The 144179-nt window shown below is 43.4% G+C and overlaps 1 protein-coding gene across 3 annotated transcripts; it reads right to left on the bottom strand.

Moving 5' to 3' along the window:
• Positions 1-76458: 76458 nt before the first annotated feature.
• AMOT (angiomotin) lies at positions 76459-138620 on the bottom strand. Of its 3 annotated transcripts, XM_025853671.2 has the most exons (14): positions 138227-138620; positions 130348-130425; positions 123747-123895; positions 120841-121774; positions 113963-114443; positions 109005-109149; positions 108047-108139; positions 105464-105609; positions 90292-90441; positions 89117-89307; positions 81070-81192; positions 80084-80316; positions 78301-78993; positions 76459-77937 (listed from the first exon to the last, which is right to left on the bottom strand). In XM_025853671.2, exons 4-14 carry the CDS (start codon positions 121710-121712, stop codon positions 77840-77842), a joined length of 3225 nt encoding a protein of 1074 aa, XP_025709456.1. In that variant the 5' UTR covers positions 121713-121774; positions 123747-123895; positions 130348-130425; positions 138227-138620; the 3' UTR covers positions 76459-77839. The 3 variants fall into 3 exon arrangements, with proteins under 3 accessions (XP_025709456.1, XP_073741873.1, XP_073741874.1); XM_073885772.1 differs by lacking the exon at positions 123747-123895; XM_073885773.1 differs by lacking the exons at positions 120841-121774; positions 130348-130425; positions 138227-138620 and having other exon boundaries at positions 123747-123802.
• Between the last annotated feature and the right edge of the window lie 5559 nt (positions 138621-144179).

Below are 144179 nucleotides of genomic sequence, written 5' to 3'. Positions count from 1 at the left end.
ACATCAGGCTCCGCACTCAGTGGAGAGTCTGCTTGAGATTCTCTCCCTCTCCCTCTTCCTCCGCCCTTCCCCTTGCTCACTTGCCTCAATCTCTCTCTCTCTCTCTCTCTCTCTCTCTCAAATAAATAAATAAATAAATAAATCTTAAAAAAGGAAGAAAGTAAAGAAATGCAATGGATTTCTGTACAGTGATTTTGTATCCTGCAACTTTACTACATTCATTTGTCAGTTCTAGTAGTTTTCTGGTGGAGTCTTTTGGTTTTTCTATATATAGTATCACATCATCTGCAAATAGTGAAAGTTTTATTATCCCCTTAACAATTTGGATGCCCCCCTTTACCTCTTTTTCTTGTCTGATTGCTGTGGATAGGATTTCCAGTACTATGTCAAAAAAAAAATGGTGAGAGTGGACATCTTTGTCTTGTTCTTGATCTTAGGGAAAAAGCTTTCAGTGTTTTACCATTGCATGTGATGTTAGCTGTGGGTTTTTCATATATGGCCTTTATTATGTTGAAGTATGTTCCCTCTAAACCTACTTTCCTGAGGGTTTTTATTATGAATGCATGTTGTACTTTTTCAAATGCTTTTGCTGCATCAACTGAAATGATCATATGATTCTTATCCTTTCTTTCTTTTAATGTGGTGTATCACATTGATTTATTTGCAACTATTGAACCATCCTTGCAACCCAGGAATAAATCCCACTTGATTGTGGTGAATGATTTTTTTAATGTATTGTTGGATTCCGTGTCCTAATGTTATGTTGAGGATTTTTGCATCTATATTCATCAGAGTTATTAGCTTGTAATTCTCTTTTTTTGGTCCTGTCTTTATCTGGTTTTGGTATCAGGGTAATGCTGGCTTCATGGAATGAATTTAGAAGGTTTCCTTTCTCTTCTATTTTTTGGAATAGTTTGAGAATAGGTATAAGCCTTCTTCAAACGTTTGGTAGAATTTATCTGTGAAGCTGTCCTGGACTTTTGTTTGTTGGCAGTTTTTTGATTACTGATTGAATTTCTTTGCTGGTTACCATTCTGTTCAAATTTTCTATTTCCTCCTGTTTCAGTTTTGGTAGTGTATATGCTTCTAGGAATTTACCCATTTCTTCTAGGTTGTGCAATTTGTTGGCATATAGTTTTTCATAATATTCTCTTAAAATTGTTAGTCTTTCTGTGGTGTTGTTTGTTATTTCTCCTCTCTCATTTGTAATTTTGTCTATTTGAGTCCTTTCTCTTTTTTTCTTGATGAGTCCAGCTAAAGGTTTAGCAATTTTATTGATTATTTTCAAAGAACCAGTCCCTTGTTTCATTGATCTGTTCTATTGTTTTTTTAATTTATTTTATTTCTGCTCTAATCTTTATTATTTCCTTCCTTTTATTGGTTCTGGGTTTTGTTTGTTCTTTTTTTTTCTAGCTCCTTTATGTGAAAGGTTAGGTTGTTTATTTGAGATTTTTCTTGCTTTTTGAGGTACACCTGTATTGCTATAAATTTCCCTCTTAGAACCACGTTTGCTGCATCCCAAATATTTTAGAATGCTGTGTTTTCATTTGCATTTGTCTCCATGTGTTTTTTTATTTCCTCTTTGATTTCTTAGTTGAATCTTTCATTGTTTAGTAGCATGTTATTTAACCTCCGTATATTTGTGCTTCTTCCAGATTTTTTCTTGTGATAGATTTCTAGTTTCATATTGCTGTGACCAGAAACAATGCATGGTATGACTTCGATCTTTTTGAATTTGTGGAGACTTGTTTTGTGTCCCAATATGTGATCTATTTCGGAGAATATTCCATATGCACTTGAAAAGAAGGTGTATTCTGCTGTTTTATTTTTTTTAAGATTTATTATTTATTATTTTTTTAGAGAAAGAGAACGTGCAAAGTGAAAGGGTAGAGGGACAGGGAGAGAGAGAATCTCAAGCAGGTTCCCCACTGAACATGGGAGCCTGACATGGGGCTTGATCTCACGATCCTGAGATCATGACCTGAGCTGAAATCAAGAGTTAGATGCTTAGCCAACTGAACTACCCAGGCGCCCCTATTCTGCTATTTTAGGATGAGATGTTCTAAATATATCTGTTAAATCCATCTGTCCAATATGTCATTCAAAGCAACAGTTTCCTTATTGATTTTTTATTTGGCTGATCTCTCCATTGATATAAGTACAATGTTAATGTATCCTAATATTATTTGATTAGTATTGACTAGCTCCTTTATGTTTGTAATTAACTGCTTTATGTATTTGGGTGTTCCCATGTTGGATGCACAAATATTTACAATTGTGTCTTCTTGTTGGATTATTCTGTTTATGATTATGTAGTGTCCTTTGTCTCTTGTTTCAGTCTCTGTTTTAAAGTGTATTTTGTCTGATGTAAGTATCACTACACCAGGTTTCTTTTCACATCCATTTGCATGATAAATGTTTTTCCATTTTTTCACTTTCAATCTGCATGTGTCTTTTAGGTCTGAAATGAGTCTCTTGTAGGTAGCACATAGTATAGATGGGTCTTGTTTTTTTGTTCTTTTTTTTTTTTTTTAGAGAGAGAGAATGAGGGGAGGGGCAGAGGGAGAGGAAGAGAGAGAATCCCAAGCAGCTCCATGCCCAGCGTGGAACCTGTTGTGGGGCTTGATCTCACAACCCTGAGATCATGACCTGAGCTGAAATCTAGAGTTGGACACATAGCTGACTGAGCCACCCAGATGTCCTGGGTCTTGTTTTTTATCCATTCCATCACCCTATATCTTTTTATTGGAGCATTTAGTCCAGTTACACTCAAACTAATTATTGATAAGTATAATTTTATTACCACTTTGTTACTTGTTTTATGGTTGTTTCTGTAGTTCTGTTCTTTTCTTCCCCTGCTCTGTTCTCTCATTATGAGTTGGCTTTCTTTAGTGATATACTTTGCTTCCTTTCTCTTTATATTTTGCATATGTTACTAGTTTTTGATTTATGGTTACCATTTGGTTTGTATATAATGTTTTCTGCATATAGCACTCTATATTAAGTTGATGATAGCTTAATTTTAGACCCATTCTTTTTTTAAAGATGTTTATTTATTTGAGAGAGAGAAAGATAGCAAGAGAGGATGAATGGGGTTGAGGGGCATAGGGAAAGAGAGAAGCAGGCTCACCACTGAGCAGGGACCCCAACACAGGACTCGATCCCAGGACCCCATGATCATGACCTGAGCTAGGTAGACAACTGACAGAGACTCCCAGGTATCCCTAATTTTGACCCCATTGTTTAGTCCTCTCCCACCCCACATTTTAGGTACATGGTGTCATTACCTTGCACCCTTTTATTTTGTGTGTCCCTTGACTGATTTTTACAGATATACTTATTTTTTACTGCTTTTGTGCTTCCTACTTTTCTTACTCTTACATAATATCTTTCTTTTCCACTCATAAAGTCCCCTTTAACTTTTTTTGTCTGGGAATCTTTTTATGTCTTCTTCTATTCTGAATGACAACCTTGCTGGATAGCATATTCTTTGCTGCAGATTTTTTCCTTTCATCACGTTGAATATATCATGCCACTCTCTTCTGACCTGCAAAGCTTCTGCTGAAAAATAACCTGATAGCCTTATAGGGTTTCCCTTGTATGAAACTGCTTTCTTTTCTCTTGCTGTTTTTTTAAAAAGATTTTATTTATTTATTCCAGAAAGAGAGAGAGAGAGAGCAGGGGGAAGAGCAGAAGGGGAGGGACAAGCAGGCTCCACGCTGAGCACAGAGCTTGGTGCAGGGCTCAATCCTAGGACCCTGAGATCATGACCTAAGCCTTAACCAAGAGTCAGACACTCAACTGACGGAGCCACCAAGGTGTCTCTCTCTTGCTGCTTTTATTTTATTTGAAAGATTTTATTTATTCATTCGTGATACAGAGATACAGAGAGAGAGAGAGAGCACAAGCAGGGGGAGAGGCAGAAGGAAAAGCAGGCTCCCTGCTGAACCAGGAGTCGGATGTGGGGCTTGATCCCAGGACCCTGGGATCATGACCCGAGTGAAGGCAGACGCTCAACCATCTGAGCCACCCAAGTGCCCCATCTCTTGCTGCTTTTAAAATTCTCTATCACTACTTTTTGCCATTTTAATTACTATGTGTCTTGGTGTGGACTTCATTGCATTGATTTTGCTGGGGGATTTCTGAGCCTCCTGGATCTGGATTTCTGTTTCCCTCCCCAGATGCAGGAATTTTTCAGCTATCATTTCTTCAAATAAATTTTCTGCCCTCTTTTCTCTCTTCTCCTTCTGTGGTCCCTATAATGTAAATTTTATTATACTTGATGGAGTTGTTGAGTTCCCTAAGTCTATTCTCATTTTGTATTATTATTTTTTTCTCTCACCTGCTCAGTTTGATTACTTTCCAACACTCTGTTCTCCAGGTTGCTGGTTCATTCTTCTGATTCCTCTCTTCTATTTATTCCACCTTGTGTATTTTTAATTTCATTTATTGTGTTCTTCATCTCTGATTGGTTCTTTTTTATCTCTTTCTTAAGGATCTCACTGATATCCTTCACTCTTTTCTCAAGTCCAGTGGGTATCTTTATGATCATTATTTCAAATTCTCTATTAGGCATATGACTTATCTCCATTTCACTTAAGTCTTTTGCTACAAATTTGTCCTGCTCTTTCATTTGGGACATATTCTTCTGTCTCCTCATTTTGTTTAACTCTCTCTGTTTGTTTCTCCATGTTAGGAAAGTCAGTTACATCTCCTACTCTTGAAAGTAGTGGCCTTATGAAAAAGAAGTCCTGTAGTGCTCTGCAGTACAATGTCCCCTGTTCATTGGGATGTGGCATTTTGTGGGTGTCTCCTCTGTGTTGAGTGTGCCATGTTGTTGTGGCTGAGCCAATTTTTCCTTCAGTCCAGTCATCTGAAGTGTCTTTATTTGTCTCTTTGTGGCAGTGTTTCATCCCTGTGGTATTAGTGGCCCAGTCTGGGGCCACCTTGGGCTTGATTTAAGTCAGACCTGACTTTTGCAAGATGCAATAGCACCAAACTACCGGGTGCTTTCCTTGTGTTGCCCCTGAGAAGCTTTCATTGGTGAGGAGGGCATACAATTATACCAGCTGTCTGCCCCCAGCCCACTGCTAGTGCCACAGTCTGACTGGTGTGTGTGGTTATCTTTCCCTCTCCCTGGGGCAGGAGTCTCTTTGGAGTGGTGCTGGCCCTTGTCAGGGCTGCTTGCACAATGGCAGGCTTGTGGTACTGTTTTTGATGGGCTCTGGCCAAGAGCATATTGGAGGGGGTGGATCTGCAACATGCATGGGGGCAGGATGGTGCAGTGTTTGCACGGTTTGTGCACCAGTTCTCTGTGAGAGGTGACCCGCCACAGAACCAAGGCTAACCAGGTTGGAGGGGTGGGTGTGCAAAGTACACAGGGGACAGGAGGTGTGGTGTTGGTAAGGTTTATGCTGGTCCTCTGCAGGATGGGACCTGCAGCAACAGGACTGAGGCAGGACTGGCTGGAAGGGGTCAATCTGCCAAAGCACAGGGGGAGGTGGATAGAGCAGTGGTGTTAGTGTGTCAAGTAGTGAGTGTCAGTCCTGTGCTGGTTCCTGCAGGTGGCCATGTGTTTATGCTTGTGGGGGGGGGGCGGTTGTGGAGGAGGGAAACAGAGTCTGCCAGCTCTTTTGTTCCTGGAGGAGTCCCCCAATGATCTCTGTCCCTCCAGGACATGCTCTGAGATGAGTAATCAATTCTCCCTCCTGTATGCCCCAGGTGTTGTTCAAACTACTGCTTTTATGCTGTATCTCTGCAGGCCGTTTTTTGTGCTGTCCCCTTAAGGGCAGGGACTCAGTTTCCTCTCATTCTCCCAGCTCTCCCAGAGCCAAGCCCACTGATTTTTAAAATTCTGGGTTTTAAGTACTGCTGGTGTAAGAACTCACAAAATTTGGTCCCTCTGGTTTTCAAAGCCAAATGTTATGGGAATTCATTTTCCCCATGTGGGCTCCCTGTTGTGATGGTCTATTTCTTTCCCCTCTCTATGCCTGTAGGTCCCTCCCTCAAGGACAGTCTTGCAGATCTATTTAGTTCCCCATCCAGTCTCTGCCCTTCTTACCCTCTTCAATGTGGCTTTATCTCTACCTTTAGTTGTGGAGTTTGTTTTTCCAGTGTTTGGGTCATTTTCTGGGTTATTTACACTAATAGGAGTGTAATCTAGTTTTATCCGTGGGATGAGGTGAGCTTAGGGTCCTCATACTCTGCCATCTTTTACCTTTTCCAAAGGAAGGAGATTCTGACGTATGCTACGTCATGGATGAATCTTGAAAACATTCTGTTAAGTGAAATAAGCCAGACACAAATGACCATATATTATATTATTTAATTTCTATGAAATATGCAGAATAGGTAAATTTATAGAGATTGAAAGTGGTTTAGTGGTTGCTAGGGGCTCTGGGGAGGGGATGGGGAAACAAATGCTCATTGGATACAGGGTTTCTTTTGGGGTAATGAAAATATTCTGAAACTAGATAATGGTGAAGGTTTCACAACTCTGTGGTTATACTAAGAATCATTTTAAATGGATGAATGAATGGTATCTGAGATATCTCAATAAAGATGTTATCCCAAAAAAAGCATGCTAATGTTATCAGAGAACAGTGAGGGAAAGTGAAAGAAGGGGCAGAGATGGAAATTGTCTAAGGATACCATCCTCCTAAGACCCCATGCAGATCTAAGTCTCATAATGCTAAACATATACGTTGAGCAGCTTCCTTGGCCGCTTTGTGCTAGGCCAAAGGCTTTATCATTCCTTTCAAAAATTAGCACTCTAAAATCAAAGACCATAGAACCCTAGAGGAGAAAGAGGATATTTGTCTCTGTATCTAGAGCAGAGGTAATCCAATTACTCTCCCTAGTCATATTCAGGGTTGGAACTTCCTCTCAACCCCCACTAAACACTCCAGAGACATCAAATGAATCAAAGGAGCAATGGAGAGAAGATATAATAAGCTTGTTCCAAGGACATGAAGGTTTAATGGCTCCCTGCATGACATCAAAAGCTCTACCTTCCAAAACTGTGGCCCAAGGATCACCTTAGCTAACATTAAAAACTATATTTTATTAAATGATTACTCTGTGCCAGGCATTATGCTAGATGAGATTGTATTGGTTACCTCATTTGATCCACACAACAACCCAGTGAGGAATTTTCACATTTGTATCCCCAATTCTACAACTGAGGAAAGTGAAGTACCTCTGTGTCAAAACCTTGTCTAAGGGGCGCCTGAGTGGCTCAGTTGGTTAAGTGGCTGACTCTTGATTTCAGCTCAGGTCATGATCTCAGGGTCATGAGATTGAGCCCCACATCAGGCTCACACTCAGCATGGAGTCTGCTTGAGATTTCTCCTTCTCCCTCTGCCCCATGCCTGTCTGTTCTCTTTCTCACTCTCTCTAAAATAAATAAAATCTTTAAAAAAAACCCAAAAACCTTGTCTAAGACTTCACAGATAATAAGAAGGCATACCCAAGTTCCGTCAATCTAAACTTGCTCTTGAACTCCACATCATACTATTCTGTCCCCTGGACTCCCATGAGTGATTCTCTTCTGTGGAGTTAAGAGAGGAAGCTCTGAGATCCTTGTAGAAGTTAGGGGTATGCTTCTAAACCTTTTATTCTTTCTCTGGTGAATTTGGTGGGATTAATAGGCAAAACTTTGATCAATTAGGGATGTAGCTGGCTACCTTAAAGGAAATAGGGCATCAGAAATGTCCTGGCTGTACACCTTCCTGATGCTGCTTCTCTGACCCACCTGTGGTCTGTGAAAAAAGAGAAGAAGAATGGATTGGTCATCAGAGTTCAAGCTTTGTTTCCCTCATCATATGAAAACCTTTACTCTAGAATTATAGCCTAAAGTTGTCCTAGGCTAGCAATCATCGCTAACAAATACTAAGCACTTACCAAGTTGTAAGCACTGTGGTAAGTGCTTTTACATAGATTATCTCATTTGATCCTGACAACAATTCTGTGTAATAGGTACTATGTTATCATCTTATTTTTATAATTGGAAAAACTGAAACATAACTCTAATAAACTTATCCTAGATCTCTTAGCTCATAAAAATACGGAAGGCAATGGTCACTTTTAGTCAGTCAGATCTCAGATCCCTTGTTTCTCTAAAACTTTTTTTTATTGTGGTTAAAAAAAAAGCACATAAAATTTGCCACCTTAACCATTTTTAAGTGTGTAGTTCAGCAGTGTTAATTATATGCACATTATTGTGCAAAAGATCTCCAGAATTTTTCATCTCACAAAACTGAAGTTCTATACCAATTAAACAAAAACTTCAATTTCCTCCTCCCCCAGCTCCTGTTAACCATCACTCTATTTTCTGTTCCTATGAATTTGACTCCTTTAGATACCTTGTGTAAGTGGAGTCATACAGTATTTGTCTCTTTTTGTGTGACTGGCTTATTTCACATGACATAATGTCTTCAAGGTTCATCCATGTTTTAGCATGTGATAGGATTTCCTTCTTTTTATGGCTGAATAATATTCCACTTGTATGTATGCCTTAGTCTGCTCAGGCTTCTATGACAAAATACCATAGACTGGATGGCTGAAACAACAGAAATTTCTCACAGTTCTGGAGGCTCCGAAGTCTGAGATCAAGTTGCTGCCAGACTCCGTCTCTGGTTAGGGCCTTCTTTCTGGTTCACAGATGGTCATCTTCTTGCTGTGTCCTCACATAGCAGAAAGGGCAAGGAAGTTCTTTAGAATCTCTTTTACAAGGGCTCTAATCCCATTCATAATGGTTCCACCTTCATGATTTAATCACCTCCTAAAGGCTCCACTTCCAAATACCATCACATTGGGAGTTAGTATTTAACAAATGACTTTTTTTAAAAAGACTTATTTATTTATTTTAGAGAGAGGGAGCCAGGGGACGGGCAGTGGGAGAGGGAGAGGAAGAGAGAATGTCCAGCAGACTCCCTGCTCAGGATGGAGCCTGACACAGGGCTCAGTCTCAAGTCACTGAGATCATAACCTGAGCCAAAATCAAGAGTTGGGTGCTTAACCAACTGAGCCACCCAGGCGCCCCAACATACGAATTTTGAGGGGACAAAAACATTCAGTCTGTAGCAACATATACACCACATTTGTTTATCCATTTATCTGTCAATAGACATTTGGGTTGCTTACACCTCCTGGCTACAAATTTTGCTATGAACATGAGTGTGGAAATATCTCTTCAAGACCCTGCTTTCAATTCTTTTGGATATATACCCAAAAGTGAGATTGTTAAATCTTGTGGTAGTTCTATTTTTCATTTTTTGAGGAAATTCCATAATGTTTTCTTAGTGAGTTATACCATTTTACAATCCCAACAGTGAACAAGGGTTTATATTTCTCCACATCTTCACCAGCACTTGTTATTTTGTGTTTGTTTTTATTTTTATGGTGATGTAATATCTCACTGTGGTTTAATTTTCATTTCCTTGAAAATTATAGATATTGAGCATCTTTTTATATGCTTGTTGACCATTTGTATATCATTGTTGGAAGAACATCATTCAGGTCCTTTGCCCATTTTTAACTGGGTTATTTGATTTTTTGTTGTTGAGTTGTAGGAGTTCATTATATAGTATGGGTGTGTTGATTACATCCTTTGATGTTCAAAAGTTGTTAAGTTTGATGTAGTCCCAATTGTTTATTTTTGTTTTTGTTGTCTGTGTTCTTAGTGTCATATCCAAAATATCACTGCCACATCCAATGTCATGAAGATTTTCCCCTGTGTTTTATTCTTGGAGTTTTATAGTTTAGGGTCTTGTGTTTAGGTCTTTAATTCATTTTGAATTAATTTTTGTATATAGTGTAAGATAAGGGTCCAGTTTCATTCTTTTGTATGTGGATATCCAGTTTTCCTAATACAATTTGTTGAAGAGTCTGTCCTTTCCCCACTGAGTGGTCTTGGCACCCTTCTTAAAGATAATTTCACTATACACATGATGGTTTATTACTAGGCTTTTTATTCTATTCCATTTGTCTATATGCCTGTCTTTATGGAAATAACACACTGTTTTGATAGCTATAACTTTGTAATATGTTTTGAAATCAAGAAGTGTGAGGCCTCCAACTTTGTTCTTTTTAAAAATTGTCTTGGCTATTTGGGATCCTCTGAAATCCCGTATGAATCTAGGATAATTTTTAATGCAAAAATAGAAAATTGGGACATCAAACTTAACAATTTTTGTACATCAAAGGACACATCAATAGGCTGAAAAGGCAACCTATAGAATGGGAGAAAATATTTGCAAGTCATATATCTAAGAAACGGTTAATATCTGTAATATATAATGAACTCCTTTTCTGAAAAAAAAATGCAGTTGGGGTTTTGAAAGATATTGCATCGAATCTGTAGCTTGCTTTGAGTAGTATGGACATCTCAACAATATTAAGTTTTCCAATCCATGAGCACAGATATCCTTCCATTTATTTTTACCATTTTAAATTTCTTTTAGCAATGTCTTGTCATTTTCAGTATATAGGTGTTTCACCTCTACAGATAGGTTTATTCTTAAATATTTTATTCATTTTAATGCTAATGCAAATGGAATTTTTTTTAATTTCCTTTTCAAATTGTTTGTTAGCATATAGAAATGCAACATATTTTTGTTTCTTGATTTTTGTATCCTGAAACTTTGCTGGATTTGTTTATTAGTTTTGACAGTTTTTATGGAATCTTTATGGTTTTCTACATATAAGATCATTTCATCTGCAAACAGGAATAATTTTACTTCTTTTCTGATTTAGATGTCTTTACTTTTTTATTGCTTAATTGGTATGGCTCGGATTTTCAGTACTATGTCAGATAGGAGTGGTGAGAGTGGACATCCTTACCTTGTTCCTGATCTTAGAGGAAAAGCTTTCAGTTTTTTACCATTGAATATAACGTTAGCGGTAAGCTTTTTGAATATGGCTTTTATTATGTTGAGGTAGTTTACTTCTATTCCTAGGCTGTTGGGTGTTTTTATTATAAATAGATGTTGATTTTTGTCAAATGCTTTTTATGCAGCCTTTGAAATGATCATGTGAGTTTTGTCCCTCATAATGCTAATGTGTTATATTACATTTCTTGATTTGTCTATGTTGAACCATCCTTATAGCCCAGGAATATATTTCCCTTGACTATGGTGTATAATCCTTTTAACATGCTGTTGAATTCAGTTTGCTGTTATTTTGTTGAGAATTCTTGCATCAATATTCATCATTTTGTATCATTGTATGGTGGCCTCAGAGAATGAGCTTAGAAATGTTCCCTCCTCTTCAATTTTTTTGGAAGAGTTTCAGGAAGATTGATGTTAATTGATGTTAATTTTTTGAGATTTTATTTATTAATTTGAGAGAGAGAGGGAGCATGAGCGAGGGAGAGGCAGAGGGAGAAGAAGAAGCAGACTCTCTGCTGAGCAGCAAGCCCAGAGCTGGGCTCAATCCCAGGACCCTGGGATCCTGACCTGAGCCGAAGGCAGACACTTAATCAACTGAGCCACCCAGGCGCCCTGATGTTAATTGTTCTTTAAATGTTTGGTAGAGTTCTGCAGTGAAGCCATCTGGTCCTAAGCTTTTCTTTGATGGGAAATTTTTCATTACTGATTCCACATCCTTACTTGTTATTGGTATGTTAAAATTTTCTACTTCTTCATGATTCAGTCTTGATAGGTTGTGTGTTTCTAAGAATTTATCCATTTCTTCTAGGTTCACTGATTTTTTAGTACATAATAGTTCACATTATTCTCTTATAAGCCTTATTATTTCTTTGGCATCACTTATAATGTTCCCTCTTTCATTTCTGATTTTAGTTTTTGAATCATGTCTCTTTGTTTCTTAGTTAATCTGGCAAGGGCTTGCCAATTTTGTTGATTTTTTTCAAAAACAATCTCTTCATTTTGTTTATTTTTTCCCATTATTTTTCTATTTTCTGTTTCATTTACCTCTGTTCTAATCTTTATTATTTTCTTCTATTAGCTTTAGGTTTAGTTTGTTCTTCCTTTTCTAATTTCTTGCTGTGTAAAATTATTTTGTTTATTTGAGATCTTTTTTCTTTTTCTTTTCTTTTTTACACACACAGATTTCTAAACTTCCCTGCTTTCATTGCATCACATAAGCTTTGGTGTGTTGTGTTTCCATTTCATTTGTTTCAAGGTATTTTTCCCTGTGACTTATTCTTTGATCCACTGGTTGTTTAAAAATGTGTTCTTTAATTTCCACATATTTGTGGCTTTTCTAGTTTTCTTTTTGATACTGATTTCTAGTTTCATTCTATTGTGATCAGAAAAGATGCTTTGTATGATTTCAAACTTCTTGGTTGTTAAGACCTATTTTGTGACCTAAGATATAGTCTGTCTTGGAGAATGCTTCATGGGTACTTCAGAAGAATGTGTGTTCTGGTATTGTCAGGTGAAGTATTCTGTATATGTCTATTAGACCCAAATGGTCTGTGGTGTTATTCAAGTCATCTATTTCCTTATTCATCTTTTGTCTGATTTTTCTATACATTTTTGAAAGTGGGGTGTGGAAATCTCCTACTATTATTGTGTTGTTGCCTATTTCTACCCTGAATGCTGTCAAAGTTTGCTTCATTTATTTAGGAGCTCTGAGGTTTGGTGCATAAATCTTTATAACCAGTATATCTTCTTGGTGAACTGACCTTTTTTTCACTATACAATACCTTCTTTGTCTCTTGTAACAGTTTTTGATTTAGAGTTTATTTTTTCAGATACTAATATAGCTATCCCTGCTCTCTTTTACTTACTATTTGCATCATATTCCTTACTTTTAGCTCTCAACATTGGCCTCTTTTCAAGACCTTCAATGCTTCCCTCCTGTGGAGTGAGAGAGGGTGCCTTGAGTTCCTTCTAGAAATTAGGTGTATGCTACTAGGATATTTTATTATTTTTCCTGTAAATCCAGTGGACTAATGAGCAAGTTCTATGGTCATCCAGGGATGTAGCTGCCCCCCACCCCAGAGAAGAAGGTCTGAAGAGTATCAGACACTCTTGCCTGCACATTCCTGAGACCACTTCTTTAAAACCTCTCGTTGCTCCTATGTAACTACCTCTGACCAGTGAGTTGATGATTCAACAACTCAAGTCCTTTTCTAAGGGTCTCTGATATAGCTTCCCACTGGAATGGAATGGAGCTTAAAGAATTCTCAACCTTTTAAACCTCCTTCATCTCGTCTTTTGCCAAGAGTGCTCTGTGGCCTTAAAATCTAGACTGGGCAGTGGTCAAGGCTGATGGAGACCTTTGAAGTCTTTTCTGTGAAGTCAGAAAAGGGAAAGAATAAAATGAGGATTCATGCTAGATCTGTAATCATATTCTTTGCAAGTCAGGTCCTCTGAACTAACATAACACTTGGCTTTCAGCGTGAACTTTGTTGTCCATATCTGAGTGCTTGTGTTCCAAGGCTGCTCTTGGACATTTCTATTGAGTGGGGCCTTTCAAAGTAATCTCTGAGAGTACCATCTGTAGGGAAGACCACTCTCTAGCTACAGCAGCTATGACTCTACCGATGGCACACATTCCCATTTTCAACTCCCCATACCACAGCCAGCTTCAATTCTCACTGACTTCCATCCTTTGCAGAACAACATCTTCCTGTAAATGCAAATATTCAGGTTGTCCATAGCTGGCTTTGTGCCTGTGGCTCTTTGATAGAAATAAGGCTAATAATAGAGTTTTGTGTGAAAATAGAGAGCTGAATCACATCAAATAATCATGAGGCATTCTGCTGATTAATGGGCCAATTGTCCTGAAGGTCAGATGGTCTGAGCTTGGCTAGAAATCATTACAATGTGGGTTGTTACTCAAAGCAACAGCTGCCTCTTTAGAGCTTCCATTTTGGCCCAGAATAAGAAATGACAATCAAATTTTTTACTCAAAAATAGACTGTACCTTTAACTGAGGTTGCATCAGTTTGTCTTCATGTTTCCCAAAAAGGCAGCTAATCCTTGATGCATATAACCTGATTTTCCCCTTTGTCGGATTCCCAAATGTCCCATCTCCAGGTGCTTTTTCTTACTCCAATTTCTTTAAAAATTGCCTTTAAAAATATACATCAAAGTATACAAAATGTAGAGTTTATACAAAGCGTAGGGTTTATTGAACCACTTGTGTATAAGCCCTTGGTTTCCCCCCTAGTTTTTCTTACTGTCGTTTATTTGTTTTTCTCCCTTGGGCAAGGGTAGGAAAAATGCTTTCCAGTGTTTCCCCTATGGAATAAAGGAAGCCCTTAATAAAAATATTCTATCACTGAAAATAAACTATTGGTACGCTTGCCACAAGGGACAAACCAACAAAAGACATCATCAGGAAATGAAAACATTTTGGTAGGTTTCAGTGTGGTAGCTTCCAATTTAGTGAGCTTTTACTGGTGTGCAGTGGGTTTTTTTCTCAATTACTTTATTTTCCTTTTTTAGTTAGAGGAAGCTATTATTATATTTTGATAGAAGATGACCACTTTGGCTTTGCTAAAGCAATCATTCAGGACAGATCAGAAAGGTTAAGAGACTTCCTCACCAATGACTGCCCATTCTGGGCCTGCTGCTCACCCTGTCCTTGGGTCTAGCCAATGGACCCTCTAATAGGGAGTTGGTCTTACCAGGAGGCCTTCTGTGTCTTGACTTCTGACAATTTCTTGACTAACTTCTTCCATTTACCCCCTACCCCCACCACCCCCCCCCCACACACAAGAATCAATACTCCTGAGAGACACCTCAGGCCTCACCATGTAAGACACTCAAGTTGTAAAGTTTTCTTTTACAGATCTGGCATCACATAAAGGACTGGAGGCCTTCATGTGAGTTCCCTGGAATCAATGCTTTTTGTTGTTGTTTTTATCTTTTAGTTTTGAAAAAGTTTGTTTTCTTCTTTTATTCACTGATATGAGGAATTCTTAATCTCAGGAAACAAACTGAGGGTTGCTGGAGTGGTGGGGGGTGGGAGGGATGGGGTGGCTGGGTGATAGACATTGCGGAGGGTGTGTGCTATGGTGAGCACTGTGAATTGTGTAAGACTATTGAATCACAGACCTGTACCTCTGAAACAAATAATACATTATATGTTAAAAGAAAAAAGGAAGAAGATAGCAGGAAGGGAAAAATGAAGGGGGGGAATTCGGAGGGGGAGATGAACCATGAGAGACTATGGACTCTGAGAAACAAACTGAGGGTTCTAGAGGGGAGGGGCATGGGGGGATGGGTTAGCCTGGTGATGGGTATTAAAGAGGGCACGTTCTGTGTGGAGCACTGGGTGTTATGCACAAACAATGAATCATGGAACACTACATCAAAAACTAATGATGTAATGTATGGTGATTAACATAACATAATAAAATTTAAAAAAATAAATAAATAAGGTAAAATCCCAGTTGTTATCCAAATATAAAATAAACACATAAAAAATAAATAAAAAACAAATAAACAAACAAAGCAAAAAATACCTCCTTTGTTTCATCAGCCAAGACTAACTCCTGTGGGTCCTAAAAACTTGAAGACATTGTCTATCTGTTCTTTAATCTTTAAGTAATAGCACATTTTATCCACTGGGCCAGGCCAAGGGACTCTCCTTGGGGCAGACTTGGCACTCTTGGGCTTTGTGATTTAAAGTATGCACAACTGGGAAGGCTCAATATGGTAGACCTCCCTTTTCTCATTTTTTTTTCCTTTTTGGTGAAGGAATGGATTTCTTATCTTTAAAACAGAGAATAGTACCATGTAGTTAACTAGAGCAAATATGCAGCACACATTAGAAAGATTTCCTCATGAAGGCCTAGAGATTGCCTCATGGACAACTGCATATTCTGGAGCCCTAAGTGTTTTAAGCTGAGCATTCTTCTCCCTCTTGAACCCTACTTTGATGTGTAGCTGGTGAACCCTCAAAACCAGGAGTTTGCCTTTCTGGGAGGTTCTCTGCATTTTGGCTTTTTTTTTATTATTGACTGGAAGCCAGACCTTTGTCATCCTTCTTGCCTAGCACCACCACAAAAATCAGTATTCTCACTCCATTATCCACTTAAGCCTTAAAGTCTTATTCTAAATGTCCTGACACCACACAAAGGAATGGTGGCCTTCAGGTGTTATCCCACAAAGGGATACTACTAATAGTTACTATATTTTTTGAGTTCTTTTAACTTCCGTTTCAACAGCAGAACCTCAGTCATGTGGTTGGTCAAGGTGAAACCCTGTCTGTCCTAAAAGTTTCTACCTTGCTAATGTCTATCTCTTCTGTTACCTTTAAATAACAGTGCATTGCTATCCCCTGTATCCAGCCTTCTGACTGTTTCTGGACACTACTTCCATCTGGCCACACATGTGGCTGGACATGCAAGTCCTTGGTAGTTAGTATACAAGGAGCTTCGTGATCATGGTATCTCCCCTGCCAGGTAAGTATACAAGGAGCTGCAAGGAACCCTGGTCCCAGCTTATCAGTTGAGATGCTGAGAAGAGGTGTACCTGAGGCCCAGGCTGCAGTGAGAGTGCTTTGGAAGGTCAAGGTCAGAGAGGAGGTCATTGTGTACTTCAGTGGCAATTTGTACTGGCTCTCCTTCTCCACCAGCCCAAGATCTCAAAGGAAGTCTCTAACATCTATCAGAAGATGGGAAATCAGATCCCTCTCCTTGAGCATAGGCTGAGAGGAACCTGAGAGGGAGGCCTGGAGGTTGCTAAGGCAACACTGATTGGTGAAGAAATCCCCCTCTCTTTGGCAGGGAATTGACTAGGTTCCAAGTTGCTGGAAGAACGTGGCATGAGTGTGGTCAGCCAGGAGAACTGATTTGGTACAGAGGGTAGGAAAAGGGAATGAGGCTCATGACCTTTTCATATTGAGAAAAAAGAGAATGAGACAACCATAAAAGACATCCCATGGACTTATTGGAGGAAGCACTCCACCCCCACCCTTCACCACTGGCTCCCTTTTCCCCTCTGATTGAGGGAAGCAGATACATAATAATCTTCTTGATCTTACTCATACAAATCAGGCCTAACTGATCTGGCAGAGTCTAATGTGGAATTTTGAGGAGGAACGATAGCTGAAAACTATAAGGGAAAACAATCATCAGAGGAATGGAGCCCATGAGGCAATGAAAAGGGGAAGAATACATCATGCTAGGAGATGCCATGTGCTTCCCATCTGCCTGGTGTGGGAAATTTGGTGACATTGACTGACACACTGTTCCAAGGCCTCCTAAATCACTTGAGCCATAAATGCATACCCTGGCACCTCACCACACCCAGGGTTGGTGCACTTCATGTGTTATCCTTCTCAGTTACATCTACTATTTTGTACAGCCTTTAAAAAAACTTTTAGGGGCGCCTGGGTGGCTCAGTCGTTAAGCGTCTGCCTTCGGCTCAGGTCATGATCCCAGGGTCCTGGGATCGAGCCCCGTGTCGGGCTCCCTCCTCGGCGGGAAGCCTGCTTCTTCCTCTCCCACTCCCCCTGCTTGTGTTCCTGCTCTCACTGTCTCTCTCTGTCAAATAAATAAATAAAATCTTAAAAAGAATAAATAAAAAAAAATAAAAAAACTTTTAGAGTATATTTTTAGATGCTTTCTTCTTTCTGTCCTTTGTATTTATTTTATATTTATTTCTGTTGTTTGTTTATTTTCCTCTTCGCAATTTAAGTGGGTGCCCTTTAGGTGCTGTGGTTGCTCAGTGTGGTTCACTGCGTACGTGAGCTGACCTTATTCTGAGCAGCCTTCTCCATTTTGGGTTTGCTATTGCCAGCACCTTACCCTGAGATTTGCCCCTTTTGAACAAAAACTAAAAATCAATTTAGCCTTCAGAAATTATAATAGTCATTGAAAGAATCGATGACTGATACGGCTAGGTGTGGTAGTCTCCTGTTTTTCTTGACTTTCATTTTAGTCTTATTTTCCTTTCTTGGTGAGAGGAAATAATTTGTATCTTTTAATGGAGGACAACAGCTGGTAATTGGCTAGAGAAAAAACATAGGTACTTATTCTGCCCCTTTTTTAATCAGAGCCCACTGTTCCCTTGCCCTTGGGTCTAGTCAATGGGTCCCCTAAGCAGGGAGCTTGCCTTCCCAAAAAGGCCCTTTGCATTAGTCTTGGTGATTCACTAGAAACCAGTTTCTTGACTGACCTTTCTTACACTCTCACCAACTGCTGCAGGAATCAGTATCCCTGATGAACCCACAAGGCTTCCTTCCTTGAGCTACTTAAACCAAAAAATCTTCTGTTAAATATCCTGGCACCAAAGGAAAGAGTGGTGATTCTCAAGTATTATCCGTTAAAGGAATATTTCATGGTTGTCTTCACTTCTGGAAATTTGTGTTTGTTTTCTCTTATTTAGACAAAAACCCCTAAGTCCTTATAGTCAGCCAAGGTAAAAAACGAGTGGTCATCACATCAGCTTGGAGACTCCCTGTCCAATGTCTTGAAGTTCTGTACTTAATTAACAATGATGGGTTGTACTCGGAGTGTCCCCAGAGTGAGCCTTTAGCCAATGGCTTTCTCTCACTCTTCCTGTGTGCGCGCACACACACACACACACACACACACAATGTGTCCTTAAGAAATTTGTAAGTCTTTCACATGCACGTATATAAGGGCTGCACATGAGAGCCTTTTAGGGTGTTTTCTCCTCCGTGTGGAATGTGTAGTTGGTGGGGGGAGGTTCATTACTTTTTTCATTATAAATTTATTTTATTCCTTTTTGCCTTTTTAGAGATGTCCTCACTGGTATCTCCATTTTCTATAATCTTTAAACAGCAGCACATGCTGTCTTCGTCAGTTCAGCAAAACTGGCCTCCCTCTATCTCAAGACCTTCTTACTCTTTCTCTTCTCAATACCAGGCTTTTATTTCAAGCTTTTCCCAAAAAAATATTAGAAGAAAGTATCTTCAAAAAACAAATATTCATTAAGATGCTGGTATAAATGACTGGCAAGTTTGACTGTCATAAATCCCAAACATTTTCCCCCTTGTTATGTTTGTTTGTTTTTTTAATGAGAGATTTTTTTCCCCTTAGCTTATTTATTTAAAGATATCCTATAACAGAAGGGTATGTTGGCTCTCTAGATCAAGCAGTGGTGACCCTTCCTTAGGAGGTAAAAATGACTGGGATGGTGCCCTATGGAAGCCCTCTAATGGTAAAAGGAATGAATTCTCATCTTGTAAAAAAAAAGAATATAACTTTTCAGTTAACTAGAGAAAATAGGAAGCATTCGTTTTTCAGATGGCTTCAAATTTTGCATCCTTATATGTTTTAATCTGAGAACACTGCTTCCCAAAACCATGAGTCAAACCAATAGACCCTCTTAACTGGAAACCTATCTTTGCAGAAGGCTGTTAACATTTCAGTTTCCTATTGACAAAAAAATGAGCTTTTTGCCTTACTCCTTTCTTTGCCATCCCCACCTGCCTCTAGCTTCCCAAAGCCACTATAAATGACTGGGGGCTGCCTATAGTATGTTAAAGTATTTTAAAAATTCATCTACTAGATTTTCTTTCTTTGGAAGACTTTCCTTTTCTCTAGCATCACCTGACACCATATGCTCACCCAGAATGGAGACTCCTCAACCAATGCCTACTTGTGCTGCAATCTTTTAATAACTGTGCCCTTCAGCCTTTGGGTCCAGCTGACTGACCTTCCTCTGGACAGCCTCCTCAGTTTTTGGAGAAAGACTGAGGGAGCAAAATCCCAGAGCCTCGAGAGGAGGCACTTTGGGTGCTATTTGACCAAGAAGACCCACACCAGGGCTATCACACATACTAACATTCAAGGTCAAGCCCTCGGCTGCCTCTGAACTAAAACAGAACCTGGAGCCTCTCTGAGCCTTTAATGTGGCTTGGCTGTTTTTGCTTGCATTCCTCAAATGTGTAGTAACTCCTCATTAAGGATGAGCAGATCAGACCCTTCCTGTGACCAGATCTAAGATGAAAGCCTACGCAGGAGGGAGTTATCCTTCAGAAGGCAGCAGGACTTGCATACCTGTCTTAAAGAAGCCCCATCTGGTTTGGAGAACAACATAGAATGAGAGCGGACACTGAGCAGTAGGACACACTTTCCCAAGAGTGTGGCAGAGTCTGATCCAGACGTAGTTGTGTCAAGAGGACCAATTCCCACAGGAAGGGCAGACAAAGGCAGTGTTGCTGAGATGTGTCTCTCAGGGACCTGGGAGCCCCACGTCTTTGACTAAGGAAGCCCACCTGTCCCACGGACCCAGCAGAGACAGGTGGGGGGATTAGAAGGGAACTGATCCCTAACAGGTAGAGAAAAGGATGGTCCTTGGGGGAAGATGCACCTGGGCCATGAGAAGGGACAGAATAATCACACCTCACATTAGGAGACCCCATATGTTCCATGTCTGTATGGGGGACACAGTAATGCTAGATGTGAAAGAAAACACAAATGCACTGGAGGGACAGGTTGTCTGGGACCAAGGTCTCCCCTCACCAGGCCAGTGACCTTCATTCCCCCATTTAAAGGCCTGTTTCCTTTGCTCAAATTCTCACTCTCTGGTGCTGGGTCTGAATGAACTCAGCCTTCTTCTTAAGTTTATTTCAATGACAACAGTCTCCTTTTACTGGACAATTATACACTGTTCACCATTATACACTGTCTGCTATGCACTGGAGTCAGACTCTTTGTCCAGTTCCCAGACAAGAAGTGTGTGGGCCACCAATTCTATACCAAGGGGAGGAAACAGTGAAATCAATTTGCCCCCACAAGTGTCTTTTGGTGTGTCCAAGGTAGAAGGCGCATCCTCACACCTTGGGCTGCCTAGTTACAAATACCCTGCTTCAATAGAAAAAAAAAAAATCAGGATCTCAGAGAATTAAATAAAATCTTCATCACATGAAGGTATAAATGAAGAGGAAGCTTTTCTATGATAGCTTGCTTGTTTTTCCTTCCTTTTATCATGACAGGAAGGAACTTCTATCTTTAATGAATAATGTCTTGTAGTTAGTTAAAGCATGTGTCTGTATGCATTGTCATTTTAGGGATTCCCTCCTACTGGCTGAATATTCTGCACTTTAATTTGTTTAATATGACTAATGGTGGGAGCTTGGGCAAATCACTGCCCCACCTAGCTTCTTCATCAGCAGAGATTCTAGATTGGAGAAATGACTTTTAAATTTTGCTGAGTATGACCTACATAAAAGAAATTGATTTTATAAGGAGACCAGATTTTTTTGTGTAGAGAACTAAACATTTTTTGCTGACTGGTACTGATCACTATTTGTGGGCAAGGGACTCTGATAGTTTTTGTTCTATTTACTGTTTTAAAAAATACTGCTTGTTGTACTCATGAAACTGACTTTACAGTCCAGTAAGTATAGTGACTGGTAGTTTAAAGATCATGGAACTGGAGGGTCTTTAAGACTTTTTTCTGTTCTAATGTTCTAAATAAAAATCAAAGGTGTGTATTGGGAATATGGCAAAACAAAATAACATTTATCCACAGTCTTAGTCTTACTGAGTCTTTCCCTTTGACCATCTTCCACTTGTCAGCAGTTATAAAATAAAAGTGAATTTTCTGCATCTCCAGGTAACAAGGTCTCCTAGACATTGGTCCAGGCTTAATCTCCCAACCTGGACACAAAACAGCAGGTAGCTCAAGGTACTTAGCATCTCTAAACTCCAGCACCCTCATCTGTAGGAGGATACAATGCATACTTTACAAGTTGTGATGAAGACAAATGAGATCCTAGTATGAAGGTGTCCACAAGGGCCATGACCTGTGGGTCCATTGAGCTGAACATGACCTGCAGGCATGATTTGTCATGCATCATGCACACCCTTCACGTTGCGACTGTCCCTACCATCCATATTTGACTTGTGAGAATAACAAAAGATGCATACACAGAAGAAACTCGAAGGACATGCACTTTTTTATGAATTAGAATTTTGGTTCTCACCTTCTCCTATAGGGACAAGTGTGTATGTTTGTCTGGGGTCCTTTTACCTAAGCAGCCTACAACACAGCTTTGATCCCTTAAACTCCACTTACGAAGCAAGAGAAAGCCCCAGGCCTCCTTGCTTCACTACTTTTTTTTTTTTTGAGATGATCCAATATATTTGAAGAGAACTAAATAGAGGCACTTTAACCTTTTCAACTTTTTTTTCTGTATACCGCCATCTACTCCATAGTTGGGTATTTTATCCTTAAGCATTCCATTATTTTGCCCTTAGTTCTTATTCATTAAGGGGCCAGCTATAGGAAAATGTTTAGGCCCTGAGACCCCCTGTTTCTTCCAGGGCTTAGAGAATATAACTGACATTTGTTCTAAACATCTTGTTGTCTTTCTTGACATTTTAGGGCTCAATAAGCAAGCCCATGTTCAAACAGTGGTGTTGCTATTCTTAACAAGGGATATCAGTGGATTATCAAAATCTTGTATGTACTTCGAAGCTGCATTTACAGTCTTGTCTTTTGCTATATGTATCTTCCTGGAACCTAGAATATAATTCTCACAAGAACAGAAATGTTTTTCCTTTGTTCACAGATGGATCTGAAGAGGCCTGGCCCATAGTATGTGCTCAATAAATGTGTTGAAAGGATGACCTGGAAAATGAATAATTAAACCCTAGATTCAACTCAATTGGACTTTATTGAATGGATATGTTTCTATTATTTTATTACCTCTAGAAGCCACAGGAAATGATTTACCTCAAGTCCAAAGTATATGCTATAAGATATCCTTTAATTCTATTTCCTATATTAAATTATACATAGCTATGTTGTCCAGACTTATCAGAGTGCTATGTTTAACATGTGCAAGAAACACACACATTGCCAGTGATGTGCTACTTCAAAATTTAACTTCTCTGTAAAACGTAAGATCACAAAGTCTCTTTGTCAACTCAATCTTTTGTTTGAAATTTAAAGTTCTACCAAAATTAATCTCCCCAAAGATAGGTCAACTTAATGATCAAAATGCACAACCTATTGACTAAGTAAATAAATAAAGCAAAGTGAATACCTTCTAAAAAATGTATAAGAAATGTCATCCTCTCCCATTTTCTACTCATCCCGTTGTCCCAGAGGGATGAAGGATAGTAACATGTTGAAGTCTAGGGTAAGCTCATGAGCCTTTTAAACCACCTCTGATGTTGAATTACTGCCACGCCAAATCTCTCACAATTCCATTTCAAAAGCTACAGCTAAACATTAGGAGACAGAAATGTTAGTCTATGCTTATACCCACAAAAGACCAAAAACACAATCATAACCAATGTGACCACACCAGTAGCTTAATTTAGGTACCTACTCTCCCACAGAAAACATTTCCCAGGCAAAAGTAATGTGCCCCATATCCAATACATATTTTATAATCTAGGCTTCTGTTACCAAAATAGACCATAGAAAATTTTCAGGTGTGATCTGGAATGTAAGAGAATGAAAGAGAAATTTCAGATAGGAACACAAAAGAAGAACAAAGAACAAAGGAAAGGAACGCTCTTCTTATAGAGGAAACGGGGGAGCTGGGAAGGGGCTGTTGTAAACAAAAAGTCCATTGGGGTAAACTGAGAGCTGGAAATATAGTGGCTTCTCATTGGCTGAGCTCTGACTGTCTCATTGGCTGGGCTCTTGCTGGGGGAGGAAGAAATCGTCCTTTATCTTGCTCTGATAGTAAAGCAGTGTCGCGTTAGAAGGTAAGTCTCTTCCTGTTGTTTCTGCTATTGACTGTGAGTGGTACGGCATCGGAGCTCCTTTTGCCAGGCTTCCGACTCCATTCTAGTGAGGTTTCCCTTTATTAATTGTCACACAATTCATCTAGACTTTATTGAATCTATTGTGAAATCACAGAGGAAAAGGACAGTTGATCCAGCTGTTGGCTCTGTCAGGACCTCTGTAGTTAAATGATTTCAACTGAAATTATCTCAGGTTTCTTCTCTACTAAGTTTGGACTTCCATAGGATGACAGTGCAGCAATTTCCATTGTCCAGAGTCCAGCATCTGGGAATAAGTGCAGTTAGAAAAAATTCAACCGTCAGGGCCTTAGCTTTGCCCTGAGTGCTGTGACTATTATTACATGTGTGGCATCTGGAGGTGTATGGTTTCCCGGCTGAATGGTACCCAAAGGGCTCCCTTGAGACCCTGGGACTTTGCTCCCTCTGGCCTTGCACCAAAAACTGAGGAGACTGTCCAATGGAGAATCAGTCAGCTGGGTCCAAGACCCACAGGGTACTTTCGTTCAAGTGCTGTAGCACAAGTGGACATTGGTTAGGGAATCTCTACCTGGGTGACCACATGACTTCAGGTGGTGCTAGGAAAAAGAGAAATCTACCAAAAAAAGAAAAACAGAGTTGTGATGTTCACCATACACTGGAAAAATACACCTCTGTGAACTCTCTCCTCTATGAGTGGTATTTCAGACACTCCCATCTTCTCGCAAAATTTCAAAAATATGCAGTATGCCACATAAACACACACACCCCAGTCACTGGAGCTTGCCAATAAAGTCTGTCCCATACATTTCAAATGTGTTAATTCCCACGTTTCCTATGAACTTCGTGCTTCAGAGCATCTGAAAGTTGAACTGATTGTCTCTATCTAGTAACATGGCCCTCGAGTGAGCAAGGTAAACTGCTACTCTCCAAGCAGTCTATTGCCTGTGCTCTTCACAGTGCCAGTTTCCTGCCCCTCTTTACCTATCCTTAGCAAGATATTAAGATGTTTTTATCCCTGACCCTCAGGATCTTGCTTTTCTCCCCTGGAATTCTCCGCTAACATCCGACTTACACTAAGAGGTGACTACATTCATAAGAGAAACTTAAGCACGTAGGCTTGATTTGTCTTTTTAAATGATAACTAAAACACCCCCTTATTTTATTTTCCTCATTACCTCTGCCCAGCACTCCCTTTGAAATAGTCCCACAGTTAAACATGGCTATATTTCAGGGTGGTAGAGAGGACCCCCTCCAGGGCTTGGATGAGTAATGTTCCTAAAGCAACAGGTAAAGAGTTAAAGAAGTACATGCACTTTTGCTATACTTAGGGGGAAGATTGAAATTTATTGATGAAGATTTACAGATGTTTCAGTGGGACATTTTTGTCACAGTTTCAGTTAAAAGTCCCAAAGCTGAAGATAGTAAGAGTGAACTACCTCTCCACACATACATATTGTAAAAAAAAAAAAAAAAAGCATCAAGCAGCTGCAAGGACCCACTCTAAGGTTTTCTAGCATATTTAAACTGCTCCTGTGAACCTCACCCCACCCCCACCCCAGCCGAGCTACGGGGTAGAAGTATGTTGAATTAAACTAATTCATAAGGGCAGTGAATGGTAGGGAGATTGGGGCGTTTCTCACAGTCTGGATATTGCTCTAAGTAAAAGACAGTGGAAATGGAAAGAAAGAAGTATGCAGATAACAAAAACAAAGGCCTGTATCCTGATTCTTGGCAGTGGGGTAGTGAGGTCTCATGACTCCAGAAAGGAAATGGCTATGGGATGTGTGTCTAAGATAGGACAAAAAGAAACCTCGTAAAATATACCCATGTTCCAAATTTGGAACAGAAGCAATAGAAAAATTACTTTGTCCCGAGCAGGCATTGAACAGCAGCTCTCTACTAGGTCCCATGAGTCATCAGACAAGGCAGTAGCAACAAGGCAGTGTGGCAACTTGTGTGAATGAATAGACAAGAACCAGATGGCCCCACCTTTCCCTCTTCCCGATGCCTTGATATTGGATAAGATCTTACTTGAAGGAGTATCCATTACTTAAGCTGATTATTTTATGGGGGTAGACCCTTAATAAGACAACAAACTCTTTACTGAGGGTAATGGGATGGGGAAGAATATAGCAGGGCATATTCTTATTCTTCTTATCAGGATACTTGGTGGAGCTAGGAAGGATATTATACTAGGATCTAAGGATTCTTCTGGGAAAGAATCGTATGGGAAGAACCAAGATGAACAAATTTGATTCAACAGAAATAGACCAGTGTTTGAAGACAGAGGGGAAGTAGACTTTAAGTATAGCATGTGTAGATCAGAATGTATTTTAGGCCAGGCCTCAGAGACTTAAGTCTGAATCCCTTAGCAAGGAGGCTGCAGTAAACAGAGTAAATCTCTATAGGACATTGAAAGCCAAAGAATCAGCAGCATGGGTGCCAACAGCTTTGGCAGTAATAGAATGTACTATCTTTGAGGCAGTGTTAGTACTCTAAATGCAGGCATATGCAGCATTGTCACAAAGAGGGATTCAGCATCAGTAATGTTGCCTTGGTCCAATAAAGAGTTTAGGCATTAGTGTTCCTGGTGAAGCCTCAGCATCCTAAAGTCATCTGTAGAGAGTAGAAGCAAGAGACATCTTAATTGTAGATAGGGACAGAAATTGGCTGAGATCTTTAGAAGGAGATTATTGCAAGGGCTACAGTCTGGGTAAATTAGTCAAGAAGCTTATGTTCAGATGCTATTTGGCTGATCCCAATGCATTCTAACCCCATTTCACTATCCTAGTCAAGGCTACTGACTGGACAATGGCAAGGAAGGGGGCCAAGAAAGAGTGGATTTTGTAGTTACAGGAAGAAAGAGTGAGTGGCTAGAAGAACAAAACTCCTATGAGATTCTCAAAGTTGACTACAGAATTCCTTCAGATTTATGGATGAGATTTGATGTGTATCTAGTTTCTCCTTCCCTCCTTCTCCATTCAAGACAAGACCATGTGGACACAAATATTTTTTTCTGGGCTAACACCAGTACTTGGCTCCTTACATTGCCCCTGCTTAACAGGAACCTAGGAGAAAGTGGTAAAGGAAACCAACCAATCAATAAGTTTCAATGGTGTCTGATGTGACAAGGGGAACAGTGGGAAATTTAAAGGGAAATTTAAAGTAGAGTAAAAAGGATTTGACCAACAGGGACATTTACCACTTGAATGAGGAAAGGAGCAATAAAACTTTATACATTTTTAACGTTACAATTTTGTCTAGTATTACCTTAAGCTTCGTGTAAACATAGAGGTCGCCTGGGTGGCTCACTTGGTTAAGCGACTGCCTTCGGCTCAGGTCATGATCCTGGAGTCCCGGGATCAAGTCCCGCATCGGGCTCCCTGCTCAGCAGGGAGTCTGCTTCTCCCTCTGACCCTCCCCCCTCTCATGTGCTCTCCCTCTCTCTCTCATTCTCGCTCTCTCAAATAAATAAATAAATAAAATCTTTAAGGGGCACCTGGGTGGCTCAGTTGGTTAAGCGACTGCCTTCGGCTCGGGTCATGATCCTGGAGTCCCGGGATCGAGTCCCACATCGGGCTCCCTGCTCAGCGGGGAGTCTGCTTCTTCCTCTGACCCTCTTCCCTCTCGTGCTCTCTGTCTCTCATTCTCTCTCTCTCAAATAAATAAAAATAAAATCTTTAGTGTAAACAGAAAATACCAGAAGGATTTCCATTTCAGAAACGAAGTCTGCAAACAAACATCAATTTTGTTCATTTTTTATGTGGGTGGCACCCTGAGCTCCACAGGCCTAAAATTTAGCAGAAATCATGTTATTGAGACATCTGAAACCTGACAACGTGACCAGTAAAGAGGAGTTTCCACTGAAAGTGTCTTCACTCCCAGGAAGTTTTAATTGACATTATTACTGCATAACAGAAATCCATGTGTAACTATTTTTATGGACTGGATGGTGACATACAGATATGGAATATATTTTTTCAAACCAAAAATTGGGGCAAATGGTTTCTCAAGATTTTCTTTTCTGATTTTCTAATGTATTACAAACATTCCTACAAGTGAATAAGAATTAAATCACATTTAGTCACACATTTACATCTTCATATAGAATAAAATAGTAAAAAATTGAAACTGTTCCAGAAATACCTGCGTGTGTTTTTTACTTACTTGTGCAATTAATATGTTGGTAACTATTTCAGCTATATTCAGCAAGCATCCTAGAATCCCTCAATTCCTCATCTTTCCCTGCTCTCTACCCTGCCACCATACCCAAACATCTGTTTTGTTTGTCTCTGCTGAGTTCTGCAATAGAAAGTTGGCTTCACTACAAATGTATGCCATTTAATCTCAGTTCAGCATTAATTACTGATTGACAATTCCTTATTCATCCCTATTTTGATGGCCCTCAAGCAGCTGTTCAAAATGATTTCACTTTTCATAGGCTCTCAATCCTCAAAGAAGAAAATCAAAGGAAGGGAACAACAATTTTGAAAAAATGTAATTCATGAAAATGTCCCTGAAATAGGATTTAAAGTTGCATATTAAAAAAAAGGAAATTGACCTAGCCAAAGCAACCAACACAGAGATATATTCTAGTAAACTTACTAGACTTTAAGGGGAAAAAAATTCAGTAAGAGCACCAAAATCACTCATAAATGAAAGGAAACATTATCATCAGACTATTTCAACAAATCATTCTGCCATCAGAAAATGGAATAGCATATTTAAAATACTCAAGGAAAGAACATGTGAACCAAAAATTTTATACCTAGGCTGATTTTCACATAAAAAGCCACAAACTAATTTGTGAACATGTGAGAATTCAGGGAATGTTGTTCCCACAAGTCCCTCCTTATTTTAGAGAATGAGCTTCTAACAACCAAAACACCTGGAGAAATTTCATCAACCTGAAGACTGATGGCAGTGATCATTAATAGCAGAAAAAAAGGCAACTGAACATTATGTGCCTCCAAACAGAACACACTACCACCTATGAAGCCAAAAGAAAAAAAAAAAAACCCAAATCTGATCCTGTAGATCAGCCTGTAGAACCAGCTACTCATCCATAGGAAATTCAGGACAGAGCAACATATTAAACTACAACAGAGGATACCACCGGGCAAAATCAAGACTGGGAAACTCTAGAGGACAAGATGCCATTTCTTCAACAAATAAATTACAAAGACAAGCAGGATAGTCTCTAGATTAAAAGAGATATATGGAGAAAGGGAAAGCATAACTAAACTAGTGCTTAGGAAGGAACGTTTGATTGATAAATTTATGAAGAAAATTAAAAATTCACTACCATAAAGGTCAGTACTGTGATTACTTTTGAAGAGAGAGAAGGCTTTGTGATTAGGATAGGTGGACGGCAAAATTCTTTTAACCTACAGTTGTGGTGTAAAGCTGTTTGCCTCATAAAAACTGATTAATCTATGCATTCATTTTTAAGGGGTTTCTTATATCTGTTAGATTTTACAATAAAAAAGTATTTTTAGAAAATACTTTGTGTTCTTTTGTATAGGTTATCCTTCTATTTTATAGCAATGAGGCATTAAGACCCAGCCCCAAATACACATAATTTTATATAGTAGGGCAAGTCTAGAATGGTCTAGTTGCTTAGGAAATAAAGAACTACTCAGGGTTTATTCAGATTCCTGCAGTGAAAAAGTAGTAGTAGTAGAAGAAGAAGAAGAAGAAGGAGAGGGAGGGAGAGGGAAAGGGAGGGAGAGGGAAAGGGAGGGAGAGGGAGAGGAGACAAACATCATAAAATACATTCCTCTGCTTTTGTCCATGAGAAGTACCATCACTCCCATTGTTTCTATTATCAGTTGTGTTTCCTCATGCTTTCAACAAAATAATCAACATAGAATTGTTTAAGAGAACATTTATGCACAAAGACTTAACCAAGTGTTGGCAGTTGATGCCATTATCTACAAAAGACCAAGGCCAACAAAAGCCACACATAGAAAACTCCTAATATTCTGCTAAAGTTGAAATTTCCCACGTTATAGTCATACTGCCAGTTACCACCAGTGCTTCTGGAAGATCAAAGCCAACAAAATCAACAACTCTGGACATTTTGTAATATCTTACTAAACTCTAAGTTTGCACTGTAAGGGCTGTACTTTAAAGTTCCATTCATCCATATGAATAACGGAAGGAGAATTTACCTGGAAGCAAGATTTGGGCCAGCGCCAGCTATGCTCTAGATGAAATCACTTAAAACTTTGAATCTGTCTCCTCACAGGATGAGTGATACCAAAATTTCCTTGAAGCTCTATATCTTTAATTGTTTAACAAATTGATTTTGAGTAGTGCTATTTTTCTATGGAGTTAGAAAATAACGCTTAAAAGCTTTTCCCAACGAGTTAACTCTAGTTGAAAAATGCTTTAAGAAAAATTAGGTTAGGCTATATATTAGCACTTTTAAGAAATATTTTAAATATAAGTTTTAGCTACATATACAATCACTGGTATTCTGAGGAGCTACTATTCCTGAGACTTTTTTTCTAGCATAATTTTGGAAATACAAAGAGATATTTTTCTCTAAAGAGCTGGAAAAGCATTGCCTGGCTATATAATGCAATACTCAACTAAGAAGTGTGTGGAAATAAAAAAGAAGGACTTTAAACCAGGATTCTGTTTCAGATATATTTCAGAGCAAAATTTTTCCCCTGATCTTAACCTCTGGAAATGATAATGTTTACACTCAAAATATGGTTAGCATTGTCGTTTCTAGAAAAACATTGAATGTGAAAAATGCTTCCTGATAGGAAAAGTAATCTTTGGATTGAAAATGCTTGTTAACCATTAGTTGGGATTATTAGTGCTCCAAACCCATCCTCCTACCACCTCGAAAAAAGCCTGGAGTATGGCATGACTGAGCACATTCTGAATGTTGTCCTTTAGCACACTGCAACTGTCATGTCATAAGACCATGCCGCTCAGAACAATGAGACACAACTCCCAATCCCCTCCAAATACTCACTAAAATCATTATAATAAAGTCAGTTTACTTTCTGATATCTTACCCATGTAAAGAAAGGCTTCAGCTTTTGTTTTTTTTTTGTTGTTGTTGTTGTTTTAATTTAATTTTATTATGTTATGTTAGTCACCATACAGTACAACATTAGTTTTTGATGTGGTGATCCACGATTCATTGTTTGCGTATAACACCCAGTGCTCCATGCAGTACGTGCCCTCCTTAATACCCATCACCGGGCTAACCCATCCCCCCACCCCCCTCCCCTCTAAAACCCTCAGTTTAAGGCTTCAGCTTTCAATTCCAATTCTGATCCTTCTGTGGCTGCTCTCAACTGGGAGTGAGGGTGGTAGGTTCGACCACTCACTGGCACTTCTCCCAAAAGTCCAGCAATCCATTCTCCAAGATCTCTGCTTCTATGTTGCTGACCTAGCAGATCATGGTTGGCTGGCCACTATCTGCACACATCTCTATCTACTTGAAGACCTGATCGATGATTCCTGACTACCTGGGAGTCTTTGTCCTCTCCTCTTTGCCCATGTTCCTTTCCACTGTAAGATTTCTGGCTGTTCATCCACAGTCGGGATTCCCTGGCTGTGCAGTTGCCCACTTTCCTTTCCACTAAGAAAGCAGATTTGCTTTCTATTGTAGTTGGAATTTCCTATCCATTGACAGATATCTCATCTGCTGCCACTGTAGCTGGAGTTTCCTGCCCATGTCAGGTGTCCACTTTCTTCTCTACCATGACCCAGGACAATGTTGCCACTATTCTAGAGTTCCCTGCCCTCTCTGAGATAAGACTTCCACCACTTCTATCACAGCTTGCCTCTTCCATGTTCTGGTGTTTTCCTCTTGCTAGGAGACTCTCTCTCATGCTCCTACCTATTTTTCTTCACCAAAATTACACTTTGGGATAAAAACCAAGGCCAGTTACATCCACATAGTCTTTTTGATAAACAAGTGGCATATAATTCAGCTTATCTAGCCATGTATTTGGTGGTGACTTTTGTCCCCCTCTTTCTTCAGATAAGATTTCCTTATATGCGTCAGGCAAAACTAGTAACTAGTCCAGAAACAAACATCACTGCAATTAATTTGAGATGACACTTTTTCTCCTCTTTCTTCAAATCAGCATTTACTTATATTGATCAGACCCCATGACTAACTTGCCCAGGATCCTAGGTCACTGGAACCGTTTTTGGTACTAGCATTTGTCTCCCTCCTCTTTCACATAAGCATTTACTTATAATGATTAGACAACACACATAACTCATCTAGAAACAAACATCACTTCGTGTAATTTGGGGAGTGGCTTTTTTCTTTCTCCCTCTTCAGAGAAGGGGTTACTTATATGGATTAGACCCCATGACTAATTCATCCAGAATCCAGTATCACTTGGATTGATTTTGGTGGTGACGGTTTTGCCCCTCCTCCTCCAAATAAGCATTTACTTCTGTCGATCAGACAACATAGTAGAGAAACAAACATTGCTGGATGTTATTTTGGAAATGACTTCTTTACCCCCTCTTCCTTCTGATAATCATTTAAATACATTCTCCACAGATAGACCCCACAACTATCTCAGCCAGCCTCAAACATCAGTGGGATTCATTTCAGTGTTCACCTAGAGCCTAAGATTTCCCCTGGATTTTTTCAGCTTCTTTGCCCAGTTCCAACCTCAAGCCTTGCCCTTTTCCTAGTACCATTCCTATTCTTTTTACTCTATTTAGCACTGTATGTCACTTTTCTTCCCCACAAGAGTAAAAGATTCTCCAACTTGGCATCTCTAAAGAACATGGCTATCTGGTTTAAGGAGTGTCTGAGGCTGACATACTCAAGCCCTGGAATTGGATATCCAGAGTCCATATTTAGAAATATAAAGAGGGAGAAAGGAGGGGCAGAAGGAGATCAAGATTAATACAAAGAAGCTGGTCCCATAATATGACTTATAATCAGAGAGAGCTAGAAAGTGCCAGCTTTGATAAAAGAAAGAAAAGCTACATAATAAAAGAAGTTCGTCCACTGTCTATTTAGAATCTTGAGAGTCATGATCATATATGATGATCAGTCTCCCTATCCAAAAACAGCCTCTGCTAGGCTCTGCCTTTTATCACATAGCTCTTTTCCAGAAAATTCTCTCTTCATTCTTCCACCTTCAGAGAAACACCCAGGAGAGGGGGGCTTAGTGCAGTGGTTCCTCAACCAAACACATCCGACCTCACACCCCACCATTTGCTTCTTGCAGAATGTGTGTCTTCGGATCTCTGTCCTTGCAGAAATTCCTCGGGAAGGAGTCCTACTCAGCTCTCCTTGAATCAATCCTGAGCCCACCCATGATATTTTCAACGAGCACTCACAAGCACTCCTGCACAGTCTTTTCCTTGTCCCATAGTCCAACTTGTCTGGCCTCTCCTTCAGAGCCCTGGGCCCAGACAAGGCCCTGAAGGCATTCTCTCAGGGGCTATAGCAATGGCAACAGAGGGCTGGTTTGGGGCAAGAGGTCTTGTGGATACTGTCTGCCCTGCTACCAACAGGCAGCCAGTCCTCCCCTCAGAACACACATGTGGCTAGATAATGCAGGTCCTGGGGAGTGAGCCATGCATACAGCTCCTCAGAGGGAGCTGCTGAGAAGAGGCATGCCTGAATCCTGAGCTCTAGTGACTTTCTTCAGCTTTTCCTCACTTCCCCATCAGTCCAGCTCAAGAGTTCTGCCCACTCATCCAGACCATACACTAGCTTCCTAAAATACTACCCTAATGAAATTTATAAATAATGATGAATGGTTTTATCATCTTCCAGCAAAGTAGTCCCATTCCCAGTGTGTACAGTGATGGTATTTTCATGAAGCAAACATAAGGCATGTTTTATGGCATAAGGACTTCGTGCCAGTCAGAGATTTTGGAATTGAGGCTACCTTGGGGTGATCCAGGGTTCTTGCTTCCCGGGGAGTAAGTATAGACTAGTCTTTTGAAGGAATCTGAAGTCCACTTCACTAAAATGAACATAACTCAGTCAGCTGGACTTTATGAGGTGCTCTTGTGGTCAATGTTGTGTGCTATCAGATCAGACCTTCAACCATTTCTTTCCTCAAGAGAATGACAGAGATTGTTCCAGTTCCAAAATATTAGAAGGTGCACAAAGTTCTCCTTAAACGTGAACATGTATAATAGCTGGATCTGCAGGGATTCTGATGGCTGAACAGTGTGAACACCCAGTAAACATGCTCAGAGTGATTATTTATAAGATGTAAGTTTGTTCATATACCATTGACTGATAGTACATAGTGCAAATATTTCCAAATAATGCCTTTTACAGGTACATTGATGGGTGACAAGAGCTATGAACCAGTCATCAGAACCCCAGGCATTACCATTCACTAGGTTGTTACCTTAAGCCAATAGAAGTTGCTTGAAGCAGGTTATTTAAAAATCTTTGCCAACAATGGATCAGAGTCTGGACCTTTTCAGTTTTCAGGATCCAAAAGAAAGGAGAATAGTAGCAATTTGGATCAATAAATTCTTGGCTCCATAGGCTCTCTTCAAGTCTAGGTGTACCTGGAAATTAGGAAAGGCATCTCAAAGGAGGACTAACTCCTCTCTTTGTCCAGACTAAGAAAGATGCCATGGTCTACACTGCTACATTTGCTCAAATACACTGCTATATTTACTCCAGAACAAGGTTCAGGCATTTCTCTCTTTCATCCAGAACCAGACACCTGCTGATAAATGTGTAACCACTAGCTCTCTAGGGGGAAAGGGGTCTTGATTTGTAGCATCTATGTATTTCTGTGGTATAAAAATCTCCAACTATGGCCTATATCAAGTCACCAAGGTGATGTCACTGAATCATTGAATCAGTGAATGGAGAGATATACAGAATTAGCTCCGATAAAATGATGTGATCCGGCTCCAGTTCTGTGACCAAAAATACAATCCATCCAGAAGAGAAGAGCAACTTAAAAGGATAAAGAGCAGAAGCTTCCAGTGGTGAAGGGTTATCATAAAAAATGGTGTTTATTCATTCTTTACTTCAATGGTGCACAAAACAGTGAAACAGTCTATTGCAGGAAGATGAGCAATTGATATAGAACACAGAAATGAGAGCCAATATGGATTCAAATCCTGGTTCTGTCATTACCAACTTGGTCAGTTAATCTTATGAGACTTTAGAATCCTCATCTAGAATAATTCAATATGGTAGTGCATGCAGGGTTCTAAGAACAATATATGGCATACTCAATAAAATATTAACTTTCATCAACATAATCATCATCATCACCATTATCTGCAGAGTTGGTATAACAACCAGCCTGCTTTTCTCAAAAAGATATTACAGGGGTGCCTGGGTGGCTCAGTTGGTTAATTTCTGACTTTTGATTTCTGCTCAGGTCATGATCTCATGGTCATGAGATTAAGCCCCACGGCAGGCTCCACTTTGGGCATGGAGCTTGCTTAAGATTCTGTCCCCCTCCCTCTCTAAAAAAAAAAAAGGTATTACAAACTGAAATATTGCATGTGAAAATAATTTGTAATCTACAAACACTATTCCAGTCATTTCCATGATGATTTGCTGACCTCAGAGATGTAAGTAAACTAAAGGTATTCTTAAGAGAAATGCATGAGTTCTCCAGAAAGCTCTAAAAATAAGAGAACCTCACTGACTATGAAGGATCCTGTCATAGTCACAGTCACAGGCAATTTCCTTAGACTTTGGAGATCATCTGATCCAACACCCTCATTGTATAGATGTGAAAATAGTTGCTGAAAGTTTAGGAAACTTGACTAAGAGTTAGCATCAGAATTAGGATTAGCGTATGGGGCATTTGACTCCATATTCTTGCCACCAAAGGCACATCAATATTGGACCCTCTTGGGAAAGAAACTTCTTAAGAAAGGGAGTTGATTTGAGTCAGACACTGTGCTAGGTCCTGGAGTGAGAACCCAGGGTGATCTGATTCCAGAGGTCAATTAGACTTATAGGTTCTGCTGTCTAGCCAGCCAAAGAGGGATAATAAATTTAAAAAATTAACCAACATCCTGAGATCAGAAATTAGTGGAAGTTTTGTTACAGGTTATATGTTTAATTTGGTATCAGGTTTGGGATTTACTCTCATGATATTTTCACACAAAGTGGAAAAACTGAAGGATTTGGGTTAATCTAAGTTCTACTTTCAGTTATAGTAGAATTCTGGGGTCACTTTTTGCCTATTCTTTCCAGGGGCAAGAAAAAAAAAAAAAACCCTGGTCCACTGAGATCCAAAGTGTGATCTTGTCCAAAAAGTGCCATCAGTTCCCTGAGCTTCAATGTCTTCAGTTCATTTGATTAGATAATTATTTTCAGTCTGGAAAACATTTATTGAGTGCCTAGTACGTGGCAAATGTTGTGCCAGACTCTGGAGATACAAGGAGGAAGTAGATGAGCCCCTATCCCTACTGACTTTAAGAGTCTAATGGAGGAAACAGACAAAGTATGCTACAAGTGTAATTATTCTACAGTTTGTGTAATAATAGCAATAATATGTACACGGTGCCACGGAAGAGAAAATGACTCCTGGTAATAAGGAAGGCTTCAAACAGCAGGTGATATTTAAGCTAAGTCCTAAAGGATGAGGAGGAGCTTAATAGGTGAAGAACTTCAGGTAGAGCACTCTAAGTGGGAGAAACAGCCTTGACAAAAGTAGAGAAGCATCAAAGTGCCTGGTCAGTTTTATAACATCAAGAAATTTGGAATGACCAGAAGTGAGTGTCTAATAACAGTAGCATCTAACATGTATTGAGCACATCATATGGACCGGGAGCTCTTCTGGAATCAATATAAAACTACTGATGAGATACTTTGCTTTCTTTTAAATTTGATATGCATTTTATGTCTGCTTACATCTCAGTTTAAACCAGCCACATCTCAGGTGCTCAGGAGCCACTTGTGACTAGCCACTGCTCAGCTCTAAGTGGCTCTGTTTGTCGTGCCGTAGTGTGTAGAGGGGTTTTGTTGTTGTTGCTTTGTTTTTTCCTTCTGTTTCAATAATATCGCAGTTCATATGGTCATCCAGGGTGATCCCCTGTAGATCCTGAAAACCTAGAGACTCACTTAACCAACCTGTTCTGTAGTCTTCAAATTTATGACCTCTTGGTTCAGACCAGTTCATCCTCCTCTGGGCAGCTTTTGCATTCTTGGGCTTGTCCAGTAGCTAAGCGAATGCGCCTACCTGTACCTCAGCATAGACTAGACTTATAGCAGGAGGTATGCATGGTGACTTATTCATCAGTACATAATGGGAGTTGAAACCGTGAGAATGAGTGAGGTCAGCCAAGGAAAGTATGTATATTTGGCAGAATGAGAAGACAAGATGGCTGAGGGGCTCAGAAAAGCACCCACACTGAAGGGGAGAGCATAGGATGAGAAGTGGTTTAAAAGTTACAGACAGAGCCAGGGACAGAGTGGTGTTTCAGCCAACAAAGGAAGGAGAACCTTTAAGGAAAGGAGTAAGCAAACATATCAACCACTGGAGAGAGGTCACCATGATTAAGGAGCCTGTCGGCTTTACCGTTATATGATTCCGTGATCAGTTAACTAGTATGTTTTCAAAGATAACAAAGTTCAATTTTTAATGAAAAGAAAATAAAGATGGCAGAGCCTGCATTAAATTGTCTTTATTTTCATTTTAGCTAAAAGCTCCCTCTTGTGTCCAGAATGGGCATTTCCTTGACAGCTCAGGAAAAGGTTTGAAGAACAGCATCTGCTGGCTTATATTTATTTTCTTACTATTCTTCCATAATATTCATTTTTGCCAATCCATATGTATTAATGTTATAATCAAACGGAAACATTACGATAAAAAGAAAAAACAAGACTATATTTTCTCTAGATTTAAAGCTGCATTGGAAGGAGTCATCACGTAAACACAAAAAATTCCATTGAGTGGTATGCCTTTCTCCAAGGGGTAGAGGATTCATTGAAATTCAGTAACAGCTGGGCAAGACTGACATGTTTAACAATCAGCTCAGGTGAACCAGATCACCTTGGAATTTGAAAACTATCTCTCTGGGCCCCAAAACTATCATGTCTCCAATAAAAGGAGAAAAGAGGGATAAAAACCTCCCTTTTAGGGACCCAGGAGATCTCTAAGACTCAAGAGTCCAGACACAGGGAATAGAATAACAGTGGAAGGTGCCAGAAGCAGAGGTCCTAGAGGTCATTTGTTCCACTGGTGGATGTGCTGGGGAATTGAGGGAAAGACACTGTTCTAGAAAGCTGGAGGCCTAGGGACTAACATCACAACTCTGCCTCTAAATGGTTGTGTGTGTGTGTGTGTGTGTGTGTGTGTGTGTGTGTGTGTGTGTGTGTAACTTTGGACTGGCCTTTCCTTTCCTGGACCAGATTTTAGATCCTTCTCTGATGAGACCTTTCCATTCCATGGTCTAAGTAAGTGTCATACCACGAGGGAGGCTGGATTATAAAGCAGGTGATGTTTCCCATCTTCTTCTCTCACCTGTTTTCAGGGCTATTATCCCCCATGAGAGTCCAAGGCCCCGGGACCCTCTATTTCAGCACCTGTGCAAACCAGGAGCACCTTGGACCACCTTCCTCTCCACGGTACAGTTCACCTATCGGACAAGTTAACAGTCGTTTGGCAATGGTTACATTTGCAAGATGAACTGAAGGTTGCTGTGCAAGGAGCAGAGCTTTTGCTGTATGCCTTTTGTTAGGCTTGGATTATTTACCATGTACACACTGTGTGGGTGCAAGTGTGTGTTCCCGTATGTACATTAAGCCACACCCTACTTTGCCGGACAATTGGAATCTGGTTTCCTCATAGCCAAACACATGTGAGAAAAGTGGATTCCCCGTGAAAGATTACTGGCACCCTGCAATGATAGGAAAAAAACTATACAGCCCAGGAGTGTTGGCATTGCTACAGGGGGTACTCCAATAGAAACTTAAGAAAGGGAGTTGATTTGAGTCAGACACTGTGCTAGGTCCTGGAGCGAGGAGGACCCAGGGCAATCTGATTCCAGTGCCTCTCCTCCCTCCATCATATCATGTACTTTGCTTGACCCCACAATAGGGACTGGAAAAGCCATAGCTCAAAGAAATATTCTTTGTTTAATGAAGTCCTGCGGAGCAAAGGGGGGGCAGCCACACGAGCTATGTGTGAAACCTGGGGATTGTTGTTTCAGGGCTTTGCTCTTTTTCCTTTCCTTTCTTTCCACTCTGTTCTCCTTTCCTGTTCTTTTCTTTCTTTACCTGACCTGACTTGCCTCTTCTTTTTGTGCCAAAGCCTGCAAAAACACCTCCCTTCTTCTCATCTCCTGGAGACAGAGGTCAACAGAGTGGCCGCAGTGACAAGGACTGGGTGATGGTGAAGGCTGATGTGTTGGATGTGGTAGCTGTAGCCTGACAAGGGATTAACAAGCCCACTTCGACTGATCAATGCATGTCTTGCAAACAGCAAGTTTTGTAGGGGAGGCGGGGAGGAGCAGGCTATTGGAACATTGACTAGGGTTGGGCTTTTTTTTTTTTTTTAAACTCAAAACTGTACCGAAAAAAAAAAAAAAAGGTATGTAGGAAACAAAGGATTCTATCCTCCTCTCATGAAAAAATCAAGGGCTACATTTGGATTGGATTGTTACTACTAGTCACTGGGAAGGAAACAGCTTTGTGGGATTTAGGACACATCTGGGTATTAACCATTACAAATACAAATCACACACAGAAAAGTAGTGCATGTCAGGGGCAATGCATGTTCTCTCCTCTCTGTCTCCCCTTCCCTCCTCCTCCACCTCCTCCTTCTTCTTCTTCTCTCTCCCTTTCTCTCTCTCTCTCTCTCTCTCTCTCTCTCTCTCTCTCTCTCCCCCTCTCTTTCTCCCTCTCCCTCTCCCTCTCTAATGTAATCCGACCAGGGAGTATCTTCAGAGATTTATTACAATTACGTTGAAAGAAAGCAGAGTAGTTTGGTTCTCTCCTATAAAACTCTATGCACAGACGGCAACTCAGTACTCACCAGGGAGTTCTCTATCTTCCCTTCTCCCTTAGGAGGGAGAGGATGTAAGCAGCTAGTCGGCCCGCCTGCTGAATGGAGGCCAAGTGTGGTGGAAATGACTGAGTGCTACTCCTGTGCTGTCGAACGGAGTTTGCCTTGAGAGCCAAACCCACTGAAATGGGGTCTGGAAGCTATCAGAGAAGAAATTTGATACATGTATGTTTTTACCCACAGTCGTCCATCACCAAGGATTTTTGCATTTGAGGCATGTTGCATAGACTCAGGCAAGCTGCTGTATATCAACTGTGATCAATTTTTAACATGCTGTAATAATCTAAAGGGAAACAGCCCTTGGAATCTACATACTTTTTTTGTTGTTGTTGTTGTTCTTCTACTAATTTGCCCTTCAGGGCCAAAAAAATTTTAAAACAAAAACCTGAAAGGCAAGATTTTTTTTTAAAGATTTTATTTATTTATTTTAGAGAGAGACAGAGATGGAGAGCACAAGTGGGGGGATGGGCAGAGGGAGAGGGAGAGAGAGAATCTCAAGCCGACTCCATGCTGGGCACAGAGCCAGACACAGGGCTTGATCCCAGGACCCTGAGATCATGACCTGAGCTGAAACCAAGAGTTGGATGCTTAACTGACTGAACCACCCAGGTGCCCCTGCAAGGCAAGATTTAAATTGAGCCATCACTGTTTCAGAAAGACCTAACTTACTTGCATGTTTGTCTGTAGCTACAGGATAGAGTGCTTATTTTAGGCAAACGGTGAATTCACGTAATGCCGTTTGAGTTGTGTTGGCCACCTACTATGTTTCTAAGCCCTGTGTTTGGTGCTGAGTACTTTGCATAGGTTAAAACGAAGAGGAGGAAACTCTAACTGGGTCAAAAGGGATGTGACACTTCAAAGCATTTTATGTCAATGAAACAAAGAAAATGCATTCAATTTTCTGCTTAGAGAGGTAAGGAGCTCAGAAACCTTTACTGTGAACATTGTTGCAAAGCAATTTGCAACAATATTCAGAAAAAGGTACTATAGGAGAAGTTGAAAATATGCCGTCCTAAAGTTTGTTAATATCCTCAATTATATAGGCTACAAAACTTTTACAAAGTTCCAAGAAGGAAAGATTGAGGTTACTATATTGGGGTTTCTTACTCAATCCCACAGTCCCTAAAATACACAGTCCAGACGAGCACCAACCTTTCCTGGACCCTGTCCTCTGTCTTCCCCTCAAATTGTGATAGTCTTCCAAGTTTTTACCTTTGGCCCTCCTTTGTTCTCACTGTACATCTTCTCTCTGGGTGATCTCATCCTCTCTGGTGATTTTTACCATCATCCATCTGCTGATGCTTTCCAAATCTAAATCTTCCATCTTGACATCTCCCTGGAGCTCTAGACTCATATACTGAAAAACGTCCAGTGAACATCTCCAATTGGATGCCTCCAAACCATCTGAAACTCAAGATGACCAAAACTAAACTCATCATTTTCTTCCAGATTCTATTCTCTGTTCTTTATCTTGGTTGGTGAAACCCGAGTTCACTCATCCTTTAGACCATAAATCTGGGAATCCTTCTCAACTCTTTCCCCTTCAACCAGCATATCAAACCAGGCACCAAGTCCTGCCACCTTCATTTACCCCCCCCCACCCCGTCACTCCACTCCCCTCTGTCACCGCTGCCTGGCCTTAGTCAAGGCCCTCATCATCTCAAGTGTGAACTATTACGGTAGTTTCCTACTAGGATTTCCTGCTTCTGTTCTTGCCTCTTTCATTCCCTCCTAACCCACCCTCCACTGCCGGTCTAATGGGTGCATCAGTACATCTGGCAAGCCTCTGGTGAGGTGATTTCAGTGACCCCCCCTTCACCTACTAAATGAATCCAAACTCTGTGGCCTGGCATAGAAAGTCCCCTAGACTTGGCCTTTGCCTTCCTCCCCAGCCCCATCTCCCACCACTCTCTTGCCCCTTACCCTCGATGATGCCCTTTCTGCTCCATCAATACCGAAGCACTTGTGGCTCTGCCCACATTCCATGCTGTTGCCTACCTCTGCATCTTGGCTTGTGTTAGTCCTGCAACTAGAGTGACAACCCTGTTCTGATCTTTTCTTCACTTGGATAACTCTTTTCACCCCTCAAGACTTCATTCCAGAGGCCCCTCTTGTGAGAAGACTTTCCTGAACCCCCTATCCCAAAGCAATGTTCTTTCTCTGTGCTTCTCCAACACCCTATGTGTGTGTGTGTGTCTCACTGAATGTACCACATTGTATTGTAACTGTTGGTTTGCCTTTGATTTGGGGGTCTGTCTTCTGCACTGTATTGTCAGCTCCTTGAGGTCAGAGTAGAGGTAGCATTGCAATTGGACTTATCTCGCCATTGGCATGGCTGCTATGTTAGCGCAGACCCTCACTGTTGCTGGCTTGAACTCTCTCCCTGTATGCAGCCTTTCCGTGTCCTTGATGATTCTCTAGAGGGTAAAGTCCAAAATCCTTAGTGTGGCATACACAAACGGGTCTTGGCCAAACTCCGGGTCTATTTCCTGGCAATGTGTACGCTGCTCCCATCTGTAGTCCAACTATGCCCAACTACCATGCATTTGCCTCTGCATACTTTCACCCCTCTTGATGGACCACCTTAGATGTGCCACCCTCTGTGATGCCTTCCCCAGATCTCCCCAGGCAGGATTGGACATGTCCATCTTTGTACTCCTATTGAACCTGTCTGTTGTAGCACCTTCCACACTCAATTATAATCATCATTTTAACTTCTCTCAGCTTCGGTTTCCTCATCTGGAAAATGGAAGATTATTATAACTTCTACTTCATAGAGTAGTTGTAGTAAGTGAAGGAGACAGTGTGTGTAAAAGTACAAAACACAGAGCCTGGCACATCGCAAGCACTGAATACATAGGAGCTGACACTGGTTGAGCTCTCAGCCTGTGCCAGGTACTATATCTGTGTGAACTCATTTCATCATCTTCATGAGATACATATAATTACTGCCTCCACATTCCAAATGAGGGGACAGTGATTCAGAGAGGGAAATGACTTGCCTAAGATCACATGGCTGGCTGGTTAGCAGGAAATCTACTTGAATTCATGTGGCCTGGTGCCAGGGCCATGCTCTTAACCATTATACATCTGAGTACACTTTTCTCATTCTGACTTCTCAGAAGAGAGGAACCCCTCTAGGAGAGGAATACTTTTGCTTCCATTCAAAAGTCAGACCCACAATGTCTAACTCTTTCTGGTGTGCTCCCAAGAGGAGATGCCGATGCCGGTGGCCAGCCCTCAACTCTGCTTCGACAACCAGCACTTTGCCTCTGCTCCCTCACTTGCCCCCTGCACTTCAGCCCCACTGCCCTCAAACATCTCTAAGTGTTTTACATCTCTAGGCCTGTCTCCGGCGGTTGCTTTGCTCCTTCCCACTGCCTCAGTGCATTTAATGCATTCCAGATCTACCTGAGGAGCCCGAGTGCACTTCAGGTGACTAGAATAGGGTTTGACGCTGCATAGGGATTTCAATCAATGTTCATTAACTGTTTTATTGAGTATAGTTTTATAATGATTACAGACAGAACTGCAAATGCACCACAGAGGCTGCTATTCTGACTGACACGTCCAGGCCACAATCTGGGCTCTATATACACCAGCTAAATTCAACAAACATGGTAATCTATCTCAAAGATGTTTAAAAGTTCGTATTGTTGAGCACTCTTGAAAGAGGGAACAACCTATAAAGTGAATGGCTCCAGAATTTCTATACGGGCATCTGTCCCCATACATCTTCTACTGTTTGTGTTCACATTCTGTATGTGAGAAGGGGCTTGGGGAGGCTGCGGAAGAGTAAGGGGTTTGCCTTGAAGGTGCGTTTGGAGAGCAAGCAAGCACACTTTTTGCAAGCTTATTTGGGGTAACTCGAGGGTGACTAATACCCTCTTTCCCAAGCCAAATGACACTGTCACTGAGAAGGGCTCACGGTCACCTAGTGAGTCTTGGGTAAAAGACAGAAGTTTCCGCTTCTCAGCTCCAATTGCTGGGTTCCTGAGAACTTAGTGTCACCATCCTTTCCAGACATTTACTAATTTGGGAGAAGATGGAAATCCTTTGCTGGTGAGAAATCCCAATTAGAAAGATAAGAGAGTTAAGCCAGGACAGGAGGGAGTGGGGGGAAAGTGGGACAGGAGCCAGGAAGAAGGAAATCACACCCACACCAGAGTCAAGGCAAGGTTTGTAGTTCCCACTAAGAAACCAAGAAAGCTCGAAACAGGAAGAAAAGAGGTGAGGTGCAATCCAAAAAGCAATCAGCTCACTGACATTTTATTTATTTTTACCTGGGGTAAAGGGGCGTGGGGGAGGGGGTTGGGGCCCCGAGGCTGACCCAGCAGCTGCAGCTGCCATAAAGGAAGAGGGTGTTGGAGGAGGGGGAGAGGGGACCAGGGCGGGGCGGGGGGCGGGGGCAGGGCCAGCCTGTTCCTTGCTCCCAACAGAGGCCCAGAGAATCTGAAGGGAAGAACCTGAGACTGTGTGAAGCCCAAGAGACAGATCTTTCCAAGCCCTGTGGAAAAGGAAGCTGCTCTCCAAGGACATGGAATTTATCCCAGTCCAGACCTGGAGACCCAGAGGAGACCTCCCTCCCCCACCGTCTTCAGACTGCACGGTTCCGTTCGCCTGGGCCGTTTCAAGTCCGGGTGAAGGCAATGGAGGTGCAGAGGGGATGAAGAGAAACTATGCCAATAAAATATACAAAATTAACCGAAAACAAGACTTTCCTGGGATTTTTCCCCTGGTCTTCTGGCATCTGGTTTCATTTCTCTTCCCTGAAGGAAAAAAAGAAAAGAAAAAGAGAAAACGGGTGAGGGGGTTGGTGACCATCGCACATGTGTTTTCAATGGAGTCCCTTTAAACCCACCGTACACACAGGCAGCTGGGAGCTAGAGCCCCTGAGGTGGAGCTCGTGTTGCTTTGAGAGCTACCACCACCCCTGCCAGGTGGGGATACAGGACTCTGAGTGGTCCTGAGTGAGTCATTTCGCTCTCCCTCCCAGCTGCTACCTCACAGAATGGGTAGTGAGACTTCCAAAAGAAGTACCAGAAGAAAACACGGTGAAAAGCACCGTAACAATGGCACTAACATTTTCTAGAAGCCTTCTTGTGCTTGACCTGCATCTTCTCCGTTAATTCCCACAAAACTCAACGTGATGATTATTCTTATTGTCCCCCTGTATAGGTGAGCAAACTGGATTATACTGAGGTCGACTTGTTAAGGTCAAACAGCCATTAATTAGAGGCCTTGAATCCAGCTCTGACTGACTTCTAGTGCTTTCCACTCCTAGATCATATAAGGTGAGATTTGGGGTATTCTCACTAAATTGTACACTTCCGCATTTCCACATTTTGTCTGGAGCAAATGTACAATCGGAATAGGATGTTCTTGACCAACTCTGAGAGATGAGGACTGGGGTACTTCTGTCTGAAGAGTGGGAATTGAGAGAAGGGAACTTGATGCCACGACCCCAATTCCGAAGTTATAACTGAAGCAAATGACACCCCCCCATCAGGCATTCTAGACTCAGTAATGTCAGCCTGAGCCGGTCAAGGAATACTTCTGCTAAGTACTGAAGTCCCCAACCTCTCTGTAATTGTTTTCTCATCCATAAAATGGGGCAATAATAGTACTTATCACATCAGATTTTGTGAGAATTAAGTGGGAAAAAAATGCATGTAAAGCACAGGAAAGCTTCTAGAAAGTGTTAGGGCTATTAGTGTATGTCTCCTGTCACTCAAGAGCACCATCCAGGAGCTACTTCCAACCGCACCCTCCTAAAATCCAGATCGCATTGGGGAAGGAGCATAGCCACTGGGTGTGGAACTGTGGAGAGATCTCTGGAGCTAAGGATGAGATACCTAAGTTCTACCTCTAGCTTTGCTTTTCTCTTGCAGCATAACCATGGGGAAGTCACTTGCCTGTCGGTATATGGGGTTAATCATACTTGTCCAGTCTGCCTCCCAGAGCTGTAGCCTAAAAGAGAGTGAGTCGTACAAATAGAGAGTTCTATAGTTGGTTCCATAGGCCCTGTAATGACTATGCCTTGTAATATCAAAGACTGAAAAAAGCATTCTGGGAAAGTGAAAGCAGCCTTTTCACAAAGTGGCCCTATCACTATTTATTGGCATGTCACACCATTTTTTCAATGAAGAGACGAGATTTCGTCTTTGTCCACATTGAACAGCAACAGACCCCCCCCCTTCACTTCTTAAATCTTAAACATATACATGGGTGGCTGGGAGAGGATATGATGATCAGAGGCAGTCAGTAGAGGAGAATGTGACCAGCCAGGAAATCACCCTGGAGAGGAGAAAATACAACTCTCTTTTCTGTCTATGACTTAGCAAGTAAAGATGAAAAGGGAGTCGGAGAAGTGGGAGACAAAATCCGATAAAGGAACAGAGAGGCAGGAGACAGAGCCGGGAGGCAGAGGGGAGGAAGGCAGGGTAAAGGACAGAGAATTGAAGAAATCCAGATGGGAGTCTTGGGCTTTAACACATCCAACAGATGCTTGACCCTGGAGCAGACATGGAAGGGTGTATGGATTTTAATTTCCTCTGTGGAAAAAAAAAAAAAAAACTACAAAAGAAGCCTTTGGCTCACATGAAGATAGCCTGTGATAATTCTTGAGTCACCGATGCTTGCCTGAACACAGACACTAAAGAGTGTTTCTGCTGTGAGCTGACGGTACTCTTCCTCCAAGTCTTTCCCGTTCCCTGAGCTTTGGACCTCTCAGAAAGTACTGGAAGCACTGGGGATGGAAGCAGAGGAGGAGAGAGGGATTCAGAACTGAGGTCAGCAGGATGAGGTTCTGTGTGTGGCCAAGGATGCCAGTATAGTCCTTAGGGGTATGGGCACCAAAGTTAGCCAGACCTGGGCTTGAATCCTGATTCTGCCACGTACCAGATGTGTGTCCTTGAACCAGTTGCTTCCATCCTCTGTGCCTCTGTTTTCTCACAGGTAGTGTAAATATAATACCAACTTCTGTCTTTCATGTAACCATGAGGATTAAATGAGTTAGGACAAGTAAAGGACAAGTTTTGGGCCTGGCCCGGGGCCCAGATCGCGTTTATAGGCACTCAACAAGTGTTTGACGTGACTATAAGAATTTGGTACCAAAACAAGTGCCACCTGAGCCGCATTTTGCAGACGTGTCTTGTCTCATTCCGCGGGATTACCAGAACCAGACTAGCCCATACCCTCCATGCTTTTTCAAAGGCTTTCTCAAAATCCCGAAAAGGTTTTTCTTTTATCAGTCTCTCTCCTGCCTTAGTGCCCTCCCCAGCTCTCTCACGCTCTCTTGTGCTCTCTGCCTCTCTCCCTGCACCCCGCCTCCCCCGCCATCACCAAAGAAGCCCCCAGTGCTCCAAACAGATATAAAGATGTGGCGGTACACAGGCCTCGCTTCATTTGAAGCTGGATAGACTTGTCCAAAAGGGATGACAATATTGCTTTTGTTTCTCAGATCCTAGAATCTGCCACAAATCCTTAAGTGGACATTCCAGCGCCTCTTCAATCCACTCCTAGCTACTTCAGCCCAGGCTCTCAGGAATCCAACAGTGCCACCTTTAAGGCCTCACTCACAATTCTGACACCTGCATCCTGGCTCCTATAGAAACGTTTTCCCTCTTCTCAATGTATGTGATGTTGAGAAAACTGCAGGGTGAATGGGGAAGGCATAATCATAATGTTAATGGGACTTTAGACATGCAAATGTATGTTCTGAGCATGGGTGAGCTGAACAAAGTCGATGTGAGAGGCAGGAATGGACAAGTGCCATCAGAGCCCCAGATGTGTGATGCTGGGAAGAGGGGACCGAGAGATGATGAAAGGAAACACAGGGGTTATTTAGAAAAATAGGACATTTGATGGACTCAATGAGAGGTGTGTAAATGGACGGACAGCATGAGAAAGTAGGAGAAAGAAGTCTGAGTGTCTGCAAGGAGCACAGATCAGAGAATTCTTGAAAGCCAGGGCGCAGGAGAGGAGGAGCCTGGGTGGGAAACTGCCTGCGGCTGGGGGCTTTGTGCTCAAAGCAGTCCAGGATACGAGGCCACGGGAGCCTGTGCGAGCAGGCTGACAGGTAGATTTAGAGCTGTTTCCACCTGGGACCAAAGGACCCACCTAGAAATGAGGCCGATCTTAGCTCTCTATCCTTTGCACCTTGCATTTTTTTCCCACTGCAATAATGCGTTTCAAATGGTGACCCAAATCTCCTGGCTAAGGGAACCGGAAAAGGCCGAGAGGACACAGGGAGGGCCCGCTCTTGCGTCTAGCTCACATCAGTATCCATGCCCCAGTAAACTGCTCTTCTCTTAAGTGTTTTTCAGACTGTCCTCTGAGAGAATGCTGTGTCCTATGAAAACCAGACAAGCAAACAAAACAGAGTATTCCGTCACTAAAAATGAAACAAACTGAACTCGCAATGAAATGGCAGTCCTTCCCCCCAAATGTTTCAAGGAAAAGCAAAACATTGATGGACAGAGTGTTCCCATAAATTCTGTGGACATCCTGCTTCCATGGGCCCATACTAGAACATAAAAGGTAGCATCTGAGTTATCATGGAATTACACAGAGAGAAATTTTATGGTTCAAATATGAATATTTCATGATATTACTGTGATTTCCAGTGCCGTGTCACTGAAACAGGTTTAAAAGCACCAGAATCAGGGATTGGGATCATAATCTCTATCCCGCATGACAATTTTCTCCCTTTCATTTTTGCTCTGTTCCAGTTCATTCTCCATGCAGTGGCAAGAATGATCTTTGTCACATGTCCACCGGATCATGTCATTTCCTGGCTTTAACCTCTTTCCCGGTTTCTGGTCAGAAAATATCCTTTCTATGTGTGGTAGGCAGAATTTGGGCACCCATGACCTTCACCCCCTGGGGTCATACTCATTGTTGTATAACATTACATGGCAAAAGGAATTATTCCAATGTAATTATGATTACTGGCAAAGCTCCCCTTAACGATTGAAAGGTTATGCTGGATGATCCAGAGAGGCCCAGGGTGATCTCACGAGCCCTTAGAAGCTGAGAGATGCAGAAAAAAGGAAGTCAAAGAGATTGGAGGCATGAGAAGGACTCCAGTGACTCTTGCTGGCTTGAAGAGGGAGGGGGCTGTGCGGAAAGCGCGAAGAGCCCAGAAGTGGATTCTTTCCCAGAGTCTCCACTAAGGAATGCAGTCTGGCCTACACCTTGATTTTGGCCTTGAGAGACCTTGAGCAGAGAACCTAGCTGGGCCACACTGTGCCCAGACCACTGACCCGTGGAAACTGTGAGACAATAAATCAGTGTTGCTTTCATTGACTAAGTTTGTGGTAGTGTCTTCTAACAGCGATAAAGTACTAGCACATCATCCTTCCCGTCTCATGGTTAGCTCCTCTACATCTTTTGGATCGCAACTGAAATGTCACCACGTCCGAGGGTAGACTCATTTTGAGTCTACTGTCCCCATTGCCCTTATTCTCCTTCTCAGCTCCCGTTGTTGGCTTCCTTTATGGCGCTTCTCATCTTTTTAGCTGTTTTACTTATTTGACTTTTTTTTTAACATAAGCCCCACGAGGACAAGGACTTTTGTTCAGTGCTGTAGTTCTGGAACACAGAAGAATGAATGGCCCAGAGTGGGCATATATGTTGAATGAATAAATGAATTTTTTTCCTTTAAAATTTTTATTGTTATGTTAATCACCATACATTACCTCATTAGTTTTTGATGTAGTGTTCCATGATTCATTGTTGGTGCATAACACCCAGGGCTCCACGCAGAACGTGCCCTCTTTAATACCCATCACCGGGCTAACCCATCCCCCCACCCCTCTCCCCTCTAGAACCCTCAGTTTGTTTCTCAGAGTCCATCGTCTCTCATGGTTCGTCTCTCCCTCCGATGTCCCCCCCTTCATTCTTCCCCTCCTGCTATCTTCTTCTTTTTTTTTTTTCTTAACATATCTTGCATTATGTGTTTCAGAAGTACAGATCTGTGATTCAACAGTCTTGCACAATTCACAGTGCTCACCATAGCACATACCCTCCCCAATGTCTATCACCCAGCCACCCCATCCCTCCCACCCCACCCCCACTCCAGCAACCCTCAGTTTGTTTCCTGAGATTCAGAATTCCTCGTATCAGTGAGGTCATGTGACACATGTCTTTTTCTGATTGACTTATTTCACTCAGCATAACACCCTCCCGTTCCATCCACGTCGTTGCAAATGGCAAGATCTCATTCCTTTCGATGGCTGCATAATTGAATAAGTGAACTTTTTAAGATTTATTTATTTGTTAGAGAGAGAAAGAGAGAGAGAGCATGAGCTGGGGGGAGGGGCAGAGGGAGAAGCAGACTCCCCACTGAGCAGGGAGCCAGACATGGGACTCGGTCCCAGGACCCAGGGATCATGACCTGAGCCGAAGGCAGACACTTAACTGACTGAGCCACCCAGGTGCCCCCGAATAAATGTATATTTAGTAAGCACCTACTTTGTGCCGAGCATTATGTTCTGCACTGGATCTACCTTATTTCACTGCAACCTCACAATACCAACTCAAGTTGGGCACTATTGTTTTCCCTATTTTACAGATAGATGATGCTCAGAGTGGTGACATACATTGTTGAAGATCACACAGCTATTCAGTGGTGTAGCCAGAATTCAAAGCCAGGTCTTTCTGGCTCCAAAGCCTATTCCTTTCACTGTGCCACACTGACTCCCAAGTATTAACACAAAGGACTACACCCTGGCCTGATAAGAACTTCACAATGGGTAAAAATTTTTTAAAAAAATGCACACATACACAGGCGCATGAAACTTTGCACACGATTGCCAGGAATTCAGAGAATCCACAATCCTCAGGTTAATTTATATCCTACCTGCATCAAAGAGTGTTCACACTTTAATAGAGATTAGCTGGGCTGGATCAGATGCATCTCAGATGTCCTTCTGGTTTTTAGACGGGCATTCCTGAAGATGGGGAGAACAAGTTTCAAACCTTGAAAACTTTAAATGTCAATAGTGAGATGACAGGTATGGTGGCAGCTAGTATTTTAGGGACGTGGCTTCTCTAATATTCTCTACAACTAAAAAACCACGGAAGTGCCCTACTGATAAGACCCGTGGGACTGTAGCAGTTCCTCTGGTGGAACCTAATATTCCAAGTATTTGTGAAGTCACCAGAGATTTGAGAAGAGCCTAAAGCAAAGCAAGTAACAAAAGCTTACCCGTGAGTATTGTGAACTTTGAGGTAGGTCAGGATACCTAACCACCCAGCTCCTGTGGTTCAAGATCTGGGAGCTGTAACAGTTTCCCTTTCTTCAAAAGCTCCCACCCAGCCCTGGCTCTGAGGAGCTTTCCAATCCCCCTCTGAGCACTATTTCATCGAAACCAAGTATTTATGTTCCCTCTCAGCTTTGTGTAACACTTGAAATTCCTTCCAGATAAACAACAGGACTGTGGCCAAGAAGGAGCCAAGAAAGAAGCGAGAGATAAGACCTCGAGGCTTGATTTATGAAGTTGAGTTTCTGAAAGCTGCTCATAGCCCTCAGTGGCCAGACAGCCACGGGCAGACTTCTCTCTTCCAGCTTCGCGGGCGCTGCCCCCGGTGCTTGCTGAGGTCCTTCTGGTGCCCGCAACCTTGGACTGCTACTCTCCCTTTCCCCATTTCTCCCATCCCCTTCCTCACGGTGAGTCGTTATGACAGCCACACGGTCCCAGGCTGGGCTCCTGAGTGCAACTGAAACCCCTCCGGGACAGACAGCAAGGAGAACATGCGTACAACCAGTTCACACGCAGGGGCTTGCTCATTTTCCATAGATGGGGGCCACCCCCAAACCTGCGTTCTCTTAAGAGTCTGGACACTTTCCAGCTATATCCCCTTCACTTGGCTAGATGGCCTCCTCGCTCCCCAGAGGCTCCCCACCCCGGGGTTTCTGCTTTGAATTTGCAAGGGCATAACATAGTAGTGAAGAGTCCAGGCTCTGGAGCCACACTGTCTAGGTTCGCATCCAGCTCGGCTACTGCTTGCTAGCTGGATTGTGTGGCCTGCAGCCAGTGACCCAACATCTCTGGGCCTCTTTCCTCCTCAGGAGACTGGAGATAGGAATGATAGCCCTGAACTTGGCCGGGTTCATAGTTAGCACTCAGTGGACTTTTTTTTTTTTTACCTATTCTGGAAGGCAAGGGATTCTCTTGTGTATCCATAGCACAAGTGGATTCCTTACCCGCTGCGTTCAATGCCATTACTATGTACCACCTAGAGCGATGTGTGATGGTTTAACTAGGGACCATGCAATGCCCCACTATGATAATAATAACAGATAGGATTCTTGAGCACTCACTATGTTTCGGGACCTGCCCTGTTAAATGCTTCCAAAGCGCATCCACCTAAGAGGTGGATGCTGTTGTTTTCTTCATCTACTCCATCAAGGCACAGAGAGATTAAATAACTAAGTAATGAAAAATCAAAGTAAGCTTTGCCTAAGGAGTAATTGTCATGGGCTGGGGCAGGAAAGAGATGCCCTAGGGAGGAGATAGAACTTTGAATTTGAATAACGTACTAGAATTTGGCTAAGCAGAAGGAAAGAGGAGGGGGAAATGCAAGCAGAGGAAACCATGGAACTGGGAGGTGAAAAGTGAGCCGAGTGTGCATGGAGTAAGGGGTGTACACTGTCCTGATTGTTGCAGAGGTCAGTGATGGAGAAAGGCGCTAACCCTAACCTCACCTCACGGATGGAGCCTTGTCAGAAGAACAGCACCACTCAGCACTCCGATCCTGCAGCAACCTTTTGCTCTCCTGCCCTACTCTATCCACTTTAGATCATCGTGCTTTCTAGATCATCCCTCTGGGCTCCCCCCAAAATGGCCACGTGGTATACCCTCAGTTTCCAAGGCTACAATTTCTCCTTCTTAGCACCCCACAGAGATTTGGCAAGGTGCATGGGCTGGGTCAGGAGAGTGAGGCTCGTGAGCCCTGAGCTGAAGTTTATCCATTCCCTACCTCAGGATCCCAAAGCAATTTAAATCCGAGACGGAGCCTTGTCACACCCCCAGACCTGTCCTCATTTAAATTTCTTGTTTCACTGCTGACCCTGACCCTTGGCTTTTGCTCCAGGTAGGAAGAGCCCTTTAAGAAATATAACATTTATTTTTGTTACAAAAGCTTGGGAATCTCTCGGCCATGTCAGACCATTGGTGGAATCCTATTGCAGCATATGAAACCAGGAGAGAAGAGGTAGGGAGAGCTGGATTTCCAAGGAAGGACATAGAGCCAAAACAATTTTTTTCCAGGCTAGAAAGGGTTAATGGCAGCACAGTGTTTTTATATTGCAAGCAAAATACCAATGGAAAAAAAAAAAAGCCTCTCCCCTTCCTCCCTCCCTCCCTTCTTCTCTCCCTCCCTCTCTCCCTTCCTTCCTTTCCTCCCTCCCTTCACCTTCAAAACTGAGGACATTGCAAACAGGAAGAAAAGAGTGTCCACCTTCCCATCACCCTCTTCCTGCCCTCCCCTCCCTGCCCCACTTGACAGTTGGAGGTCCAGGCCCTTTGAGTGATGAATCCCATCTTGACAGGAATGAGAGGCCCGGCAGTATGTGAGAATTCTATCTTCTCCCTGGAGCCTGAAATGCATGCCCAGATGTTGCCATGGTAACTCACTAGTCATCAGGCTCCGATCCACACAAGCATGATGCTTCTCTAGTGACCACCCAGCTCCATAGCTTTTATGTTTGTTTCCTCTTTTCTGGATATCAGGCACACGCTGGAGTCTTAGCAGATCGCAGACTAGTCTGGGGAACAATCGTACCCCCGGTAAATACAAAAGGAAGAAGAGGAGGCTAAAACTGGTCTGGGAGGTGGAAGACGGTTTTACCTGCAGCTCTGCATCAGAGCTATGCCAGCTAGCAAGACTCTTCACCTCTCCTGATCTCTCATTCCCTTTCTAGTATATAACAGGGGTGGACTGGCTGATTTCCAAGGGCTCTTCTCTCCCCCCCCCCCACATGATTCTGTGCATATCTTAAACGCACACAGAAATGTCAGTGGTATCTGTTGCTAGAGCATCAACTGGGATCCTGAGAATTTTATTTTTTTTTAAGATTTTATTTATTTGTTTGACAGAGAGAGACAGCGAGAGAGGGAACACAAGCAGGGGGAGTGGGAGAGGGAGAAGCAGGCTTCCCACCGAGCAGGGAGCCCCATACGGGACTCGATTCCAGGACCCTGGGATCACGACCTGAGCCGAAGGCAGATGCTTAATGACTGAGCCACCCAGGCACCCCGTCCTGAGAATTTTAAAAAGAGGCTATTTAACCAAAAGCCAGTGAAGAGAGTGAGGAAAAGGGAATACATGGGCGTTGGGGGTGGCTGGGAGCAGGAGACAAGCTGTAACGTCATACCCTCCAGTTTGGTGGAAAAACCATCAGGATCAAATGTAAGTGGGAAATGGAGCCACCCTTCACTCTTCTGTTGCTTGCACCTTCTAGGTAGGTGGTATCCCTCACTTCACTTGGTCTCCCAAGTCCCAAGATCACAGGAGCTCATGCTCACTTTCTGGCCTCTAAGTGGACCGCTTTCCCCATCTGAACTCCCTATCAGTTCTACCAACCAAATCCAACGTGTGTGCAGAGTCTAGTGTAAGTCCCAGCACCCCCATGCAAGCTCTCCGTAGCTCCCTCAGGCTACGGGGGTCACTCAGCTTCTGAAGGCGTGGGGCTCTTGGGATGAGCTCCTCCTAATTCTTACCACAGACAGCTCTCCCATTTGGGCTTTTATTTTTATTGCTGTAAATGCATTTCTTTTCAAAATTTACTTACTGAATTTCATTTACTTTTCAATATGGAGAGATACAAAGAAGGAAACAAAGATGAGCCATAATCTTCCCCTTCCTAACTCTGTTGGGGCTTTTTATATATAAAAGCAATAATACAGGGGTGCCTGGGTGGCTCAGTCAGTTAAGCATCTGCCTTCAGCTCAGGTCATGATCCCTGGGGTCCTGGGATCGAGCCCCGCATCGGGCACCCTGCTCAGCAGGGAGTCTGCTTCTCCCTCTCCCTCTGCTGCTCCCCCTGCTTGTGCTCTTGCTCTTGTTCTCTCTCTCTCTCTCTCTCTCAAATAAATAATCTTTTTTTTAAAAAGGTAATAATACATCTAAAGGTGAGCAAATTCAAACTATGGAAAGGTACCAAATGAAAAGCAAAAGCATTTCCCTGCCATCCGGAGTCCCTTTCTCAAAGATCACTATGAAATATTTCAGGTGGTATCATCCAGAAAAGAAAAGAAAGTAATATATACTGACATACATATGTGTATCTGTATTCAGGTCATAATTGCTTATCCTAAACCCTTGAGGGCAGAAATATGTTGGAATTCAACGTTTGTAAGATTTTAACATGGTGATGTAGTACCTTTGACATTTAGTATGTCACTCCCTCAGCAGGGTTTGGGACAGCAAAGACATAAATTAGACATGTTCAGTATTAATCAAGCACATTAACATTTATGGAGCAAAGTGAAAATTCACACTACTTGGGATAAATGAAGATTACAAATAGCCACATGTCAGTTAATACCAGGTTTTCCCCCAAATGAATCTAGGTCAAATTTGGAGGGGGGGGGGAATGTTCAGTTTGCAGAGCTTTTGGGATTAAGGAAAAGTAGATAAGGGATTGTCTTTGTACTAACGTTCTCTTTCACGCACTCACGCACGCACGCACGCACAAAGAGGGTATAGTACTATTACCCATGGTTCTACCCTTGCTCCCCTTCCCCCTGAAAAACATATATTCGAGATCTTTTTGTATCAGCCCTTACAACTTCTAACTTACTCTCTTCAAGGCTATCCCCCAACATTCCAATGTATGGCTGTACCAATGTCTACCTATTTACTTATTTATTTCTCGAGTCCCCTACTGGTGAATGTTTGGGTAATTTCCAGGTTTTTCACTGTGGTTTTTGTAGTTTGGGTGTGTTTTGGCTTGTTTTACGATTACAAAAGTTGCACTGAATATTTCTTCATACTTCCTGGTGAACTTTAGCAAGTCTACCTGTAGGGGAAATTCTTACCAGTAGAATTTGGTAATGTTTTATGTATTTGGATAGACAGCAAGTTCCAAAGAATGCAGTTTGTATCTTTAAATTCTTTGTATCCACCTGAGTTTTGACATACAGTAAGTGGTAGTAAATGTTAAATGACTAAAAATAATGAAGATTATGAAAAATATGAAGGTAATGAAAACCCTCATGAAGATCTTCATGTAGATCTCAAAATATGTAGCACAAATTTGGTCTATTCTGTAAGACAAAAAGATGTAGCAAGAGCTTAAAAATATCATAACATTTGACCATGTAGTTTCACTTTGAGCTATATTTTTCCTAAAGAAATCATTTTAAATGTAGAGATTTAAGAATGAAAATAACAGTTGGAACAGCGTTCCTAATAGCAAAACTTTTGAGAATACCTAAATGCTCAACACTGCTGGGGTGTAGTGTGCATGTTTGCAAAACTTTTTTATGATGTGGAGAAAACTTTAAGATCAAGTGGGGGTGGGGAAAGCGAGCTAAAAATAACAGATACAATTCTCACCTACGTAGAGGTGTTTTAAAGGCACTGGAAGAAAAGTGGACCAAAGCATGAACAGTGGCTGCATCTAGGTGGAGAGTAATAATGCTTTTATCTGCTGTTTTACACTTTCCTATACTATGCTTATTACATTTCCACACTAGCTTGTATTGTTTTGATAATTGGGACCAAGATTTTTTTTTCAGTTAGCTAGAAGGAAAGTGTATAGTCTATCTGAGCGGCTCTCACAAAATACCATAGATTGGGTGGCTTATAAACAACAGAAAACTATTTCTCACAGTTCTGGAAGATGGGAAGTCCGAGATCAAGGCACCAGTAGATGTCAGTGTCTGGTGAGGGCCTACTTCCCAGTTCATAGCGCCTTCTCTCTGTGTCCTCACGTAATGGAGGGGATGAGGGATCTCTCTGGGGCCTCTTTTACAAGTCTTGAATCCTATTCATGAAGGCTCCACCCTCAGGACCTAATCAGCTCACAAAGGTTTTACCTCCTAATGCCATCATCTTGGGGGTTAGGATTTCGACATATGAATTTGGTCGGGGTGGGGGATACAAACGTTCAATCTATGGCAGAAAAGATTCTTATTTCCATCTCCACGTAGAGGTAAGGGGACATCTTTTGGTACTTGCTCATACATTCCCCCACTTGGTACCCTCGTGGATTCTGACAAGTTCCCCAGGATGCATTGCGGGCCATACGGTGTGCACTGTCATGTACCCGTTTTATAAACTCTAGCCCAGCTTGAACTATACTGTCCTCAGAAAGCCCTTTTCTCCTCGTCCCCAACTCCAGACACAACTACCCTTTGGACCCGTTCTATTTCAGATTCAGTCAGGTTGGCTAATTGGTCATTGTAACAGCTTTTTCGTTCTTGGTATTGTCTCCATAAGAGTTGGCTGGTTTCTCTGTCAGATGCTTGCCTACTTGAAGTCCCCTAAGAACTGGGGAATAGTCATACCATATATCAGAAGAACAAAATCCGAAGAGGTTAATGAGAGAGTTTGCCTGATATGGGTCACTATTTGGCACCGGCTCTCTTCTGCCTGATTGGTTTCAGATGGGTATTTTTTTCCGAGTTCTTTATTCTTGCCTTGTCTTTGGGACTTGCATAGAAGGTGGAGGCTGTTTATAAAGCCAGATCTATGTAGTATCCCACCTGTATCCAACCAATATTTTGTCCTCAAGCCAGTCTTGTCTTTATCATAGCCATAACCATATTTTCCCAACTTATATGCATGATCATATGTCCTAACTGGGGGAAGGGAGCCTCTGATCTACATGCTACCTACCATGTTAAACATATGGATTCTCTAGGCCAAGAATTAGCCAACTACAGCCTATCAGTCAAATCTGCTCAAGCAGCCTATTTTGGGGGGCCTATGAGCTGGGAATGCTTTTAGTTTTTACATTTTTTAATGTTTAAAAAATGAAAAGAATAATATTTCATGACCATGGAAATTATATGAAATGTCAGTTTTAGAGTCCATATATAAAGTTTTTTGCCAAACCTGGTAGTTTACAAATACGTCTATGTCTGCTATTGCACTACAGTGCCAGGGTTGAGTAGGTGATACACAGACTGCATGCCCCACAAAGCCTATAGTATTTACTACCTGTCCCTTTACAGAAAAAGTGTGCCAACCCCTGCTCTAGTGCATGCTCATCTATTAATTGCTAGTGTTCTCCCAGAGTCCTGTACTTGGGAAGTGCCAGGCTATTGACATGAATGAGTGAAGCAGCCTAGGTATAAAGCAATAAGGAAGGATGTGGCAAACTAAAGAGCACATGTCTATCAAAAGATGACAACCGTGACTTGTGACCATTCATGGTGTAGGCTCAGCTTCACCATATTTGCTTATTTTCCAAGAGAGGACAAAAATCCAGATTTTTATGTGAACTTTCCTAAATTTTTATGTTGGCAAACACTGTTCAGGTCGAATAAATCATGTCTGCCAACTACCAGTTTACAACTCCTTCTCTACAGTTTCTAACATGTGAGGAGCCAGTTCAGGTTGTAAGTCAGAGCCCCACACTGCACCATCTTTGCAAACCAAGGGTGCAAGCAAAGGACAACTAAGCTCATTATGATAGTCTGTTCTACTGCAAGTGCCACAGTCCTTGGCAGTATGAGCTAGAAATGAAAATGAGGAGAGAAGCCCGTCAGTTTCTTCTGCTGACTTAGCTATGGTGACTTCTCTGGTGGCTTTTCACACTAGTGACCACTCTCTTGGAACTCGCCACACTCTGGGATTTCTCTCTTCCCTCTCTAGCTTGTTTGACTCTTTGTTTCTCTGGCTCCTCTTCTGCTCTCATCTATTTTCTGTCTTTGATTAAACTGGTGTCCTCTCTTTCCTGTTGCCACTCTTTCAGGCACTGGAGTTTTCCCTTGGCTCTACTGTTCTTGCAACTTCCTCCAGATCTACCCAGAAAGTGGTAGAAGGAGATGGAAGCCCTACTTAGGCCTGTGACCTAAGCTATGTACACCAACCCAACTTTCCTAGAGAGCCATGCCCTGAGTTTTCAGCTTTTCTATTAAGTGATACTTTGTCCCCCAGTTGGCTACTGTTCTTTGCAAATCTTTCCCTAGGGAATCTCATGAGGGCAAAGACCTAATTGGCAGTGAAGATTTGAACATGCCCAAGTACTGTGGACAAATGCTATCTAAATACTCATAAAATTTCACCCCAGATCCCAACAGAAATCTTCCCTCTTTGTTCTCTTCTTTCCTTTCTGACTGTTCTATCCCGAGCTCCATTACTAACCACTCTTCTTGTGCCCACCCCTTAAATGCTGCTGTGAGCCAGGGTTCTTTCCCTGCCCCCTTTCTTTTTGCACCGTGTATACCTATCCTACACAATCTCAACTGATCCTGTGGTCTTAAATACAACATACAATTTGATGATTCTAAAGTCTTTATCTTCAGTCTACATCTCTCTCCTGAGCTTCAGATCCATATATTCATCTGTCCACTATTTCATTTCATCTCGGATGTCCCAAAGCCACCTCAAACTCAACATGTCCCAAACTAAATCAACTGTCTCTACTCCTTCCCCTCAAACTTTCTTCTCTTCCTGTGTACTCTTAGTGCATTACCCCACTATTCCCCAAGACACACAGGCCAGAATCCTGGGAGTCATCTTAAATTCTCTCTCTACCTTCCCCTACCACATTCAATTACTCCCTACGTCCTGTAAATGCCGCCTCCTAATTATCTCCGACATCCATCCCTCCTCTCCATTCTCATTGCTTCTGGGCACCCTAGTTCAGGCATTAATTATTATCTATTGAAAAAGGGAAAACAAACAAACAAACAAACTATGGGAACACGGTGCCTCAAGTCTGTCCCCTTACAATCCATCCACCAGGATGCTGCCGGAGTGACACTCTTCTAAATGCAAAGCTGGTCACGTCCCTTTCCTGCTTAAAACTTTCTGTACCTCTGCAAAGGGTTAAGTCTAAATCCTCGTGCATGGCATGTGAGACTATATGACATGATTTCTGTTTGTACACTCTTCTTCAAATACGCCCTGCTCCAGTTGTCTTGAGACCCTTGCAGTCCGCAATTCCAAATCCACCATGCTATTTCTGACCTTCATGCCTTTGCCTGGAATACCCTTCTCCATGCCACCTCTGCCCCTTTCAAATCTGATAGCACTGCTTATCAGAGCTTTGCTGGCTGACAAGCTAGCTAATATCTCATAGACACTCATACTGAAAAGTCTGGTGGCTACTTCTTGTCAGAGAATAATGCTAGTTACAGCCAATACTTACATGGTGCTTATCACGTAACAGACGTTCTTCCAAGTGTTTTCTTATATTAATCCATTTAATCCTGATCATAGCTCTACGAGATAGATACCACTAGCATCCTCATTTTATAAACGAAAAGAAGTGATTCAGGGTCACAACAGCTTGAAAGTTGTAGAACAAATTTAAACCCAGGCACGCCGGCTCCAGGGTGTGTGCTCTTAACTCCAGGTCTCTTGTTATTACATTGCCTTAATTGTGTTACCACTTTGTGGAAGGCAGTATAGTATAGCAGTTAAGAATCTGGGCTCTAGGGTCACCTGGATGCCTCAGTCGGTTAAGCATCTGCCATCAGCTCAGGTCATGAGCCTGGGGTCCTGGGATGAAGCCCTGAGTCAGACTCTCTGCTCAGCGGGGAGTCTGCTTCTCCCTCTCCCTCTGCTGCTCCCCCTGCTTATGCTGGCCCTCTACCCACCCCCCCACACCACAGTCAAATAAATAAATAAATAAAATCTTTTTTTAAAAAAGAATGTGGACTCTTCAGACAGAACTTGTTTCAAATGAAAGCTTTGTCACTTGCTCACTGTGCAACCTTGAGCAATGAACCAACCTCTTTGATTCTCAGCTTCCTCTTTCTGAAATGAAGATAGTTGTTGTAAAGGTTAAGTGATAAAGTCATATGTGTTAAATGCTCAGTACAGTACCTGATACGTAGTAAGATTTTAATAAACATTACCATTGTTGACTATTATAGTGAATGAAAACAATGACCCTCTGATGGTGGAGATTTCAGATATCAAAGAGAAGGGAATACAAGACGGTGGTTAAGAAAACGACTTTGACACTTAACTCTGCTTCTTGACAACTTAGGCAAGTTACTTAATCTCTCTGTGTCTCGGTTTCTTCATCTATAAAATAGGATAATAATTGTACTTATTTCTTGGGATTATTTCGATGGTGAAATGAATTAATAGATGTAAAATATTTAGAACAGTGCCTGGTACTTAGCAAGTACTACCTAACTGTTGGGTTATGGCAGTGAATAGATTTCTTTAAGGCTCTTGTCCCTTCTACCCATGTGTATGGTCTACCCTATAAGCAACTTTGTTTTGGTAACATTTGTGCCAGACAGCTACTGTTTCTTTTTTTAATCATTAACGTCCTTAAAGGCAGATACTTAATTTCTTCATTGTATCCCCAAAGCCAGCACAGTATCTGGGACATGCTTTGATGAATGAATGAATAAATGAATGAATGGGTGTCAATCAAAACACAAATAAATACACAAAAGAATGAAAAATTTGGTTGAAGTTCTGGAACTGTTATAACCTCAGCAGGTAGGACCAATTTTTCTGACCAAACAATAGAATGGAAAATTCCTTCCTGCCCACTCTGGAGATTTATTAAATATTTACTAAATGGCACTGAAATAGCAATATGCACATGACATATTCCCATTCCATTTAGCTCAATGTGCTGCTTCAGAGTTCTTCATTTGAAAGCAAGCACAACAGATCATTCACTTGCCTTACATATCAAGTGTCAGCATGAAATAACTGCGTTTTTTCAAACCATGGTGGCCTGAGGGTCTAGAACTGATCTACCTAAGGAAAGCTGAGGTTGGCTCTTCTCCAGTTATGTCCACCTCTTAATTTTGGAGACCCTCTAAAGGCAAGGGTTTTCAATCCTGACTGTGCATCAGAACAATTTGGGAGTTTATTCAATAGGTGAATACCCAGGTCTCGTAACCAACCTACCAAATCATATCCTCTGGGAACAGATTCTAGGACCCTGTGTTTTGAGAAATCTGCCCCAGCGACTCTAAAGCAGTGCCTTACAGATAGTCAAGATTGGCCAGTAGATGTCACTGAATCCTTCCTAGCCTCCATCACCCACCTGGCCTGTTGTCCTAAACCTTACACACTTACTGAGAAAATGGTCTGTACCAAGGAACTCTGACCCTATCCCGGAGGCATCCATAGCTTAGGTCACACAGACCATGAGAGAGAACAAGGGCCCTGTCATACATAGCATCTGGAAACCAAATGTTTTCCTGGGCATCTTGGTGAAGTAAACTTGGTGCAGCCTTTACAGGAAGCAGTCCTTAAGCCTGTGGGGTTGTTGTTGTTGTTGTTCCATCCTGATGCATTGACTGCTAAGGTGATATAGTCTGAACGAGCTACTGTTGGCTTTAGATGCCTGGAAATAAATAGATCTGTTAAATGGGGCACAGAATCAGAAGCAGCAATAGCAATACTTAAAAAAAGAAAAGAAAAAGAAAAATAGTTTAATTTCTACATGGACTTCAATTTTGAATTTACTTCTAGTTCTAAAGAAACAGGAAAAAAAAAACATAGCAGAAGAAGGTACAGAAATAATCCCATCTGCTACAGAATGCCTCTTCAGAACTTGACCACTAAAAAAAGAAACAGACTGTTCCTTGCTTCAGCAACTCAGCTTCTCATGGTTCAGTCGAGCCAGTCTTACTACAGAAGGTTTCAGCAATTTGCTCAGAAATGTGGCTTTAGTTTAAAACACAAATGACCCCCTGCTGGAAAACAGTTGTTGACTCCACAAGCCTACCACTGACTTCCAGTGATCCTTGTCTGGGAATAGAGGCACCACTCATTCACATACGACACACCACTGCTCCCCATGTTTAAGGACCTCAAATCAGGGTGGAGCTTCCATTCCTCTTGATTTGTAGCCTTTTCCTCCACTGTTTCTGTGTACAAGTGTGCATGTGCCCAAAGTGTGATGAGAAGTGTCTTAGTCAGCTAGGGCTGCCATGACAAATGCTGTCACCTGTCAGGCTTAAACGACAGATCCTTATTTTCTCACGTTCTGGAGGCTGGGAAGTCCAAGATTGAGGTCTGGCAGGGTTTTGCTTCTGGTGAGCACTCTCGTCCTGGCTTGCAGACTGCCACCTTCTCTTCGGTGTGTTGTGTTTGCACAACTTTCCTCGTGGCTTGCTCATGGAGAGAAAGAGACATCTCTCTTCCTCTTCTTCTTTCTTTTTTTTTTTTTTAAAGATTTTATTTATTTTTCAACAGAGAGAGAGAGACAGCGAGAGAGGGAACCCAAGCGGGGGGAGTGGCAGAGGGAGAAGCAGGCTTCCTGCCGAGCAGGGAGCCCAATGCGGGGCTTGATCCCGGGACCCTGGGATCATGACCTGAGCCGAAGGCAGACGCTTAACGACTGAGCCACCCAGGCGCCCTCTCTTCCTCTTCTTATAAAACCACAAGTCCCATCAGATTAGGACTCCACCCTTATGACTTCATTCTACCACAATTACTTCCTTTTAGCCCCATCTCCTTTTAGTCACATTGGAGGTGAGGGCTTCGCCATATGAATTCTGGGGGGGCCACAATTTAGACAATAGCAAGAAGGAAATGTAGGAAGACAGAAAACAGACACTTAGCCCAGCTTGCAAACAGCTTCGGAAGGACCAACCCAGGAAAGAGAAGCACACCACAGACAAAGGAAACAGTCAGCTCCCAAAGGGCCAGTCAATCAGCACTCCCTAACTCCCATCCTCCACCCCCACACCCACCCTGCTTCCATCTCCAATGGTTGGATGTGTATGCTCTGCCAAGGAGTGCCTGCTTTAACCCACATTTCAAAAGGGACCCCAGACTGTAGATTTACACTCCCCACAGCTCAATTTTCCTCCCTCCAAGGAGAAGGGGTAAGGGAAGTTGGATAAATTGGGTACCAGGGATCAGCAAAAGTAATAAAAACGAATATTAGCTATGTAGCATAAGAGCAAAGGCATGAAATGCTTGTACAGTGATGATTACAATTGCATCTGCAGAGCATGGCTTATGTTGACTAAATGCATTTTAGTCCATTACCCCATTTGGTCCTCAAAGTAAACCAGGAGTTATTGTTCCCATTTGACAGATGAGGATAGAGATACAGATGAACTATGACAGTGCCCGAGATCACAAACCCAGCTACTGTTAGAGTCCATACTGAAGTCTTAAGGAATGTCAGTAGTCATCAATAAATAGGGACACACTGGTTCCCTGAGCAGCAGAGGTGCTGTTATGTAGACAGCACCACACATTTAGTACTGAAGTCCTCTTCTATTATTTCATATATATTTCTTCATTCTCCTTAGATTGTGAGCTTCTCAAAATCATGGACCTAGGTTTTTACATCATTGGACTGCCCATGAGGTCTAGCACAGGGCTGGGCCAAGAGGATGAACTCACTAAAAATACTTAAATATTGGTATAGTACTTCACAGCTTGCAAAGTGCTTTCACATATATTATTTTATTCCATTTTTACGGCAACCACCAGAATAGTGTTTTAGGGAAGGTCATGTTGCCTCCTCATCCTTTTGATGATTATTTTCATTCGTTCACAATGCGCTCATTTTATGAAACATTAACTGAGATGTTGCCATTATTTTTATTATTAATAACTAACACTGATTGAGCACCTACTATGTAGCAAGCATTGGACCAGGCATTGTGCCAAATGCCGAGAATACAAACATAGATCTTATGTGTCCCTGCCCTGAAGGAGTCTTGTGAATAATTACGCAGTTTGATGAACTCCTGTTAAGTGATCATTTGGCCTCTGGACTGTACTGTTCCAATGATGAGGATCTAATCATCCTCTAAGCAGCTCATTCCATTTTCAGATACTTCTGATAGAAAGATTTTCCTCACCTTGCCTAAATCTTCCTCGCTTTTGCTGCCACTCCTCGCTCCTAGACCTAGCCCTTGGGGCACAGAATGTAAATCTTCCTTTTCACTTGACAACCCTTCAAATATTCAAAGGCAACTATCCTCATCAGCCACCCCCTCTTCAGCTTCCCTGTCTTTGCCTCTGCCTGTCCCAGCTCCCCACAGCTTGGCCTACTGATCTACCCCAAGGACTGAGTCCAGCCCGTTTCCAGAGCAAGTGAAGCTTGAGGTAGGAGATGCTCAAGTGGCCACCCTCAGCCTCCTCCATTCCAAATTCCAATCACAGCTCACCCCCTTCCCCCACATTAGGGCATTCTTGTTCTTTTTAGTTCCTTTGCCTTTGAAGACCCGTCTAGCAAGAAGTTGCTGTCCAAGGTCAAAGAGGTTGCTGCCCGAGTTCCCCTCTAGAATTTTGATGGATTCGTGTCTCACGTGTAAGACTTTAACCCATTTTGAGTCTATGTTTGTGTATGGTGTAAGAAAACGGTCCAGTTTCATTCTTCTGCATGTGGCTGTCCGATTTGCCCAACACCGTTTGTTGAAGAGACCGTCTTTTTTCCATTGGATAGTCTTTCCTGCTTTGTTGAAGATTAGTTGATCATGGAGTTGAGAGTCCATTTCTGGGTTCTCTACTCTGTTCCATCGATCTATGTGTCTGGTTTTGTGCCAGTACCATACTGTCTTGATGATGACAGCTTTGTAATAGAGCTGGAAGTCCGGAATCGTGATGCCAACAGCTTTGGTTTTCTTTTTTAACATTCCTTTGGCTGTTCAGGGTCTTTTCTGGTTCTGTACAAGTTTTAGGATTATTTGTTCCATTTCTTTGAAAAAAGTTGATGGTATTTTGATAGGGATTGCATTGAATGTGTAGATTGCTCTGGATAACATGATAGTCTATGTTGAAAACCCAAAAGACCACCTCAAAATTGCTAGAACTATTACAGGAATTGAGCAAAGTGGCAGGATATAAAATCAATACACAGAAATCAGTTGCATATCTATACACTAACAATGAGATAGAAGAAAGAGAAATTAAGGAATCGGTCCCATTTACAATTGCACCGGAAACCATAAGACACCTAGGAATAAACCTAACCGAAGAGGTAAAGGATCTGTACTCTGAAAACTATAGAATACTTATGAAAGAAATCGAGGAAGACACAAAGAAGTGGAAAAACATTCCATGCTCATGGACTAGAAGAACAAATATTGTTAAAATGTGTGGAACACTTTCTGAAGGGAACAAGAAACTGGCTAAGGGCAAATACAGAAGTTCCCAGCTGAAATTGAAGCCTCTGAAGGTGTAGTGGCACCAATTTATTCATCTTTCTCTAGGAACCACAACAGCTTAGATACAGGAGTGGAGAATGTAGTTTGCTGGTTTGAAAAAAAAAAAAAGTTAGTGAGCAATTACATTTTTTGTTTTTAAGTAGGCTTCACAGCCAATGCAGTGGTGGGGGTGGGGTTCAAACTCACAACCTTGAGATCAAGAGTCAAATGCTCAACCAACTGAGCCACACAGGCACCCCAGTGAGCACCTACTTTTTAATCAGGCACTATTCTAGGCTCTAAGGATATAATAATGAGCAAAAATAGGGTCATTTACAATATTAAAATAGGGCGTGTAAGCATGTTCTCATTCACTCCCTGGGAAATCATGCAAAGGTAACAAGGAGAACAAAAGAAACCTTACAAGCTTCATCTCTCCACTAAGACAGATATATACGGGCTCAGAAATAAAATTACAGCTTCCAAAAGTATCTGAGATAGGAGAGGCATAGGAAGAAGGGATGGGAAGTGAAGAACTGAGCATGTAGCAAGCATATAGCAGATCTTAGGAAGCTTCAACAAAAATATACTTCCTGTAACTGACTGGTACAATCCTGAGTTGTAAAAGCTGTGTCCCTAGTTTGCCGCAACAGGTCCAGGCACTGGGATGAGTAGAGCCGGGGCAGATGTCTTCCTGAACTAGGTTTGGCTCAGAGAGACTGATGACCTGGGACAAGCCAAAGAACCACACAGAGGAGCCACATTTGCAGTAAGATATCTGCCTCTCTGCCTGCAGGGGATAGAGCTTTTGGATAGTGAAGCATGGAAGGCTACTTTGGCCCATTTTCCATAGTGGGAATCTTCTGCAAATAGCTGAGACCAGATCATCCACATCATTCAAGGATGGGTAATAAAAAAGGAACTGACACAGTATTGACAAAAGTATACGATCTTTTAAAAAGTGGAAAAGTGCGACAAAAACAAAACACCATAAAAAATTATACCACCGAGTAGATGAAAATTGTATGCAAACGTTCCTCCATAAAATTAAATAAATAGTGAGGTAGTCAACCCGTTGACAATACAAAGCAGACATGAAGAAATTGGAAGAGATGGTGATACAACAGAAGGCTAAACCAGCAGAACTCAGTGGGATCATCAGATTCTGGATATACTTTGAAGGTGGAACTGATGAGATTTGCTGATGGATTGGCTATGGGATGTGAATTGCATGGGCCCATTCCAATGCCGTGGGAGGCTCTCTGCTGTGATCGTTAACTCTGTGTGCCAAGTTCACTAGGCTATGGTGCCCAATTGTTTGGCAAATACCACTGGAGGTGTTGTTATGAAGATATTTTTTAGATGCAATTAACATTTAAATCAGTAGACTGTACAAAGCAGATTACCCTTCATAATATGGGTGGGCCTCATCCAGTTAGTTGAATGCTTTAACAGCAAAGACTGAGGTTTCCCAGAGTAAAAGCAATTCTGCCTCAATATTTTGGACTTACCAGTTTCTCTCTCTCTCTCTCTCTACATATACATTTACATATACATATACATATACATATACATATATGTATACTGTTGTCATTTCTCTGGAGAACCCCAATATAACTGCTGTCTCTTTCCACCTGATTTCCATCCATTACATTCTCTCTCATCTTTGAGATCTAACAAAGGGGAAGTTCAGTTGGAGATAGATTTAGTTTGTGTTCAGTGACATGTATTTATGTGGTTTGCAGTCAGTCCTGTGTATAGATATATCATTGCTAAACCATCCTGGTAAAAGAATAGCATCCAGAAATACCCACAACTGCTCATTCTGCTGACCTATCCAGCATGGTAATACAAAGGTGCAAAACCAGAGGTCTTATCACTATATGAATGTGTCTTATGGTCCTTGACACTGAAAATATGTGGGTACTGAAGTAAGGTTTGAAATGTATGGATTCAGAATCTGATCCATGGAAAATGCCTTTGATCACAAGGGATGCAGGGTATTCAGGTCTCGCTAATGTATAAAGACAGAGGGAGTTTTCTTCTGTTAGGAATATACTCAGTAATGTAGTGTATACAGCTATGCATAGTACTTTTATTCATTCTGTGATGGGAATTGCGTACAATACAAATTATGGAAACAGCCAAAGTGTCCATCAACCGATGAATAGATAAAGAGGAGGGGTTATATATACACAGTGGAACATTACTCAGCCGTCAAAAGAATGAAACGATGCAAGGATGTGGATGCAACCAGAGGTTATTATGCTAAATGAAGTAAGTCAGTCAGAGAAAGACAAATACCATATGATTTCACTTATATGTGGAATTTAAGAAACAGAACAAACGACCATAGGGGGAAAGACAGACAAACCAAGAAACAGACTCTTAACTCTAGGGAACAAACTGATGGTCACCGGAGGGGAGGTGGGAGGGGGGATGGGTGAAACAGGTGGTGAGGATGCAGGAGGGCACTTATTGTGATGACCACCGGGTGTTGTATGGAAGTGTTGAATCGCGAAATTCTACACCTGAAACGAATATCACACTCTGTTAACTAACTGGAATTTAAATAAAAACTTTTAAAAAATGTGTGGTTTTTCTTATTTATTATCATGTTTGTGATATTTGCCAGCCTTTAAAAATTATAATTAGCTGTGATTTCTCTTCCTAAATAAATACTTTAGTATCTAGTGTATGCATAACTTTTTAAGGTCCTTTTTTTATGAAGAGGGTCTTCCAAATTGTCTAAACTTCAAGAATCACAAGATTAGATCTCACCCCTGGGCGTGAGAGAAAGAAAAGAGTTTTAAAAAATACATGCTTTTAATTTTTTGGATCTTTTAACTTTGCTCATTGGAAAGAATACATGTTTCTTTTAGATTTTTTTAATTTATTTACTTGAGAGAGAGAGAGATAGCGAGAGAGGGCACAAATGGCGAGGCAGAGGGAGAAGCAGACTCCCTGCTGAGCAGAGAGCCCGATGTGGGGCTCGATCCCAGGACCCTGAGATCATGACCTGAGCCTAAGGCAGACACTCATCCACTGAGCCACCTAGGTGCCCCAGAAGAATGCATATTTTATGTGTTTGTTGTGCAGCTAGTTTCTAACACCCAACGGGTTACAAAAAAAGCTATTTCCCTTTCCCCTTTCCCTAGCCCCACTTAGTCCTACGGGTGTAATGGTGGCTCAGCAACTGTCATTGTTTTCTTGGCCATCTATTGCAACGTGACACACGCCTTGATTACTTCCCTTCTACCCTCCCTTGCTTGTGCCACCCAGTCTCCTACAACTGGATAAATGCAAATTACCATTGACTCATGGCTTAAAAGAAATGTAAACCACCCTGCCTTCCACCTGTTTTGATCTCAGATTTTCCTGGGAAATTTATTCTTGTGGACATGTCTTCTTTGGAAAATGAGAGGCCTAGTATGAGAATGGAGTAGGTATAGCCAAGACTGAATAAAATGTCAAGCGTGGGCACAACCAGTGGGGGAAAAAATCGAAGCTTGGTGAATAGATCTTAGGCCTGTAGAATATTTTCAGTATATTCAGATTTTAAAATGTCTTTTATCTGTGCCGCACAGCCAATTTTGGATGCGTGTGAAAGAATTTATGACCTCAGAGGTAGTATTTAGTCTCATGGAATCAGGAATGTAAGAGCCAGAAGGGACATTAGAGATCATAATCCTGTGACCTCATATTACAGGACAGTCATTGGGGCTAAATGAGCTGGCCAAGATGACAAATATGGTCGTGGTTGTTTCAGAGACTATACACCATGTAAACCCATAACAAAAGTAACCAACAACATGTCTTGTCTGAGCAGAGCAGTAAATCCACCTACTAAGAGTCATATCTGGGGAGAAAAGACAGCCATTTTGCCATCAGTATTAAGGGTGAATGAAGAAAATAAAATGGCTGCCGATTAAAGTAAGGTTATGTGTGATAGCTAATGTCCAAGCTGGACTTACTCATTTAACTATGTGCAGTTGGGTGTCAATTATGTAGCAGGGGGACTGAAGAGGGGAAGGGAAGTAAGATATGCCAGGAAATTCTCAGCCAGTGTTTGTCCAAGTATGTAGTCTCTGGATGAGCTACGTCAAAATCTCCCAGGAAGCTTGTTACAATGTAAATTCCAGGGGCTTATCCTAGAACTACAGGGTAAACTGCTCTGGGGGTAAGACCAGGGGGTGTGCAGTGAATAAACACTTGACGTGAGTCCAATACAGATGGTTTGGAGATGGCTTCAAGAAGTACTGTTTTAGGTTAACATCAGAGAAAATAATGACATCACGACAGTAGTGTCCTGTAAGCATGAGAACAGAAGATACTCAGAACAAAGCATGATGATGATCCTGCTGGAATAAGAGTCCAAGATACCTGGGTTTTAGTTTTAAATCCGTCAACAGTGAAACTTTGGGTTAGTTGTTTTACCTTTTGCGGCCCCATTTTATTCACTTTGCAATGAGAAACTTTCAAAAGATTTTAAGCAGGAGAATGACATGAATATTTGCTGCTGAATAAATATAAACACAAATACAAGTATAAATATAAGTATTTGTTGCTAAATAAATATAATAAAGTAGTAGAACAAAAGTGGACATGGCAAATAAGTTAGTATGCTACTAAAAATAGGCTAGGTGTGGGATGCCTGGGTGGCCCAGTCAGTTAAGTGTCTGCCTTTGGCTCAGGTCATGATCTCAGGGTCCTGGGATCAAACCCCACATCCCACATCGGGCCTCCTGCTCAGCGGGGAGTCTGCTTCTCCCTCTACCTTTGCCCCTCCCCCGGCCCATTGTCTCTCTCTCTCTCAAATAAATAAATGAATCGATCTTAAAAAAAAAAAAAAAAAGAAAGAAAAGAGGGCGCCTGGGTGGCTCAGTTGGTTGAGCGACTGCCTTCGGCTCAGGTCATGATCCTGGAGTCCCGGGATCAAGTCCCGCATCGGGCTCCCCGCTCAAAGGGGAGTCTGCTTCTCCCCCTGAACCTCCCCCGCTCTCATGCTCTCTCTCTATCTCATTCTCTCTCTCAAATAAATAAATAAAATCTTTAAAAAAAAAAGAAAAAAAAGAAAAGAAATAGGCTAGGTAAAACATGATGGTAGCTTAAAATAGATTGTTGACTAGAATTGGCTAGTGGATGGATTTTGTTCATTTTGTTAGGATTAGTGATAGAATGGATATCAGCCATGAGGAAGAGAGAGGAGTCAAGGATGACCCATGAGGTTCTGGCTTGCAGTGAATGGTTGAGATTCTAAGGGCTACGTATGAATTGAGGGTTCAGGTGATTGAACATGAAGTCCAGATTAAGGTTGGGGCCAAAAGCCTGGGAAGAGATGGGGACATCAAATGATTTCAGATCTCTTGGAAGTGAAAGGGCAGATAGAGTCAGAATAGGAGAGCCGGCAGGAGAGGAGCCGGTGGACAGAGAGTGGGGTACTGGTGTATGTAATTTCCATGGTGGATCAGTTCTACTTGATGACCAGGTCTGGGTTAGGCATGAGCACAGCAGGCTGAGGTGGAGGAGATGTGGAGGTCAGTGGAGTTGGAAAAGACAGGGAGCTAATAGGGCCAGGATGCTCATTGGGGAGTTTGGACCTGGAGAGGACAGCAATGACTTAGGGGCCAAAATCATCAGTGAGCTTGGGATAGTGACCAAATCAGTAGATGATGATAAATAAGGAACAGGTGGATGACAGGGACTTTAACGAAGCTGGAGCTTTTTATATGAGTGGAGGAAAAATAATAGCTTAGAACCTGCACTGGGGAGCCTTTAAAAAATCTATATTCCCCTTTGATATTTGGACTGTGGGAGAATGAACCCCTCCATTTTTAAGAAAGTAGGTTTTGGGGTAAGGCAGGAGTTGTGAGATCAAACAAAGAAGTTTTCTCAGTGCCAAAACACAAGTGTGCTATCGTCTTGTTTGGTTATATATTTTGGTTCCAGGAGTAGCACTTTACACTTTTCATCATCAAAAATTTCATTTTTATGCATCCTGAAATATTTATGGATGCAACGCTATGTCGTCTGGGATGTGCTTCAAAATAATACAGGGCTGATGGGCACGGGTGATAAATGAAGCAAGTTTCACCATGCATTGATAACGCTAAAGCCCAGTAATGGACACATGGAGCTGCCTTGTCCTATCTGTTTTGTGTATGTTTGAATTTTTCTTTAATAAAAAGTTACAGAAACCTCATCCTTATAGATTCGGCCCATTGTTTTTGACTGGCACTTTTATGTTCTCATTTTATGAAGCTCTCTTATTCCTTCTCCATGAGGCCCACAAGGACAGATAACTTATCCCCATTTTACTGATAACCCTCTCTGATCCTGTTAAGGGACTTATCCAAAGGTAAATAACTGTTTAGCTGCAGATTTAGGACTAGAACTCCCATGTTATTTTTGACTACTGGACCAGTACATTCTACCACCTAATCGAGGGAGCTTGTAAGTTTCCATCAAGAGGTGTTAAAATTCGGAGAAATTCCCTCGGGCCCTTGATCTTGGAAACAGTGGTCTTCATTTGATTGCAGGTCCACCAAAGGGACATTGCCTTTGCACATGCCATTCCTTCTGCATGGAATATTCATCCCCATCCCCTAGTTCACCAAGTTAACGCCAATACATCCCTCAAAGCTCAACTTAGTCCTCCCCGCCCCCCCCACATATACTCTGTGCCATCCCATCAATCATTCTGTACATCATGTACAACTCGTACATGCCTGAAACCATTGGTAGAGGCATTCAGGAAACGAAAAAAACACGGGAGACTGAATAAATACTCTGAATTTGGCCAGCTCGTGCATCTGAGGAGTATTTGTGACCTGGTATGAAATTTTGGTGTCATTTTCTTTTGGGAAACTAAGTCCTGTCCCCCGGGGGTCTTCACTCAAGTATCAGGGTGATTGCCAAGCAAGGTAGAAAGTATTCTAAAACTAAATCACACACTTTTTTCCTCCCATAAAAACCTCCCTGCAGGAGAAGAGGGAGATGAAGAAGGTGGGAAGCAGCAGGTGTTTTTTTTTTTTTCCTGCAACTGTGTAACTCATATAGACTGTGAATAGCTTCACAGTAGGGGAGGCCCACAGCAAGGGGAGATGAAGTGCTCACACAGATGATCAGATCGGTTATAATACCAGCTAATAGCTACAAAGCTCCTATAAGGCAATCTCAATCACTTTTGAAGGAACACTGTTTTTTTTCTCCCTATAAATGACTGTTCTATTAAGAACTGGGCACAATACACAATATACTTCTGAAAGAAATGCTTCGCAGAGCTTTGTAAGGTGTGGTTGAGGGCGCCTGGGTGGCTCAGTCGGTTAAGCGTCTGCCTTCGGCTCAGGTCGTGATCCCAGGGTCCTGGGATGGAGCCCCGCATCGGGCTCCCTGCTCGGCGGGGAGTCTGCTTCTCCCTCTCCCCCCGCCCCTCTCTCTCAAGTAAATAAATAAATAAAATCTTAAAAAAAGCTGTGGTTGACTTAATGCCATCTTCGTCCTGAAAAAGAGAGGAGTGGGCTTTCATACCTAGTGTGAGTTTCCAACACACTCGTCATACATATGGAGGGAATGTAGGTCGACTTCATCATAAGAAATCAAACTTAGAGTTTAATGAATTCTATCTCCTCTTCCTGTCCATTTTGCAACACCCATCCAGCCAATTTCACTGTAAAAAGTGTCATTTCAAAGCCCGTGGGGGGCTCTTACCCTCCCCAGTTAGGGTGGGACCCAGTGGTAAACGGGAGGTGCAGGGAGGGCAGTGTAAAGGCAGCTTTAACATTTTCGGTGAAAAAAAAGCCAACTTGTTTGCGGTTTTGATTTGCTTTTAATAACAAGCTCCTTCAACCAAAACTGATGAATTGGCATAAGAACAAGGGTACAAAAGAAACATCAAGGGGGCCTTCCAAATTGCTAACTAAAAGATGAATTCTCTGCTTTGGGTGGCCATCATTTTATCCCTCGGAAACAGGAGATAAAAAGATGCAAAGCTTTTAATATATGCTGCCTGAATATAGAAAGGAACCAATTAGAGCATGTGGCCTGTGGTGTTGTCTTAATACTTTATAATCACATTCCATACTTTAAGCAAATGCAAATTGTGTTGCGCGCGCTGCCCTTGAAAGGCAATTTCACTGCCTACTAAATTCGAAGTAATCACCGATACAGTGTAAATAAAGCCTCTGTTGGGTAAACACCAAAGCATTTTCCACGCGGCACTGCATTTTAAAATAGCTAACTTTATTGTCAGTGAAAAGATAGGCACAAAGTGGATTCAAACCTGCTTAACTTTATTGGAACTAGCTCAGTCGATTACAGAATGGGGTCTCAATCATTACGGAGCCACATACATTCCAAACCGAAGGTGCTTCTTCTCTAGCCATCTGCCAACGCCAGCTATCCGTTTTATAAACACATGCCATTAATCACAAGGGAGGCCAGAAGGAGGTTTGATGATTCCATGTAACCCATCGATGCTACTGGGAAAAAATAAACAAACTCCCACCACTTGTCCTACTGATGATGACTGAACTTGGGAGATCTCTTTCCAAGAATCATGGCGGGCTGAAATGGATGGCAATTAGCCCATAGCTGATGCCTTCCTTTGAAAATATGTTCAGGAAGAATGCACACATTTGAAGTAACCCATTCCATATGTGAAATGAGCAACTGAGATAACAGGAGATTGTATGGCTAACAGACATGAGAATATCATTTATAAATGTTAGTCCATATGTATGCACTTTAAGCTGCCGCATTATGAGCGTTTAGGCTGTTCATAGAAAGTAGTCTGCACAGTCAGTTTGTTCGTTTTCCAATTGTTGTACCCACCCAACTGCGTAACAAGAGAACACTTGGTGTTTCCTATGGCAGATGATGGCAGATATTTCAGGTTCCCGCTATCCTGTCATCCTGAAGCTCGAAAGCAGCATGGAAAATAAATCCTTCATCGAAACAACAATCCAGATACATGATTTTAAAAGAATAATCAAGCTACTTTTATTTAATAAAAAAATCGTTAATAGGAGTTTTATATCAAGTAAAGTTCGTTCTAATGAAGTTTTTCTGTACATGGGACATTGGGCTACAACGGACTTAAAAGGTCCCCAGAGACCACCAGGCAGTACATGTTTAAGACAACAAGGTCACCCTCCTGTCCTGAGGTGCTGGTAAAATGCATAGATAAGTGGGAGTCCAGAAAGATCCCCCAAATGTTACATATCCACACAACTGTGGGAAGGTGACTAACTTGACGTTCCTCCTATAAACCTGAAATTTTAAAAGGACACCTAGTAGAGATTTTCTGAAAAGGCTGAATCTACCTTCTTCGTAAACATAATACACTGACATGGACTCCTTCCATCCCTTAGATGTACGATGTTACTTTAGCAAATTACCTGGGAGTAAAAACTGAGCCAAAAAGGACTGCCTCTGGTGTGAGGGGGCAGAGATGCGGCAGAAAAGTTCAAGGTAGCACTCAGCCAAGAACTTCCTCCTTTCCCAAAAATACATGAGTCTAAAGAGATGGCTGCCACACAGTGTGGAATGTATGACATTTGTCACCTTACAGAATGTGATGAAAATCATGGCTCCCAGAGCTAGTAAAAATTCTGGCAATGTGTTATAACCACAAAAGGAGTAGATGAAAGGTTTAAGTTTATTTGGATTTATTTATTTGGCTAGAAAGTAGCAGTCCCGAAGTTCGCTACTTGTGGCTCCTACTAGTTCAGGACTTTCCCCCTTATGACTAAACGGTAGTATGAATGAGGATTAACACAACTGCGCTTTTAATTTCTATTTGGGATTCACTTGACGACCAAGGACTAATGCATAGGATGATCACTTCATTACTGAAATGGCAAGACTGGCTGAAAATCACATCACTCGCCCTCTTGTCTCTCCCTCTGCCCCACAGAATGATTCCTCTGGAAGAGAATTAGGAATGGCGCAAAAATACTGTTAAATAGGCCGCCATTCCTGTGGTCACAGAGGAACCCTGTAAGGTGATCTGAGGCAGCCAATTCCATAGCAACACAAGAAGAGAGGTTGATTTCTTCGGGGGGGGGGGAGTTTCATGTGACTCAGTGTTGAAATGAGGACCAGGACAGGGAAGACCTTGCAAAAGGCAAGGTAGGAAATCAGAACCCTGGACAAACTACTACTCAAGCCAGGGACATTTTAGGAAATACGTATGCCCTGGTCCTTGAAGATGCCTTTCCTTAAAATGAGGCTTGCTGTAGATAAGGGTTTCCTGAAAGAAGCATGGTAATTCGGCAAAATGGAAAGCTGTGTTGTGTGATCTTGAAAAAGTCCCGTAACCTCTCCGGGTCTCAGACGCCTCATCACTCAACTGAGGGGGTAGGGCTCTACTGCTACAGTTCCTTCCAGCCACTATGCCTCACGACGTAATATAGCAGGCCTACTCTTCTATTAATCTGGTTTCTAACTAACACATCCCCAAACTTCTACCCCCCCACCCTTACCTAACACCCCCCCCACTCCCCTCACCCTCCCATACCCCTGAAACCTGATCTTAATGACATTGTCTGTGGATCTGTCACCTTAATGAAGGGCAGAGAGGTGACACAGAGCAGGGACCCGTGGCAAAAAGCAGTCCTTTTGTGTCCCTGGAGGCAGCCCCATGGCAAAGCTTGGAGCCTTGGCCTCCTTGGTCCCTGTCCACATGCACATTTCCTGCTGCTCTCCAAAGGTATTCCGAGATGGAGTCACTGGCAGCGAGAAGGGGTAGCTAAGGGTACACCTGCAGCCCACCCCCCCCCCCCCCCCCCCCCCCGCTGCAGCATAGTACTTTGGGCTTCTGATGCTATTCCCTTGGAGGTGATAGTCAACGATGCCTTTTAAGACGTATGTTAAGAATTGGGGAAAACAAAAGGAGTTATTTCCAAGTAGCCACCAGAAAGTCAAAGCATTCGGCCCATCACCGAAAATGCTTCCTCGTTTTGCCAACGGTTGGAAATTTGAGGCTGGTGACACAGCCAGTGAGTTTGTGCTGGAGAAGAAATAAACACTAAGCAGATTGGTCTCAGGAAAGGCAAGCGAGCTGTGTTCATGGCCACACACAGCACCTCATGCAACTCTCCGTCAAGGCCTCTGATGGTCTAACTCCCTAAGAAAGAGGAAGTTGTCCATCACACAGCTAATTTACTCTCCTAGCATCTGAAAGCAATATATTAATTATCCAAATGCATAAATTACTCCAGAGTATATATATGAATGTATGAACCTCCACGAGGGAACCAAAAGAATCCACTTCCAAAGCACCACTGAAATGAAGATAAACACAATCTCCTGGCACAGGGCAGCTGGGAAATTGGGAAGGAAAATTAGCTCCAGCACCCTTCCACACCCCAATATTCCCCGCCTTTCCTCCAGCTTACACAGCTCCCGAAACTATTCCCTTTCGCGAGCCCGAGACGAGAGCTCTCTCTCTCTGGACGCTGTCTAGATGGTAAGTATACAAAACCGCACACGTGCAAATTCTCTCGGGCCTCCCACTTCTGAACTACATGTTACACACTGTCTACCAAACGTACTGTGCTCTTCAATCAACATGATCTGGAATATGGAAATGCGAAATAGAATTACGCACGTTGAAAACATTCATGTATATCCAGCTATCGACAGTCCAAGGATTTGTGTAAATCCACACAATAAACTTTAGAGCACATTCTGATTAAGCGGTCTTTAGAGGTACTCTCTAAGTGTGTACCAGAGTAGACTGGAGTTTGTATGGTATTACTTAAGTACTACATCGTTTCAATAAAAAGTCCCTTTAAAAAACATCCCCCCCAACCCTTGTCCTCACCCTCAAAATAAGAACAAACAAAAGGGAAAAATGATTAAAAGCACTCTCGCTGATAAACTGCAGCTCTCGAACATGCCGTTTAGATGAGATATTCCACCATCTCCGCATCAGGCTCTTGTCCCAGGATCTGAATGGGAGCTTTTCTTTCCAGAGTATTGGAGTGGAAAACAGGGCCATCTAAATGGAAACAGGGGGTTAGAAAAGACTCAGGCACAAGGTAAAGACGCAGATTCCTAGAAATCGACAGCTTGGGAGCCATGAAGCCAATGGCGGATCGAGACTTGCCCGCCCACCACCCCCTCCCCTTGTTCACCTGAGCATTTACTTCTACTGGAAGAATGGCCTTGGCTCATCCCTGTTCCCATCCTGGTGTCCCAAGAAGCCATTGACAGACTCTGCCCTTGTGTCTTGTGATGGCTCCCCTTTAGCACATGGACAACTCTGGCCAAATGACCAACAGTATCTACGCAGCAGGGTGCCAACAAACAACCTGTAATTGAGGGCAGAGTCCAAAGCTGCCCCGGCATGGAGACTCATTACCTGTCTTATCCGGACTGCAGGTCAGACTTGGTACAGACAAACGACGCGACCCAGAACCGGCAGCTGGACTTGCAGAAGCCTCAGCCGGAGCTGGAGCCGGAGCCGGCGCCAGAGCCGGAGCCGGAGCCGGAGCTGGAGGAGCAGCCACAGCCGGAGCTGGACTTGGCGCTTGAGTCTGAGCCGGAGCAGAAGCCTGAGACGCTGTCGGAGCCGGAGCCGGAGCCGGAGCCGGAGCCGGAGCAGCTGGAGCAACCTGAACAGCCGCGGCGGGAGCAACAGCAGCCGCCGCCGCGGCAACGGCAGAGGCGGCGGCTGGAAGCTGAGCAGCGGCGGCTGGGGAAACGGCAGCCGCGAGAGCAGCAGCAGCAGCAGCAGCAGCAGCAGCAGTTGCCGGAGATGGGGCGGCGGCGGCGGCGGCGGCTGGAGCGGCGGCTCCCATGGTGGTGCTGTTGGTGGCAGCGGCGGCGCTGCTGGCGGCAGCGTTGGCAGTGATGGCGGCGGCAGCGGCCGGCGCGGGAACCGAGACTGGAGCGACAGCTGCGGTTTTGTTCGGTTCGGTTCCCCGTTCCGTCTGGGTGCTGCAGTCTCGGCTGCCTGTCTTGGAGTGAGCCGAGAGCAGGGGAGTGGACGGCGGCACCGGCGACGGTGTGGAAGGGACAGACTCAGCGCGGTAGTCTCCACCCAGGAGAATACCTACGAGGGAAAGCGGGAAAAGAGGTCAGAGAGGTGCAGGCTCTTCACACGCAGACCTCTGGTTGCCTCTTCTTCCTTGCAGGAGGTTCGGGAGAAACTTCCCCTGTGCCTCCAGAGAGCCCAGGAATCGGTTGGGCAGGCACCGTCCCTCCTGGTGCTCGTTCTCTACCCCAGCACAAGGTATGAAACCTTGAAGTGTCCTGCGAATCTCTTGTGACTCCTGCTTCCGATGGTGACTGACCTCCAAGGAGCTTTCAGAATGCTTCTACTCAGTTCCACTTATTGCCAACATCATCCGCTACCGGATGGCTGGAAAGGATTGGGGGAAGAAGTCTGTGGTCGCCGATGAGTGTCATGGTAATTGTGCAACCTAAGGTTCTAATCAGGACCGTGATCCCCAGAATACCTCCTCTACCCAAAGGTCGCTGCAAGTCTCAGAGGGCCAAGAAAGGTATTCGAAGCAACAAAAAGACCTAAAATTAAAATACAAAGGGGGCTCTCGCAGGCTCTAAAAAGGTGCCTCGTGATAGCCACGATATTTCTGGGCTTTTGATCCGAGGGGAAGGAATGGACAGGAATGGAATGAAAAAGTACACTCAGTTCTCATCTCAGAACACTCTGGTAACAAAACCCTGCCACCCAGCTCCATTCAGCTCAACTGGAACTCTGAGTCCTCTTATTCTGTGGGGGCAAAGAACAGAGAAAAATCTGGAAGTCTGACATTTTGACCGACGTGGAGGTCACGCGGGCTCTGGACAAAGACAAAAGGTCTCACGTGGCAAGGCCAGATCTGAGAATTTTTTTAAAGGAAACTGAAGTTGTCTTCCTTCCCACCCAAACAGAACTCAGAATTCTTATCTTCTGAGGCCTTGGCTTCAACCGGTGTTCTCTCAGTGAGACGTCAAGAGTGTGGAGGAGCTCCTCTCAGGAGGACAGAAACCCAACCTGGTATATCATCCTCTCTCTAGATTCCGGACCCTCACTCCTTTTCCTTGCTGAGTGGGCACATATCTAAGTCGGGGCTCCCTTTAAACACGTCACTTGCATTTTCTATTTACCGTCACTTGCATTCTTTATTTACTGTCATTACCTAGGCTCCCCTTCCAGTTCTTGTCATCCCGCTTCTCCTCCATGATGGGGGTGCCGGTCAGGGTGGAAGAATGTGAGAGCAAGCCTGACCCGGCGTTGGAAATGGACATCAGAGACTTTGCGGGTCGCATGGATGACAGCTGCTCTGTCTTACTCGGCTCCTTCCGGGAACGCTGCTGGAGTACTTTGATCATGGCATCCTTCTCAATGATCTGGGCATGGAGGGTCTTAATCCTAGGAGCCAAAGACAGAGAACGTATAAAAACGTTGTCGCCACCTCCATGTTCTGGTCTCACGGCCTGCTTGGACTTGAGCTTCCAGTATCTTTTTGACGGAGGAGTGGTTTAGTTATTTCTGGGGTGTAAAGCAAGGGGCAGTGTGCTACGTTTCTTAAAATGCCTTTCTCCACGCCCAAATGAGTAGAGCAGAGCATCCGGGAGTTGTTGCTTAAACCTCAGGAGGCCAAAGGTAGGTCATGGTGGAAAAGAAGGCTGTAGATGAGAGAGGAGACTGATGTAGTGGGTGCCGAAGTGAGGAATCGGAGTCAATGGAACGATGTATTTAGTGAGAAGATGAGAACTGCGAATGGGCCACAACTGTAGCTAATAAGTAAATAATCATGAGTTTATAAGAGGTATCAGGGGCCCTACGTCCAAGTTGGAATGGATATTCTCTTACTGTGCACTCTGCTGTATCACAGGGTTGAAGTCCAATGCTAGAAAGAATACCCCAGAGTGCAAATGCCAGCAATACAGTTCTGGCAGAGGGAAGATGGAAAGCAATTACCAAGGCCAATGGGGAAAGCAAGGTAAAGGTCATTGCATTTCAAATCCCAAGTAACAGGCTGGCAGGGGTGCAGGGGTCGGGGGAAGCTGCATTATCGGGTTTCCCGGTTGTGAATGAAGATGCCGCCTGTCCTTCCCTTCTGACCTATCTGGTCTCGATACCTTCTTCTCAGATCTACCAGGGTCCAGATCGGTATTTTACCTGCCCTCCATGTCGAGGCAGCGCTTGTTGGCCATCAAGATTTCTTCCTCCTCTTTCTGGATGCGAGCTTCCAGGGCCGTGTCATAGCTGGTGTTGGGAGAGTGGCTGATAACTGTTGTGTCCCTGGAAGGAAGATGGCAGTGACGATGACAAGGCAGTCAAACCAACGAATCCTATCGTCTCCCTCCCAAGTCAGAGGTATTGCTGGAAAACAGTCAAACTCATTAGGAATGGTTGGTTTCTGGACAACTTATTGAAAAGAACCTCCAAGAGGTGCCTGGTTGGCTCAGTCGTTAAGCGTCTGCCTTCGGCTCCGGTCATGATCCCAGGGTCCTGGGATCGAGCCCCGCATCGGGCTCCCTGCTCAGCTGGAAACCTGCTTCTCCCTCTCCCCCTGCTTGTGTTCCCTCTCTCGCTGTCTCTGTCTCTGTCAAATAAATAAATGAAATCTTAAAAAAAAAAAAAGAACCTCCAAGATGGGAAGGTGCAGCTTTCAGAGCTAGAAGAGGTTTTTGGCATGTGTACAATTGCAAAAGTCAACAAGGCATTCTACGAGATGTGCACAGGCTTGCCTTCAGAACTAGACAGACGGCCTCCCAAAGCCTTCCGGCAGAGTCCCTTCAAGGTTTTCAATCATGGCCAGGTAATAGGAAGATATTTATATTTCCACTTTATATTATTATTTATATTACACATAAGATAGTATCGATTTCCACTTTATTCTCATGACAGTTATAAATGGGAAATGGCTAGACTTTGCTGAAAGACAGAGAATGTACTACTAGACAGCTCTTGCTATAGATGTGGAACAACAACTATCCCGAGTGCTAGAAACAAACTATAGACACGTCAACAGCGAAGGTCAGCTAGAGCATGCGAGCTGAGTGAGAAGCAGGGCCTTTGAATCAGTGCCACTTCATTCCTATCTGACCTACATCAGAAACATTCTAGTGCCAAATCGAGAAGTCTCTTCCCCAACTACACGACTGTTCTCTTGCCAGAGTCCCAACTGCACGAGGCACCATCCTGTTTCATTTGAAAGTGTCTCAGGCCATTGACTCAAAGACTAATTAATAAGTGGTAAAGTGTGTGTGTGTGTGTGTGTGTGTGTGTGTGTGTGTGAGAGAGAGAGAGAGAGAGAGAGAGAGAGAAGGAGGACGTGGTGCTGGGGAGAGGGTCTAGCCCATGGGTGGCTGATGTCTAAACAGCACAAGTCCAAGATATACGGGAATCCTATATTGTCCTGATAAATGAGGTCACGCATCTTTCTTTAGTTTATTTAGAACTAGTGGTAGAAGAAAAGAGGGAAAGGAATGAAGAAAACTGGATCTTCTTTGAATCGCTTGGAGGGGAAAAAAAGGGATTGGGAAGAATATTGATGTAATTATATGGGTCTTCAAGGAAAGCCAACAATAGACCAAGAAAACAATGAACTGGCACAGCTTCCTTATACTTCCTTTGAGAACGAGGATCTGTGGGAGAATTTTCTGCTGGCAGCTAGCTGTGTTCTCTTAGCTTAGAGATTGTGACCAGTGCAGATGGGAAGGAAAGGGCAGGGGAACGAAGAGGCAGAGAATTGGTATTAAAGTTAGGGACTTTGGGTGAGGTTCTACAAAACTACTGTCTCCCCAAATGTTTGTACTTTTATATGCAAGGCTGAACCGATGTATTTGAGTGGCGAAATAACTGGGGGAGGAAGAAGGATGAGGAGCACTACAGTGGCTTGCATCAGTTGCTAAATTCGAAATATTTTAGCATCTCAGAATTCCACACTTGGCTCTGGTGAGTTCACCCGCTTCCGGTCCTACCGGGAATGGCTCTTGCGTTCCAAGGTACCCAAGGGGAAATGGCATTGTGTAATGTGGGGAGCACAGGCTCTGACGATAGACCACACCAGGGTCAAATCCCACTTTCCCAAGTACTCTGCCACTAACAAATGCTCTGAGCTCAGGAAATCAGTTAACTCCTCTAAAGCTCAGTCTCCTCATATGCAAGATAGAAATCATCATCATAACCTGTATCTCGTGGCATTCTGGGGGGATGACGTCAAAGTATGCAGGTAAAAGACACAGTGCCAGGCACTGGCACTGTAAAAACACTCAACAAAGTTACCTCTTATTTAAGAGAGAAAAGTACCTAGGTAGGAGGAGGGTAATAAACAAGAGAGGATGACTTTAGAGAATTCCAGCTCCGGGATTATATCGTGGAGCCAATTCCTGCAGCGCACAGTTCCAATTGGATGGCTGCTTCAGAGCCAGGCCTCTCTAAATAGAGTGCACGGTGTCTATGGACACTGGGGACATGAGCGTACCGTTTGTCACTGGGGGAGCCAGGCCACTTTCGTTGCATAAAAGACCATTTCGGGGACTCAGAGCCCTGCCAGCTAATTGATATGGACACTGTGAGCTCCTAAGGAATGGAGCCTGAAAATGTGGGGCACTTAGTGAATTCCAACAGAGCTGCCAGGACAGCCTTTAACATCAATCTTCCTTCTAGAAGACTGAGGCTACTAAGCCAATGGCTCAGGCAAAAGCAAGCACAGTGTTGGAAGGAGCAGCTCGACCTAACTTCCAATACTCCGAGATGACCCTTAGGCACATCTGGAGTGAGCTGCTGGCTTGAAAACACCACCTGTATACTCCAAAATGTAGATCCCTGAATTTGACATCCTACATCTAAATTCTTAAGTAAAGGGGTTTCTGACGACTCTCCCCCTCTGGTCATCTCTCTCCTTCCCTTTGTCCGATGAAGTTATCCCCATCATGTTGCTTACGTTGTTTTCTCGAATGTCACCCCTGATTTCCTCATTAAAACATCTAGTGTTTTAAACTTTTAAACTTCAAATCCATCTTTTCCTATCGGTAGCATCTGTTTGTTTATTTAATATGTGAACTCGACCGTTGAGTGGAGCACTGTGTTTGAAGTTACTGTGATGCTAAAAAGTGGCTAGACATGCATAAAACTAGTCCCTGACGGCAGGAGACTTGCAAGGCGAGGCAAAAAAAAAGGTAAATAATTAATTATTACAGAAGCGAGTCTGAATTTTATTCCAATAGGCACTGAAAATCATTAGAGCTTTCTGAGGGGAGTGAAATGATCCAAGTTGTGCTTTAGAAAGACAGCATTATCTCTGGCCGAAATACGATGGGGGGTTGCGGGGAGAATACACTGGACTTGGGCAAACCAGTCAGAATGGTTATTGTAATAATCCCAGCCAGAGATACTGAAATCATGAACCGATGCAACAGCAGGGGGAATGGAACAGGCCATAGGAGGCATAGTTGCTACAACTTGGAGACTGTTTAAACGTGGCTGTTGGAGAGAGGGGAGAATGCATGAGAACTTTGTTGTTTCTAAGTCAAATGACTAGAAAAGATGGCACACCACTCATTTTCTGTGCTAGGAAAGGAAGGAGAGATCTTTGGGAAAGCATTATAATGGGTCTTGATTTTAGTTACATCGGAGTTAACATGTCTTATGAATAGCCATATGACAATATCCAACAAGTTGTTGACAAGTCTAACTTTAATCTAACGGATGTCAGACTTACTATTTGAAGCTGTAACAGAGAACAAGATATCTAAGACAGAGGGTAGAACGAAGAGACAGCTGAGGATGGAAACTGAGGAAAGCCTACAGAGAAGGAACAGGTAGGCATGTATAATGTGTGTGAGCAGCTTCTTACTTCTGCTTTCCCCTTCCTTCCTTCTTTCCCAGATTTACATCACGTTTGAAGAAGACGTGAAGAAGAGGTGTCAAAATGTCATTTTCAATCCCAGTTCTTCTTAGACTACAAAACATTGCACGTTTGAAGAAGGTTAACAACCTACTTCGGGAAATGCAAACTTGTAAATGGCATGGCTGATCGGGTTTGTTATCTTTTTATATCCTTTTGCTGCTATTCAGAAATATATTCACCATTTGTGAACTTCAATCTGCATTGACAAATCCGTGCTGCTAGGATGAACTACTCGGTAATAATTTCCCTCATCTATATTAAGCATCTAGAGAATCTCTAGGAGCACAGCACCATGGAGTTATAATCTGGGCCATATTATTGTGATTATTTATGGTATTTTTTATTTTTATTTATTTATTTGAGAAAGAGAGAGACAGAGAGAATGAGAGAGAGAGAGAGAGAGAGAGAGAGAGCATGAGAGAGGGGAGGGTCAGAGGGAGAAGCAGACTCCCCGAGGAGCAGGAAGCCCGATGTGGGACTCGATCCCAGGACTCCAGGATCATGACCTGAGCTGAAGGCAGTCGCTTAACCAATTGAGTCACCCAGGCACCCCTATTTATAGTATTTTTAAGTGACTAAATAATAAGCCTCAAATAGTAACTCTTGAACAGTTCACAATCCCTATATTGCACCATCTTGAAATCTTCGTATCTGGGAAGCAGCAGATAAGCAGTGGTGGAGGTGTCAAAATGTCATTTTCAATCCCAGTTCTTCTTAGTAACTGTGTGTGATCTTGGACAAATTATTTAACCTGTCTTTGCTTCAGTTTCCTCATCTGTACAATAGATAATAATACTTATCTCAAAGAATTATTGTGAGGATAAGCAATAATTGTAAAGTACTTAGCACAGCACCTTATATAGAAAAGACTACATGTGGGCACCTGGGTGGCTCAGTTGGTTAAGCGACTGCCCTCGGCTCAGGTCATGATCGCGGAGTCCCGGGATCGAGTCCTGCATCGGGATCCCTGCTCGGTGGGGACTCCACTTCTCCCTCTGACCCTACCCCCTCTTGTGCTCTCTCTCTCAAATAAATAAATAAAATCTTTAAAAAAAAAAAAGACTACATGCGATTTCTCGCACTGACCACTTTCCCTTTGACAAGGGGTGCTTTGTAGAATCCAAGTGCTAACAGGGGTATAAATTGATCACCTAATAGGTTTTCTCACCTGAGAAAAGACAGTTGTCTGTTATTATATTCAAATCTGTATTTTATTATTCACAATGGCCAAAAAAGGGGAACAATCCAAATATCCATCATCAAGTGAATGGATAAGCACCTGTGTGGTATGACCCAAACTATAGAACACTACTCAGCAGCGAAAAGAAATAAAATACTGATACATGCATCTGCTTATACGAATCTCAAAATAATGATGCCAGGTGAAGGAAATCAAACATAAAGAGTATACACTATATGAGTCCTCTTATACAACATTCTAGAAAAGGTAAAACTATAATGACCAAAAAACAGATGAACTGTTGTCTGGGGCCAGGTTGGGGAGGAAGGGATCAAGTTGAAGGGGCGCAAGAGCACTTTAGAATGTGTCCTCTATCTTGACCGCGGTGGCGGCTCCATTACTGTATACACCTGCCAACGTGCATCAAACCATACACTTGAACTAGGCGTTTTCTTGATATGTAAATAATACCTTAATTGAAAAGATTCTACAACTACCACTGATACCACCCAAGCAACATCTCCTAAATGTGCAACCTATTATCTCCCTATGAGCTATTACACTGGGAATATATTAAAGTTTGAGATACTAGTGGAATACACAGGGAACCAAGCAGGTCATTAAAATGTGGCACTAGATTCAGGGACTTTGTTATAGAGTTAGCAATCACTTCCCTCTCTTTCACTTCTTCTTTTCTCCTTCCTTCCTTTTTACTTCTTTCTCTCCTTCCTTACTCAAATACATGTTCCTTCCTTTCTACTTCTTTCTCTCCTTCCTTACTCAAATACATGTTGAGCACATTCTATCTGCAGCCAATACCCTAGGCCCTTAAAAATTATTTAGAAAGAAAACAATGTAAAGCTTCTACCACAGAAAGGGGCAAAGAGCAGAACCTTGGTCAAAGTTTTAGGGCTGAGAGGAGACAGAATGGACAGAAAAGGAATGGCAGGACATGTTGGAAGGGAAGGTGGAAGAGCTCACAGGTTCTGAAAGAAAGTTTTCTGAATGCTCCCTTCCAAATTTGAAATCTCACTGAGGAAGGAGGAGAAGGAAACTAGTCTCTGTGGCCAAGCATAAGAGGCATTATCTTCGAAAAAAAAATAGTATAATCCTGGAAATAGAAGGTTCTGGAGGAATTGCCTAGTCCAATTTTCTCATTTTGCAGGAATTTGAACACAATCTCTCAGTTTCTCCTGTGGGTTGGATTAATAGGCATGCAAAAAGTATACAGTCCAGATACACGATGCTTGCCTGAGGAACTAACATAAGGTATTTCTACTAGATGGAAACTGGCTGCTTTTTATCATATGAAATGATAAGCACGCACATTTTACTAAAAACAGTGATTCCATGGAAACTTTCTACCTGGTGATTTAAAAGAATTTGACTTAAATCTACCTTACAGAAGGCAACAGATGCTGGAAAGAAATCTGTCTGAAAGGGGTTTTCTCCCAATACTCAAAACTTTCCAAGGGGGAGGGAGGGGGGGGGGCTGTTTCTCTATACAAGGACCCTGGGGACAATGTTCTAGCTTTCCTGCCTTTCCTGACCTGAAGTCTATTCTGGAGTCAGTTTTAGCATCGAACGTCCCAGCACCGAGAACCTTGGCTGTCCAACATTTTCTCACACGGCACACCTTCACGAGTGGTATCTGTCTCGGCTTCTGTGCAATGATAATAGAAATCATCCTGCATCTCCTTTACAGATTTAGGGTTGCCTGAATAACCTTTGTGAAATAAGCACAGGCCACAGGTGTTTTTCTTGGGAGGTAGCAGCCAAAATGACACTTAATTGTGCTTCTAATCTGCCTACAAACTTCCCGACCATCTGCACACTCTGCTACCGCCCTGGCATGTACTGAGTACACCGTTTGTAGAAAACAAAGACAGGTAAGCTTAAGCCCATGAGGACCTCAAAATCGGGGCAGAGGCGATTCCAATCCATTTAAGGTTTATAGAGGATACCTGGAGACAGGTGGAGTGTGTTAGAGAAACGTAAGATGTCTTCCTAGAGAACTGGGAGTAGGTTTTCAAACCACCAGCCCAGCTCTCCAGCACTGCCTTCCCTCTGATTTGGCATGAGAAGGAATCACAGATAAAATGTATTCGCCACCCCCTCCGCACAGCACACACATCCCAGCCTGAACTCTGGCAAGCGTTTCCAGATTCCTCCAGCTTACCATGTTTAGGAGAACATTAAAAACAGCACCGTGGTTCTTAATAACTTTCTGGGTAGAGACTCTATGGGTGCAATGCACTCTGGCCTCTCTCAGATACCCAACTGCAGACCTAGGCTCTGTCCATCTCTCCAACGAGCCAGGCCATCTCCTGATTCAAATTTAGTTTTTGCTGTTGTTTCTTTCTTTCTTTTCCAACTCGCGATTCTGAACAGCAGCAAGACAGCCAGACAAGGTAAGAGCACAGTTTCCTCCAAAGACCAGTGTTTAATGTTTTCATGTGAAAGGGGCAAAGAAAAGAGGCAAAAAAATAAAAAAATAAAAAAAATCCTCCTGCCACTTTCTCTCCCTGACCAAATGGAATGTGACTGTTTCCATGTGATGCACTCATGGCCGCAGAGAACGTGTCCTTCAAATATAGACCTGCTCAAAGGGCAGGGATGGATCCATGTTGAGCATGGCCTTTGGCACACCTGGGGCGAGCCAGAGCTATCGAATGGTGGCACCACTCCTGAGTGACATTTAATTTCTGAGTGGCATTTCTCTGGCGAGGCCTCCACTCCAGTCCTGGGGCTCAACAAAGAAAGCTAGACACGTGGCTGCAAGAAGCCGTGGCTCTGGTGGAAAGAGGTATGCGAACATTCGTTGATCCCACCTGCAATGTTTCTGGCTCCCGAGGAAAGCTGAGCTAGGATTCTGGTAAGTTCATATGTCAACATTAATTTTCAAATTTGTGACCCTCTGTCCTCACAGTCCCTGCTTCACCAGATGAAAGAAAACACATTTAAGCAGAAATTGGGGAGCAGGGGGGGCGGGGAAGAGCATTACAGGAAAAACAAGAAAAAACACTGAAAAATCTTTTCATCAGTCACCTTTCTGTTCTGCCCCCCCCCCCGCCCCTCCCCCACCCCCTGGGCCCTTCAAGCAGTGACTCTGGCCGCCAGCTCCTTACCTCTGAGCAGCTACGGTTGCGGCAGCATCTAGAGCGAAATGTCTCATCACGTTCTCCTCCAAATACTTCTGCTCCCACTTAGTCATATCGGCTTCCAGGGCCAGGATCCTCTCCTCCTTCTCACGGAGGAGCTCCATCAACGCCGTGGCATTGTATTCGGAAACGTTGGTGGGTTGAGAGTTGCCCTGGCGCTGGTTGGGGAGATGGGGGAGACCCCTCAGGTTAGTGCAAAAAGCGTGGTGGCCGAGTCCCATTCGAAGAGCCCCCCATTCTTGGAGAGGATTACTGCCCCAGCCACTTCAGTTTGGATTCTGATTCAGAAGCAAAGGAAATTCAGATTTCCTCCTAAGGCCCAGGACTCTCAACTTTGGGCTCGCATAGGAGACTCCTTTGATCAGGAAAGAAGCTTGTCATGTCCAACGGTCATGCTGCTCAGAAAGCGGATTGGTGGCTGAAAAAAAAATTGCTATCCCTGTCTGCCAGCATGGTACACAACAGAAAGGGACATTAAAAATCTAGGATTTGGGCCCTACCTTGCGCCTAACTTGTTGTGTAGCCTTAAGTGAGTCATGCAACCTTCTCTGCGTCTTGATTTTCTCCCATCTAAAAATGAGGAGGGGTACGGGGCGCCTGGGTGGCTCAGTCAGTTAAGTGGCTACCTTCAGATCAGGTCATGATCCCAGGGTCCTGGGATCGAGCCCCACGTCAGGCTCCCTGCTCAGCGGGGAGTCTGCTTCTCCCTCTCCCTCTGCCTGCTGCTCCCCCTGCTTGTGCTCTCTCTGTCAAATAGATAAATAAAATCTTTAAACAAATAAATAAATAAAAATGAGGACAGGCATGGTCGGATGATTCTAAAGACCACATCCGATTCTAAAGACGACATCCAATTCTAAAATGTCTAAGAGTCTATTTACACAGCATCTTCACTTCTTACAGGGTCTACTGCTCATCTGAAGATAAAAGGCATGAGATAATAGGCATTAAGGATTTTTCTGGGACAGGAAGCTAAGGATGCCGACTTTGTCTTTATCGTGAGAAGGCAGTCTGGAAGCAAGGTCGGGTGGGACGGGAAGACCAAAAAGATGAGCCAAAGTGTGGTTTTTGTCTTCACGTCAGACACCAAATGAAGCATAACCAAACCAGGAATGATCTCATTTTCTCTAAGTTCTCCATACCTGCTGAATCCTGAGGGACTCCAGTTCCCTCTCTAGCCGTGTCCGGAGACGATGCTCCAACTGCTCGCGTTTTTCACATGCTGCCTGGAGCTGTACGAGGGCTTGCTGCATCTTCTCCACCTTATCCACATACACTTGCTTCTTTTTCAGCTGAAATTCCAGGGTGGGAGAGTTGCAAGATGGAATAAAAGAGAACAACGGGGTCAGTTATGCAGCCCCCAAATCCAGCCTTGTGTTTGGATCTCTTTCTGTCCAGCTCCAAAAAAAAAAAAAAAAAGAAGAATGAATGGCAAGAAGGTCCTTCATGATGAGTGGTATGCTGCCTTGTATTTAGCATACAGAGAATGTGACGAGGAAGAGGAATTAGGAGCTCCCTTTTATTTTTGCTTCTTTCCCCACCTCTCTGTCTTCCCCAGACCTATTTCAATCAGCGGAGTCTGTCTTAGATGGCAAGCTTTTAATATTATTAAAACAATAATCCTGATGGGAAGGTCCTCACCTCTGCTCTTCTTCACTCTAAACTGGAATACTCTGGGGGCAGCGATATCTTATTTTGGCCATGAGAGAAATTCTAAAAAAATAAAATGGGGGCTCTCCAGGGAGAAAACCTTAATTTGGTATGGAAAGGAACCCCGCCCCCCCCGCCCCCCGCCATATAGGTGTCTCCTCTCCAAGCGACAGAGAATGGGTGCTGAAGGTACAAGGAAGCCAGAATTGTCTTTTTGAAGCCTGTGGTCCTTGTAATTACCCACTATGGTCATCGTTGCTCTCTTGGACAGTTTCTGCTTCTCAAAAGTGAAGCTACCATACAATGGTTTTAGAGTTTTTAATCTCCTCATTGACTAGCACTGCCTCACTAGATATTTATTAAAAGGACACAGGTTATTTGCAACTTCTGCCTCAGTCATGAGCCTGAGTGGGTAACAGTGGGCCATAATTTCTCAACTTTATTCTGGGACCTTTAAAGATACCTAAAGACTCGAACTAATGAATCGAATCTAAGACAAAATGAGTCAAACATGATTCTTCCTCTTTCCAAGCCTATGAGCCATAACTAAAAGCAAAGGGGGAAGCAGGTTGGGACGAAGAAACTGAGTTCTTTGTACCCTTGTAATTCATAAGCTAAATCCTCGCTCCCCTGGAACGGAGGAATGAGGAGGATCTCGGGGCTCTTTGCAGAAGGTGTACACCTCCCCAACACTTAAGAAGACAGGTTTAAGTGCAGCCTTCCCAGCTTGTTAGTCAACGAAGAGGTTCTGCTTTTCACCATATTTGTGGGGTGTCTCTCGCTAACAAAATCAACCCATGGAGTCTTTCTCAAGCAGAAATTCCTCCAAGCCAGTCACATCTCTCACTATCATTTTCATGGAAGCTGAGGTTAGGGATACTTTCACTATTAAGATCCAAATTAAAATATTATTGATAACCTTGTCAAAAGGAAATTGAAGAATTCAGCTCAACTCTAACTTTTCAACAAATTCCCAAGCCCTTGAGCTACCTAGGCAGAGAGTTGCAATGTTAGACGTTACCCAACGTTCCCGCCTTGCCCACCCCCATTTAGCTGGGACCAAGCCAGCAGGACCAACCCGCGACTCCCCCCATTGCAGAAACCAGGTAACTTCTTAATGGTAATGATTCCAAATCACTGCTGTCTAGAAGGTCCAGTCAGACAGCAAAAGCCTGTGCTGAACTGTCCTTGTTTCCTATCTGTCTTCTCCCCAAATCAGAATTGCTAAACTTTATCTAGGTTGCAGAAAACCTATCTTATATTTTCCCACCAGACCTGTGGTATGCTTTGCCTAGGTGACTGAGGAAAAGAAAACTTAAAAATTTTTTTGCCTATACTTTCTTTCATTCCAAGACCTCGTTCAATTTAGCCTTGTAAACCGGTTGAGGTGAGTTGGAAGTCTACATGTTTTTATCTACTCGACCTTTCCCTAGGAAATAAAACAAACAGAAATCACCATTCTCTTTGTCTCAGTAAGCTTACACTTCTCTTTCCTGGGATGGGTGACAATTTGTAACAACAGTGACCAGGGCAATGAATATTGTTAGGCCATGGATGTCTCTGCCTTCCTATTTGCTAAGCTTTGAAAAACTGGAGAGCAGGGAATATTCTCTATCCTCACCTTTTGGGTTCTATAATCCTCATGAGCTATTTAAAGGTGAATGCATTTATTTGTGAATCACTCTGAAAATCCTAAGGGAGCAGTGCAATGTTAATGCAGAGGATGTTAACTATAATTACTCAGGCGTACAGCAGTTATACTTAAAGGCAATTAAAGTGAGCATGCAGTTCTTGCCTTAATGGTAAAGTACTCTGGTGTAAGCACAGAGAACTGAAAAAGCAGCAGTCCAGGGCTAGGTGGCTATCTCCATGTCTTCCCTTTCTTGAGAAAGGAAACCTTAACATCTTAGCAAAAGCATCTCCAGCGGCAGGAGTCACTGAGCCAACCCTCTGGAAGGGAAAAGCAACAAACGGCCAGGGACTTTTCTGAGTTGGCTGAAGAGAGGCATGCAGGTCAGACGACATCCACAAAGCAGGCCGAGAGAAGTCCAATTATGCTTTGTCACCGGGATGATTGTACATAAGGTACCAGGACCACTGCTGCTGGCATAATTCTCTTCCTACGTCTTTTACAAGAAGAACGAGGATAGCTCACCCATAAATACCAGGGTCACCTAGTAAATGCTTAATCCCTAGATAACTTGTGACAGAAAAGGACAACTCTAGGATGCTACCAATGCGAGACCCTATAGATGAAATCAACAGGTTAGCTATATTCTAAGTTACGTACTCTGTGTTTTCTAGAGCTCATCTTTCTTTCTTTCTTTTCTTTCTTTCTTTCTTTCTTTCTTTCTTTCTTTCTTTCTTTCTTTCTTTCTTCTTTCTTTCTTTCTTTCTTTCTTTCTTTCTTTCTTTCTTTCTTTTTCTTTCTTTCTTTCTTTCTTTCTTTCTTTCTTTCTCTCTCTCTCTCTCTCTCTCTCTCTCTCTCTCTCTCTCTCTCTCTCTCTTTCTTTCAGAGAGGGAGGAGGAGGGGCAGAGGGAGAAAGAGAATGTTAAGCAGGATCCATGCCCAGCGAGGAGCCCGACACAGGGCTCAATCTAATGACCCTGAGATCATGACCTGAGCCAAAATCAAGAGTCAGATGCTCAATTGACTGAGCCACCCAGATGCCCGTAGATCTCATCTATATTTAGAAAGGACCAAAGGTCGATATGGTTTATTAATTCCTCTGCTATCATTATATGCTTCACTTTTACCTTCCTCATGATAAATCCCCTTTTCTTTTCTGACTCTCCTCTGTATAGTTATCTCCTGTGCTAAGTTCCTCAAATGTTAGATCGGTAATGAGGACATTCTGAGTCCCCAGCTTCACCTTCCAATGTCATCAGAAATGTCAGTGGTTCCTTCTTAGGTAAAGAGAGAGGCCACATAGTAAAGTGGTTATGGTTATGAGCTTTGGCCTCAGACTGATTTCAAATCCTGGTTTTCCCACTCACTAGTTATGCAACCTTAGGTAAGACACTTAATCTCTCTGAGCTTACATTTATTCATTCATCAACAACATGGAGATGATGATGATGTGATATATCTCTGTAAGAATCAAATGAGATAACACATGAAGTGCTTAGTAGACCACCCAGGACAAAAAGTACTGTTCTTTTTTCTAAAGAAAAAGTTAATGCCAAATCACACATGCTCTAATCCTTTCAACTTGGAACATTCATGCCAGATAGCCTTGATATGGTTTTCATTGTTTCAATAACTCTCATTAACACATTAGTGTCTAATTAAGACAAACCAAACAGACAGATAACAACAAAGAGAGAAACAGATTGATAAATAGAGAGAACTGGCGGTTGCCAAAGGGGGGAGGAGTGGGGGAATGGGCAAAATGGGTGAAGGGGATTAAGAGGTACAAACTTCCAGGTGTAAAATAAGTAAGTCATGGGGATGAAAAGCATGGCATAAAGAATGTAGCCAATAATATTGTAATACACTTATCATGGTGAGCATTTTATCATGTACATAATTGTTGAATCACTGTGTTGTACACCTCCAACTAATATTATATGTCAACTATACTTAAAGATAAAAACACTTAAAGACATTAAAAGTACAGCCATTTTCCCCTAGGAAGACGTATAAAACTAAGCCTTGGGGCAGTTGGGTGGCTCAGCCGGTTAAGCATCTGACTGTTGATTTCAGTTGGGGTCATGATCTCATGGTCGTGAGATCGAGCCCCACGTTGGGCTCCACACTGGGCGCTGAGCCTAATTAAGATTCTCTCTCTCTCCCTTTGCCTCCCCCCAACAAAAAACAACTAAGCCTCAAACACTTCATATGACAGAGCTTCAGATATCTTCATCTTCAGATATCTTTATAGGACAAGGCCATTCATTGGCGGTACAATTAAAAGCAAGCACTAAGTAGCTGCAAGGACACCATATTTTCTCCAAATGACCTGATTTTGGGGGCACCTCCACTTTATGAGAAATAAATACTTTACTCATGGTCAACGGTACTGTTGAAAAGGCAGAGCACATTCCCCACCACACGCATGCAAGCACACCATCAGATATTTCTACTTGACAACAAATGAAAGGTAAAGGAACAAAGCGGTAATCAGGATACTTGGATTCTAGTCCTAGCTCTGCTACTGATGGTAATTTGCTTCCCTGTTTTCGGCCTCAGAGTCCCCATTTGTTAAAAATGAGGAGAGGGCACAGTCTGCGTGGATCACTGGGTGTTATGCACAAACAATGAATCATGGAACACTACATCAAGAACTAATGATGTAATGTACGGTGATTAACATAACAATAAAAAATTTAAAAAAAATGAGGAGGGTTTTAGGAGTCAGCCAAGCAAACTGGTCAGCAGCAGGCCAAATCCATTCATCCCCATCCACGTACATACTGGTTATAGATGCCTTCTGGCTAGATTGGCAGAGCTGAGCAGGCCTATGGTCTACAAAGCTGAAACTATTTACTATCTGGTCCTTTGTAGATAAAATGCCAGACCCTGGAGTGATTTTCAAACTATTCTGTGGAGTGCTTCAGAGGCCACTATGGTGGGTACATTGTATCAGATGGCTTCTCTTTTATGTGTTTCATATATTAGAGTTCTGTGTAAAATTTAATTTCCAAAAAAGATTACTACATATATACTGTATTACCTCACTCCATCATCTTTCATATGTAACTCTTCAGCATGGTTAAATAATTTAAGGTTCTGAGGACCCCATGGCATTTCATGCCTCATTGCCTTTGGGTGTGGCATTCTCTCTCTTAGGAGAGGACCACTGACCAGTAGGTTTTAAGAAGTTAAAAAAAAAAAGCTACATAGGCTAGATAGATGGTCTCAGATGATCTCTGATAGTCTTTCAATTCACAGGTACTTTATGGATCTGCTCTTCCCCTTTTCACCTCCAACACGGACCAATAACTAAGAAAGGAGGCAAAATGAAATCCTAGAATTCTGTATGGGCACATTCTTGGAGGTAAAAACAAAATAGAAGTTGTGCCTCAGTTTGTGTGTATGCACATGTAAAAGGCAGAACATATAAACGTGTGTACTCTCCATAGGATCCTAGATGATTTGTTTTTCTATGTCTTCAGTATTCATGGAAGTGAAAGTTCACTTGAAAAGTTTCTAAAGCCAAGGTGGTGACTCAGGTCTAGAGACGAGTACCCATGCACCTCTAGAAGAGGCCAAGTAAATCCATCATTTAAACCCAATTCCCTCCGGATATTCAGTGAATAGGGGAAATCATTCTATCCATTCAAGTTTTCTTACCAAAGGTCAATTTTCAAAAGCTTGTCAAAGCTTCCCTTCCCCTGCTTTTTTTAAATTCTATGTTCTCCTAACGTGGTTCCTTTAAATCACTCTTACTTTCTGTCTTGATACTTTAGACCCACCTTCCCTTCCAACCCCATCCCTACCTCTTGCTATACCACAAAGGTCTAATCTACGATAGTTTCTTCTTTTGCCACTATACCAATGGTTCTTAACTGGGGGCTATTTCTCCCCCAGGGACCATGCAGCAATGTGTGGCGACGTTTTTGGCTGTTACAGCTAGGGGTAGGTTGCTACCGGCTTCTTGTAGGTAGAAACCAGGTAGACTGCTAAACATCCCACAGTGCGCAAGACAGCCTCCTCTATTACTACCAGTGAAGAACTATCTGGACCCAAATGCCAATAATATTGAGATCAAGAATCCTTGATCTAGGGTGCCTGGGTGGCTCAGTTGGTTAAGCAACTGCCTTCGGCTCAGGTCATGATCCTGGAGTCCCGGGATCGAGTCCCACATTGGGCTCCCTGCTCAGCGGGGAGTCTGCTTCTCCCTCTGACCCTCTTCCCTCTTGTGCTATCTCTCATTCTCTCTCTCTCTCTCAAATAAATAAATAAAATCTTTAAAAATAAAAGAGTCCTTGATCTACACTTCAGGACTACTGGAGATCTCATTCATGCCACACTTTCAACAACTGCTTATATTCACATTTTAATGTTATCATGCTCTCTTTAGTCACAGACCTCTAGCTGAGTGCAAGGCTTCTCACTCTGACACTTAATGTGTCCCAGACTGCTGTCATCATTCTCCAAAAGGCTATCCTTTTGATAGTTCAGTCATTATCATTACTTACTCTATTTTTCAGTCTCAAAATCTTGAAATTATTGTTCTTCCCTCCTTCCTCTGTCCACCATACCCAATCTGTCACTATTACTATGTGTTACTTTTAACACATCTCATATTCTTTTGTTTCCTTATATTTTCATGGCCTACATAGTTTTTTTCTTTAAAGATTTATTTATTTACTTTAGAGAGACAGAGCACGAGGGAGGGGCAGAGGGAGAGGGAGAGAGAATCTCATGCAGACCCCACGCTGACCATGGAGCCCGACGCCGGGCTTCATCCTATGGCCCTGGGACCACGACCCAGGCCACAACCAAGAGTCAGATGCTCGACCGACTGTGCCACCCAGGTGCCCCTTTGGCCTACAGAGTTTCACAACTAAGTTACTATAATAATAACCTAATTTCACAACTAAGTTATTATAATAATAACCTAACAGATCTCCTTACTTTCAGATGCCCTCTCCCATCTACACATAAGCACATGTACACAACAGACACACACGCACAATCAGTCCATCCTATATACTGTGGCTGTAACAGACTTCCTCAAGTAGTACATGATGGCACTGCTTTATTTAAGAACAAAGCAATCTGCTGCTAGCATATCCATTCCAGTAGTATTGATTAGGTACCTACTATACCCAAGGCACCTGTATACCTCCTCTCTCACTTTGTTAGGTCAGAGCTCTTCTCTCTCATCCGTATCTCAAGCTACTTGATGCTTTTCATTTCATCTCCCGTCTGCTCTCACACTGTCCCCTGTCCAGTCTAGATATGACTCTTAAAAATGCTTTTATCAAAATGTGGCTGCCTCCCTACTGCCTTAGAATTCAACCAGGCCTACCTCGCAAATACTCAATCTTTGTAGTAATCTGATCACTTCTTCCTCTTTCTTTCTTTCTTTCGTCTGATCATTTTTTCATCCCTCCTCACCATATCACTAATCTCTCCAGGAGTTTTTCCTTTACTAATCTTATCTGACCCTGATTGCTGCTTTTCTCAAAAACCTCTCATAATGTGTACTCTACTAGCAGTCATCGTAAAAGATTTTATTCATGTGTGGATTCATTCATTCAACAAATATTTACTGAATGCTTATCATATGTCAGACCCTATTCTACATCGGAGAGCAGTAGTGATATAATGGGAAGCAAGACAAAGTCCCTGCCCCATTGGAGAGCAGTATCCCATAAGCCCCATAAGGGCAGGGACCTTCTACTCCTTTGCATCTCTGAGATTCTAGTTCTAGTTCACTGTTCACTACCCTCTTGGTAACCAGTTAATATTAATGAGCTGTCAAACAGAAGAATAAAAATGAGCATAGGATAGTTTAGCTGTAACACTACAAATATATGAACAATAAACACATACATTCATCAATGTATTTACTTTGGCAAGTCAAGGGTTTCAAGTCATTGTGATTCAGAGAGAAATTTTTAGAGGGGAATCATAAAGTGGGAAGAACAGCAGAAAGGCAATCCAATGAAGAATAAGGCAAATATTCTTGAGCTCAATCAATCATATTTTTCCATTGCTCTTCTGCAATAATTTGAACCCATTCCCAAGCATTTGGCAGATCTCTTAACCCCCTTCTGACTCAGGAAAATCTGATCCCTGCAAATGAATACCACGTGATAGCATCCCTTCCCCTTCCTCCAACAACTGTGGATGTCTTTCAAATTTATTTTTTAAAAGATGGCTATATACAAAATTACTTCTAGGGCCCCTAAAGCTACCCATTTACCTCAGCCATTTGCAAGGAAGTCATTTAATCATTGACCTTTTCCATGTATGCACAGGAAAAACTGAGAGAATCAAGCTCTGAGAGGTCGCTCCATCTCTTTTTGGGGTGGGGACACAATTTCTTAACATATCGGGTGGAGCAACACCTACTTCAAAAAAAATATGTTGCCAGGGCGCCTCGGTGGCTCAGTAGGTTAAGGGCCCAGCGTGGAGCCTGCTTAAGTGGACAAAGCATAGGGTAGGATATTTTGGAATTAAGAGATCTGGGTTTTGTCCTAGATTTATCACTAACTGTATAATCTGTCTGCACTTTAATTTCCTAATCTGTTAAAAGAAGACAAAACTTGCAAGGTTCATGGTGGGAGATATAATAATAGATTTGGAAATGTTTTCAAAAAGTTAAAAAAATTACATAGGGGGTAGGGATGAATAAGCAGAACACAGAATTTTTAGGGAGTGAAAATACTCTACATGATACCATAATGGTAGATACATGTCATTATACATTTATCCAAACCCACAGAGGGTAGAACACCAAGAGTGAACCCTAATATAAACTATGGACTTCGGATCACTGATGTGTGAACATAAGCTCATCAGTTGTAACAAATATGACCTCTCTGGTGGGGGGTGTTGATAACGGTGGAGGCTATGCAGGTGTGGGAGCAGGGGGTAGATGGAAAATGTCTATACCTTACCTTTTATTTTCCTGGAAACCTCAAACTGCTCTGAAAAAGTAAAGTCTTAATAAATAAAAAATACACAGATGGATAGGTAGAGGGGGGGTAGGCTATTATTACTGGCTGGACGAACACCATCATAGGAACACACTTCATTGGCTACGAGACACTAAAACTAGTTATACAGAGCTAAGTCCAGTGCCATAGAGGACATCCTTCACTGTGTTTGATTTTCATCTTCCCTTCCACTGCCACAACTCCACTCACTATGTCACAGATGTCACAGTTCCAGTGTACTTTCTTTGGTCCTCTCCTTCGTACAACTAGTTCATATGTTGCTCCATGACCCTTCAGTGATTTCTGTGTGATCTGAGTTAGTCTTACTCAGGAGCCCCTGGCTCCAAGTAAGAGTTCCCTCTGAAGCAATTTGGTAACACTACCCTGGTATTAGCAAGCTGCCTCTGTCCATTGCCAAGAGGCTGTGGTCCACTGGTGGATATTAAAAGAACTGAAGAGTAGAAACCACCTCTAGAAACTTGCTACCAAGACAACAGAGTTCATTCTGTTAAGGAGGCTGAAGAAATTATACAAGGCTTCCAACTTGGGAATTGAAAAAGTGAAAATCACAGGAAAAACTGAGAAAATCAAGCTCTGAGAGGTTGCTCCATCTCTTTTTGGGGTGGGGACACAATTTCTTAACATATTGGGTGGAGCAACACCAACTTCAAAAAAAATGTGTTGCCAGGGCGCCTCGGTGGCTCAGTAGGTTAAGGGCCCGGCGTGGAGCCTGCTTAAGATTCTCTCTTAAGATTCTCTCTCTCTCTCTCTCTCTCTCTCTCTACCCCCCTCAGGCTCTCTCTCAAAAAGAAAAAATGCTGCCATAAATATGGGGAATGTTATCCTTAGATGAAATGCCCTTCAAATAAGCCAATAATCCATCAGCAGAACACCTTGGAAGATTCCTGGGTAGATAAGGTACTTTATCTGAATTCCTATCAACACTCTAAATGCGCACATAATTAGTACCCTCAGACCTTCCATCCACATTTATAATCCATCATAACTATTGTGTGAGTTTTACCTACTCACACAATATGCTATTGTGTGGAGATGATTTTGGATGAGACATAAATGTCTATGCCTAGCACATCTCCCTCTAATGCTGGGAAAGGAGACTAGTTATGGTACTGTGTGGGTAAGTGTGACAGCAGAAAACTGTCCATCTCCAAAAGCAAAATGACAAATCAAGTAAGCGGCAAGGGAATTAGAAATAAGAAAAACTATCAGCCGTAAAAGATTAATGGTGGAAATGGAAGGAAAGCATACGAATTTTGTTTTGAAGAAGCGAGTGGAGTGGCAAAAGGACACTGGAAAACTCACTGCCTTCAAGAGTTCATCACTGTGATGTCTAAATCATCGCCAGCCACTGCAGTTCAGAAAAGGTTAACACTTGGGCCTCTTTTCCCTGAATCTCTGTGGCTGTCATTCTAGCCTAAAGCCAAAGAACGAGGCTCACTGGCTTTTTTTTTTGTCAGCCCTCCCACATTCCGCTCTCTCCCGTCCAGTGCACTCTGCTCAGTAAGCAGCCCACCCGCAGCATCTTCCCTCTTTGATCCTGCCAGGGCCTTTTTCCCACCATGCCTGAAACAATTACCCAAGCAGTGGCTCAGCTCTGGATCATGATAAGGCAGTAGCCAGCCAGAAGCCTGGGCTGCCTTGAGCCTTGTGAGTGGATATGCCAGGCATCTGTCGAAACTCTCCAGTGAGGTCAAATTAGTGGTAGTGGGTGGGGGGGATTGGGGGAGGTCCTTTGCATGGGAGAATGCCACGGTTGCTGTGGGACACAGAGTTCTTTTGACTTGGAGTTTAATGAGCTTCCACTTCAACACGACCTACGTGTCCCGAAAGATAAGGGCAAGGATGGAAAGGCACAATTTACCTTGGCTGCTACTTGCTGCATCGGCTGCAGATTGGTGGCAAGACCTGGATTACAGTGTATCACCAAAAAACCAGGTCTCTCCTTTAGTAAAAGTGCTAGCCCTTTCCAGCAAGATACCTCCCCAGATGTCAACAGAGCAGGGTCCCTCAGAGAATCTCTGCTGGGCTTGGAAGAGGAAGAAGTTGTGATTGCGGGAGAAAGTTCTCTGTAAGCCTGAGGCACATTTCTGTATAGAGCTCAGAGCACAGTGAAGAGTATCATGGGCAAGAGCCTTAATGGGATTAGAAAAATGAAATGAATTTCAGGAAGAGCATCTAAATGAGGACTTTGTGCAGAGAAAGACACAAATACATGCAAGGGTCCTCGGACTATTAAACTAGTCATAATATTTCCCTGGCCATCTTCTTTTTAATTGAGATATATTTGACATATAACATTATATCAGTTTCAGGTAAACGACATAATAACTCGATATAGGTATTGACCTGACATTGCACTTAGTAGGCTAAGAAAATACTCCCTAGACCAACGACTTAATTTGGGAAAGTTTCCCTAATTCTCATTTGCTAAGTAGACTACAGAGGTTTCCCTTGGAAGAACTTCTAAGGAAAATTCATGGTACCATTTGTAAGCCATAACTAAATTCTCTGTTTATAATGCGACATAGCAAATGTCTGACATATCCCTCTGTCTTCAAAAATGATTTTATGTGAGTTATCTCCAACAGATAGACGACTACATTTTCTATTCATGAATACCCTTCTCGATTTGGAGATGTTCACTAACTTTGTGAACACTGAAGACTCCTTAGTTCCAGAGCTACCTTCCGTAATGTTCCATACTTAAAAATTTTACCCCAGATAGAAGGAGCTTAATGGGGGTTGAGTTGCAGCAGACGAGGAAAACTTCAATAACCTGTTCCTGTATTGGGGACTAAGGAAAAGGAATGTTTTCCTTTGAATATTATAAAGGAGATAAGGCAAACACCACCCAGGAGCAAACCCAGGTCTGATAGGCTGCTAGGACAGAAAAGAAAAGAAGAATTAGTGGATTTTTCCTGAGACACGGTTTCGAGCCCCTACGTGGGCTTGAGAGTCTGGGAGACATTACATGACCTCTGTCTTTCAACGCCATTGGGTAGAAGGCTTCCAGCCCGCTCTCTCCATCAAATGTCCCACCCCCTTTAGCAACAGCAACTCAAGTCTCCCAACAACTAGACTCTGAGCAGAGGTACGAGTGGGAGGAGGACTAAAAAATTAACAATAATTGATGAACTCATTTAAGATACCTGGACACTAGATGCCATGACTGGATCCTCGCCCAATTTTCAGAACTTCTTTTTTAAATTGCAAATCTATGTGTTTCGGGGGCAGGGCCCTGGAAAATGACTAAAATTCTCCGGAACGAATGCCCAGAAAAGCCTCAGAAGCCAGAAATATATTTCAGGCAACTGTTGCAGTGAGGGCTGCCCAGGGGGAACTACAAATTAACATCCTCTCCTTAGATGTATATTGTATATTATTTTCATGATTAACAACCAGTTACCACTGAGCCCTAGGACACAGCAAACCAAGAGAGTTGCAGAGTCTTTGTCCCCATTTATCTCCTACCGGATGGGCACCCTTCCTGGAGGAGCAGTAGGGTTGTGTCTACACTCCAATCTCAAATCACTCCGGACAAGCTTCTCATGGGCTTGTTGAAAAAGAGGGGCCCAATGGGTGAAGCATTTTTTTTTAAAATGAAAAGATGCAGAGGTTACTAAATTTGAAAAAGCGCCCACATTTTCTCTTTGGGAATGGAACCAAAGGATGATTCAGACAGGGAGACAGGCAGCAAGGTCTAGGGAATGAAGAGTCATGAGATTCCAGTTTTATTCCTGGCTTTACCCAAGACTTGCCATGTGACCACCAGCAAGCTACTTCTCAGCCAGTCTCTCAGTTTTCCCTTCTCTAAACGAACACAGTCTTATCCTTGCCCTGTAATTTACTCTGTGATTTCCTCACAAAAAGGGGAAGGAAAAACATAGATGAGGTGTAGCAAAAGGTTAAAGGGTGTGCTCCCTCGGTCTGGATACCAGACATATACAAGTATTCCTCATGTTCAATAAAGCAACTTAGCAGTATTTCTGATGTAGACAGCTGACGAAGCAGGACATCAGCTTGATTTTATGCAACCTGAAGTTTAACGATTAAGCAAATCAGGTCAAGGACATCATAGGTCAGGTGACATTACCTACTGGAAATGTATGAACCCACAAGCATTTTTTTTAAAGATTTATTTATTTGAGAGACAGCAAGCAGGAGGAGGGCCAGAGGGAGAGGGAGATGGAGAGAATCTCAAGCAGACTCCCCGCTGAGCGTGGAGCCCACTCAGGGCTCGATCTCACAACCCCTGAGGATCATGACCTGAGCCAAAATCAGGAGTCGGACGCTTAGCCGACTGAACCACCTAGGCGCCCCTCCAACAAGCATTTTAATCCCCACCCCAAAAAGCAAAGGATATCTGTAAGTCAAGAGATCTCTAGGAAATAGAACCATTCTTACTGAGGGAGAAGAAGCAGGCAATGAATGAAGGTAGGAAAGACAGCTCATACATACAAGAGCCACAATGCTGAGGGCTTGGTCACTAAACACTTTTTTTTTTTTTTTTTGGTCTCAAGTTTATAAAGCTTCCAATGTTACAGTGGAGGCTATTTCTTCTCTTAAAACAATTCAAATTTTAGAATAGCTAGTGAGATGTGAAATTTTCTTCACCAAGTTACACTTTGGCATCAATTTTTGCTGGAACACACCCATTCCCTGAAGTACAAAACATTGAAGAGTTAGTAGTACTTCAATACAGTGACAACTGGTATGCAAGATTAATTAATGACAGGCCAGGAGCAATATTCCCTCTATTTCACATGAACACAGTTCAGTGTTGCAATCTAGTAACATCTACATCAAGACTAATCAGATACATATTTATCATCAAGACTAATCAGATACATATTTATCATACACTTAGTAGTTTGGGGGCCCCTGTATTTGTCAAAGAAATACTCTATACTCACACACACAAAAAAGTGACCATGTCACCCCACCACGTACCTACATTCCACAACCCAGCCAGGAAGAGCCGGGGCACAGCTCCTGGCCTGCCACAAACTGTAAATTGTCCCTGGGTCCCATTCTGTTCAAGATTGCTTCTATTTGAGGGGCGCCTGGGTGGCTCAGTCGTTAAGCGTCTGCCGTCGGCTCAGGTCATGATCTCAGGGTCCTGGGATCGAGCCCTGCATCGGACTCCCTGCTTCTCCCTCTCCCACTCCCCCTGCTTGTGTTCCCTCTCTCGCTGTGTCTCTCTGTCAAATAAATAAATAGTCTTTAAAAAAAAAAAAAAAGACTGCTTCTATCTGAAAACCAATCTGCAAAATAAATCCTAGAATAAGGGGCACAGCCATCAAGATTCATTTATTTTACTTTAGTTTTTTACCTAAGGGGACCAACTTCCCACTGAGTATGGGGAGACAAGGACCATTTTGATGTTAAGATCCTTGGAGTACTTTAAAAATATCTGGAATCATTTTTTTTAGCCCTTCTAAAAAAAATGCTTTAAAGCCCTATAACGGCAAAAATTAAAAAGTATATATCTGTCACAGGCTTAAGGCAGGGCTAGGTCCACAGTAAGAACTTAGAGGGGGGTGGCTAGCTTATTACATGGACGAGCAAATGGAAATTGCTCCTTGACCTTGGTGATTTTCTATTCGGGAGCCAAAGGAAGGAACTTGCAGAGAAAGAGAAAAGAAATCAAAGTGCACTCACATCAGCGCAGCTATGACTAGAAGTAGCCGATGGCGGGGCTCAGTCACTCAAGTGTCCGACTCATGATTTTGGCTCGGGTAGTGAGATGGATCCCCGAGTCAGGCTGTGTGCCCCGTGGGGAGCCTGCTTGGGATTCTCTCTCTCCCTCTGCCCCTCCCTCCGCTTGTGTTCTCACTCTTGCGCTCTCAAATAAATAAATAAATCTTTAAAACAAAAAAAAAAGAAGTAGCAGATGGTACCTTCCTATTGGGGGATTGTGTAGCTGCCAGTTCACCAAACTGGGGAGTCCCCAGTGCCCTTGATCCCTTGATTTCCCAGCCCTTCCCCACCTCAGGCTCATATGATACCTAAGGAAACTACACATACCTCTTCTTCCAGCTTGACCACCTTGGCCTGGGCGTTGCTCAGGGCCTGGTCTCGGATTTCAATGTGTCGCCGTTGGTCCTCATTGGTAGAACGGGCAGTGGCCAGCTCGGCCTCCAGCTTCTCCTTCTCCCTCTGGCTTTCCTTATCTATCAAGACATGAATTATCATTACTGCCATTCTGGGGCTGGCTCAAAACCTTACCTGGGTAAAACTGACAATCATACCCATTATTAAACATTGTCTAACACATAGCCAAAAGAACCAGCACACCCAAGATCTGGACTCTCTCGCTGGCTCTGCCACCAACTTGCTATGTAAATTCAGAAAAGTCACTTAACAATGGTTGTTGTGCAGAAGCAACGTGAAAGTAGATGTAAAGAGTGTGATGAAAAGTATGATGCAAAGAATACACACACATCAGAAGAACAGGCAGGCTTGTCTCTTCAATTTTATTTCTTCAAGTGGTTTTGTATTCGCAAAAGAGCCACTGAGTCCCCCAGAGTTTTCCCTATTATCTTGTGACAGTATATTAAATCAGTCTAAAAATGGTATTTCACAGAATGTATAAAACTCCAAATCCCACTCTTTACTAACATTATTTTCCAACTGAAGTAAGTCCAGGATTGCATCGTAGGTACAGAAGAACAAGACACGTGTAATCATCCCCTCGGCCTTTCTAGGACCCTCCCCTTTTACCTAGGACAGGCCTCATGCCAGAAACTCAAAGGAGCAGTTTTGATTCTCATTTGGAGGTAGAGTGCCCTTCCTCTGGAGACCATGATACTTAAGTTTGTAAGAGAAACTTTAATAGGGCAGCCTCGCCTTCCTTCCCACTCTGGTGTTACTTACCTATTCAGCTGTACCTTGGAAAGAAATGAGCAGTTGTCAAATACTAAATGCCTACCAAGTATCATGCTAACTTAGTCCTCAGAAGGACTCCCCTGCAAGGAAAAGTGTTATTCTCTTCTCCATTTTGTATATGAAAAGACAGAGACCCAGAGGGCCTGAGTAACTTGTGCGCGGTCTCCCAATTAGTAAATGAGCACACAGCGGAGCCCATACTTAAGGCCAGGCTGTTCTAAACTCTTTCTAACCAGACTGCCTTCTCCTAGGGTTGTGTTGGTTTGGCCTCTCGAGGGTAAGTGGAACACATTCCCCAGGGAGGCTTTTCAAGTCCATTTTTCCCTTCTAGAACCATGCGGCAGCCTTTGCCCCTGCCGTTAATACACTTTTTATCTATTAAGTTCCCACATTTTATAAACCAGTAGCCGAGCTCCCAGGACCCCTGAAATACCGTTGCCACACAGGGAGGAAGGAGGATGAACTAGCAGATCCGGGGCAAGACTCCATACATTTTCTCTTTTGTTTTGTTTTGTCCTGGGGGGCCACCACCTTCTCCACCAGGGAACCCGCTTCCAGGGTCACCACGACACCCCAAGAGCAACAATTTACACCAGGTACTGAGGACACCGGAAAAACTGCATTCTTCCCTCTGAGACAGACTGACAAAGGAACAGGAGGCTCGGGGAAATGAGGAAGAAAAAAAGCCCCACTTCTAAGGCCAGTGCACAACAGAGCAACCCGGGGAGGGAGGGGGATATTGTAAGTGAAGATCAAACAAACTTGTAAAAGCTGACTGGAAGCTGCGTGGAATGACTTGAAAGAGGCATGTGGAGGCCCCGCGAAGATGGGGCCTGACAAGTCCCCACCGTGCGTGCGCTACTCCAGCTGGGAGCCACAGGGAGGCGGGGGCAGGGGGTAGGCAGCACCAATCACGGGCATCTGCAGAGTGAGGGTAGTTCGTCTGTTTCCCCCTATGGGCTCAACCCACTGCAGAGTTTTTATTGCTGGTTTTATTGTGGCAATTGGAAAGAATGAGGCATTGTCTAGCTGGGTGGAGTCTATTAGGGACCGATAAAGAAGAGGATTAGTTCATTGTCACGGTCCTCGGAGCATTTCCAGACAAAGGAAACACTATTATGAGGAAGATGTACTTCTGCCCTCCCCCACATCCTCCAACTCTGTGACCAGAGTCAGTAGCTCAGGCCATGGCAGTGAAGGAAATTCACTAAGGCCCGGGACTCTCAACTTTGGGCTCGAATAGGAGACTCCTTTGATCAATATGGAACCATATGATGTAATACGGGGTGTTTAACTAAGGGAGCCGCAGGTGCCGATTAGGTATTCCAAACGCTCATCATCGATGGCGCATGTTAATCCTGTCTCTACCACAGCCAGCCCAGGGAGCCTTCAACAATAAATCCCTCCAACATGCAGAGACCCCATGTTCACTAAAGGTCCCTTTCAGCTAGCTTGTGACAAAAGCAGGGATTTCAAGGGGCTTCTCTGGTCTAATACAGAAGGAGCCATGTTGATGTGGCTAAATGTGGCAAGCAGCCTTCTTGGCCTCGAAGGAAAAAAGAACAGGAATCCCAGCTTTATGCTTGAACAGGAAGAAGAACCCCTAGATGGCATTCGTTCTGTCCCGGCTGTTCTAGAAGGATATGCAGAACTGTGTGACCTTTTTACACATCTGGCTCCCAATCACACATTAATACCTGCTGCCAGAGCTTTCAAACTTACTTTTTGCAAAGAGCTGAGAGATGGTTTTTCTGGTATCTTCTGATCCCTCATATTCCTTCTCCGCAAGCTGCTTGTTGGCAGTCTCTAGACGCTCTGTGGAATTCAGAGACAACCAACAGGGCCTCATACACAAACTTCCAAGCACATGGCGTGTGCCCTCTAAGTACTGATCTTGGGCAAAATAAGCCTGCTTCTTCTTGTTACCCAAGAATAGGTGACACAGACATAGATTTACAAATGTGGAGCCCCAAACAACACTAAACCGTGGTTGGGAAGGAGGAGGTGAGCACTTAACACTTTCACCCCTCCCTGACAAAACCGAAGTGCCAAATTCTTAATTCCGATGAAGGAATCTATCCCTGAATATATGACATCTTTCATTTGCCAGGAAAAAGAGCATCAAAGTTATTATGAAGTCTTTAAAATCATGGGACATCAAAGCTAGAAGGGGACCATGGGCAGTGTCTAGTTCAGTTGTCTCATTTTATCAGTAAGACAATCTTAAGTCCAAAGACAGAAAATAATATCCCCAAGGTCATCAGTTTTGAAGGTGGTCATTTCTCCCCATCTTCAGTATTATCGTGTTAAGGTAAAAATAAAAGGAGGGAGTCCCAGAAACAATGGAGGACATCACTATTTCAAGCTTGCACAGCCCAAAGACAGACAGACCTCTGCAAAACCTCTCAAGGAGAAAGGCAGCATGGATTGTGGGGCAGGCCAGGCGGGTCCAGGAGTCCCGGCGGGCGGCGGGGGGGATACTGTCTGATTAACACCTCGGCTCATCCCACCCTGGTTAAGCAAGCTTGGGACCAAGTTCTGCTGCAGTCGCCAAAACCTAGCTCGGTCTATGCCCTGCAACTTACTGGCCATACTAGTGGGCTGGACAAGCCCTGAGAGCCTCAATGTATACTCCTTCCCTTCGCCATCTTGGCCAATGCTTCAGAAGTGACCCTCTCACCTCTCAGATCCCTGTTGAAGTCATGCATCCTTCGAATTTCACCCTCAAGCTTGTTTCTCATGGCTTTCTCCAGGGCCTCTCTTTTGGAGGATGATTTTACAAGGTTCTCATATGCCTCCGAGACACGCTGGATTTCTGTCTCCACCTGAAAAAAAAAGGAAAGATAGTGGGGATGGCAGGAGCTTAATGGGATAGATGGTCTGAAAGCATATATGCAAATCCTTAACGACAGCTTCTCCCAGGGCTTTACAGGTGGCTAGGAGGCCAGCATAACACAGTCAGATAAGAAGAGTTTCCCAGAAGGATTTCTTAAAAAAAAAAAAAAAAAGATTTATTTATTTGAGAGCGAGATCTGTAGTCCATGGGCAGGGTCGGGGGAGGGGCAGAGGGAGAGGGAGAATAAATCTCAAGGAGACCCTGCACTGAGCACGGAGCCCTACATGGGGCTCAATCCCAGAACCCTGAGATCACGACCTGAGCCGAAACCAAGAGTTGGACACTTAACTGACTGAGCCCTCCAGATGCCCCCCAGAAGGATTTCTAAAGTCAACATTCAGCTCAGGAACTAATTCACAGGGTCATGAGATTCCCTCACGTTAAAAACAAATACACTTTCTGCCTTCAGAGAAGACGATAGGAGAGAATAAATTTCATAAGTACAGTTATAAATGATTTTCATTTCTGCGTAAGAATTTTCTTAATTTTGGTGCGCCTGGGTGGCTCAGTCATTGGGCATCTGCCTTCGGCTCAGGTCATGATCCTAGAGTCCTGGGATCGAGCCCTGCATCAGGTTCCCTGCTCTGCGGGAGGCCTGCTTCTCCCTCTCCCACTCCCCTGCCTGTGTTCCCTCTCTTGCTGTGTCTCTCTCTCTGTCAAATGGATAAATAAAATCTTTTTTTAAAAAAAGAATTTTCTTAATTTTGAAAATACTACTGACACTATATAGTATGTAGATAACATTATTTCCGAGTGTCCAAAGGGCTTTCGCGTGTTTATTTCTATGTGCCCTGCTATCCACCTTTACAAGGACACCTTCTCCCCTGTTGTAGCAGAGGGAAAAGTGAAATTGACCTTTCTGAGATCAAGTCAGTGGCAGAGTCGAATCCTAAAAACGCTTAAGCCTCAGCCCTTATGGGGTAGTTCAATTCACTCTAACAAACCTTCACCATGGGCCAAATAGTTACAGAGCTCTTTAAAATGTCCACAATAGCCAAACTATGGAAAGAGCCTAGATGTCCATCAACAGATGAATGGATAAAGAAGATGTGGTAGATATATGTACGATGGAATATTATGCAGTCATCAAGAAATGAAATCTGGCCATTTGCACGGATGTAGATGGAACTAGAGGGTATTATGCTAAGCGAAATAAGTCAATCAGAGAAAGACAAGTATCCTATGATCTCACTGATATGAGGAATTAGAGAAGTAAGACAGAGGATCATAGAGGAAGGGAGGGAAAAATGAAACAAGACGAAACCAGAGAGGGAGACAAACCATAAGAGACTTAATCTCAGGAAACAAACTGAGGGTTGCTGGAGTAGAGGCGGGTGGGAGGGATGGGGTGGCTGGGGGATGGACATTGGGGAGGGTAAGTACTATCGTGAGTGCTGTGAACTGTGTAAGACTGATGAATCACAGACCTGTACCCCTGAAACAGATAATACATTATACGTTCATAAAAGAATTTTAAAAAAAGATAATCAGGAAAAAAAAATGAAAGAAAATAAAAGTAAAAAATAAAATACCCGTGGGGTGTGTAGGTATGAATGAGGACATTATTTCCCTTCAAGGAGCTTTCGATGTAATCAAATAAAAGAATAAAGAGAAGGATGCCTTACTCAGAGCAGTAGAAGTAAGTGCTACAAAAGTGCAGGGGAGGAAAAGATTATTCCTGGTTGGGGTGAAGGGAGAGGAGACCACTTTCGGGCAGGCGGTGGCATTTCCAGTCAGATCCTAAAAGCTAGGTCAGATTTCAATGAGCAGAGGTGAGGGGAAGGGTGTTCTATTCTGAGTGAGTGAATGCATTCCCAGAATGACCCGTAGTCTCATTTGGCTGGACACTGTGGGGTACACAGAGGGAAGCTGGTGAGATCTGGCTGTAAAGATAGACTGGAGTCAGATCATAAAAGGGCTTTCATGCCAGGTATTTGGACTTTATCCCGTAGTCAGTGGGAAACCAGTACAGATTTTTTTTTTAAAGATTCTATTTATTTATTTGAGAGAGAGAATGAGATAGAGAGAGAGCACGAGAGGGGAGAGGGTCAGAGGGAGAAGCAGACTCCCCGCCGAGCAGGGAGCCCGATGCGGGGCTCGATCCCGGGACTCCAGGATCATGACCTGAGCCGAAGGCAGTCGCTTAACCAACTGAGCCACCCAGGTGCCCACCAGTACAGATTTTTGAACAGAAATTCATGATCGGAGTTATGTTTTATGACACCACTGCAAATCTTGTAAAATGGGGGAAAAAAAGAAACCATACACACAAAACCTCAAAGAGAAAGGGTCTTGCCTCAAATCAGCGCAAATCGGGAAGAAACTAAGAAATTAGACTCCAGAGTCTTTCTGTAACCAGTAGAGCTTCACTGCACATGAAATAACCACAGAGATATTTGCATATAATTTGTATAAGATAAATAAACCCCGTGGCCTATGAGGCAATTTGCAAATTAAATTTGACTCCTGCAACCCCATTTTGCATTCCTTCTCAGTTTCCCACTATCCTCCCTAACAAAGCTCAGGGTATTTTATGGGGAGAAATATCAGGCCCCCAGTGGGATACTGGGGGAAAGGTGGGGTTACCAAACAACTCAGATTCCACTTGCCCCGGCTCCAAAATTATGCCCGAGGCAGGACTGCCTGCAAACAAATGAGGCTTACACCACAGAAAAGAGCAGGCTCCAGAATGTTTTTCTCCTTGCAGATGGCACCAAGATAGCAGCACAGAAGGTGAAAACTGGTGGTGAATGGCATTTAGAGACAAGATCTGCAAGGCCTGGGCCTGATCAAGCTTTTGCACGAAATTCAAGTGCGGGGTACAGAAAACAAACATTTCCATTTGAAAGAGCAGGCTTGGTCTTAGTCTGCACTGGGCAGCCTTTAGAGGGCAAGGCTTCCCAGTTCCCCACAGAATGCCACACCTGGAAGGCAGGCCGTTTACCCACGTTGTTCAGAGTACTATTTCGAGATCTGGTACCAATCTTTCTCCCCCCTCCCCCACCCTGCCCCGCGTCGATACTCCAAACGGGCGAGTTTTACATCCCTCAACAGGACCTTCCAGGAAAAGAAGTCACAGAAGGGCAGACACACTGGTTTGGTCGGGGATGGTGGGGGCAAGGAAGAGGGAGGTGGTGGTGGGTTTCTGTCTCATTTATTCCCCTCATGAGCCTCGGGCCTATGTATTTTTTTCTAGCACCAGCTGATACCTACCATACTCTTCCCACTTTCCTTTTCCTTTCCTACCTCACTTAGGCCTCTAATCCACTGCAGCCTCGGGTCAGCCTTCACTTCCCCCAGCACTCAATTACACCTGGTTGAGGCATCTTGCCCCTCGCTGGGGAACAAGCAAACAACAATGCCACAAATCCTATTCGGCTCCTCTTCCCCGTCACCCACCTTCCGGATCACTGCATCAAAGGTGGGGCCGGGGCCACCCTGAATAGAGAGTTTGGGGAGGGGTGTCAACAGTTAAACCCAATCAGCCAAACCGGGCCAGTCTGCTTTTAGTGCGTGAATAGGATTAATTTGTTGCGCCGATATGATCTGGGGGGGTGGGGGTTGGCGTATAGTTAAATGAGAGGAGGCAGACAGTGGAAAATTGGGGGCAAAGCCAGGGAGAAACAGTTCTCACTGAACCCTAACAAACCCCACCCAGATTTTGGGACCCTGTGTGTGTGTGGGGGGGTGTTTCTGTTACATAAGAATACTCGGCTGACAGTAAGCCCTCCTCTACTTTAGGACCCAGATCTGGTGTTTACAAATTCTCAGTTTCATTCAGGCCCCTGAAATTTCCACTCCTGAGTGTCTCCTAAGGGCAGAGTTGCTGAACAAAACTGGGCAATGTCCCCTCCCTCCCACACCTTCACCCTCACCTCCCCAAACAGTTCACATTGTCGGGAGATCAAACCACATGAGCTCCACAATGACAAAAGCTGCAAAGAAGCTGCCAAAGGTATCACCCTATTCACCGACAGCCACTGGAAGGCAAGAGCTAAGGTTCTTAGCTTAGGGCACTCGAGAGCTAAAGTCCCAGCTGGAGGAGACAGGAGGGGCCCAGGGAAGAATGTGAACTCTATGGGACATACACTGCTTTTTCTACTTCCTCAGCCTAGGACTGTCACCTGTCACCCAGCTGTGGTGCTAAGCCCCTCCTGCCGCCCCCCCCCCACCACACACACACCAGAGAAAGCCCGCAGATGTTGAATGTGAGCTGCAGGGAAAAGCCAAAGCAAAGAGGAGGCAAAGGACGAGGTGTTGAAAAAGAGTTCCTATGAGAACTCCCACTTGGAAAAGTGTTCTAAGCCCCTTCCAGAACGAGGCAGGGCATGATCTAACTTCAGTGGTGAGATGTTTGTGGGAGTTTATGGTTTTACATTTAAGATCCAAATCCAGTTATTTGGGAAAATATAACCAAGACACAAGGTCTTTAGGCTGGCAGGACCTTCACCTATACAGGCATTGCCAGTGTTCTTGACCTTCTGAGGAAGTTTCTCGGCCCTCCAGAATTCGAAAACAATCCATTCAGTTTTCATTAGGGCTACGGTAGCTGGGAAAACTACGAATATGTTCTTTTCTCCCCACATGAGTGTAAAATGCGACTCCTCCTAGAAAGACAGGCAGAGGGCTTTTTGCAAAGTTGGGTCCATATCTAACCTTCGGATACGAGAATCTAGAAGGCCCGCGCCTAACACACGAGGAGATCGAAGGAAGACTCGGCTACCCTGAAACGGAGGCCTCACCTTCTGCAGTCTCGCCACCTTCTCGTAGCATCCTTCCAGTTCCTGTCGCAAGTTCCGGTTCTCATCCGACAGGATCTCAACCATCTGCTGGGCTCTGGAAACAATGGCAAACGGGTCCGCTGGCATTGGCTGATAGGAGGCGGAGGACTGCTGAGCCCGGGGCATAGCTGGATAGGCTTCACCCGGCTGGGGCTGCTGGTGGTGGTGGTGGTGGTGCGGCTGCGGCGGGCTCAGGCCGGGCTGGGGCGGCCGGTAATGATCGCTCTGGTGAGCCGGGGTCGGGAGGAAATGCTGCTGTGGCCTAGGCAGGTGAGCTGAGTGGTCTCCTTGGCTTGGCACCAAGGGGTGTTGGGCAGGAGACAATCTCGTGGCTGGCGGAGACTGCAGCAAGGACAAGGAACCCCCAGACGTGAGGGAAGAAGTAGGGCTGTGAGGCCGTGAGCTCCGGGCCGACAGTGGCAATGAGATGTCCTGCGCCGGCCTGGAAAACATGGTTTACACGCTCAGGTTAAGCTTTCACCCACGGCACTGGGGCACAAGGGTGCGACGAAGTGAGATGAGGGGGCTTCCGGTGCCCCCTCCCTCAAGGAGACCCGCAAACTGAGCAGCAGGCAGGGTTAGACTCAGAAATCTCGGCACAGAGCTCCACAGCCCTTTCCAGGCCTGACCTGCGAGTGCCTGACAGAGGTGTGATCCCTTGGAGGACGGAACCACGTGACCTCCAGGGTCACTTGGTGAAAATCTAAGTGACGCGCACCTGTGCTCTTGTTGCTCAAATGTAAGCATTTTAAGTGAGTCTTCCAGAAGGTAATTTTCATGTCATTATTTTAAACGAAACCTTCTCTGACATTCTCTATGTGGTCAGCACATGTAAAGAGTCAAATTCAGAAAATGTGTTCCACTTGCCCACCATGAAATGGCAAACTGTAGTCAAAATCAGTCCTCTTCTCGCTATTGGCAGCTCTCTTTCTTAATTCCTATATTCACAAAACATTACTGAAGGATGTGTAGATCCTTATTATGCTAGAGACACCAAAGCATTATTGTTGATTATAGTTAATAACTGAGTGAGGCCCATTAGCAGCGATGATACCAAGGTTTGGAGGGGATGACGGGCAACACTGTCATACTATTTTTGATGAACTGAACCACAAAATGTAAGGAATGGAAAAGCCTTCAAGAAATAATTTAATCCACTCTGTCACTGGACAGACGGGGAAACTGAAGTCCAAGAGAAAGGAAGCAATCTGTCAGATACCACAGAATGACTTATTGGTAGTGCCAGGGTAGAACCCCTATGTCCAATTTCCCTTTTTCTGCTCCTTCCACTACCATAATACATTGACTTCCACACAATGATGTTCAGATCCCAGATCGATTTCTTATAGAAAGTGCCACAAAGAGAACTTCCGTACATGGTTTAATGTGGCTCTCCCATTTTTGTACCTACTACCGGACTGTTTGCCATTAAGGGAAATAAGGACAGTATGTAAATGGATCACTTCCACCATCAGCACTACCAGCAAGAATATCTGTAAGTATACACTGAAGACAAAAAGCCTGTTCATCCCCCAGCCCATGCCCAACTAACCTCATATACCCCCACATCCTGTGGATGCTTGTCCTACAGTTGATATTTCCCCATTCAGGGAAGACAGATGGCTAAGAGCATGGGATTTGGATCCCAACAGAATCTGGAGACCTTTTCTGCTGCCGACTGGCTGTGTAACCTTGCTCATGGTACTTAATCTGCATGAGCCTGTTTTGTTCCTGAGGTCACAAATGAATTACAAAAAGACTGGACTCTTCTCGTTTTTGAGCTGGACAGGAATTACAAAGAGTCTCTTATCTACCTCCCAGTGAGATAGGTTGACCCTGTTAGGGATTTTACTTATGGGATATCCATTTAATCTTTGCACTAAATTGCATAAAATTCATGGTGGAACTGGGACAAATCACTAGAAGCAATTAACTTTTAACTCGCATTCCAGATGCTAAAGCACATCCCTCCCACATACATTTCAGTTATCATTATTGTTCACGTATCTATCCCTACAAGAGATCCTCGCTGTAAGGGCTTTTTTATGGCTGCAAAGTCATTCCAAACACTTGCTAATGGATACCCAATAACCCAGATGCTTGCCAGAGCCCTCAAACCTGCTCAAGCCCTGGGTTCTGTATCTCAGCCCCATCGATGCCTCTGTTGTACTGACGTTCTTCCAATTCCATACATACGGCACTATCAGTAATTGCTGAATACTGAAGAGGGAATGCGACCTATTGGTGGACAGAAGAATTTACACGGTTCCCCTTATTATACCTGGAAAGTTGCTACCGTATATTATCTTTCTTTGGAAGTGCTCAAAACACTCATCCAATCAAAAGCCTGGGAGCTATTTATAAATTTATTTGGGAAAGAGTCTTTCCCCATTTTCCGCACCGTGGATCTTCGGGGTCCTTAGGGGTAAAACGGGCTCTGTGCGCTCCCTCCTCTTTGAGTAAGAGCTATTATAATTTTTATATATCCCTAGAGTTAAAATATTATGTACTGGGATTTGTTAGGGCTTTTGGATCTCCTGGGCAGAAGAGAGGGGCTTAAATTTCATGTTCTCCAATCCAGCTCTCGTAATTTAAGGGAAAAGTGACCAAATTAATCTTCATCCTTGTTGCCAGGATTTGGAAACCCCGGGCCTGGGAGGCATTCTCTTTTAAAGACCGAATGCCCAGTTCTGAAGTGGGCTTCCTCCCCCCAGCTCCTCTGGGCCCCATCGGCAGTCCAGGCCTCTCTCTCAAACAGACCAGCCACTGGCCTCCCTCCTGCCTGGAGGCTGAAAGGCCCCTCCATGCCCTGGACAGTACATGGCCTCCCAGGGGCCTCGGGAAGGAGGAGACCACAAGGTCTCCAGAAAGAGGTCTCTGGAGCCAGATAAGTCCAGGACAGCAATAGCTCTGGCCTTGACTCTGAGCTCTACGTAGAAATAAACGGAGACAAGGTAGCTGCCCCCCTCGGGCTCCCCAGGCTGGAAAAGGAAGCAGATTTCAGTGCACCATGATGTTGGGAAAACCAAGGCAGTCCGTCCCTGGCAGGTTTGCAAACATGAAGCAAGGCTTGGGCAGTCACAAAAGGAGAGAAAGCCCTCCAGCCAACGAACTCCATCTGGGCTCCAGCATCCACCCACCACAAAAAAAAAGCAGGACTGTATTAACACTCGGGTGAAGTTCCCCCTGAGAGAAGGGGACCGAGGCATGACAGGGATGGGGAAGAGGCTGGGGGAGGGGGGGGATGTCAGAGGAAGCAAAAGTACATTGAGGATGAAATAACAAGAGTAATAGTAAGGACTGTAATAATACAGGTGGCAGCTGGGCCAGTGGCACACTCCCCAAGTGCTTCTAAGGCACAGCAGTGTGAATGGCTTCCCGCTGACATATTAACCAGGAACAACAAGTTGCCGGCAGACAATAGAATCACATGATCCCGTGGAAGCCCTGACCTGCCTCCCTACCCCTTCCCTCCCTTCATCCAGCTCCCTCCCAAGACAACTTGGGCCCCTGGGGCTCCGTGGAAAAGGGGAGGACGAGGCATACACACAGGGCAGAGACCAATGACCAAAATCAGCATCCTTCCCCAAAGCCGGGGGGGGGGGGGGGTACTCCTTCCCAAAGACGGCTTGTGATGACACAAAGGGAAAGCAAAAGCCTGTCCATGGAGCTGACACAGCACCTTCCACTCTGCCACCTCACTGGGAGCCCCCGCCCTCCTCAGTCACATACACACACACACACACACACACACACACACACACGCCTCCTCCCCACACACCCACACACCACACACTCCTGGCCCACACGTGTGCAAACCCACACATGCACACTCTCACCAGAGCAGGTGCCACCAACAGCCTGGAACCCAATTTATTCTCCCCACAGAAACTGCCTTTCCCAGGCTCTGTGACGGTGGATCTGTGAATCCTGGAGGGGCCTGCAGATTCTCGATTGTTTCTCTTGCACAACCAGCTCTGCTCTGAACTACAGCGTTAGGTCACACTTAGATTCCACTAAACAAGGATTTCAAGAAACCTCAGATCTGGGCATGATTTCAACAATTGAAAGGAGGTGGCTGCTTCACAAACAGAAAGGTTTTCATTTTCAAAAAGCACTTGATAAATGTGTAAACCCCAGATGCAGAAAAGGCTCAGCGCTTAGAAAGACAAAGATTCAGAAATTTTTTAATTCTTCAGATGGCTTGGCCTTGTTTCCCATCTGGAGTTCTGGGCATTCGGGATATTTATTTTTCAAGTGGGGAGGAGGGCACAGGGAAGATGAAGTAATAAAAAAAAATTGTTTATAACATTTTGTTAATTTGAACAGCCAATCTCTAGCCTTTCACTGCACCTCTAAAAGCAAACGAAGGTTTTCTGAACAGCAATTTGTTCAAAGACCTTGCTGTTCATTCTTGATCTGTAATTTATGGATTAAGAACTAAGAATTTTGTCATCTAATTGGTTGCTAGCAGCAGTTACTTGGAAAGGTACTCACAAACTGTCTAGCAAGTTGGTTCAAGGAAATAAAAGAGGAAAAATGTGTCACCACCTAAAAGCAGTCCATTTCTGGAAAGCGGTTCAACTACCTCCCCCTGCCAGTAATTTGTCAACAGGTGCCACTCCCTCACCCCAGGCCCTGAAGAAATTTTATTGCCAGAATTTGTCTAATGCAGACCCAAACTTCACACAGACCATCTTCCGATGAGGACCGTTTTAGGTTTGATTATTCACCGAGCATATCAAGTACCCTGTTCCTCTCCCATAGAGGGGAAGAAAAAAAAAAAAACCTATAGAGCTAACCTGTGTATTAAAATTCTGCTCAAGAGAGGGGGATCAGCATGGGCTCTACTGCTTCTGGGGATAGGGAGAGAGCTCCACAGATAACGTAGGAGGAAAGAGAAACTACAAGTATCTTCCTGTAAAATATATGCAGCTAAATTTCTCTGGTGGCTTAATCAGTATGGGAAGAAAAAAAAAAATCCCTCTTTGGGCTCCTTATTATTTATTTAGGCAGATCAAAGGGCTTTTCCATCTAGCTTCAAACACTGTGGGAGTCATTTCAGATCACAAACAATACTGGTGAATGAGTTCTGAAAATAGCTTTCCTGGGAAGGCGGGCCTTGTGCTAAGCGGGGCTTTGGATTCTGCTCCACACCCCAGCCAACATGCTCCCCTCCCACAAAGCAACAGACGTCAACCCATCCACATAAGGGACAGAGTCCCACAGACTCTTCCATGCTGATGGCAAGCGCAAAACAAAAATCCCCAGCTTCATTGATATTTTGCTGGCTTGGATGGGTTTCCACTAAGCTAAGCAGTCCGACTGACCAACCCCTCCCTGGGTCTTCCGTTTCATTGGGCAGATGGGAATCAGGTTCTTGCTCATTTAAACCGGAAGGGCCCTGTCCATTACCCCATATCCTGTTCTAAGGCACTTATCAGAACTTAGGCTCCTGCCCTTTGAGAGCTGCACAGAAGAGGTTGAAAAAGGTTAGGAAATCAACTTGGTTAAGGGGAAAAAAAATCCTAAACTGGCCAAGTTACGGGTGGAGCTCAAAGTGAATTGCTTCTGGCTATAAAACAGGACCTGGAGGGGAGGGGAAACCAACGAAATACCAGGAAATGCCAGGTGCATTCTCTTACCTTCACCCTACTCCACCCCCTGACTGCCTTCTCTCCTGAGTCACCCAATGAACTTCAAGCCAAGCGGTTCTTTCCCGAATAAGTGAGAAGGAGACAGGAGGTGAAGAGTTAGACATCGAAGAGATCACAGGCCTAATCTGGGAAAAGGACCGCCCCCCCCCCCCAGGTCCAGGGACTTCAAACCTCACGGTCACCCATAATTACCCATGGTAACAGGGCAGGAGTGCCACACAAAACTGCCATCGTTGTTGGCCATGGTCAAAACCTTCCCCTCTGCCCCATATGCTGAACTCCCACCGATCAGAGACATGGCCCCAACAGTAACAATAGGAACAACAAAGAGAATCATGGCATCATAAGGTCCGGTTGATATAGCAATGGGACAACGGGCCTCTGAATAATGCAAAAGTACATTTAGGAGTAATCGGACAATATGAAATAGTCCTCCTGAACCAATGACACGTGGTAAAGGAGTCGTGGGGCTATGATTCTTTCTGCATTTTAGCATCTGACCAAAAGTTCTATGTGACATGACATGAGTTTAACTTAGATGGTTCAAAAACGTGACAGGCAACTAACAAACACTCTGCAGAAGAAAGATGAAGCAGTGCAGAGTTCATGAACTGCCAGGACATCCAAGGCAAGTGACATTCTGAACCTGCACATATTCCCCACCCCCCACAGTAATATCTAGGTGTCTAATTTTTAGTGTCCGAAAGAATCATAGGAATTCTGCAGGAAGATTCGTTCCTAAAAAAGTGATGAGAGTTCTGTGGAAGGGAATAATTGAAAGTGACAGGCTACTCCAGATTAAAGTCCAGGACAACTTGCTTCTGCTCCTCCAGGAAGGGCTTAATCACTCACAAGAAGAGGCACACTGACCCTTCCTTCACAATCCCAGGAGACAGGACAGCGTGTAGCTGTAGAAATCAAGACTTGCGTTCCTGTTCATCCACTAGGCATTTGGGGCCATGCTCAACCTATAAAGTCAAGGGAATATTAATACAGCACTAATTATGGCTGAAGAGGCTAGAAATTCAGGTTGGCAGGAAATTTACTAAGCCAGGGGCCAGCCATGCATTGCAGAGTTTGTTATACCAAACACCTGCCCATTCCTTCCCTTCAGAGTCCCAACACACAGCAGAAGCTGGTTGGGGATGAGGCCAGGAAATGACAGAAAGGGAACTCTCTTACCTGGCTGCTCCATACTCAGGGGGATGCTGATACCTCATCAGTTGCCCCTCTGTTCTCCCTGGCTGGTTCAGACGATGCTCACTATAGAAGTGCCCTGGCTCTTGGGGCTTGCACACTACAGACTGGGGTGGCATGCCCTTGAAGGGATACTCTGGTGGGGGGCCTCGGTGTTCCATGCCCTTCAGGCTATGCTGGCTGGGAGGTGGCCCCTGGACCTTGTAGAATTCACTGGAACTTGTGGGAGTCTTGTAGAGGTCACTGGGTTGTGGTGGGGAGAGGGGAGCGCTGGTGACAGGTGGATGGGCCTTAACTCCACTGGTGGCCAGTGACATCTGCATTAGTCGTTCACTTAAGGAGCGGACATGTCCTTGCTTAAGGTCTCTGAGTCCTTCATCCTGGTGCATCTTCCCAGGATTGAGCCGCTGCACCGATGGGCGTCCCTCGGTCCTCATCTTCTGGTTGGTGACTCCAGTGACATAGAAGGCAGCTCCAACACTGGCATGCTGTTGGCCCCGAAAGTACTGGGACTGGACCTTGGCTTCTTCATAGGTTGGGAGTTCTTCATTATTCTGCATTCTAGGGGAGAGCTGCTTCTCCATGATGATGTTTTCTGCCTGGATTTCCTGCCCCTGGGGTTCTTGTCGAGCAGCATGAGCCACAAGCTGTTGGTGGTGGTCTTGGGGACTCAACACATCATTCTGAGGGCCTGGGTTCCCACTGCTACTGGGGAAAGGAGGGCCATTCCCTGTGGCTTGCTGGTGTATGGCAAGCAGGTTGCGATTCTCATTAGGATTGCCATAGCGAAGCTGCTCTTGTAGCAGACGCTGCAACACTGTGGTTCCTCCACTTGGCTGTTCTTCAGAATTTCTCATCTCTATTGCTGGTGGTGCCTTGTGAAGAGAGAGAGAAATTGGGCACCTGGGCTGCCCTTGACCTGGGAAGGGGAAACAGGAAGCTTAACACCCAGTTGATGGATAAATCATTCCTCTAAAGGGGAAGAAAATGGGTATTTGGGGGTGAGGATTCCACTCCAGAGACAAAGGAGAGAATTGAATCTAGAATTAATAGGTTAATTGTTGGTGACTCCTGGCTCTAGCATTGATATGATGAGGAACTTGGGGGCATAAGAGCTCACTGCTTCCTCTTTCGCTTTTGGCATGGGTTAAATATCCAATCTTGACTTAACTTCTAAGAGAACTGGGGAGACCTGGAACAGTCAGGTAGGATGACCAGAGGGGGCAATTCTCCTAGGTCCTTACTCAGAAGGTTCATCTCTCTGTATTTTATTTAAATGAAAAATCCAACTCTTATGGTCGTGACACTGGGGGCAGGCCACTAGGGAGAATTTACCCCACAGGCAGGATCTGTAAAGCAGGTCATCGTGTGAAGGGAGCTACAAAAAGCCAAATAATAACTAAAATAAATAAGAGGTGAAGAGAGCTTGGCTTGCACTGAGTAGAAATGATCCCCGCTTGACGCAAATCTTTTTTTCTGATCTCATAAAACTCTAAAACATAGCTTTTTTTTTAAAAAAAAATCCTTTTTGTATTGTCCATTTTGGATTCTCCTTGGCTTAATAAGAGAAGGGCTTGAGATAACTGCTATTGACAAAGTTTCTCTTTCAGCCATCCAGGAATAGTCACTGAGATTTTTTTTTTTTTTTTTTTTTGCTGTTGTTGTTGGCTAGGAGGAGCTTAAATGGGAAGCCCTCTTTCATTTGAAGTGTGCATCTGACAGCATTTAGAAATTGAAAAAGAAAAAAGGTCATCCTTCTAGAAAGGGTACGAATACCGTATCCCTCCCCCTCCACCACCACCACCACTAATTCTTCTTAAGGAAGAAATACGGGTTGAGCGAAACAGGTATTGGTAGTAAGACACCTCAAGATTCAAATTCTAATCATGATAATGGATTTATAGGGTAACCTAAGCAACTGATTCCTCTTTTCTTGTCTTCTGTTTTCCCACCCGAGAAACTAGTAGTAGGTGACATCTCTATTTCTCTCTCTCTCTCTCTGCAGGGTATAGGACACACAAATTCATCAGAGGCTCATAAACTCTTTGGACAGAATCTATCATGTGAAGTACTGCAATTCAATACTCATGTTCAGTAGTGAAAGTTTTACTCTAAGGATCTTAAGTGGTGTTGGAGCATGGGCATGATGTCACAGAAAAAGTCACAGTAAAGGTCAACCTAACCGGCCTCGGGTTCTTAGATGAGAACTCTGTAATCCTGGCTCCCAGGCTCTGATTTCTATGATATCAAACAGCCTCCAATCTCTCTGGAAACATGATCCCTTTCCTTTAGTCATGCAGGGAATGGCCAGAAGATGTGTATGGTAGATAGAAAATGGTCATCTTCTCTTCTTTTTTGCGCTTCTTGCATGATTACTGCTACCTGGTTTCCCATTGTTCTAAGGAGCAGTTTGACCCCACAGTTAACCTTCCAAAGGCCCCTTTTAAATCCCTTTCATCATATTCTCTGGGGAAAGGGTGCACCAAAGGGCCGAGCAGCCTGCCCTTTCCCTCCCTCCCTCCCAGTGACCATCTGGGACTCCTGGATTTAAACTGTCAGACTGGGATTTTCTGATAGGCTGACAAACATAACATGTAAATCTCTTTTGGTGCCTTTAAACTGGGAAGATGACTACCAAGCTACCTTTCCTCTCTCAGAAAATGGAAACGGGAGCATGTATGGTTAAACAAAATCACTTGCAAACCCATCCTACAAGGCAGGGAAACCCAGACATTGAGCGGGCCCGGACCCTGAAAGAACACCACCCCCTCCCAGTCCACACCCGCCCCACCCTGCACACACACACACATGCTCACACACACACACACAGGCGTGCACGTGTGTGTGTGCACACGCGTGCACACACACACACACACACAGATGGTGCATACCTATTTCTGCTTTCTTTTAGGCTTAAAGCCTTGATCAGGATAGGGAATTCTTGCTTATGAGCAGCTCCAGAAACCGCAACGGCAGATTCCCTCTCCCCTAACACTCAGGTTCAGGGTAAGCGCCGCCAAGAGTCCAACCACTGGTCACTCTGAAATGTTCAGGAGGGGGAGGGAGGAAGAAATAAAAACGTCGTTTCTATTTTGCCACCAATGGCCAAAAGTTCACCAAACCAGTCCTTCCAAGGGAATGACTTCTCCTCCCTTATGTTTGCCTTTTATATGAGTGGCAGAATCCATTTCCATTAGGACAAAAAGAAACCTCACTACCAGCAGCTGTGTTCAGGAGGTCAGCCAGTTTCCAGAGGATGGAAATGTTCAGGTCTGGGACTGGAAAAGATTGCTCTGTTCTAGCCTCATGGCCCCCAAAAGCTGCTGCTTCCACTCTGAGTTGGAATGGTGGCTGAGGACAAAAGACAGACCCAACGTCACCTGTAGGGTGTGACCTTGAAACTGCTATCAGCAGGGGGGCACATGAGTGAGGCTCATGGCCCCACATCCCAGGAGGGAAGGCCGTCATCAGAAGGCAGGTTTTTGATTTCGAAAAAGGGGGGGGGATACTCTGTGAAGCTCCCAATTTAATTGCCACAGCCTCAGATGGGCAGAGGAAAACCAAAACTTCTTTTCCACCAAATCATTAAGTACTTATTGCATGCTGGCTATTCCACACGTTCGCCAGCCTCGTGCGAGACATAAGGAAGGATACAAAAGACACACATCTGGTTCCTGCCCTCACAGAGCTTACAATCTGATTGCCGGCCCATCCATTCTTACTGGAGTAGCAAAGGTGATCACTCTTCTCAACACACAGCAGCAACTCTTCTCCAAGGACAAGATGCCTCCCTCCACTTGCTTTCTCAGCACTTCCATGGCCCCGGCATCTCCCCAGAAGTAAACTCCTAGGCTCACATTATAAGGGCTAGATGCAAATGCACACCACGTATGGATCTGCAATCGTCCTCACTTCTAATTACTGCGCTGGCCCTCTGATAAGCCCTGCAGGGCCAACCAAAATGATTATGAAACTGAGGAGTTTGTGTTTAGGTGAGATGCACATGATCCACATTCCTATTTTCTGTCCCAGCCTAGCCATGACTCACTCATGTCACTTAAAAGAAAGGCTTTAATCCACATCAGAGATGCCATTTGAAGAGCAAGGCAATGCAAAGGAAGCGCACAGCGTCTCTGTATTTTGGGAGCCTGTCCAAAACATCCAAGTTAAAAAAAAAATCCACAAAACCACACAGTGATTAATTTAACATTATTTCCTTGCAATGTTGCCAAAAATAAAGTGAAGAGATACAGAGTGAGCAAACACGGAAATTTGTCTTTCAATCTTGTTTGGGCCCAACATATAATCACAATCAAAAGCAAAATCATCTCCAGTCTGCAAGGTAATTATTTTAGGGGGTCTTCCTTAATTTCAAAGCAGAGGAACAACTTCTAGTTGGAATCAAAGCTGAACTATTAACAGAGTGTGGTAAATAACCACCGTGCTTCTATTGTGAGATTCTGAACAAAACAGTTGTCTTTTTTTTTTTTTCAACCAAAACATGCAGAAAACAGCCTGAGGCCTTTAAACTTGAGCCCCTGGCAAGAAAGCACCATACAATTATTTTCCAGGACGATTTCGATTCTTCATGCCGATTTTGACTGGCTTGCTCCTCATACCTAGCTTCTCACAAAGAAAACTTTCCTTGTCCAAAATCTTACTCTCTTCCCTTAATTTTGTCCCCACTCGTCCATATCCTTTTCAAAACCCAAATCACTTTATGTCAACCGGACACAGATTGTCCCTCCCCACCACCCCGCCCCCTGGCCTTTTTTGTTTCTGTCTAAAAGAGGAAAAGAAATCAGCCTAAGAAAAAAAGCGGTGCTGATTCCTCTCCAGTGTACTGATTTTTTTTTTTCTTCAAGAACTTATGTTCGTCTACATGTTAAGAGTCACATAAGAAGGAAAACACTACTCCATTTATTTATTAGAGAAAGGAAGGGAAAAGGTTCCTTGTCTCATGCGCAAGAACTAAAATAGTATGAACTCTGCAACCTTCAATCTGCCCGCAGCTTTAATCACGCCACTGCCAGGGTTCTGACGTCATCTTCAATCAATAAAATAACCTTGTTTCTCCTGGACAAACAGACTGTCCCCGAGGATATTTGATACGGGAAGAAAGGCTTTCCAATGGTTCTCTCTTTAAAAATACAATTTGAATCTATATATTCAACTCTGCTGTAACAACAGGGCAGCAAAGCCAAGCTAAATTCTTACTGTATCTGCAGTCATCGGCCTCTCCCAGTATACCTCGGTCAAACCCAGTTCTGGTTGAACCAAAACACATGAGTGAGAGCCCAGATGTTTCTCAAGCCACGTCCCAGAAAAAGCAACATTACAAGGTGGCCAGGGCAGACCGAATTCCTACCCTTCAAATAAATTTTGAAATACGCCTGTCAGATTTTCTTTCTAGCCCTTCTATCTCCTCTCCCTATTCTTCCCCCAACCCTCACTCCACCAACCAAGATGAAGAACCTAAGTCTAGGAAACCTGTTTCTCTGCTAAATCTCAGTCAACTTGTTCTGGACAGTTTTACTTTGAGCTAAATGGAAAGGAGCCAGTTCAAAGTTTCCCCTATGTCTATATATCTACGTGCATATATTTGTGCAGAAAACACACACACACACACACACACACACACACACACACACACACACACACGCAAAACCTCCCACACAAAGAGCGAGGCAAAAAAGCCCTCTGAATTCTCTCGTGTCTTCTCAGGTTGGTCCAGGTTTTGGCCTGAAGTGTCCTAGAGAACACCTTGCCCAACAGTCTTGCAACCCAGGATACTAATTCATTTCCTCTGGGAGGTAAGAAATAATAATCCCTTTGCAGGTTATCTCTAACCTTTCAATGCATGACGGGCAGAGAGTATAAATGCTATGGTTAAGGGCCTGGGCCTAGATTCACACTGCTTAAGTTCAAATCCTGGATCTATGGCTTATTGGCTGGCCTCGTACATTTCTTTTGACCTCCTTAAATCTCATTTCATCATTTTCAAGATAGGGATAGCAGGGCCCATACCTCACAATGTTGTTATAAAGATTAAGGGAGGTAATTCATGTAAAGTGCTAAGCACAGAGCCTGGCACAAAGTAAAGGCTCAATAAAATCTATTAATATTATTATTTCAAAGTGGCTTTTTTTTCCTAGAAGACTACAGCAATTTTATGAATTCGGGTTTTCTTTAAAACCTGTATTTGCAACTCAGTCTTTGTGCAGGGGTTCTCAGATCAGCGAAGACTAGAACTAGAAAGACTCTAAGGAGACCATCTAGTGGTCCAACCCCCTCTTTCTGTACAGGAAGGTACAAGAGCTTAACAAGGGTCAGAGCCTGGGCCAGAATGCAGCTTTTATGACTCCCAGGGCAACAGTCCTTCTACTCTTAATATATTATCTAGCATATTAGTGTGTACATAGAAGATGCTTAATAAACATTTATTGAGTTGAACTGACTCTGGTTTTAATAGACTATAAACCTGGCTCAATGTTACCACCAATTTTCCACCTCCATCAGAAGTCAAATGTTAACAGCAGGAGGAAGAATTCAAAGAGGTAAGAGAGAGAGATGTGTGTAGGTAGAAGCATGGCAGAAGGCCCTTGCAAAATCTTTCTTCTTGAGGTCAAGATTTGTAGGTGGGACAGAGAGTAACATGAACCTCCACTGATCAATGTCTCCAGGCCCATGTTCTTGGTCTTGCCAACATCAAACCAACTTGGAACTTGCCCTTACGTAAGTCCAGCCCTAAGAAAAGGCTTTGAGTCGGTCCCACCTCTTTGCTTCTAGCTCTACCTCTACCTCTATCTAGATTATGTTGGAAGATTATTTTAAGAACCACAGCAAGGCCTTGGCATTTCCAAATCTTACTGACAATCAGTGTCAGATATCTGTTTCTGAGATGGTTAACTCAAAGGTGTGGCCAACTGGATCCCAGTTGTACTTTTCTGCACTCTAAAGCAATTAACTCGAACATGTTAATAGGCAACAAAGGTGATTAACCCTGAAGTGTACATGAGCAGTGACATATTGAGTAACAAGAAGAATCCCGTTGCCACCACCACACCATCCTCCTCCACACACACCCATTCCAAGGGAGGAAGAGGGCACGTCATGACATCCCAATTCTTACCTCAGAAAAAGGAAAAGCAGTCCGTGAAATTAGACTGAGCATAACCTGAGAAAACTTTAGGAATATACCTAGAAGATGCCTGCTTTACCAGTTCCCTACCTTCAATGCCATACTACTCACTTTTATTTTTGTTTCTACTTTTACAAGTAATATAAACACAACATGCAAATATTTATAACGAAGAGGAAAAAAAAAATCGCTCAAGGTCCCAGCACCTCAACCTAAACATTGTTATCAATACAGAATATTTCCTTCAGTTGTTTCTATGTGTATTTGTGTTTTTACAAAGCCATGAAATATTGACATATGTACAATTTTGGATCCTACATTTCACTTCCTCATAAGCACTTTCTCCATGGTATAGACTTCATAACAAAACATTGCAATGACTGTGTAATAGTCCGTGACAGGAGTGTATCAAGACTCATTTACCCATTCTCCAATTACTAAGACATTTAAATTGCTTTCAGTTTTGTGCTAGTCTAAATAATGTTACAAAAACACGTTTAAGACTTAGCCCTTTTCGATATTTTGGATTGTTTCCTAATGATAGAATCCCACAAGTGAAATCAATGGGTCAAGGTGCATGAATGTTTTTAGACGGCCCACTAAAAAAATAAAAGTAGCAAAACACCAAAGCCCCATGACATCTCTCCTCCATTTAATGAAGAGTTCTTCTCTCCCCTTTTTCCACCAGGGCAGAGCAGGACTCCTGGGAGGGAAAGAAGCCAAGAGAAGCAGTGTAGTATCCCAGCGACTTGTGAAATGGCAGAGTGGAATGTGGGCTCCCCTGTGAATCCAGCTTGCATGCACTTGCCCCAAATTGCCACCCGGCCAAGAAGCTAATTAGTAAAAGCATCAGGTGGGTGAGAACAGGTTCATGGCCTGTAATGGCTTATATCATGTTTCATTTTTGCCCTTGGAAAGATCTGACAGTCAGCTTGAAGACATTCAGTTCTAGTGACCCAGCATGCTACAGTCTGAGAATTAAATTTGTTAGTTTTCAGATACTAATCTTCCCTATATCTTAAAGGGTATCTTTCTGTAGAGAACTAAGCATACACGACCAGTGAGCCTCTGTTTTCGGCCACAGGTAAGGTGGCACATTTAAGGTCAGCCCTGTTTAATGTTATATGACTAAGTGGCACCTGTCTGAAATGGTCAGTGTGTTATAGACACAGGTTTATTTGCAGACCCAGCCGTAAAAGTCATCCAGTCCTAAGCAGAGAAGGCAACAGGCCAGAGATGCCCTGGCTTAGCAAGAGCGGACCCAACAGGCATTTCTTTCCTGGGCTGCTTAGTCAGAGCCCTCTGAAGAGGCCAGGTCCATATGCCACCTTCCCCTTGAAGGTTTTTCTCTAATCCTCCTCCATCTTCCCTCTGCCCCCAACTCGGCTCAATATGGAAAACTAATCCTCTCTCGTTGGTGTTGCCACTGGACTTTGTACACAGCTCGACTGCAGGACTATCACACACACGATGTAGTTTCCACAAACTTTTATTGAGCGTTTGCTGTAGCCAGGCACTGGCTAGGCCCTAGGGTGGATAAAAAAGAGAAATAAACCACAGTCCAGTCCTCACGAAGCTCCCAGTCGAGCAGAGGGGGGGCAATCCAATGGGAAGCTCTGGCAACGCAGAGGACCCTGCCAAAAACTCTGGGCCCCCTGAGCAAAGCTTCCCGGAGGAAAAGACCAATGAGCTGGATAGGAGACGTCTGATAACCAACTTGATGTTGGGGGAGTCGGAAAGGGAGGAGCCCACGATAGGATGAGACAGATCGTTGGGAGTCATTAGCATACGGATAACAGGTCAGGTCAAAGAGTGGGCTAGAACATATAGGGCGGGAGCAGAACAGAACCAAGGATGAAACTAAGGATGGACCCTCGGAAGAAACCATCATTCAAGGGTCAGGTACTTTGCAAATGTGCAAATGTGGTAGTGAGAGAGAAATTTCTTTATTTGCCCCAGTGCCTTGCCCACCCCGCCCCCCATACCTTCAATCTAGACGTTGGAATACATGCTCCAGGGACAGAAGTCCGCAGTTACAATGCAGAGGGGAAGACAGAAAGAGAGAGAGAGAGAGAGAGAGAGAGAGAGAGAGAGAGAAGTTAATTTTGTCTCCTAAGCTTCTAAGTACCTGAGCCAGAACTGGAAGATCTTAGAGATCACGGGCTGGGTGCATGATTTCCCCCTGTATCCTTCCCAACACCTACAACGTTAACTGGTACCTGAAATACCCAGAAGAAACTGCATATTGCATATTGAGTAAATCACAACTTCCCAAAGACCTTGCTGGAGGCAACAGAAAGAGAAGACAAGGGATGAAAGACATGGAATAGCAAGAACAATAATTCTGTTACCTTTAGTTTCTCAGCTTTTCTTCGAAGGAGACAAAACCTCTTTCACTTCTGTTATCACACTTGTCCTTCTCCACCGCTCTGTGAGGAAATAAAGGCAGATGTGATTGATTCCATTTCACAACTGGAGACGCTTTAAGCCCAGAACAGATAGCTAATGATAACTCATTTGACCAAGGTTTCACCGTGGCTTCCTGGTGGGGCCAGGATCAGAAGCGAGGTCTGGTGACTTCCTGCCCTCTGCAGGGTTACCAGACACAAACCTCTGTGGACCTGACTCTCCATTGTTTAAGAGGACAGTTCACAGGAGAAACTTGTTAGGAACGCGAAATTCTCTCAGGACTCTAACAGTATCTTGAGCAAGCCAGTGCGCTGCCCCCAGGAGAAAAAAACCGAAGACGTTTCCCTGTATCGACACTGGAACGGTGAGATGTAATTTGCAGTGATGCTGCGCTAACATAATTGGGAGCTCCCTGTGCTGCTGTACCCCTTTTGAAGGGAGCCCCATCTGCCTTCAGTCTGGTTTTTGTGTCTGAGTGGGGCTCAGGTGCTGACTGCAGGTGTGGCATCCAGCAGGTGCATGGACGGGAGCCAGAGTTTCATATCTTCATACCAAAGGGCTTGAGTCACTCCCCAAAGGCAGCCCCTCCTCCTCACACTGACTTGCAAGGCCCAGGAACCTGTCTTGACCAAGTTGCCGTTGCAAAACTAAATCTAGACTCTGCCTTCCCAGGAAGGCCTAGGGTAAAATCAGTTAAAGTACAAATCTTATAACCCAGCCAACCTTCCCACTCTCTGAAACTAGTGCAGGCATATGCTGCAGGCATAGCATCAGAGGATATATGTACAGAATGACTGTTCCCTACTAGCTATGGAGAAAAGGAGGACCACAGCAGGCCCATATTATATATTTAGCTAGAGAGTACTTATTTTATTGCAGATGGCCCTGAAACCTCATGTGTAAGTATTCATTCCTCTAAAAAACACAAGAGTACAGTAGAAAGAACGCACTAGGAATCCTGGACTCCAGTTTCCATCATGACCAGTCTCCTCCAGGCCGCCAAGAGACAACCACTTAGCCTAGTCACAAAAAGTACCAGGTCAAAAAAGTCATCATTTTGCCCTCATGGAAGCCCAACTGAGAGCCTGGGGCAGAAAGAACGCTCTTTGGGGATAGAGGGGGTCATCCAAATTTCCTTAGCTGCAAAACTTGTTTGCTTTTAAAAAAACAATCTGCCCCCCACCAAAGAGACACACACACACACACACACACACACACACACACGCGTGCGAGCAAAGAGAAACTAATTGCAGGAAAAAAAAAACCCAAATGTTACCTTAATAAAATGGCTTATTGTCATTTATCGTATTTCTCCAGTTCATATGGAAGACTCAAATTAATAAGCTTTGGTTTACAGCCGGTGATCCCAAAAGTAAAACTGGTTACTAAACTAAAATGTGATCACTGTATATAAATAGAGCGAAACAAAATTCTGAACTGAAAACCTAAATGTAATAAAGAGGAAATTAGACTTCTTCAAAATAGGCTATCTAAATAATTTTCCCCATCTGTGATTTTTATCTTAGTTTGCTGTCACATGGAAAGAAATGCCATTAAGTCAATGCAAATCCTGCCCCTTGAAAACAACCAAAATGAGTAAGTGATGTACTAATTAGCTTCCTAATGGGGAAGGTTTTAATTGAACTATTCTATAACAACCTTCATCAAAGTTTCCAGGGCAACTTCATAAAAGGATGTCAAACCTGGCCCATATTTTTATCCCCTTAAAAATAATTCTCGATGCACAGAAACACAGAAAGCTTATTTCTCTTCAATGCTGTTAACACTCAGGCCACTACATTTTCTGATGTCAGCAATCCCCTTCCCACAAATATTCCAAGTATGCACCACCGTCATTCTCCTTTCAATTATGTGGTTTCTCTGCTCCTTTACTGATTGAGTCCAGGCCTCTCGGATAATGAGAAGCATGTGCAGGGAAAATATGCTCTTAAAAAACACATACATCAGTTTCATCTGCATTATTGGGGGGGGGAGATCATTTGTCCATATCAAAAAGATCAAAATGTGAAGTTTGCTATGGGATATATAAAGGAAAAAAAAGATCGGCACCAATGCCTAAAGTTGGGGGGCAGTTATGGTGATCTGAAGCAACACCGGTGAGAATAAGGGAGACCCCCCAAAATCCACCCTTTCTAGCTTGGCCACATGTATATTTAATGTTATCTTAATGTTGCTTTGGGGGGTATTTGAGTTCTGACATACACATGGAAATGAGCCACGAATTGTACAGCAAGCATAAATATTCCATCATTAATAAAAACCAGCTGTGTATAAAACACTACAACGGCTGGGTTTCAGTGACTGGCTATCATCAGTATGTGTCACAAGCAAATATTACTCAAAACTTTCTCCCTTAAAACACACACACACATTCACATACACAGACACACGCAGAAATTTGTTGTCCTCTTTTTAATCTTTTGGAAGAGCTTTGAAGAACTCACTGATCTCTATGGCACATTTCAACTAATGTCTCTTTTTGAAGCAAATTTTCATTACCCTGGAAGATGCTAGAGTCCTCTTATTAGAACTTCAGCTTACCACATAGAATGAAAATGTTTAATTGTTTTCTAAGAGCCAAGAGGGTCAATAATACACATGTTGGGATGATCAGTTATAGTCAGTAAGGCAGTGGGGCACCAAAGGGCGCTGCAGGGCTATAAGAGAGCAAAGCTCATTAGAAGCAAACACCTGCTCAGGACCTTATAATAAACCTGCTCTGCCATCATGCAAACACCTTTCATCCAATGACCTCGAAGCATGTGTCCAATATGAAGCATGCCTAACCACCTCTGTGAAGTATTAATATCTCTGCTTCCCAGAAGGGTAACTGAAGCTCAGAGCAGCTAATTCATTTATGCTTGGTCACATGGCAAGTCAAAGAGGGTTGGGCACAGAAACCCAGATCCTGGCTTCAAGTCACACAGTCTAATGATATTTCATGGAGTTGGGGCAATAATGAAAGTGACTTTACAAACACCAAGAGCAGCCTATAGCGTTAAAAAAAAAAAAAAAGAGAGAGAGAGATTTTCAAAAACTATCTTCGGAGGTATTAGCAAATATATCCATCTGCATTTTCCCCATGAATACATATCATTAAAAATATACTTAACTTGGAGCTTTCTAAGGACTAAAAACCCATACTTCATTTTCCTATTCTGGTTAAAGAAATTTAATCTAATTTACGATGAGCCACTGGTTTCCAGGAATGAATTCATCCAAAATGGAGATCATATGTATATTATACCTTCTCTTTTTCAAAGGAAAATTAAAAGACCGGGTAACTGAGCTCCCACTGTACAGGGAAGGCCTCAAATGAAGAACCCATTACGTGTGGGTCATCCTGTCACACCTGTATCTTTTTAATTGTCTCAAATCCTTAGTTTCCCTACTATTTTTTAGTCTAATTTCAACATTATTTTCAAAGCCACGAAACAGAACATTTGTGCTTTCCCGCTTTTCCTTTCTCATTGGGGAAATTTTATAGTCTACTCAAATTTGTACTTTCTTGATGGGATATCATGATACAGTGATCTAAGAATCCACTGCTAACGGTTTAGACAAAGTAAACAGTGGAACCTAGTTTTCTTTTTTGCTTAAATAGAATGGGGGAGGGGTAACGGGAGGTCAAGGGAGTGGACTGAACAGCCTTGCTAGATACAGGAACACCCTTAAATCACAGAAAGGTTTAGGGATTACTTACTAAATCTAGAGACTAATTAAATATTAGTCTCTCTTGGCATTCGAGGAACATACATACATGATTCTTCATGCATACTCAGTCAGGTTCTCATTTCATTCTTCCCCACAGGTTTACAAACCTAAGTCTTAGGTGAGCGCTTATTTTAAAAGAAACTTTGTAAATTTCTGTGACCCACCCCCAACTATGTAAAATTCATGTTAAGTACAGAAACAAAGACTTGAAAGGAACTAGGAAAAATGAAAGTGGGTGATCCCTTAGAACGATGGGATTCTTGATGAAGTTTTGGGCAGGATCCTAGCTTTTTAATTTGATATGTTGTTAAAACACAAAACACAATGCATTTATATTGACACATCCTTTTAGGCTTTTTTTTTTTTTTTTTTACATCCAGATTATTACATGATTGTATTTCTAACAATTGTTGCACCTCATTCTAGTAGGAATCATTCACATTCACATCACAAGTAGAGGTCTAGGAAGGGAACCATAAACTTTTGAGAACTGGTTCTCAAAATCACCCTGTCCAACTTCTCACAATTTACAGAGGAGGACCTGCCAAGGGTGGTAAACTAAGTTAGAGGTGGGCCTAGAGCCCAGGTCCCATTCACCAATAGGCTCACTAGGAAAGCTTATTGTAGATTCTTCTACTAAAAGTGGCATTAGTTGCTGTTATTTACCAGAAACAATTTTCTGGATCCTGGGATTATTCAAAAACAATAACTAGAATTAAATTTTGTAAACTATGTGGGGTAGACAGTCCCATACTTAGACTTATCAAAATCTGTGAAGTCTGATTTATTTCCAGAAAGTCATACTAGCTCCCTTCTACAAGTGGTTGTAGGCTGGAGCTAAACGTGGCCAGCATTATTACAAGCCAGAATGATTTAGACAATTAACTCCATCCCATATAACAAAAAGATTTCAAAGGCCAAATAATGGCCTCACTTAATTCAAGCTATAATCATTACAACAAAATTCAAATGTCTTCCTTTATGCAATAAATATGTTTCTGAGAAGCCCCAGTTATAGGGAATTTTTATGTATCAAGTCATAGCTCAAAGGCACGAACAAGGAAAGCTAGTTTTTTCAAAGAAACCTGTAGTGGGTTCTTTTAGAAAGCAAGTGGCCTCCTTATTTTCCTTTTTTTTTTTTTTTTTCAGTTCAGATTTTGTGTGTTGTGTGAGGAAGGGGCAACTTCCCTCCTTTCTCTGGGTTCAAGGGGGTCAGAAGCCGACCATGGAGGAGAGTGGGGCAGGGTGGGCAGCCTGTTTTAATGCCCCCTTAGTTCCTGAGACCAAATTCTAACCTTTGACTTGGGGGTGGGACCCTAGATTTTGGACCAAAGTCCACAAAAGGCAGCAAGAAACGAAGAAGTAAGCAAGACTAAGGACAACACGTCACAGAAAACCACCAACAAAAATTCCTGGGGACAGGAAATCAATGGAGCACAATTCTGAACAAATTGGTTTAGTCCCAAGCTAATTAATTTGTCAAGCAGATCTCCAAACCCACTCAATCCATGGGGGAAAGAGGTGATGTAATAGGAGATTGGGGAACATTTACCCATTTACCATCCTAAAAGGCTCAGCCGCGACCACACACACCTCTCTCCACCCCTTTCAGTGGGTTTTAGCTGCACTTAATGGGTGCAAAGGACAATTTCTTCCAGACAGTCCCTAAGAATAGACTGTTCTCATGCATTCCAAATGCTCAGTCTCCATGGAGGAGGCTACCTGGTCACAAGCATTTCCCAAGAGGGAATATATCCTCTACTTCTCCTCACTGGTAACATCCTCTCCACCCCAACAAAACAAAACAACTTCTAACCATCCTGAGAACTTCGAGGGACTTTTTGGGGGTAAAGGAAAAGAAACCTTAAGAGGGGCGTAGAAGAGTGTGAGAAACTCCTCTTGTCTCCAAATGGAAGAAAGGCCTTAAAAAGCTGGATCAAAGGAAGAAAGGGGGATGGGGGAGACAGGCTGCTTAATTACAAAGACACCCTTTTAAAGAAGGCACAGGCCCTGGGAGAGGGCTCTTAGGATAGGCACAGAAGCAGATGTACCCACTTAGCATTCTGGCACTCAATGGGACCTCAAGGTCACAGCATCCATCCTTCTGCGTTCTCAATAGATGGTTTTTAAGGGCATTCTAGAAAGAGTCTCATTCGCTCTTTACAAAACTTCAGAAAAAGCAACTCCACAAAATGCCTTGGGTATGCGTCTGTCTAATAATTCCTACTTCACAAACCAGAAATGAGCTTTCCAATTTCCAAATCCAAAATAGTATTGAAAAATAATTCTAAAATTTCCTTCTAAAATCTTTTAAAATAGGTAAGCAGATCCACAACTTGCACGTAAAAAGTTACTCTACACACAAGCATGGCCAGAGGTTTTACTGCACATCTAGACTATGAAGTTAGAAAAAGCACTTTCAATTTTACGGAGCCACAGAGTTTTCCAAAGAAAGAAGTATCTTAAAACGAAGTATGATGTAGTGACAGAAAGTGTCTGTAAATGACACCGGATAAACCCATACAGAATAACTGGAACCTGAGTTATCATCTGTAAATAGATGCAACTATTCTACAACCACCTGGCTATTAAAATGTCCCAGGCCAGTTATAAAATGTAGTTTGGTCAGGCCAACTTTTCCCTCCCAGCTGATCTGAAAGATGATAGCCTTTAAAATTGTCGCCCTGGCCGGTTCCTTCTCTCCCTTCCTGCTTTCCTTTCCCCCGTTAAAATCAACCAACACAACTATTTAAAAACAAGTAAATAATTTGTTCCCAAATAAGCAACGGGTTGGTGACATCTTGATAACAGGTCTTTGAGTACCACCACCCTTCTCCTTTTGTCATGCTCGCCCGGTTGGAGATAGGTGGGAGATGGGTGAAAATTTATCCTGCATCCAAAATGGTATTGCAAAGTATTCTTAGCTACTAAATGAGGGTGCTGAGAGGTCTAACCGAGAGGGCTTCACAAAGGCTGGCCCGAGAAAGGGCCTTTCACAAAACCTAGTTCAAGGAGACTTAAATAACCTTAGCCCTCCATTATTGAAGATTATGGTGACTAATTATCTTCCTCTCTGAATAGAAGAGGGTTATATTCAAAAAAAGTTTTAAATGCCTCCCAACTTCTAGTCTTAATGTGGGGGTGGGGGACAGGAGGAGGTTAGGAGAACTACATCAGAAACAACTCTCCAGTTCTTTCTAAAATACATGCTAGAGATTGAAAATGCTGTTTCTCACAAATGTCCCCTTTCCTCTCTCATTTAATTGTATCTAGTCCCTTGCTGCAAATTATTATTACACTACCATTAGTGGCAATTTACCAGACTACAAAGACTGTCACTCTCCCTCTCACTTTTCCGTTTCTTTGTTTTCCTGTATCGATAAAATCCATCTTGCAGCTGAAGCACTAGTATACAGTGACCCAGGCTTGGGACCCTCAAGACACCTGCATGATCCTGCAAAACTGGTCACTAACATCTATAAAGCAGATACTGGGCAATCCCGTCCTCACCACACACACACACACACACACACACACACACACACACACACACACAGAGACACACACACACACACACACACACACACACACACACACACACACCCAAAAGAGTGTAGCATTGTAGATTACTCCCAGACTTTAAGACTTCAAGAATTCACAGCCCCCGGGGGAGGGCAGTGTGAGCCCCCACCCCAACTCTAAGCATTCAGGAGGAACGCATCTAGCAATCTGAGATAAGCGCAGACATTCCTTCTGAGGTAAATGTAGACCTGAAGTTCCCTCACTCCTTTTGTGGTTAATTACCTAGAGACCTACAAGGACCCCAGGAGGCAAGGAAGGAAAAGCACCATCAAGTAGTGGTACCCACTAGCATCTCCGTAGGACGGGAAAGGAGCGCACACTCTTGAACCGATTTAAGTTGCTGCTCATCCCGGAAAACTCACGGCCAGCTGCAAAGAAAGTAGAACACACGGGCATCCCCACACGCATCTAGATCGACTCACTCACGCCGAGGGCACGATCAAGTTCATGCCACCATGGATCCCTGCCCCAGTTCCCCGCGAAAAGTAACCATGCGTCTCCTACCCCTGAAGGCACCGAAGACAAGGTGACGACTCTCTGCTTGCTCAAGTGGCTTCAGTCCCGGGCCGGAGGCCAGGGATGGGCAGGGGGAAGCCCCAACTCCCCGCTGCTCCGCTCCTCGCCGCTCCGTCCGGGCTCTCCTTGGTGGCAGTGGACAGGCAGGATACCGGGCCGGAGGGTGGAGCAGCGGATGGTCGGAGGCAAGACAGACTGGAGGTGGGGGTGGAGGGGGCGGTGAGAACTAAGCGAAGATGAGGCGAAAGAGAGCGGAGATGGAGGAATAAATCAGGGGGTCTACCAGCTTGAGCAGCCAGAAAGCTCCTCGGAAGGAAGGGGCGTGACTGCGATGAAGGCAGCTCCTGGGCAAAGGATGGGAGGTAGGGGAGGGGGACGAATGGGTGGCTTTTCTTCTTGCGGTGAGCGGCTAGGACCGCCCCGGAGCGGGGGGGGGGGGGGGGGGGACTAGAGAGGGGGGCGGAGTAGAGGGCGGGGAACGGAGGGTGGGAGCCGGCCTGGACCCTAAGGGGGGGCCGGGGGGCGGAAGAGAGGCGGGGCCAGGGGGCGGGGAAGTTTCAAACAATTGAACGGCGGGGTCCAGCCACTCTGGCGAAAGCGGGGGGTCCTAGCTCTAGTCCTCCCGCTAACGTGGCTTAACGCGCTCACTGCGGTCCCGAGAGGCTACGCCAGCACTGGCTGGGAGGAAGGAAAGGGTTCTGCAAAGACTACAGTCATAATCTACGACACGAGCGGAGCGGAGTCGCGTGGGAGAGCCCGTGCCGCTCCCCGCCCGACAGCGGGAGGAAGAAACACAAATAATAGAAATGCTGAAAAGCAGCTTCTTGCAAAGCCTGCTCAAAATAATGCAGGAAGGAGCAGCGCTCCTTCTTTTTCCTTCCCCTCTTGCTTCCTATTACCAGCAGGCCCCCACCCAGGTCGCAGCTCTGCGCGACACCCTTCTTTCTTCCTCGGCTCCCCCTAGCCTCCCCCCAGCCTTCCCCCCTCCCCCCCACCCCCGCGTCCCCGCCCCCCTTCCCTTTGGCGGGCCGCGCTGGGGGTGGGGGTGGTGTGGGCGGAGCTTCGCGGAGTCTCCGCCTCTTGGGCGGGCTGGGAGGGCTGGCCTGGGCGGAGCAGGCCGCGAAGAGTAAGTCCCACCCACCAGTCTTTTCCTGCTACCGGTTGGCGAATCCTGGCCCCGGATTCGCTCGCGATTGGTCACTTGCGTCGTCGATCTGATCTTTTTGTCCCACCCGCCCTGAAAATTAATAAAACTGAACAAGAGACTATTGTCTAGCTCTCCGTTCTCCCCCAGCTACTGCTGAGAAGAGAAAGAAGAGACGCTTGGTTTCTCAGTCTCCTGAGAGAGTGCGACTGTGTGTCGGCTGGCTCCCGTACACCTTTGTGGCACTGTCCGGCCCTCTGGGAATAGGTAACTTTTCTTCCCCCGTAATTCATTAGGCCAGGAGGGGGAAAAAGTACGTGAAGTGTCAATGTGGTGTTCACGTTTCCTGAATGCCAAAAAAAAAAAATGATACTGCCTGAGAACACAGAGGGTTGAGAACGGCATCCTGGGACACTGAAACTCTTCCATTTTACATCTGGGGAACAAAAGCACAAAGAAAACAGTGTAGGGACAGCAGAATAACATGGAATTTGGAACGAAAGGAAGAACTCATTTTGGACTGTAGCACTTACCAGCTAGTTGTGCGACTTTTGTTGAGTCACTTAACTTCTCTGAGCCTTGATCTTTCTATCTGTAAATAAAGGCTGTAAGACATTCCCTATTAACTTGACACTGATATATGAAAATAAAATGAATTGTGTCTGAAAACTCTGTAAACCACAGAGCACTCCACACATATATGTCTTCCTCCTTGCATATGTCCCATGGTGGAGAGTCTTGCATGTGTCCAGGAATAAAAAATTTGCTCCTGTGTTTTAAGCATCTACATCCAAGGTGTGTAGGTTTTGTGGCTTTATTTTTAAGGAGTCAACTCTTTTCCTACAGTTTTGAGGGTGGATATGAAGTCAGATCCCTGCAGTTAGAATAATAAATTATCCCTTTTCTAACCAGGGTGGGTGAGATTTCTCTTTTAAACAGTTCTGAAGTGGCGCCACAACCTACATCTATTGTGGTGCTGGTACTGAAAGAGGAAATCATGCTGTGTATCTCTGAAGTGAACTTGAGAAAACAAACATGAGGGAACACTTACCATGGAAATCACCGTTCTCCACAGATCCATATTTCCTAGAAAACGTTACAAGGTGGAAACAAGTCTAATTGTAAAGGTCTCGACAATGCAGAGCTATTATAATGAACTCATGCCAATAAAAAAGTGACATCCAATTCAAGCCCCCACCCCCCACCCCCCCGCCAAAGGGAGCTTTCTGAGAGGCCATGGATCAAGGCACACAAGAGGAAACATGCTCGAAGGAAACACTATCTCACTGTGAAACGGGGTCCCAGAATATAACAGGGTCCAGGAAGAGTAATAGGCTGGTGGCATGCTGTGGGGTAGCCTGGATGTGCAGGGTGCTCTGCTAGGGCTGCTCAAAGGTTCAGAAGCAGGAACAAGTGCAAAATAGATTCTTGGTGTGATTCAGGTTACAGGTGAGGTGAAGTTATTTGGGTGATTTTTAATGGGGAAAGTAAGCTTTTGAGAGTTCAAGACATGGACACCTGGCTTGTGAGGCAAGGGAAGATTATTCCAGCCTTATTTGGAGGGGTGGACAGCCGAGCTAGATTGGGTGGGTATATGCGGCAGACTACTACTGATCACAATGGCAACAGGATCCTTTTTAAAATGAACAACGCTGGTAAAATGGAAAAAGTAACATATGCACATGGTAAAATCAAAACCGTACTGAAAGGAGTAAAAAGTTCCTCTCTGCGACTGTTCTCATAGTCCCTCTCTCCCCTCCTCTCTCTGCCTGTGTACAGTCTTCAAAATATATTATTTACGGGGCGCCTGGGTGGCTCAGTTGGTTAAGCGTCCGCCTTCGGCTCAGGTCATGATCCTGGAGCCTCGGGATCGAGTCCCGCGTCGGGCTCCCTGCTCAGCGGGGACTCTGCTTCTCCCTCTGACCCTCTTGCCTCTCGTGCTCTCTATCTCTCATTCTCTCTCTCTCAAATAAATAAATAAAATCTTTAAATATATATATATATTATTTACGTATAGATGTTCCATTTTGGCATCATCAATCACGGCACACATTGCATTTCTTTACTCAACAGTGTCTCTTACTACTCTTCCATCTCAGGATAACTTCCGTTACTTCATTCTTTTTCATGATAGCTCAGTGTTCCATTGCACAAATGTGCCAAAATTCCTTTATGCATTCCCCTAGAGAGGCCACTGAGGCTAGTTCCCATCTTTTGCCATTACAGAAAATACCGGGAAGCAAGTCCTAGTAGCAAAGGCATGGTGTCTCTTTGTCGGCTGTCTGTCCCAGGCTTTGAAGTTGCCCTCAAAAGACTTTTCTAGCCTGTCTTCCCTACAGCTACAGGGGCCTTCATGCAATGGAAACCCCTAAAACACTTAAATCCTTTAATACCCCCTCCTCAGATCCCGCCTGGGGCATTGCTGTTCTTCTCCAAATGTGACTTTTGATGGAGTAGAGTCAGCAAGAGCTCTGAATTTAATGGTGGATTCAGGCTATGCGTGAGTCACTTCTCAGGCCTGTGGCAAACAACAGGTTTTGTGGTACCTGGGCTTGGCCCAGGTCTTCAAGCGTCTTAGGTGTTCCTTCTCTCCCGCCACACAAGACTTCCTTTTGTTTTTACCCTGAAAACCCTTCAGTTTGTTTAAACTGGGCTTGAATTTAAAGTTATGCTTTGCCAGCTCTACTTAAAAGGAAGGGGGAGGGGGAGGCCAACATCAACAAACATTGATCAAGCTGCTATTATGGACAGGACTGAAAAAACAAAGAGGGATGAGACTTGGCTCCTGCCTTCAAGGGTATATACAGAAAAAGACAACTAACAAGCATATGCTAAGTGCTAAATGAATGGGATTGACAGTAAAAGCTGTGGAAGTTGAGAGCAGGGAGCGAAAACTAGTTCCAGAGAGTGAGTTTATACAGCAAAGTATGCCACACACATTTAACTAATCCCCAGAGCATCCCTGTGTCTTCATATCCTGACTATAAAATATGGAGAGGCCTCTGGGGGATACCAGGAGAATTAACCACTAACTGTAAAACACCTGTGTAAAGACACTGGGTTGCCTAAGTACATTAAGACCCTCTGTATATTCATAATGGATATAATGATCATTTTAAGCTTATAAATAAAGAGCCTCTACACCAAACCACCTGTCCTGTTTGGCCTTTTTTTCCTCTGATAAAATAAAACTCCTCCTTTAACATGCAATAAAAATCAGTGTCTATGCTCTTAAAAAAAAGGGGGGGGGCAACTTAAAAAATCAGTTTCTCCCTTAAAAGAAATTACACTAAGTGAAAGAAGCCAGACACAAAGGGACAAATGTACGGTCCCACTTACATGAGGTGCCTAGAATAGGCAAATTCATAGAGACAGAAAGTAACATAGTGGTGATCAGGGCCCAAGGGGAGGGTGGAATGGGGAGTTACTGTTTAATGACCACAGTTTCTGTTTGGAATGACAAAAAAGTTCTGGAAATAGATTGTGGTGATGGTTGTACAACATTTGGAATGTATTTAATGCCACTGAATTGTATGCTTAAAAATGGCTAAAATGTTAACTTTTATTTTATGTGCATTTTACTGTAATAACATTTTTTTTTAAAGGTAACAACTCTCAGGCTAAGTGTCAGGAGACAAGACTGATGATGGAGGCTACCTTCTTGGCAGCAAAGGGGGCATGTAAAGGGGGCAGCTTGGTTAACACCATGGGAAATGCAGGCCCGGTGTGTCCAGGACTTCTGAAAGAGAAACCAGAAGTGAAATGTTTTAATGTAAAATTTCCTGGTTTTTAATTTTGGCAATTAAGAAATGTTCTAATTTTTAAAAATCTGCCCTTTGCATGACTATTTTGCCCAGCGTACAGGCAAAGTAGGAAGGAGAACGTGGCTTACTGTAATCTATTCCTCAATCCCTGGCTAGGTTCTTCTAGAGGGAAAGACCACAAAACCATAGTGCTTTGTATTGAGTGGCATTCTCCTCCACCCACCGAGTCAACTGGGAGTGTGAAATGAGCACATCTTCCTCTAATTGCCTGGTGAACCACTAAATCTTTTAAATGCATCTAGAAACAAAAGCAGAGGCAAGCACGTACACCAGGGAAAATAAATCCTAAGGATTTATGGCTCCACATAACTCTCTCCTGCCCCTCCAAAAAAGCACCCTACAAAATACATTGGCCAAACACTGGAAAGGAAAAGTAGCCTTCTTGAGGACATCTCCTAAGCTCACTCTTATTTATTCACAAGGATACTAGCCCTGCACATGCAGAAGCCAGCTGATCAGAATATAGCTGCTTTATCTGAACGGGAAAGGAACAAAGGGACACATATACGATATAAACTCTTCGTTTTGGATTCCTTCTCCCCGCTCTCCACCCTTTGCAAGCATATAAACACCACACACAGACACACACACACACACACACACACACGTGCGCACACACACGCACGTGCCCATGCTCACAAACGGTCCAGACACAGGAAGTTTGAAGCCTGATCCATGTGTGGAAAACAGCAATGTGGGAATTCAGGAAACAACACCACAACTGTGCTCCAAGGCCAAGACCTGCTCCAGCATCTGGGAGCCAAGTTACTCCTGGGGTATTTGTGGGCCCCAGCATTTTGGAAGTAAATCGGCTGTAGGAAAATAAAGCTGCCTGCAAGACTATTCCCCAAGCACTTCCTAGGGTCCTGTTTGAGTAACCCGGGTTCGCCTCTTTATGATTTATGCAGGGCTTCACTTCAGCTTAACTAAATACCATATCTCCTTCAGCAGCTTGAGTTTCTGGAAAGGCCCA

The sequence above is a fragment of the Callorhinus ursinus genome, unplaced genomic scaffold, assembly GCF_003265705.2.
Source record: "Callorhinus ursinus isolate GAN/ISIS: 27379988/994484 unplaced genomic scaffold, GSC_fseal_2.0 scaffold65, whole genome shotgun sequence".
NCBI classification, from domain to species: domain Eukaryota; kingdom Metazoa; phylum Chordata; class Mammalia; order Carnivora; family Otariidae; genus Callorhinus; species Callorhinus ursinus.
This window is presented reverse-complemented; position numbering and strand designations above follow the sequence as displayed.

Excerpts from the sequence above, each read along its gene's own strand:
- AMOT (XM_025853671.2), bottom strand. The coding sequence starts at position 121,712 with ATGAGAAATTCTGAAGAACAGCCAAGTGGAGGAACCACAGTGTTGCAG. Across the intron at positions 90,442-105,463 it reads TGGTCAAGCTGGAAGAAGAG|CTGAAAAAGAAGCAAGTGTA; the intron begins GTATGTGTAGTT and ends CTGGAATTTCAG. Across the intron at positions 80,317-81,069 it reads TGCCTCGACATGGAGGGCAG|GATTAAGACCCTCCATGCCC; the intron begins GTAAAATACCGA and ends TTTGGCTCCTAG.